General features: G+C 39.4%; 3 protein-coding genes across 4 annotated transcripts; 2 read left to right on the top strand and 1 right to left on the bottom strand.

Moving 5' to 3' along the window:
* The first annotated feature begins 59,886 nt into the window (after nt 1-59,886).
* On the top strand, nt 59,887-63,202 carry CITED2 (Cbp/p300 interacting transactivator with Glu/Asp rich carboxy-terminal domain 2). Its single transcript, XM_083350039.1, has 2 exons — nt 59,887-60,485; nt 61,186-63,202. Exon 2 carries the CDS (start codon nt 61,193-61,195, stop codon nt 61,907-61,909), a length of 717 nt encoding a protein of 238 aa, XP_083206165.1. The 5' UTR covers nt 59,887-60,485; nt 61,186-61,192; the 3' UTR covers nt 61,910-63,202.
* Nucleotides 63,203-82,590: 19,388 nt separating this feature from the next.
* TXLNB (taxilin beta) lies at nt 82,591-110,334 on the top strand. The gene is made up of 10 exons (XM_083350036.1): nt 82,591-82,738; nt 87,220-87,658; nt 91,703-91,794; nt 94,184-94,354; nt 95,255-95,449; nt 96,749-96,868; nt 100,305-100,379; nt 103,234-103,326; nt 107,430-107,525; nt 108,284-110,334. The coding sequence occupies exons 2-10, from the start codon at nt 87,229-87,231 to the stop codon at nt 108,821-108,823; spliced, it is 1,812 nt and encodes a 603-aa protein (XP_083206162.1). The 5' UTR covers nt 82,591-82,738; nt 87,220-87,228; the 3' UTR covers nt 108,824-110,334.
* On the bottom strand, nt 106,443-143,910 carry HECA (hdc homolog, cell cycle regulator). 2 transcript variants are annotated; one of them, XM_083350038.1, is made up of 5 exons: nt 143,195-143,910; nt 128,430-129,470; nt 121,174-121,328; nt 119,407-119,448; nt 106,443-107,155 (listed from the first exon to the last, which is right to left on the bottom strand). In XM_083350038.1, the coding sequence occupies exons 1-5, from the start codon at nt 143,424-143,426 to the stop codon at nt 107,150-107,152; spliced, it is 1,476 nt and encodes a 491-aa protein (XP_083206164.1). In that variant the 5' UTR covers nt 143,427-143,910; the 3' UTR covers nt 106,443-107,149. The 2 variants fall into 2 exon arrangements, with proteins under 2 accessions (XP_083206164.1, XP_083206163.1); XM_083350037.1 differs by lacking the exon at nt 106,443-107,155 and having other exon boundaries at nt 116,214-119,448; nt 143,195-143,905.
* Between the last annotated feature and the right edge of the window lie 269 nt (nt 143,911-144,179).

Below are 144,179 nucleotides of genomic sequence, written 5' to 3'. Positions count from 1 at the left end.
TCAGAATACTGAGTCAGTAGAAAAATAATTTTAAACATCTGTGACATTCTTCAGTTCCAGATTAATTACACTGCTTGGAATTGAACATTAGCCAGAAATGTTAAGCCTCTCCACTCTTATGTTGGGAATATGATGCTTCACTGTGTATTTGTCATTCGGATATTTTGGAAAGTTTTTACATTATTCATTGCTGGTGGATAGTAAGTTGCTGCCCTAATTTCTCCTTTCTCACTAATTCCAAATGGAAGGCATGAATCCCCTTTCAGATTGTTAACAACAAAGAACAAATTTTAAATTCCTAATGTTTGGAAAGTTTCAATAGCTTTGGAAAAAAAAACTAGAAATGAGAATGAAGGAATAGCAACCATGTTTTCCCCAGTTTAACTTCTTCTCTGTTCTTAAGCTGTCTTCCCTCCACTTTCCAGCTGTCTGAAAATTCAGGGAACCATTAAGCAGAAAAGAATGGCGGGAGGCGAAAAAAGGGTTAACCAATCTGCTTCCTCAGTATTCTTCCTTCTCTTCAAATCATAAACAGTTCATGAAAACCACATTGAACTAAGAAGAAATAGTAGCAGATTAAGAGAGAACCCATGAGGTACTGTTTCTGTAGGAAGCCAAAATTCCCAATATTCATCCATCAGCAGGAAGAGAAGAATTATTTGTTTTCATCAAGCATCTGCACTGGAGCTTGTTGGCCATCAGAAATGCCTACCATTGTGTGGGGCCACCAAGATCTTCCATGGTTGCTGATAGTGAAGAAGACTTCAATAGCACCCAGTCGATGGCTAGCTAGCAAATAACAGTGATAATAGTATGCATGCTGGTTTGTTAATCCAGCATTGAATTTTATAAGGTTTGTTTCTGCTGCTGCTGCCCCACCCAGCAGAGATATGCTTCAGTTGGTTGAAGAGTATAAACCTAATGAGGAGACTGTCATCCTTGACTTTAATTGGGTATAGAAAATTATTTTGCTACAACTCGTAGGAGAAAGGAAGAACAACAGTCTGAGAGAAAATATGTAGATGGAGAACATACTTAAACATATATTAGTTTGTTTAGCACCTTGTATTTGTGTTTAGCAATAGTATATGTAAAACTACTTAAGATGTATACTTGAACTGAGCATTTTTATGCAGTTATAGTACAATGATATAATAGAAAATACCAGCCTGTAATTGCATGACAGGACAAGGACCATAAAATACTCTGTCTGCAACTCTAGTGATGAGGGAGGTATAATAAAAATTAACCTGTCCCTATTCCCATAATTTCAGCTAGTAAGTTGGCAAGAAGCAATCTGTTGTGTCTCACCATGACTAAAATGTTTCAATTTGGTAGCACTGTGCTATTAGAAACTGTGGAGAATATTAGAAACAAAAAGCTTATAGCTTTTATTGATGGTTTGTTGCATAAGACCTAAGACCTAGCTTGCACTTAATAATAAGTCATAATAACTATGTCCATATATCATAATAAGTTAAAAGCAAATATCATAGCTTGTGTGAGGTATCAACTCTACCATTTTGCCTACATTCCCATTCTTACACATCTTGAAGCAAAAGCCTTGTTCAATCAACCACATTGATATGTGGTAGTCTCTGATCAGCTTTTAGCAAATAACCACACTGTCTTCAAAGCTTATATTCCCTGCTATCTCTTGAAATGATGTTTCTTTCCTATAGCAAGGAAGACAGTGAGTGACTGTGTCATTAAAGGGCTCCTGTGAAAGCCATCTTTGAAGCTTTCAGACCTTCAAGGTAAGCCAGGTCAGAAAACAGATACCACAAGAAATACTAGAACTGTATTTTAGTGATACAAGGTATAATAAATCTTGAAAGACCAACAGTGTTTTATTTTCTGCCCTCTTACAAGCAGAGCCAAGAAGGGCCAAATTTGTTTCTCAAACTTTCTTCTTTTTCAAGGCTGAACTTGAAACTCTCACATCTGCAACTTTAACTAGATGGAAAGATGCAACATAGAGCAAAACCTTTTCAACCAAGGTACCTGAAATGGACTAAATTGAAGAATGCATCAAATCCAGAAACCATTACTCACATGGAACTGAAATTTGTTGAATTTTATTAAATATTTAATGCCATTAAAATATCAAATGTCATAATAATACAAAATGTCAGAAAACATTTTTATGGTCAACTGCTGATGTTTAACTGCTATAAAATTTAACATGGGCTACTTTCAAGGCAGATACATCTCTAAATTATTTTATTTTTTATTTATTTTTATTTTATTTTATTATTATTTCTATAGCTGTCTGCCTCAACAAGTGATTCTGGATGGTGTACACTATAGACATAAAAATAATTAAAATAGTAATTGGGGGGAGAAACAGAGAGAGAGAGAGTGCATTCAGAAAAACTGTTGCCATGGATGTCAATACAGCTAGGAAATATTCATTTATTTCTATAGTCACTCATCTACGAATATCTCCCTGAATTTTAAAACTTTTCAAATACATTAGAACCTTTGCCATTGTTGAAGCACGAGGAATCTGATTAGGAAATATCTCTGCAACAATGACACAAGTCATGGGTTGTCTGATGTTTTACTAACATTAGTTGCATATTTTCTCCAATGTCATCTCCCTGCTTTCTGACTGGAGTCACGGCTCTAGAGGAACAATGAATGGGGCAGAACACATCTGAACAGAAAATGTGACACCAAACTGGCAGAAGTAGCCAACACCCAAGAAGACAAGCTCAGGATCCAAAAAGATCTTGACAAACTCGAACAATGGACCTTATCCAACAAAATTGGTGTCCAGGAGGACAACTTGGGTGTCCTCCTGGATTCACAGCTCAGTTTGGAAGACCATGTAGGAGCTGTGACCAGGGGGGCTTTTTCCCAGGTTCACCTGGTGCGCCAGTTCCTCAGGGGTTGGTCCTCTCGCCTCTCCTGTTCAACATCTATATGAAGCCGCTGGGTGAGATCATTTGTGGTTTTGGAGTACGCCGATGATACCCAGCTTTTCATCTCTACCCCAAACCACCCCAGTGATGCCCTCGATGTGATGTCCCGTTGCCTATAGGTGGTTCGGGTCTGGATGGGGAGGAACAGGCTTCAGCTCAATCCCAACAAGACCGAGTGGTTGTACGTTCCGGCATCTCAGGAAATTCAGTCCATTCCATCTTTAACCATGGCGGGTGAGGTATTACCCCCCGTAGATAGGGCTCGCAACTTGGGTGTCCTCCTAGATTCACAGCTCAGTTTGGAAGACCATGTAGGAGCTGTGACCAGGGGGGCTTTTGCCCAGGTTCGCCTGGTGTGCCAGTTGCGACCCTATCTGGACTGGGATGCCCTGCATACAGTCACTCATGCGCTCGTGACCTCTCGTATAGACTACTGCAATGCTCTGTACATGGGGCTGCCCTTGAGGACCACTCGGAGGCTTCAGATGGTGCAGAATGCAGCCGCGCGAGTTGTGATGGGGGTCTCCCGATACTCCCATGTAACACCTCTTTTCCGTGAGCTGCATTGGCTTCCAGTTGCCCTCCGGGTGAGATTCAAGCTGCTGGTGATTACCTATAAAGCCCTAAATGGCATGGGTCCGGATTACTTATGGGAGCACCTGCTGCCGGCGTCATCTTCCCTTCGTCCTGTCCGTTCCCACAGAGAGGGCCTCCTCAGGGTGCCGTCGGTCAGAGAGTGTCGGCTTGTGGCCCCCAGGGGGAGAGCATTCTCTGTGGGTGCACCAGCCCTTTGGAATCAATTACCGGTTGAGCTCCGGATGGCTCCCGACCTTCGCTCTTTCCGCCGTGATCTGAAAACCTATTTATTTGAACAGGCTGGCCTGGTTTAAGGGTTTGGGGTATTTTTAATTATTTATTGTTAGGGCTTAATTAATTTAATTTTATTTTAACTTTTGTAAGTAATGCTTTTATTGCCCTGTACACCGCCCTGAGTCCTTTGTGAGAAGGGTGGTATAGAAATTCAATAAATAAATAAATAAATAAATAAATAAATAAACAAACAAACAAACAAATAAATAAATAAAATGAGTTTCAATGTGGAGAAAAGCAAAGTCTTACACTTAGGTAGGAAAAACCAAAGTCACAAATACAGATTGGGTGAGACCTGGCTTAAAAACAGTAACTGTGAGAGGCCCTTGGAGTCCTAGTGGACGATCACTTGACTATGAGCCAGCAGTGTGCAGCAGCAATCAAAAAAGCTGATACAATCCTGGGTTGTATAAACAGAGGCATAGAATCAAGATCATGCGAAGCACTAGTACCATTTTACAAAGCCCTAGTAAGACCACACCTGGAATACTGCAGCCAATTTTGGTCACCATATTACAAAAAAGATGTTGAGAGTCTGGAAAAAATTCAGAGAAGAGCAACTAAGATGATCAAAGGCCTGGAGGCTAAAACATACAAAGAATGGCTGCCAGACTTGGGTTTGGCTGGTCTAAAGAAAAGAAGAAATAGTAGAGGAGACAGGATAGCAGTGTTCCAGTATCTGAGGGGCTGCCACAAGGCAGAGGGGTTCAGGTTGTTCACCAGAGCACCAGAGGAAAGGATGAGAAACAATGGTTGGAAACTGGTCAAGAAGAGAGGCAACCTGGAATTAAGGAGAAACCTCCTGACAGTGAGGACAATCAACCAGTGGAACAGCTTACCCCCAGAAATCATGGGTGCTCCATCACTGGGAATTTTTAAGAAGAGATTAGACAATCACCTGTCTGAGATAGTATAGACTCTCCTACTTGAGCAAGAGGCTGGACTAGAAGATCTCCAAGGTCAATCTCTATTCTATTCTATTCTATTCTATTCTATTCTATTCGATTCGATTCGATTCGATTCGATTCTATTCTTTGTGGTGCTAACATTTCTAATTAAAACTTCCTCTAAAACACTGATATAAAGAGAGAGAGAGTAGCATTTGGTATAATGATAGTGAGATCAAGTATTTTTTTAACAATGAATTTTAAACTCTTTTGGGCCCCAGAAATGTTTGTCCTCCTCATCAAAGACATTTCCTTCCTTCCAATTGTTCTGATTTAAGATTCAGCACTGAATAATTCTGCATATCAATCAAGTATAATAGAGGTGGCAGGGACCTTGGAGGTCTTCTAGTAGTCCAACGCCCTGCTCAAGCAGGGGACCCTACACTATTTCAGATATGTGACTGTCCAATCCCTTCTTAAAAAACCCCAGTGATAAAACACCCACAATTTCTGAAGGCAAGCTGTTCCAGTGGTTAATTGTCCTCACTGTTAGGAAATTTCTCCTTAATTCCAGGTTGCTTCTCTCCTTGATTAGTTTCTATCCATTGTTTCTTGTCATGCCTTCTGGGGCTTTGGAAAATGAAGAGATATAAAGAGATACATAAAGAGATACATCTCACAAAGCCAGCAATTTTGGTGGTCTGTTCCTTTCTCACAAAGAGATCTGCCATTCTGCCCACTGCTGGAAGCAAGAGCTTAGATTCAAGCACCAGTGACTTGATCTGATGTGGCAAATCCCATGCTTTTATGCTACTCTCTCTGATGTTGCTTGCTTTCTGTTCCAAATACTGGATTAATCTTAATTACAGTATAAACATACATAAAATATAACCAAAAGAAAAATGAAAAGCAAAAACTGACCTATCTTAGGAACAACGTGTGCAAAGAGAGTAGCATCCAAATTTAGCAGGTGAACAGAGTATCTTATCCTTGCTTCATTTTTGTCGCACAGCCTTCTGACTCAATTCTCCAGAGCTTACTGTAATTTGTGAGAGCGGTATTGGGTTATTTGTTCCTTAGTTAATTAGATTTAAACACCACCCCCCTCCTTCTTCCAGGAATTGAAGGGGGTGTGCCATTTTTCTCCCTTAACAACTGTATAAAGTATCTCAGGTTGACAGATAGTGACAATGAGCTTCTTTGATTGAGAATGGGCTTAACATAGATTTCTCTGTTCATAGTTCAGTGCCTGAGCCATTAGACTACAGCACTCTTCAGTTGTTAGAGGGGGGGTTTTTTGGGGGAGGGTTGTTGTTCTTAGTGCAGGTTGTTCAAGTGACATTCAAGAAACTGAAATTTTTTTAGGGCTCAAAGCATTATCAAATCTTCAGGGAAAGACTGTTTCCGATGAGCAAGAGGTATGGCAGGGAAGAATCAGTGTCTGTCATTGAAATGTGTCTCACATCAAGGCTGTGTCACAACTGCAAGAACCATTGGATAGCTGGCCCTCATAACTAACCATTTGTAACCACCCCTGGAAAACAGTGTGAAAACTAAATAAATAGTGCAGGATTCTAATGCAAAAGAGAACACTTTTAGGAGCGTCTGAGAATAATTTATAGAGTCTTGGAACAAGATTGCAGTTCTATTTATTTCTTCTGCTGCAATACCAAAGTTTGGTGAAATTGTCTTCTCTTGGGTTTAAGAAGATCAAAGACAAGGCTCTTTGTCAGGCAGCACTCCCAGTATTCCCTTTCCAGGAAGCTGAAATTGGGCCCATCTTTTCCAGCTCTATTTGAACGAATCCAAATAAAGATGTCTCTAGGACAGGGGTAAACAAACTTGGCTCTTTTATGACTCATGGACTTCAACATGGCTGGCTCAGGAATTCTGGGAGTTGAAGTCCACGAGTCATAAAAGAGCCAAGGTTGCCTATGGGTCTTACTATTAGGATCATTTCCCCCAACATTCAATCAGAATCTAGTGTTCTGTCATAGAAGACAAATACGACAAATTCAGAAATAAACCTCTGTTTGATTATCAATGGCAGACCCTCACAGATACAGAACTTTTATTATACACATTAGAAAACTACAATATTACTTTTCAACATAATTGCCATTCAAATTGAGGCGCTTATCCTAAAGTCTTACAAAGTTTGAAATTCCTTAGTAGTAGTCGCTTGGTGCCAAATCTGGGCTATGGGGGGGCTGATCAAAAACATTCCAGCGGAACTGCTTCAAAGGTTCTTGGGTGCATCTAGCAGTGTGTGGGCGAGCATTATCATGAACCAACATGCTCCAATGCTTGTTATGGATTGTGCTCATCTTAGTTTTCATAAAGTTCCAAAGTAGACTTCGGAATTGATGGTCGAACCACATTCCATGAACTTCACTAGCAGTATTCCTTTGGCATCTTCAAATTTGGCAGGATTTTCTATGGCACGACTTCCGACATGGTGTTGGTTCATGACAAAGCTCACCCGCACACCGCTAGATGCACCCAAGAACTTTTGAAGCAGTTCCGTTGGGATGTTTTTGATCACACACACCCCCATAGCCCAGATTTGGCACTGAGCAACTACTACTAAGGAATTTCAAACCTTGTAAGACATTAGGCAAGTGCCTCAATTGGCGATTATGTCAAAAAGTAATGTAATGTTGTAGTTTTCTAATGTGTATAATAAAAGTTCTGTATCTGTGAGTGTCTGTCATTGATAACCAAATGGAGGTTTATTTCCAAATTGAGGTTTATTTCCAAATTGCCCTTGTATTCTAGATCTTTCATGATACAGAACAGGACTTGACCTTTTTCTATGTAACATCATTTCAAGTCCTTGCAGAAGGCCTGCCTATTTCCACAAGAGTCTTCTCCTCTCTAGATCAAACATTCTGAATTCCTATAATGTCTCTTCATAGGATTTATGTCTTAGTCCTCTAAAGTTCATTACCTTTCCTTTAACTCGTTCCAATTAATCTGTATTTATTTATTCATTTATTTATTTTTATCCTGCCTTTGTTCTTTTTTAGAAGTACTGTAATTCAAGGCAGTGAATCTACCTAATACTCCTCCTTCCTTTTCCTCCCAATTACTATTCGCTGTGAGAGGGATGGATTGAGAGAGAGTGACTGGCCTAAAATCACCAGCTGACCTGCATGCTAAGATAGGGCTAAAACTCACCTTCACCTGGCTTATAGCCTGATACTTTTAACAAACTAGAACAAATGGCTCTTTTTTAAAAAAATGCAATATCCAGAACTAGATTCAGTTGTCATGGTTGGATCAAGCCAACATGGAAGAACAGATATTGCACACACATATAAATGTGTGTGTGTGTGTGTGTGTATTCTTGATTAAAGAATACTAATTATTACCATCTGTCTTGAAGTTAATTAATCAAGTCATTTAAACTTTTTTTTAAAAAGGATATGATATTGTTGTGAAAAAAGTTAGGGTTTAATTTAACCCTCGGCTCCTTGTTAAGAAAATAGCTCATATTTTATATTTATTTTTCATTGCCTATTATAATAACAGCAGAATCTTATATCTTTCAAATAATAAGTAATCCTCATTGCATCCCGACCAATTAAATTTAATCTCACTTTAATATACCAATTAAACCCATTAATGCATATGTAATCCTAACCACATAGAAAACGATAATAAATAAAATCAAACTTTACGCTGCTATCCTGATATATACGATGATGCAAAATATTTCCAGCAATATCTTCTCATTCCAAAGACTGAGGGACCTCAGTCATTCAAAGGTCAGTTGTAAATAGGGGCTCTACAAACTTTTTTGAAATTAGTCTGTTCATAGAGAGTAAAATTCCACTTGGCATACATAAATCTGAAGATGTTTTAGAATTCTTGTTTGTATAATATTGGAGAAGCTGAACTGGCATTTACAGCCATGTACAAGAAAACCATTTTTTTTTTCAAACATTCCATGAGACAACAAACACATATTATGAGTTCTGAAGGATTCTCTTTGATCATTACTAAGACATCTGCCCAATGTTGATGAATAGCAATAGTGCTTTTATAAGTCCAGCGATGGTTAAGTTTATGTTTAACAGACTACATGTTATTAAAGGATGATTTCATGCGATGCCTGCATTTCAGTGAGTGATTAGAAAATAACCTTTTCCTTCTACAGTTCCTATCATTTCCAGTGAGGCTGAAGATGCTAATAGTCCCATTCATCACCACTTTGATAAAATTATTTGGCTTGGAGAATCACTTGGGAGTACTAATTCTCCTACAGTGATGTGATTTTCTGATTGCTGGAGAGGAAAAACGCAACATGAAATTTGAAGTGTGTTCAAAAAATGTTTAATTGGTAACAACATATAATCTTTCAGAGGCAAGGTAAAATGTTCCTTTTCCTTCTATGCTTATATTGATTTTTTAAAAACTGGAGCATGAAGATAGACTAATTTTTCTTCTGTACTGCATTCGAATAATGGATCAAATAATGAAATGGTATAGAAGAAATATCAGAACATCATCTGAAGGTCATGGCTGGAGAGATGAAGATTACTAAAATAGTAGGGACCATGCCCACAATATTGGGGTCAATTGTGGAGAACAGTATGTCAGACAGATATCAAAAAAGAGAGTTTATTTGTCCCAGCTAATTTGTTTTATCTTTAAACAAAAGCAGACCTAGTCATTTACAGTTAATCTAATTCCTCTTCAATACATGTATTATGAGAATTCTGAAGCCCACTCTGCTTCCCACTTTTCCTATCTATCCTTCATAAAAAAAGATAGGGAAAAATAATGGTATGCCAAGGCTTGCCCAACAATGATTGGCTGCGATGGTCAAGCCACACTTACTGCTGCTAATCTGGGCAATGGGGAAGGAGCTAGTGATGCCGTGAAAATTTGCTAAGACTATCCAATATTCTCCTGACAAAAAAAAGTTGCTTGAATATTTCTTGTGAGGACCTTGTAGGCACAAAATAGCAATCTTTGCCTCACTTTATATGATAGGATCTGTTGGGGGGTTATCAAGTGACTTTTGGTAGGGCCCTGAACAACAATTACACCAGAATTCTAGATCAGCCTTGAGTTCAAAGCATTGAACTTTCAAGAGTTTGTACATGAAGTTGTAGCCTTAATCATATAAATTACCAATTTTACCTTTAAGTCGGTATGCTACACCAATATTACTTAGCTAGACAGCTGCCCTATCCCCCAATAAACATATAAACATTGGTTTATGCTCAAAAAAAAATCCACATCCTGCAAATTAATACATGCAAACTTCGGAATCATATCAAAGAAGCCATCTATGTAATTCCAAAGTCAGAACATTCAGATGACTTCCAGATGTTGTATTATGGTGTGGATGGTTTTACTGATGACAATTTAGGAGCTTTCACTTCTGCCTAAATGCATGCATAGAGCAAGACAGATGTGCATGCAGATGGTTCAATCTGAAGACAGAGTAGGTTATAGGTATGATAAATATGTGTGATAAAATATGTGATTAAATTCTATATAACTTTAGATTATAAGCCGACTGTGGGAAGGTGACTAAATGTGTCTGATAGGCTGACAACAAAGAGTACAGCTACAAGCAGACCTAGGGAGTAGATTTTATGACCTTTATGACCTATCCATTTTTTTAAAACCCCAGCCTTTTACAATGTGAACAATATATGGGAACAAGATTCTGTTTATGGTTTTCACAAAACTAATATTTATTTTCTTCTTGGTAAAAATCTGTAAGAAATAATCCCTTCCCCCTAATTTATATCTTTTACAGCTCCCAAGATTCCCAACTAGCAATAAAGGTAAAGATTTCCCTGTCAGTCGTGTCCAGCTTTAGGGCTATGGATTGAATCTTGGCTGCACAGGCCTTTCGGAAAGCCCTGTGACTGAGAAATTTAGGCCTGGCTGCAGAAGAGGCCTCAGAAGAAGAAGTGGGCTGGCAAGGAGAGGCGTGGATGTAGGGCGGGTGGGGCAGCCCCACACCTCCACCCCCACCGTAGCTTAATTTTTAGATGTGTGCCTCACCATAAAACTAGGGCTTATTTGTGGGATAGGGCTTACATTAGGCCCACCCTCCAAAATCAAGCTAGGGCTTATTGTTGGTGTAGACCACAGGTCTGCAAACCGCGGCTCCGGAGCCGCATGCAGCTCTTTCAGCCGTCTCCTGCGGCTCCCAGTCCTCTGCCATGTGTAGTCCAAAAAAAAAAAGTGGGACTAAAAAAGTTCAACCAATCAATTCAAATATGCAAGGTAGGTGCATATCTCGCCTTGGCTCCACTCTTCAGTCAAACACTGTTCTGTGCATGTATGCGCATGCACACACATTTTTTGTGGCTCCCAGTTTTTCCTTTTGTGAGGGAACCAGTTCCGAGTGGCTCTTTCACTGTTTCAGGTTGCTGAACTCTGGTGTAGACCTTACTTTTGGGGAAACACGGTATTAATCTACTTGCATTGCATGCTTTCAAACTGTTAGGTGAGCAGGGCAAGTAACGGGAGCTCACCCTGTTGTGCAGAGCTTGGGTCTTGTCAGCTGCCCATTCTCCAGCAGACAAGCTCAGTGTCTTTAACCACTGAGCCATCGCACCCAATATGCCTGGAATACTTGAATATGGCAAGAAGCATTACTTGGCATATTCAAATGCACTACAGTTGGGAAGGATGTATGAATTCCCCAGGTGCACCTTGATAAAAAAATGTAGATAGGGTATCCTTGACTTACAACCATATTGGAGCCTGCCCATTACAGTCATAATTTGTGGTGCTCATAAAGCAGGTTATCATGTGACCAGACCTTATTTTACAACGTTTTTCGTAGTGATCGTTAAGTGAAATCAGCAGTTGTTAAGCAAATCCATTCTTCTCTATGGGGCATTTTTGTCAAAAGCTGGAAGTTAAGGCCAATTTTCAACAAAAACATCGTAAATCACAATCATGAGACACTGCAAATTAACCAGTGGAACAACCTACCTCCAGAAGCGGTAAATGCTCCAACACTGGAAGTTTTTAAGAAGAGACTGGACAGCCATTTGTCCGAAATTGTCAAATTTTGGAGGTACTTAAGTCACAAAGTGACTAATCATAAGTCAAGGTCTACCTTTACATTCTAAAGGACAAATGGCGATCCATATTCCAAGAACTTTGTTATTTGAGAAACAAAAAGTTTGAGGAATTGCCCTGGACTATTACACAATGTCTCCTATAGTCCCTCAAGAATGCTTCACTTTGCTAAATTGCTTCTCCTAATTTTGTTATTCTGCTTGCCTAATTAATATTATTTCTGCTTCACTAGTTCATCATCCCATTTCTTAAATTGCTTTAGTACAGATACTTTACAAGTGACTTTCCCTGTGTAGGAGGCTTCAACTTGCTCCCCTAATTAATTGGAGGGCCACAGGTGATCTCCTGGAGAAAAGGAACATCCCATAACAATAACAATAACAATAATAACAATAATAACAATAACAACAATAATAATAATAATAATAATAATAATAATAATAATAATAATAATAATAATAATAATAATGTGTCAACCATTAGTGCCAGTCAATTTGAGTGTACAGTTGACTGAGTTTCATGTTTTATGAATAAAAGTTCTAAAATAATAACAACAACAACAATAATAATAATAATGTTGGAAGGGACCTTGGAGGTCATCTAGTCCAACCCCCTGCTCAGGCAGGAAACCCTATACCATTTTGGACAAATGGCTGTCCAGTGTCTTCTTAAAAACTTCCACTGTTGGAGCATTCACCATTTCTGGAGGCAGGTTGTTCCACTGTTTAACTATCAGGAAGTTTCTCTTTAATTCTAGGTTGCTTCTCTCCTTGATTAGTTTCCATCTGTTGCTTCTTGTCCTGCCTTTGGGTGCTTTGGAGAATAGCTTGATTCCCTCTTCTTTGTGGCAGAATACTGGAACACTGCTATCATGTCCCCCCTCGTCGTTCTCTTCATTAAACTAGACATACCCAATTCCAGCAACCGTTCCCTATATGTTTTAGCCTCCAGTCCCCCAATCATCTTTGTTGCTCTTCTCTGTACTCTTTCTAGGGTCTCAACATCTTTCTTACATCATGGTAACCAAAACTGGATGCAGTATTCCAAGTGTGGCCTTACCAAGGCATTGTAAAGTGGTATTAATACTTCACGTGATCTTGATTCTATCCCTCTATTAATGCAGCCTAACACTGTGTTGGCTTTTTTGGCAGCTGCAGCACACTGCTGGCTCATATCTAAATGATTGTCCACTAGGACTCCAAGATCCCTCTTACAGTTACTACTATTGAGCAAGGTACCACCTATACTATACCTGTACATTTTGTTTTTCTTGCCTAAATGTAGAACTTTACTTTTTTCACCACTGAATTTCATTTTGTTAGATAGTGCCCAGTGTTCCAGTTTGTTCAGATCCTCCTGTATCTTAAGCCTATGTTTGAAGTTCTTTCACACCTCTTAACTGTAACCAGTAATGTCCAAACTAATGGGATCAAATGGTCAGCCTAATAAAAGAAGCAGCACACTGAATTGTTCCTTTTGTATATGAGTTGAACACATATCCTAAGTGGGTGGTGCTAATGGCACAATGACACCACATTGCTTTTACCACTTTGACAAAAGTAGCAGCAGCTTGTGGAAGTCCACAAGAGCAACTTAAGCCTGGCTTTCAAGATGTCCTAACAATATAAATCTTTAGGATATGTGCTGGTATAGAAATGCAGTAAATAAATATATTTCTCCAAGCCATAGGTGCTTATGTATATCACAGTCAGCAGCTGCTGATTGTACTGCTATCTGTCATGCTGTGTTGGCTTTTTTGGCAGCTGCAACACACTGCTGGCTCATATTTAAGTGATTGTCCACAAGGACTCCAAGATCCCTCTCACAGTTACTACTATTGAGCAAGGTACCACCTATACTATACCTGCACTTTTGGGTTTTCTTGCCTAAATGTAGAACCTTACTTTTTTCACCATTGAATCTCATTTTGTTAGATAGCACCCAATGTTCAAGTCTGTCCAGATCCTCCTGTATCTTAAGCCTGTCTTCTGGAGTGTTGACTATTCCTGCCAGCTTGGTGTCATTTGCAAATTTGATGAGTTCCTCATCCATCCCCTTGTCCAAATCATTGATGAAGATGTTGAAGAGCACTGGGCCCAGAACAGAGCCATGGGGCACCCCACTACAGTTCCATTGAGGACCACATGCTGAGTACGGCCGGTCAGCCAGCTACAAATCCATCTGGTGGTGATGCTGTCTAACCCACATTTTTCTATCTTATCAAGTAGTAGGTTGTGATCTACTTTATCAAATGCCTTACTGAAGTCCAAGTAAATTACATCCACAGTATTCCTCTGAGCCACTAATTTTGTCACTTGGTCAAAGAATGCAATAAGATTTGTCTGGCATGATCTGTTTTTGACAAACCCATGTTGGCTTTTAGTAATGACTTTGTTTGTCTCTAGGTGCTCGCTGATTCTCTAGGTGCTCGCTGATTCTTTTCCAGAATCTTCCCAGGTATTGAGGTCAGGCTGATAGGTCTGTAATTTCCTGGATCCATTTTTTTCCTTTTTTAAAGATGGGAACTACATCAGCTCTTTTCCATTGCTCTGGTAGTTCCCCAGTGCTCCAGGATCTTTGAAAAATATAGTTGAGTGGTTATGAGATCACATCTGCCAGTTCCTTGAGAACCTTGGGGTGTAAGCCATCTGGTCCTGGTGATTTGAACTCGTCTAGGCTGGACAGGTGCTCACTTACCATTTTCTTGCCTATCTTAACTTGCATTTCTATTCTGTTTTTTATGGCACTGTTTTTGATAGGTTGGTCTGTTTTTTCCCTTTGTGTAAAGACAGATGCAAAAAAGGAGTTAGATAGTTCTGCTTTTTCCCTGTTTGTTGTCACTTTCTTGCCACTTTCCCCCACTAATGGACCAATCATTTCCTTCACTTTTTTTTGTTTTTTACATGTTGAAAGAAGCTTTTTTGTTATTTTTTACTTTGGTCGCAAGCCTTAGTTCATTTTGAGTCTTAGCTTTCCTCACTTCATCTTTGCAGGCTCGGGCTATTTGCTGATATTCTGACTTAGTTATGTGCCCCTCTTTCCACTTTCTATACTTGTCCTTTTTATCTTTCAATTTATCAGAGAGTTCTTTGTGCAGCCATGGAATCCTTCCCAAGCCCTCTCTAAATTTATTGAAATTAGCTCTCTTAAGGTCCAAGACTCTAGTTTGACTGTGTTCTATTGCTTGTGCAATTGTTAGCCTTACATCACAACCAATCAATAAGATGGCCAAACTCCAGTAGGACCAAAACCATATAAAAAGGCAAGGGAGATATTTTAAGAGAAGACAGCTGATAGCTCCATTTTTATTTTCCGCTCAACTTCTGAACATGCTGTTCAGCATTATGACTTGTACAGAGATATTCTGCAAGAATGTATTATATAAGAGGAATCTGGTAGAAGATTGAATTGTTATAATCTAGTAAAAATCATTTTTATATCTTCAGCAACTGATCTCTCTATTAGAACAGTCACATATCTTTTCCCCTTAACCTATCTTTGTTATAGATTGGCAGATGTTTACCAACTTTTCTTTTCTGATCTGAATAGCAAAGTGATTATTTTATTGTTTTGCCTAATAGGATCTTGTAGATATGTAGATGAGTGATTAGCTCACAGTGTTGTTATCTCTGTTATGTTGTTGGGTTTAATTGAGTGGGTTTAAATTTATTAACAAGAAAAAAGGGATGCTTAAATGCCTACTCCTGGAAAAATAATTTCCTAGTCCCAATGCACCTGTCTCGGATAAATGAGATTTATATGTATATAAATCTAAATCTGACATTATAAATATATATGGAGATATAACCTTTACGCATTATGAAACATCTTGATAATAAAGTTCAACCAGTCTGCCTTACTTTCTATTCCTTCAATTCTGCTTTGCCACTGTGGACATCAGTTTATCCTTTTTTTCAAAATCAGCCACCCAGTATTTTCCCCAAGCCCTTGAAGATCCTTCTTTAACATATTTGCTCAGAAAACCTTTCCAGTATAACTGGAAAAGGATGAAGGGCAAAAGCCTGAATTTGCTTTACTATAGATAAACTTGAAGAATCAAATAGACCTTTTCCTTTGGGTAATACTCTATGATAGACCCTATAGAGCACTAATAAAAATCTAATACTTAGATTATTCTGAAAGGGAAACAATGTTTTTCGCTTCCATATAAGATTTCCTTTAAAAAGAAGTGAAAAATAGGGCATTTATTACATTAAAAAATACGGTAAGATGAAAATATTTATTGAAAATAGCTGACCATGAAAATTCATCTGAACAACAATAGTTTTGGAAAAATCTTTCAAAATGTAGTAATAAAAATAGAACTTTTCAAAGTGCAAAAAAGGAAAAAGAACAAGGCTTTCTTAAAATCAGTAAGAATGTTGCTTCCCTATACGCAGTATAGTTTAATGTCGTGATTAAAATGTCAGACTTGGCTATGGTTCATGTCCTCATCCAGTCATGCAACTTTCTGAGTGACAGTCTCTCACCTACCTCAATTAATTAAAGAGACACCAGCTCCATCTCTTATACGCCATCTATAGACTTTTATTCCAGAGAAATATGGGGTATAAACATTGTAAATAACGTAATAATAGTAAAAGCAAATGGAATAATCCACCTTCAGGACTTTAACACTTTCAGCCCAATCCTAAAAAAGATTTATGTGGGAATAAACCCCCTGAGTTGTAACAAAGAAAGAAGTAGTGTTACAACTACTTGCAGAGAAAAGCAACAAAGATGATTAGGGGCCTGGAGGCTAAAACTTATAAAGAACGGTTGCAAGAATTAGGTATGTCTAGTTTAATGAAAAGAAGGACAAGGGATGACATGATAGCAGTGTTCCAATATCTCAGGGGTTGCCACAAAGAAGAGGGAGGCAAGCTATTCTCCAAAGCGCCCAAAGGCAGGACAAGAAGCAACGGATGGAAACTAATCAAGGAGAGAAGCAACCTAGAACTAAGGAGAAACTTCCTGACAGTTAGAACAATTAACCAGTGGAACAACCTGCCTCCAGAAGCGATGAATGCTCCAACACTGGAAGTCTTTAAGAAGAGATTGGATAATCGTTTGTCTGAAATGGTATAGAATAGGGTTTCCTGCCTGGGCAGGGGTTGGACTAGAAGACCTCCAAGGTCCTTTCCAACTCTGTTATTCTGTTAACTATTGCTTAATTTATCACAGGCAGGGATTTTAATAGCTTGACGTTAACCTGCTTCTTACAGTAGTATATGTTTGTGACCCTTGATTTCTCGTTATAGAAATAAAGTAGTATAATACTATGTATTGAATGGTTAACTTACATAGGAAACACTTACTAAAATACTTCCATCAAAGATTTTTCCATTAGCAGGATCTACATATGCAAACTAAGTGCCAATTTAAATCACAGATGCATGGTATTTTTAATGTAATGGACTACTACTCTGGTTTTAGTGTAAATAATGCTAGTATTAAAGTTTGGATGGATAAGATCTTGCTTTTTTTACTTGCCGGTTTCATGCTGTTTCATGCTACATATTCAATCTTAACTATTACAAGAATTAATTGCTTGCAAAACATTGAAATAAACAAAGAATGTTAAGGAATTTGTTACAAAAGTGTTAATAAAAAAGTCTTTTTTTCAATAAGCGCTAATTCTTTTTGTTCTGTATTAGATCAGTGGGTGTTTAAAACAGCAATGTTAAATTACATAAATTCAAGTGAAATGTGAAGCTATTTATCCATTTTATTAAACCACATGTTGAGATAGAATAAGGTTTCTCAACTTTGGTAACTTTTGAGACATGTGGATTTCATCTCCCAGAATTCCCAGCCAACATATGATGACATATGCTGGTTTGGAAACTCTGGAAGTTGAAGTCCACATGTGTTAAAGCTGCCAAAGATAAGAAACACTGAGACAGACTGACAAACAGACAATGAATAAGAGAGCTAGTTTGGTAGGGCTAACTTTCGGCCAGTTTCTCTCTCGTAGCCCTAGACTGGGAACTTATCTAACTTATCTAACACCAATCTGCAGCAGCATAATAGGATTATGGTCCAACACCTTCACTGAAGAGGCTTCATCCTGCAGGATTGATTCTAATAATAATGTAAGAGTTAATTACAGAATGTATATTATGTTAAGAAATATATAAAGATACTGTATAACCCAGGGGTCTTCAAACTTGGCCCTTTTATGACTTGTGGACTTCAACTCCCAGAATTCCTCAGCCAGGCACGCTGGCTGGGGGATTCTGGGAGATGAAGTCCACAAGTCATAAAAGGGCCAAGTTTGAAGACCCCTGCTATAACCCTTTCTCTTACTTTGTTAATGTGCAAATGGGTCAGCATTCCAGGAAGAGATGAAGATTAAAAAATGGGGGGGGGAGAATAAAAGGAGCAGCATTTTTGGTTGAAGATGAGAAAAGCAGTAAAGAGGATGATTAGATCTTTATTTCTCACATTTTAGTCATATAAATATAACCAGAACAAGGTTCTGTGCTGTTTTTCCAAGATACTAGAATAAGGAAGTGAGCTGTGAGTCAGAAATGCCCAGCAAAGCATCATCTAAGCTACAAAATTTTAACTGCTAGCTAAAAAGTCCACTCAAACTATAATTTATACAGAATAATCTTTCCCAACCTGAAGCCTCCAGATGTTTTGTGAGCTTAGATTTAACGTACACAAAGGATATCAACTTAACAGAAGATCGCTGTAGATTGGTTTAACTATTTTGGTAGGGCTTCCAGAGAAGTTAAGTAATTTTAGCCAGTTACACTGACTGGTTGGACCCAACTACGTTGCTATACAAGAGCAATAATTAATTAATTAATTAATAATTACAAGATAGCTATCTTTGCATTTATATGGAGCCCTCTACCCACAGGCTGGAGTTTGATCTTGATGGGGCTCAAGGTTGACTCAGCCTTCCATCCTTCAAATGAGGACTCAGATTGTGGGTGGCGATAAACTGACATTTATAAACCACTCAGTGCCCTCTATAAAGCCCTATGGGGCAGTAAATAAGTGCTATTGCTGTTGCTATTGTTATATATCGTAGCAGGCTTCATCTTGAAAGCAGCATTCACACTCCTCTCACTCAATGGGAAACTTCTTCAAAAACAGAACTTGCCACTCCAATGTTAGAATTTCTTGTCTTTAGAAGAATGAAGCTGTATAAAATCTGTTGGGTTTTGGGGTTTTTTTGACAGATCAGACATATTACAGAACATTGAACAACTGAGCAGAAACTAGGTCATTGCATCCCTATTTCTCAGAATAATGGGTTAGCAAAATGGAGCAGGAGAGAAGTGGACCTCATGTTTCAGGAAAAAAAGTCTGTGGGAGGATGTAAGAAAAGTCAGTGACCGTGCCAGAAAGGAAATCACTGCTTCTCCATTGTTATTTTGTCAAGGCTACTCAGGCCAAGAGAGAAAATATGGCCTAAATATGCTGAATAAATTTTGGAGATCAGCAGCAGCAATTCTAGTTCAAACATGGAACAGGGATTCTTCTACTACCTCTGCCCAACTGCAGAACTATTCAGTAATCATCCTGGCTTACACACTTCACAAAGATCATTAAAATACATTGGAAATATTACAACATTGTCTATACTTGTTCAATTCTTTAGTTTTCCAGCTATTTTTCCATAACTGATTTCTAGGCCAGAATTTAGCTAGATAGCTTCAAGGTGTTTTTTTTTCTTCCCTCTAGCTAACTAGAATTCTATAGGAAATATTTCATTCCAGTTCTCTTCTATGATCCAATCCACAAAAGTTTGTTTCTTTCATCCTATTTCTCAGTCTCCTTTTTTTACTCTTACTTACCTCCTTGTCCCTGTCTTCTGCAGATATCTCTCAGTCAAGTGGTTTTATTGTTTTTCGTTTAGCAAGTTAGATAAAGCCAGGCACTCTGTTTGTAAAACATAGTTCTACCGGTTGGCATGTCATGCAAGCACAGCCAGTTGTGTCTTATTTAATGAACCATAGATAAAGAAATCGGGACACAGCTCAAGGTATAGCCTCAGTCATTATATATGAGGGCTGCACTGTGCTTTGCTGGGAACATTCAGGTAGGTAAACATGGCAGCTTTTGGCAACTTCTGAATGCCTCTATGTCTTTTCTATGATTATGCAACAGTGCAAAAAGAAATATTTGGGACTACAATTGCATGTCTGCACTCCCCAAAGCACTCTTTCATCTTTGAATCCATAACACTCCACAGTTAAGCAGCCCTATCAGCAAAATTCAGGATTCCCAAATGTTCCATTCTATGCATCCCATTAGTTTCTTTAGAAAGTGATTTTCCTAATTTAGCAAAAGAACCGTCATTTTAAAGAAACCTGTGTGTATTTAAATTGTAAGAAACAGAAGTACTTAAAAAAACCTATCCCAAATCATTTCCTCAGCCCCAAAACAAAAATATTTTTCTGTCTCTTCAGAGACAAAATGTGACACAAAGTAATCCCTAAAAATTCTCTGTCAGGAATTTGACAGTTTGCAAAAGATATCTAAGCCCAGGAGATAACTTTCTACTTGATTTTTTGCCCAACAGCTGTAAAAACTGTGGGGTTGCATAGCATGTGCCAAGGATACTGCTCCCCCATTATTTCTATCTGTTTTATATTAACATGTACAGCATTTTATGGGCACATCTGCACAGTCACATTGGCCCAATCTGAGTACTGGCCACCAACTATTCTAGAGAATAGGAATAGACATTTTCTACCTGCCCCCAGCCCGCTGTGAATTTGACCGTTACTTGTTACTCCACTACATCTTAAAAAGAAGCATTTTCAGCCACAATGATTGCTAACTTGTATCAATGGTTGCAAATCTGCAGTTGTTTAATCTCTGTTGCACTTAATTACTCCTGGTGTTCCAGAAGCATAGTGGTTACATATAGAGGGTCAATGGCTCAGAACATTGCAGAGATGTTTTAGTAATATGGCTGGTCACTCAGTCAGCCAAATGTTTAGATCTCTTACATTTTTCTAATGTCAATAGTCAATTCTTCTACAACCACCACTGCTGTATTGTAGGCAAGCTTATTTGTCTCTTCAATAGATGATACTTTAATCCTTGCAAGCACTCTATTCACATCCTTCATTATAGATCCTATGTACGTTGGGAGCACTACTTTCAATGCTGGTAGTTTTTGGCTTTCTACTGGTAGTTCTCCATATATCATAATTTTCTCTTTTAATTCTTCTTGTGCACCAACAGGGGTCAGATTATAGGTTGTTTCAGTGCTAACTTGTACTAGCTCTGTACTATTACTTCTTCAAAGTTGTTATTTCTATAGTCCATATGAGCTTTTTCCTTTATATTAGCAATTGTTATCTGAGTTTCTTCTACCATTCTACTATTGGGTTTGATTGTTTGATCTTCCATTTGCACAATTTTTCTGTATCTCTTCCAGTTCTGCATCCCGAAATATTTTTTTTCGAGTAATAAATCTCCTCTGGTCTGCTAATCATTGTTCAGTGTTCTAACATTTATGTTAGTTCCAATTTATAATAGCAGGTCATAATGGTATGATGTTCAAAGACATTATATTTTTGTCTTGTCTGTGGTTGTTCTCCCAGTAATCGTACAGGGCTAGGTATGGTTGCCCAACCATAACTCTTGAGTCCCATTGCCCACTTGTCAACAGTTTCTAGAAACACTAATAAGTGACATGGTCCTGGTGGACCAATGTGATAGCAACCAATCTGATAACAAATTCTTTTTCTGATTTCTCTAAAAAGAGTGCAGAGAAGAGCAACAAAGATAATTAGGGGACTGAAAGTTAAAACATATAAAGAATAGTTACAGCAATTGGGTATGTCTAGTCTAATGAAAAGAAGGACCAGGGGTGACATGAAAGCAGTGTTCTAAAATTTCAGGAGCTGCCACAAAGAAGAGGGAGTCGACCTATTCTCCAAAGCACCTGAAGGCAGGACAAGAAGCAGTATATCATGGTTCCAACAGATGAAACCCTTCAAAAGAACTTTGAGGCATTGTTTTCCTTAAAGAAACTTTTATTCAGGAAACAAAGTATTGGCACTATATAGTTGAACCCAATAACTAAATAACAAATACAATTCCCACCCTCAATAAACAGTCCTAAATTACGTTCCCCAATTACCTTGAAGCACGGGATTTCTCCCCAGCTCTCCAGCCCACCAAAATGTTATCAGCTCTGGACCCAGTTTGTCCTTGGATTCCCACAGCAGAGTTATTATTATTATGACTAACTGAACTCTCATTCCGATCCCCACTCCCAACACCAACTAATTCTAAAAGCATAGAGAAAATGGCTGCATTTTCATCTGTTGTCAAAGCAAGAACATCCAATGTGAGCAGCCTTGACACAATAGATGGAAATTGATCAAGGAGAGAACCAACCTAGAACTAAGGAAAAATTTTCTGACAGTCAAAACAATTAATCAGTTGAACGACTTGCCTCCAGAAGTTGTGGGAGCTCCAACACTGGAGGTTCTTAAGAGGAAACTGGACAACCATTTGTCTGAAATGGTATAGGGTTTCCTGCCTGAGCAGGAGGTTGGACTAGAAGACCTCCAAGGTCCCTTCCAAATCTGTTATTCTGCTACTCTGTTATTCTGACCATAGTAAATTATTTGATGGATACACTTAGTCTGGGGTTTCCACTAGAACCTGTCTGGCATGGGTGATCCTTCTGGTAGAATACATTATGGCCTGTATAACCTCTTAACCTCTTCAGAACATCACAGGCTCCTCCCTCACAGCAAGGGTGCCCATGGAGGGGTATTTCTGATTCAACTGCCATTGGAAATTCTGCCAATAGAAGAATCTCTAATAGAATTTGAGCTTCGTATTTGCTGATATTATTATTACGCCTGGTACTATTTTTCTTTGCCTGAGCTATCCACATTTCTGCCCTCTGGACTGAAAAAGGTAATAATAAGTTAGCCAGTATAGCATTGAAATGCTGAAACAGCTGTTATTTTCCTTTGACACAAAATCACACTAAAACTATAAAACCAAATTGACTGAAACATTTTTTAAAAAAACCTAGCACCACATCAAAGCTCTAACATGCAATTACCTAGTCTTCTCCCAACACCTGGGGAGGAAACCAGATCTTCAGTGCTTTGTGGAAGGCTAAAAGAGTGGACACCATCAGAGGGTGTAAATATCCTAGCCCTGTATCACATAGGGCTTTAAAATTGATGACCAGTATTTTAAATTGTGCCCCCAAAAAAACTGGAAGTCAGTGCCGTTCACACAACAGAAGTATAACATGGGCAAATCTAGGGACCTCCGATATTGTGCACACTCCTGTATTCTGAGCCAGTTGAAGTTTTTGGGTGGTCTTCAAGTACGGTCCCTTGAGGAGAACATTGCAGTAATCCAGCTGGGAGGTGACCAAGGCTATTTATTACTTGAGTGACTGTGAGCAAGGCTATTTATTACTTCTCAGCATGAAATACTGGGAGGAAACAAAAGCAAAGAAGATAAGTGGAGACTTGGTGAGTTGCTCCCATACTGTTCGAATCCAAACCAAATTTTCTTCAGCCACAGAGACCAGCCAGCATTAGCCCAGGGCAGGAACTGCTAAGAACACAAATATCTCCTATGATTTCAGAATGGAAAAAAATAATGGGAGAAGTCCAGTTTGCCTACAGATGACACATAGCCCCATCTGCCCAGAATACTAAGCTTGAGAATATATCACAAAAAATAATTGCTATTAATTTTTTGTATTGTAATGTTGTTTTAATTGCCTTGTGAACCGCCCTGGGTCCTACGGGAGAAGGGCGGTATATAAGTTTAATAAATATAAATATAATACAATCCAAAGCTATCCTAGGCGTCATTTTTGAGCATTTTTTTCTCTCCCACCCAACAAACCTCCCCATGAATGCAATTCTAAAGATTATATGCTAAACAGTAAATTCACTTGACTAGGAAAGTTTTTTTTTTAATTTCACTTAATACTGGGAGGGGAAAAAACCCCTCCTTGCATGTTTATAAATGAAAAGCTGGACAAAGAAATCTGCTTTTTAACAAGAGATTAAAACAAAATGGCTAAGCCTGGCTAAGCAATCTTAGTAGAGGAGAGCTCTCCTCTGCTGTTACATAATAATATGTTAGTGTACTGGAATCGATGTAAAAAATAAATCCATATTAAAAAGCCTATGCATCAGTTCTCCAAGTAGCCTAGCTAATACAACTGTAGCAAAATGAAAATAACGCTTTTGATGCAATTCAGTTTTCTCAACCCAGAGCCATCCAAATACTTCGAATTATAACTACCATTACCCACAACTGCCACACCTGTTGGTGAGGCGGCTGGGAATTATGGGAGTTGTATGTACTGTATATGGCATGGGGTGGGAAAGCTGCAAACAGCTTTTTCACAGATCTAAGAGAACCCATCCGAAATTATGTCTTATTAAAGCCCTCGATCCCCCCTTTTGTGACTCATTGTGAACTGCTGAGTTTCCAGCTTGTTTTTTCTAGGCAGGAGACAAAATGACAGGACTGTCTCTCTCTCTCTCCCTCCCTCTCTCTCTCAATCTGTGTGTGTGTTTAATGTGCCAATAAATTGACACTTTCATTGCTGTTTGGCAATTTTATTTCTATGAGTATGAAGTTATATTTATATTATATTTCTAATTCTTCACCTGCCATCCAGTACTTTGTGTGTGGCAGAAAATTATGCCAGCCTAACCTGTATTGTTCTCTTACCAGTCCTCTTCTTTTGTCAATAAGGTTAACAAAGGACTCTTACTTGGAAGAAGCAGCAGAACTAACTACTGTACAAATAGCTCTCCGAGCCTGCTTCTCTTTCCTAGTTTAAATCAGCCCTCTGGGTAGCACAGGATCAGTGCTCCTTCAAAAGAGCACAGAACCTGTGCTTATAAAATAAGATAAGCAGTTTTTCAGGTGCTAAAGTATTACTTTGCATTTGTAAGGAGGTCATATAAGACCAGACAGCAGTGGCGTAGCGTGGGTTGCCAGCACCCGGGGCAAGGCAAGTAATTTGCGCCCCCTAACCCGTGGATTTTAGCACTCGAGTCTCTTCCACTAGATTAAAGAAACCCTTACCCCCTAAGCACATGTATTGTTTGTTATGAAAATACTGATGTAATTAAAGTAAAATGCATCTAATGCGCCCCCCCCAGATGTTGCACCCGGTGCGGCTGGGGGCCCCTGCACCCCCCACACTACGCCACTGCCAGACAGTATGATAAGAAGCATCAGGAAAGCACTTCGTGGGCAGATGCCTCTGAAAAAGCCAGATGTTGGACCTCTCCAGCAGCCCAAGTTACAAGAGGGTGGGACATGTCCACATTATCTTGAACTGACAAGTACTGTAGGTGGCTCCAATTCTTGGCAAGGGCAACTACCATACTGTCTATGAGATCAACCAAAAGATCCACATGGCAAAAACTGTAACAGAAGAAGAGGGAAGATGCTCCTTTTGACATTGGAAGGACAACCTCAGGTATGGGCTGAGGAAGAAATGAAAGCAACATTATAAGGCGATGGCCAATGCTGGAGAAAGTGGCCACTGAGGCATGTTCATGCTGTGGTCAGGGTCAAGTAAGGAAGAACCCTGTCTTAGAATAGCCATTTAAGTGAGAGATTGCAGGCTGGTATGTGTTTATTACTAAGAGATTAAGAGGCACATGGAATTTGGGGTGGATTTTGTTGTCTTTTTTGTGGGGGGGGTGTTTAACATCTACTTGCACTATGATTTTTAAAACTGAGCAAACTTGGCTTGCTGCATTTGGGGTCATTAATTGATGTAACTGGCATTCATATGACAAATAACTCAAGGTTTCACTGACCTTGGTAGCACTCAAGAGTAATCAGCCACAAGGTAAGCATGAAATGTTCCTGAACAATTGCCTTAGGCACTAAGCCACTAAGCAATGTCATATTTTTCCTTTTCTTCTTAAATGTACTCTGTGTCTAATTCAGCCAGTATCTTGCTTTGTTTCCTAAACCCCCAAGCACTTAGCATTGTCCTTAGTAGCACTTCCAGCTTCTGTCTCAGATGATTATAGTTTTCAAAAGCTGTAATGCAGGTGATCCTACTATTAGCGTGGGACAGCTGTCTCAGACTGCAGATGGGAAGGACAGAGTTGGACCAATAATCTTCTGTGTACACAAAAACATGTGTTCTACTGGTTTATGGCTATTACCATAGCATGGATCATAAATGTTGACTATTATGTAGGAAACAGCTCTCACGGATCCAATAGCTTTGGTATCCATTTTTTTTAATGAAACAGAGCTTATCTTCAACCAGTGCTGATTGCAGATTAAATTATGGCCATTCATCAGGTGATTTCTCTACATACCGTATATATTCTTCACAAGTATACTTTCCTACAAAATTATTGGGAATGATACTGTACATGCAACACATATAAGGATAAATTTTAGGTTCTATAAAATGAAATATATACTTGGGAGACACACATACATAAAGATGTAAATATTACAGGTGGTTTTTGAGAAAAAAACAACCAATATTTTTAAGAACATCATAAATTTTGGACTGAAATCAAAATAGATATGCCTCACTTTATGGAATATTTATTATTTCTACTTACAATAGAAGCCATACTTATTTTCTTAAAAAGAAAGGAAGGAAGGAAGGAAGGAAGGAAGGAAGGAAGGAAGGAAGGAAGGAAGGAAGGAAGGAAGGAAGGAAGGAAATCTCACCTTCACGTTTTACACTTATTTTTAAAAGGAAGCTTATTTTTATTTTATTTTTTGCCTTGACACGTAAATACCAAATGGATCTACAATTCAGTTCAGTGTGAAAGAGAAACAGAGTAACACATTTTGTTTATTCAGGGAAACAACATTTGCTGCTCTTTTACTACTCCCCAGCATATGCAAACACAACTTAGATAGCACCACTATGCTTATGCCTTAAGCAGCATATAATTATTTGTGTTTTTGCAACTCTGGCACATTCACACATGAGAGAAAAGAGCTTAATGCTGGCTCTACTCCAGATACAAGGCAGCCCTGTAATCCTTACTCTCCCTCAATATCCATAGATTAAGGCAGATACTTGAGGAGTATATGAAGAAGTACAGGCCTAATGTGACATGGAAAATTCAATTCTGTAGAAGTGGATCCCTGAACAAGCAACTCAGAGATGGAGATTGCTTCTAGAAAACTGATGCTGAAGTAATGGATTTAGGAATGAATAATACTGCAAAACACCAACGTTTGGCTGAAGGGATTGCAGATCATTTTCGTGGGGAACTACTACTAAAAGTTATATTATAGCAGGGGTGTCAAACTGCCAGCACGCAGGCCAGCTGCATTATGAGGAAACCGCGCCCACCCCACTGCCGAGGAAAAAGCTCCAATATGTCGCGCAACATCACGTGCCATCGCGAGTTTGACATGTCTGTATTAGAGCTTCTATTTCCCAGGGGATCCTGGTGACAACTATAGCACCAATTATTGATTTATTTTGAAAAACAAACTAAAACTGATTTAAAGACTATTTAATATCATGTGCTATTCAACCCTAATAAACCAAAACATCTTTTTAAATTAGTAAAGATCTTTATGTTCCATATAGTGGCAGAAGTTTAAGTACAGTAAAGTATTTATGATCCTGAGTGCACAACAGAATGAGATTTTTTTTGTCATAATCTATGTCCCTGTGGAATATCAGTATTTACAGATCATATCAAGAGTTGTCTTAGTTGATCCTGCTCTGTTGATTATATTAATAAAACATGATACAATGAGTGCACATTTTTTAAAAAAATACAGTGGATAAAAATTTCAGAATTCATACTAAGGACAGACTAACTTTACCAAGCTAGCTCAAGGTTGAAAAATAACATGTAAGCTTTTGAGATCTCTAAAACTCTTCCCCATGTGCAGTGGTAAACAAAGTGAGGGTGATAGGCCCAAGCAGATGGTGTTTCAGCCCTGAATCTAATTTCATTGTTCTAAAAGAAACTGGGAGTTGATTTCAGGCATTCAGATTAGATTCTGCCAGAAGCTAAAACAGTTTCCCTGGAAATCTGCTCCCAAGGATTTGGGGGTTCAAAATCAGACAAAAAGAAAAATATTGATCTCTTATATTTTAAAGCATAGAGATGCAGCTGTGAAGTCAGTCTAAATTTTCCTTGAGCTAAACATGCAAGCTCCTTGGTGAGTAAAAACAGAACTAGAGAGAAGCCTAACAAAGCCAAACCTAACATATTTATTATAGGAAAACAGCCATGTTAATCTAGGGTAGCCAATAATCAGAAAATCTACTAACGTGTTTTATGAAAGCTTATGCCTTCAATAAAAAGTGGTAATTCCTAATGTGTGGGTAACAGATACCTTCTGACTTTTAGCAGAAAGGTTGGGATTCTTTTCCTGGAGTCCAATGTCAATTTTACTCCATTTACCATTGGTAAAATTGAAACTTTAAGCAGTAGTTAACCATGTCTGAGCAGCACAGATTCTATAGATTTTGGTAGAAAAAGGAAATAAACACTAAACACTAAAATGATTAGTTTTTAAACTGCTTGAGTCAGCTGGATCATGTTTTTCTGTGTGCTAGGAAAACTAATCTGTATCTCCCTTATAATATTGATCCAAAACTGACAAGAAGGGCAAGGAAATGGCAGCACTGAGTATACATTTTCAAGCTGAAAGATATCAAGAAAATACCTTTTCCAAGTCCTCTCTAGGGTGTTTTAAGAAATTTATTTTTTTTAAAAAATTGTAAAATGGTTTGAAAGGTCTATGACAGTATGAGTTGGAAATTATCTGTTCAACCACATCACCATTTCTCTGAATACCAGGACATACTTCTTGCTAGACATATTGTTCAATATGTATTTCAAAAGACAATCAGCATTCAATTTTCAGAAAGCTATTGAAAATCACATGCTTTCATACTGCATATAGCTTATCTATGACAAATAGTTGTATCAATGTCACTGGATAGACTTATTTCTCTCCAATTATAATGGTAGCACAAAATGTTGTACTAAACAGGCCCAGATTCAAATCCACCCTAAGCCACGGAAACTCCCTGAGTGACTCTGAAACAATCACTCTCACTCAGCCCAACCTATTTCACAGGATATTTGCTACACAAATCAAATGAAAGAAGTCCATGTAAGTTACATTTGTTTCCTGAAAAAAGGCAGGATAATGAATTTAACAAATAAATAACAGGCGACGTTTTAAAGAGCAAAACCCATGAAGTCATCCATCCACACAGAGTATCATCAATATCCAAATGAGGATCAAATACATCTCCATTCCAGGCTAGACAAAAGAGGCAGATGAAGTTTTGTCTCAGTATCCAGAGGCTGTTAAGGTCTGGGTGGAGAAGACCATGTATTCATCTAGTGCAGCGGTAGGCAACCTCGGCTCTTTTATGACTCGTGGACTTCAACTCCCAAAATTCTGGGAGTTGAAGTCCACGAGTCATAAAAGAGCCGAGGTTGCCTACCCCTGATCTAGTGTAAAGGAATTGTATCAACTGCCAGTTAGCTTTTCAGTGCAAATCTGGTCAAAGTGCTGGATTTCAACTTTAGGGCTTTATATGACTTAGAGCCTATGAACTATTCTGGGTGATATCTATTCATCTGATAAGATTAAGGAGAGGTGGCTTGTTAAGAATTCCACCACAGAAGAAATGTCTCCAGCGATTCCATTGTCAAACCTTCTCACTGATGGTCCACTTCTCTGGAATAACCTCCTCCTGGATATCCACACTATTCCCTCTCTGTTAAGACCTTTGAAAATGTGGGGATAGGATAGAAAGTTACATTCCCTGAGACCTCTAAGTACATTGGTGTATAATATTTTAGAAAGAGCTATAGGGTGTTAGATATTCTTTGTTCTTATTTTTTTTCTACTTTATTTCTCAATGTGATAGCTGAAAAAGATGTCAAAGGCTTTGGATTGGAGGAATATATACACTTGGGTGAATAAATATGTGAATAATAAATTTACAAGAATGAATGCTTATGAATATATATGAATGAATGTGTATGGATAAATATATATGAATGAGTGAGTGAGTGAGTGAATGAATGAATGAACGAATGAATGAATGAATGAATGAATGAATTTAAAAACTTCCTGCCTAAAAGTCTAAAGAGATGTTACTAGACATCAGTGGATCAATACAATTATTCAGCATAAAACATCTGTTATACTGCTTTTAAGTGGTCTGTCCTGAGTGCCCTAATCATTTCATAACACCATTACAAGGGGGGGGTTGTGTGTATGTGTGTGTGTGTGTGTGTGTGTGTGTTTGAAGGGGGGGAACTTGGGCAGTCGACAAACTGAATTAAATAAATTTAGATATAGCAAATGGAACAGAGGCTGATTAAGTAATCAGCATAAATAAATGTTACATCCTAGGAGCTAACTATGTTGAAGTGCTGCAGATACATTTGAAATATAAACTGACCTCCTTTCCAAAAATCAGCACAACAGTTCACATGTCAAAGAAAGAACTCGGCTAAAGTTAGATCTTGGAGAATTGTCTCATTTTGGAAATCCCCACAGAGACCAGGCTTGTACTAATATTATCTGGCTTTCAATGCAGTCAAAACCTAGATTTCTACACTTTAAATGATAAAATGGCAAACTATTATCAAGGTTCACTGTCTAGGTCAGATTTCAAGAACTTTCCCTATATGTTACCCACTGAGAATGCTAGTGCCACTAGCAAAGTACACCTTGGTGTGAAGATTTTCCATACTACAGGACTGATCCACGTGGTTTTAATACTGCAATAACCCTACTGCAGCATAATTCAGAGTGTGTGTGTGTGTGTGTGTGTGTGTGTGTGTGTGTGTGAGAGAGAGAGAGAGAGAGAGAGAGAGAGAGAGAGAGAGAGAGAGAGAGAGAGAGAGAGAGAGAGAGAGAGAGAGAGAGAGAGAGAGTTTCTCAATGAGGCCAATGGGTTCAGTGACTTTATTCCTATCAATATTAGCAATGGGCAACAGATAAACTGCCTCATTAGCATCACATTATATCCTTGCTGCTATAAGACATTGTGTGTCTAGAGAAGCTTCACTTTAATTTCATATTTTTTTTCTATGTAAAACAATATATCTCGCTCAAATGTGGAATGATTTGCTTTACTGGAAACTGATTCACTGTAACATTTATGGACTTTAACAGGAACATAGATCTTTGCAGCTTACAAGACGCTTTGCTTTGGATAACTAAATTAGAAATTTTCTGTGCTCAGACAGATAAGAACAGGAAGACTCCTTCTAATAGCATGCACCAAGGGTTACTAATCTGTTTGTGCTTTAGTTATCCATCTGTAAAATGTTGTGAAGACAGTTGTATTAAGGCTGCAATTTTAAAGCATTTACTTTAAGTCCATATTACTTCTGTATTAATGTAACTTAAAAAGGTAAAAGGTAAAGGTTCCCCCGCACATGCCTGCTAGTCGTTTCTGACTCTAGGGGCCGGTGCTCATCTCAGTTTCAAAACCGAAGAGCCAGCGCTTGTCCGAGGACATCTCCGTAGTCATGTGGCCGGCATGACTAGACACCAAAGGCTGTTACCTTCCCACCGTAGTGGTCCCTATTTTTCTACTTGCATTTTTACGTGCTAGGTTGGCAGAAGCTGGGACGAGTAACAGGTGCTCACTCTGTTACGCGGCACTCGGGATTCGACCCGCCAAACTGCCGACCTTCTGATCGATAAGCTCAGCGTCCTAAGCCCTGGCTGAGGAATTCTGGGAGTTGAAGTCCACAAGTCATAAAAGGACCAAGTTTGAAGATCTCTGTTTTAGTGACTTGTGCAGGAAAGCCGCTGCTTTGTGCCAAGAGGGAACCAGCTCACCAAGCCCAGCTCCACTGCACTTCAAAACAGGCTGCTTTGGCAGCATTGTGTGTGTGTGTGTGTGTGTGTGTGTGTGCCACTTCAGCCTTAGACATGCCCTTGGACTGCAAGGCAATCAAACCGGTCAGTCCTAGAGGAGATCAACCCTGATTTCTCTTTAGAAGATCAGATCCTTTAGAAGGCCAGATCCTGAAGTTGAAACTCAAATACTTTGGCCACCTAATGAGAAGGAAGGACTCACTGGAGAAGAGCCTAATGCTGGGAAAGATTGAGGGCAAGAGAAGAAGGGGACGACAGAGAATGAGGTGGCTGGATGGAGTCACTGAAGCAGTAGGCGTGAGCTTAACTGGACTCCAGAAGATGGTAGAGGACAGGAAGGCCTGGAGGAACATTGTCCATGGGGTCGCGATGGGTCGGACACGACTTCACAACTAACAACAACAACAACGTGTCCTTTGCACTTCCCTGTTTGTCTGTGGCCATCACCACAGCTGCTCATCATGGCTGCTCTGGCCCCGCAAACACCGACAGGCTATTGAGAAGGGAAGGCAAAAAAGCACAGCAATCCATGATCTCTTTCATTCTTCCTTGCAGGAAGGAAAGAACCTTGCTTTCTAGGTTAAGATCCTGAGGTTCTGCAGAGGTGGGGGATGAGCCCTGTTACCGCCCAGTCTCCATCTCTTAGGCTTCCTTTCTCGACCCCGTTCCCAGCATTTACTATAGTGCAATTCAGAGAGCCAGTTTGATACGTTGGCAAAGGCACCGGGTTAGAAACAGGGAGACCATGAGTTCTAGTTCCGCCTGAGGCACGAAATGAGCTGGAGGAATCTTGAGCCCAGTCACTGCCTCTCGGCCCTAAGAAGCAGGCAGTGCAAACTTCAGGGACTTGTACACATACAGAGACGTTCAGCACCGGCTTCTTGAATTGCGTGCCTTCGATGGGGTCGGGTCCTCCATTCCCGCAGCCCATACATATGTGCTTGGAGTATGGCGCAGGTCAAGGCTCTTTTCTACACTCTGATTGGTCAAGTAGCCCCATTTGCTTGTCAGCGTTTTGAAGCCAAATGGAGTGAGAACCTCTGCAACTCCGTCCGCTTCAACCTGCTTGAGGGAGCAGTATTGGATTGGAAGAGGGTTTCTCGTCTGCGTTTACACAAAACTGTGAAGAAAACAAATAGAGTTTAGGTAATTTTATAGTGACCAGGTGAAGCTAAACAGAACCATGTCTCTTGAGGGCATGAGTAAACATTAAGTGCAAAAGAGAAACAGGCTACTATTCATGTAATAATATGTTGGCCCCACTATAGGAAGGAGACTCGTCGGTGCACAATAAAAACCAATACAATTTAACAAAAATGTAATAAAGCAATCAAATCGGGTTTAAAAACACAGCAGACTAACAAGTATCAAGAGGTAAACTACTGCTGGATGTTTTAAAATGCAGTGTGTACAATTTATTATGGAGATATCGTATAGTAGCTGAATGATTTAATCATCTTTTAATCGTCAGCCTGGGATTCAAATCAAATCTTTATTATGGTCATAGACCAGCATAGCAACCTGGCAGAGGAGATACAATGACCAGCCTACATTTATTTTCTGAACCAAGATGATTTGTTCAGCTCCAAATAAAAGTTCAGGTAGTCCTTGACTTACAACCATTTATTCAGAGACTGTTCAAAGTTACAACAGCACTGAAAAAGAGTGACTTATGACCATTTTTCTCACACTTACAACTGTTGCAGCATCCCCACGGTCACAAGATCAAAATTCTGATGCTTGGCAACTGGTTCATATTTATGACCGTCGCAGTATCCTGGGGTCGTGCAACCTTCTGACAAACAAAGTCAATGGGGAAGCCAGATTCACTTAACAACCGTGTTACTAACTTAACAATTGCAGTGATTCACTTAACTATGGCAAGAAAGGTCGTAAAATGGGGTAAAACTCACAACTGTCTCACTTAGCAACAGAAGTTTTGGGCTCAAATGTGGCCGTAAGTCAAGGACTACCTATATAGATCACCAGAGTTAGGGAACTTTCAGAGTGTTCCACCTCTGTAGGTTCTTATAGATGTGATGTTGATGCCAGAGTTCCTTTGTGTTGCCTCCCTAAACTAAGTACTTCCTAGCAAAAGTCCACTTGTGTCTCCTTTGCAATACTTTCTAATTTTGATCCTATGGACTTTCAAACTAAATTAAAGTTGCAAGAATATTTTTAGAATTATCTGACTTTAAGACAGTTATACCTTCCTGATTTTTATACATATGAGTGGTACAGAATTATTTTACAGAATTTATAGAACACAGAGAGCTGTGAACAACACCTTCATCAGTTCATTGGGGGGGAAAAAACACAAATAGATAAGACCTAGGAAAGTGTAACATTGTTCATATACCCTTTTAAATAGGAAATAAACACCTTTTACAGAGAAATTATCTCAGTCAGAGGGATGATCCCTTTTCTTTTCCAAATCTCCCCACCCCAATAGTTCACCTAAGAGAGTTTGGAACAGGGATGCTGCAAAAAAGAAAAAAAGAATTGATTGTTACCACCATCTCTACTTTTTTTAATCCCAGTCATTTCTTCAAGGACAGCTGTCCCTGTTTAAAAGGAGACGTAATAATTATAACCATCTACTATAAATTCATTGTATACTTTATTTTTTACTCCTGGTGACTGGACTTTTTTTGGCAAGATTTCTGAAGTGGCTTGCTTTTTCTTACTTCCTAAATTTGAGATAAATCAACTGGCCAAAGGTCACCCACCTGGCTTTGTGCTTAAGGCAAAACTAGAACTCACAATCTCCTAGTTTATGACCTTAACTGGTACCCCAAAAGTGACTTTTCATTCTATACTAGGTCTATGCAGAACCATTTCTAGGGTTATTTCTTGAAGCCCACCTCTAAGTCTGACCCTTCAAATGTCCAAGAACAGTGGTATCTTGGTAGGCAACTGCTTTGAAACTCATCAAAACTGGTACTGAACACATTTTGACGTGAAAATGTTTGTTTGGTACTCAACACACAAGCTAGAACTTGTCTGTATCAGCAGCCTTGTGACTCACTAAATTATTCCTTATGGGGGAAAATTGTTTGGTACTCATCATTTTTAGTACTCATCATGCCTCCCGGAACCAATTAACGATAAGTACCAAGGTACCACTATGTTGGGTCTTTTTGGAAGGCTGTTTTAAAGGGCTTTTCCACTAGGATTGTTGCTAGAGTGGCATAGTAGCTTAACCCAGAAGAAGTTTCCCTTGTCTTGGATCAAATGTCAAGGAAAAGGCTTGGAGCAGCCCCATTTCAAGGCTTAAAGCACCAGCTTAGTTTTGCTGTAATTTTCGCAAAGGTATTGAAAGCAAGTTAATTAATGTAGCAGCCATCATAAAAATAAACTTGCCCAACAAATGATATTGCAATTCAATAATAAATAGGTCACTTAAAGTACAGTACATGCAAAGATTAAATGAGCAAAAACATATGAATTAAAACAAGGGTCTTCAAACTTGGCCCTTTTATGACTTGTGGACTTCAACTCCCAGAATTCCTTAGCCAGGCACGCTGGCTGAGGAATTCTGGGAGTTGAAGTCCACAAATCATAAAAGGGCCAAGTTTGAAGACCCCTAAATTAAAGAATACATGAACGTTATATCTACATTAAGTAATCCTCCTGTTAACAGTTCATATTAAGAGAACTCGCAATGGGAAGATGTTGCTCACAACAAATCAATAATGAAGGAGGGTGAGGGAAATAATGTTCAAGCATAGAAAGGTAAAGGTAAAGGTTCTCCCGCACATGCCTGCTAGTCGTTTCCAACTCTAGGGGCCGGTGCTCATCTCCGTTTCAAAGCCGAAGAGCCAGCGCTTGTCTGAGGACGTCTCCGTGATCATGTGGCCAGCATGACTAGACGCCAAAGGCACACTGAATGCTGTTACCTTCCCACCGTAGTGGTCCCTATTTTTCTACTTGCATTTTTATGTGCTTTCGAACTGCTAGGTTGGCAGAAGCTGGGATGAGTAACAGGTGCTCACTCTGTTACGTGGCACTCGGGATTCAACCTGCCAAACTGCCGACCTTCTGATCGACAAGCTCAGCGTCCTAACCCACTGAGCCACCGTGTCCCTTCTATGTTCAAGCATACTATATCATAAAACAGAGTCCCAAACCATTTTTTTCCAATTGAAGCATGCCCCACTGACTGGTATGTCCCTTACATAGCCAGAAAATAATTGTAAGGAATTTCAGGGAAAAAACCCTGATCTCTCATCATTTTCTGCATCTCATATTTACTTTGGCTGTGATGCAGCAGCTACCATGACCCAATCAGAGAAGAATTTCAAGGCCAAGCTAGTTCAATCAAAAAGTTAAAGAAACTTGTTAGCTTATTTTAGCTTAAGTTTGTAAAAGTTAATGCCCTGTATTCAGGTCTGGGAAGTCGGGGGGGGGGGGAGGGGGAGGGAGGGGGAGGGGGAGAAGGGGAGGGAGGGAGTTCATGTTTTTAAAATGTATTTTAAAACTTTTCAATTAAAAAGAAAAGAAATTGCAGAATACCTTCCAATAAGACCACCAAGTAAAGAGAAGTAATATCATTGGGGGGAAAATAATAATTCTACAAAGTTCAATGGAACTTCCATTCCTGTTAGGTCTTAATTTATTTATTAAACAAATTTCTATAGCCACCTAACTCACATACTTTTTTTAATTATTTTAATCCCATTTATATCCCGCCCTTCTCCGAAGACTCAGGGCGGCTTACAATTTAAGCACAAATCAATGTGCTTAGCAGTAGCCTTCATTCTATGTATATGCCTGCTTATTAGGGCTTTCCCCCCCCAAGCGGCATTATTACAAAGTCAGCTTATTGCCCCCAACATTCTGGGTCCTCAGTGAGTTATATGGATTTTATATAGGTCTTCACATCTGTAATCCAAATCCTAATAAAATACTGCCTTCATATGATTATTTTTTTAATTTAATTGTCAGATGCTATTGTTTCCTCCATGGGTTGGAAAGATCAGATTTGGTTCATTGACTATTCAGCTGAAGGAGGATTTTGTGTCATTTATGCTGGGACTCTATTCCTGGAAAATACGATACATATTCTCCCACCACGAATTAATCCTACCTCATTTGTCCTTAATTGATTTTTCTTGTGTAGAATAACAACTTAATATATTCTAGTTTTTGTTATAATAAAAACTGCCTACTTGATCTCTTCTATTTTCCACTTATAGGAAATCTATGCACTTTATAAAGGGCAAAATGAAGTGGTATGTTTCTCAAATCTGCCTCTGAGAGCATGAGCCTATTCACAAAAAACTATGCTAATTCCACCCATAGAATGAGAAGTTGCATTTGAATACAGATCTGACCACAAACTGAACCCAAAATTTATGTTGCTGAGTGAGAAATTTGTTAAGTGAGTTTTGCCCCATAGTATGGCTTTTCTTGCCATAGTTCTTAAGTGAATCACTGCAGTTGTTAAGTTAGTAGCACGGTTGTTAAGTGAATCTGGCTTCCCCATTGACTTTGCTCATCAGAAGGTCGCAAAAGGGGATCACATGACCCCATCATAAATATGAACCAGATGTCAAGCATCAGAATGTAGATCACATGACCATGGGGACCGATGCAAGTGTGAAAAGCGGTCATAAGTCATTTTTTCAGCATCGTTGAAACTTCAAACCATCACTAAACAAACTGTTGTAAGTCAAAAACTACCTCTATAGTAAACAGGGTGGTGTTTTTTTTCAAAAAAAAAGTTGTTATCTCAGGAAATCATTCAAAACATCAAAATCTGATTTATATACTATAGGTAGTCCTCAACTACCCAAAAATTATGTTGCTATGTGAGAAATTTGTTAAGTGAGTTTTGCCCCATTTCACAACTTCTGTTGCCACCATTTTTAAGTGAATCACCGCAGTTCTTAAGTTAGCCACATGGTTGTTAAGTGAACCTGGTTTCCCCACTGACTTTGCTTGTCAGAAGGTCGCAAAAGATGATCACATCACCCCGGGACACTGCGACCGTCATAAATATGAGCCAGTTGTCAAGCATCCGAGGGTAAATCAGGTGACCATGGGGATGGTCCAATGGTCATAAGTGGGAAAACTGGTCATAAGTCACTTTTTTCAGTGCTGTTGTAACTTTGAATGGTCACTAAACGAACCATTGTAAGTTGAGGACTACCTATACTAGCCTCAACTTTATCAACCTGAATTAATTGAAAATAACCATTGCAATTAAAGTGGATTTAATTTCCATCGAAGGACTTGTGAAAAACAATTCCACAGTTCACTAATGATAGCAACGATCAATAGTACAATAAATAAAAATCCCATGTATAATATACCTTCCTACTCATTTTTCCTCTATTCCACCATCCATTGTTGATGCTTAAGAGAGAAAGGAACATTTAAAAAATATATATATAAAGGGAGAAAAGTTGAACAGGTGATAAAATATAGTAGTTACCCATGCCATTGTAAGATTTGCTGGAACAATATTCAATTAAACTGGAAAGGCAGAGCTGCCAACTAGTTTAGAAGATAATAAAAATAATTCATCTCTTTACCCACCACTATCCCACCACTGTAATTGGAGTTAAAATGTCCTCGACACACAGTCTAGCATCAGAGAGATGAATGGTAGTTCTGAAAAGATTGGGTAAGCTTGAGTAACCACTGAAGAATCTGTCTTCAGATTTTAAAAAAAAGAGAGAGAGAGAGAGAAGAAGAAGAACAAGAAGAGTTAATAAAATAATATATATAAAATCCCCCGCTATATTGAGAGCATCTCAAATACAATTTGTTCCTCACTAGAACAAGCAGAGCTAATCTCTCAGCTCTCACCAAGGATAGAGAAATTAAAACACTTGTTCATCTCTTAATTCCTTCCAGGCATGAACAGAAATTGATCACATAATTCTTGTAGTTAGGCTTCACAATTCACAATTTACCTTTTTCTACTTCTTAATTGGATGACACTTTTGAACATTAGCTCTGGGATAGAACCACAATTAATTCATGCTCACTGAAAATCATTTAGTGCACACAAAGGATAAGTAAATGATTTGGGCTCTGTTACTTCAGTTTCTCTAGATTGTTGCATCAAGGAAATAACTTGAGCACCTTCCCAAAATGGATAAACTCATTCACAGGAAATAACGTGCAATTTATCAGTTACAATTCTTTTTCCAAGCTTCAGATCACAAGCACGAGCTTTTTCACAAAGGCTTGCTATGAAAAGACTGGAAACCTTTATAGAATTCTTTCCTGAAAATGGGTCAAAATGAACTGCTGTTTGGGGGATTTATTGATTAAAATGGTTTTTCATGGGAAGAAGGGAACTGTAGTATGTAATCTGGAAGACGGGGATGGTAACTACATCTAGTCCTTGACTTACAACTATTGGCTTAGTGACTGTTTGAGGTTACAATATCACTGAAAAAAAAGTGGCTTATGACCATTTTGCACACAACCATTTCAGCATCCTTGTGGTCATATGATCAATATCTGGACGCTTGCTGACATATATTTATGATAACTGCAGAGTCCTCAGGTTATGTGGTCACCTTTTACAATGTTCTGACAAACAAGAGTGAATGTGGAAGCCAGATTCACTTAACAATTCTGTTCCTAACTTATTATTTATTTATTTATTTATTTATTTAATTTGTATACCGCCCTTCTCCCGAAGGACTCAGGGCGGTGAACAGGGCAATACATAAAAATAAGATACAAAAATTAAAAATTATTAAAAAGTAATTAAACAATGCCCATAATAAATTAATACAGATTAAAAATTGAAGTCCATTTATAAAATCCCACCCCGTCCCATCAGACCAGGCCAGCTTGTTTAAAGAGATGGGTTTTAAGATTGCGCCGGAACGAGCAGAGATTGGGCGCCATCCGGAGCTCAACCGGAAGATGGTTCCATAAATCCAGGGCACCCACAGAGAACGCTCTCCCCCTGGGGGCCACCAGTCGGCATTCTTTGACCGGTGGCACCCTGAGGAGGCCCTCTCTGTGGGAGCGTACTGGGCGGAGGGAAGTTGACGTCGGCCGCAGGTGCTCCCCAAGGTATTCCGGACCCATGCCATGTAGGGCTTTGTAGGTCATTACTAACACTTAACAATTGCAGTGATTCACTTAACTGTGGCAAGTAGGATCATAAAACGGACAAAACTCACTTATCAACTGTCTTGCTTAGTAATGGAACTTTTGGGTTCAGTTCATAAGTCAAGGACTAGCTGTACTATATTTGTAATTGCTTACAAAGAAAATTTGAACTCGCTTCTTTTGGATACTTTTCCTTTTCTTGCATTTTTTTTTCTTAGCCTTCACTTTTTCTTTGACCCTTTTATAATCGTCTTCCATTTCTTCTTACACAGTTCCATATTTTTAAATCTTTATAAAATCTTTTAATAAAATTATTTATTTAAAAACATTTGCTGTGGAGCGGGAAGGATAGAACGTACATATTTTGCCTTGAGTAGATATTGGACTGGAGACAGATGTACTATTTTTGCAGCAATGGGGTTATTTTTTTTTCAGTGTAGCTTCCATTTGTAGTATTATTAAAAAGATTTTATGGCCATCTATTTTAAACAACTCTGGAGAGCTTACAACAAATTATGTGGAGATCATCCATCCAAGTTCCAGTCAGGCCAGATCTTCCTTACCATCTGATAGCAGACAAGGTCAGAGGAACTGACGCCTTCTGAAGTAGGTTTTGAAACATAATTAAATGCAGGGCTTTTTTTGTCATAGAACGCACCAGAACAGAGTTCCACCACCTTTTTTTTGATGGATTTTCCAGAGTTGCATTCCTTTCCTATTGTTGCCCTCCCTATCCTCATTTGCTTTTGAAAATGCCCCGCTGGTGGTACGGTGCGAGTGGGGTCCCCTCTGGCACTGTCCGCCTCCTCTAGGAGGAGCCATGAGTAACCGGAGCACCAGAGCCAGAGCGTGGCTTGATTGGCTAGGTCGGACCATGTGGTGTAGAAGCCAATGGTGGCAGTGGGAGACACATAAACATGGAGACCGTCTTTCACGAGAGGGTGAGTAAGACTTTTGCCTTCCCTTACAGAAGGTGGTGTGTGTGTGAGGTTAAAAAGATGCAAAGCAAGAGGAAAGAAAGGCAACTGGTGTGGAAGCTTGCCCGACAGAGAAACTTTGCTGTTTCGGTTCCTTGGGTAGTTCAAAGGCTGGGATGTCTACGAAAATCTCTTTTTAGTCTTTTAATACTTTATATTCAAACTGCAGAGGGGAAGAATAAGAATAAAGCCAATGTCTTGTGATTTGGAGGTATTATTATTAATAATAATATATATTAATTATGTATTGGTCAGATGTAAAGGTAGACCTATGGTATGAGGTTTAATCAGATTTATTTATTAAATTGGGTTTAACTTAAAGGTAAATTAAAAGTAATCTGTTCACTGACAAAGTTTCAACTTTAATTTGTTTCAAGTCAATATCCATGTTAACCTCCAAATGTAAATTTTTCCACCTTGTTTGACAACTTCTTAAAAATAATTCCATCTTTTACCAGCAACCAAATTTTGTTTTATTGGGCCAATTTTATTCCACATAGAAAGTTGACATTTCCACTCATTAAACTAAATGGGTATGCCAGTTGTTAATGTCCCAAAAGATTAATAAAATGCCTTCTTGTAATTTAAAGCCACACACTGCATGGTAACATTAATAGTATTAACTTACAGTACCTTGAACAAAATCCTAGTCTTTTAGATACACTAAAAATTGAAGGATTTTTTTTAACTATAAAGGTAAGCCTTGCAGGGTGGGCAAGGCGGGTTGTATGATGTGTGTGAGTTCCGGTACCTTTTATTTTACAAAAAAGCACTGATTAAATGTATATTTAATGCAAATATACAAAAAACAAAGCAAAACTCTTCTTCTTCTCCTCCTCCTCCTCTTTCTTCACCACCACCTCCTCCTCCTCCTCCTCCTCTTCTTCTTCTTCTTCTTCTTCTTCTTCTTCTTCTTCTTCTTCTTCTTCTTCTTCTTCTTCTTCTTCTTCTCCTCCTCCTCCTCCTCCTCCTCCTCCTCCTCCTCCTCCTCTTTCTTCACCTCCTCCTCCTCTTCTTCTTCTCCTCTTCCTCCTCCACCACCTCCCCCTCCTCCTCCTCCTCCTCCTCCTCCTCCTCCTCCTCCTCCTCCTCCTCCTCCTCCTCCTCCTCCTCCTCTTCTTCTTCTTCTTCTTCTTCTTCTTCTTCTTCTTCTTCTTCTTCTTCTTCTTCTTCTTCTTCTTCTTCTTCTTCTTCTTCTTCTTCTTCTTCTTCTTCTTCTTCCATATCCATTATTGGATGTTAGCGATCATGTTGGCAATCCTGTTTTTATCAGCAGCTGCATGAAAAAAGTGCTGCTGAGTTTTGTCCAAGATTTTGCAGCCATGATGTTCTTCTTCTGCCTGGACCTCGTTTGCCTTCAATCTTTCCCTGGAGAATTAAATGGAGTATGCTGTATTTTTCTGGATATCACATCACATGTCCAAAATATTCTAACTTTCTTTTTTTTAAATTGTTTTGATGATTTTCCTTGGCTTTCCCAGGCGGCTTATCACCTCTTCATTTCTGATCTTCTCAAACCAGCTTATACATAACAATCACCTGTAAATCCACATTTCAAATGCTTCTCTTCAGGTGGCCTTCTGTCAGAGACCAACTCTCTACTCCATAGAGCAGGATAGAAAAAATATAACATCTGACGAAGCCTGATTTTCAATCTTAGGCTTATGTCATGACTGTAAAAGACCTTTTTCATTTTGAAGAATGCTGTTCGAGCTTTCTCTATCCTTGTCTTTACTTCAGTGTTCATGTCCCAGCTTTCATGTAAATTAGAACTGAGGTGCGTGATGTTTTCAACTTTTTCTAATGATATTCCTTCCAAATTTATTACTGGTAAATTAACGGGTTATTTGCTGACAACCATGATCTTGGTTTTTGAGGTGTTAAGCTTCAAGCCATATTTTTCAGACATTTCTGTGACTCTATTGATGAGGAGCTGAAGGTCTTCATGCTTACTGCAAGCAGAACTGTATTGTCAGCATATCTTAAATTGTTGATCCAAACACCGTGTACTTTGATGCCAGCATCAATGTTCTCCAGTGCTTCATTGAAGATTGACTCAGAGTAGATATTGAACAACACTGGAGACAGAATACATCCCTTATTTCTGCATCAGATGAGTATTTTTGGTCTAGTCTCACATTTGCTACCTGATGCCAGTATAGATTCTTTATGATTTGGATGTCTTTGTCATCTAGTACAGGGCTTTTCAACCAGTGGTACGGGTACCACCTGTGGTACATTGGCACCTGGCAGGTGGTACACAACCATCCTAGAAAAATGATAGCGGGGGAGGGGAATGAGCTGAACCGGTGGCAGCACCACACAAGCCTAAGCAAGAGATGGCTGGAGCTGCAGGGCTGTCAGGGCTCAGCGAAAGCGCCAGGATCAGCATTTCTTCGGGGCTGTCAGGGCTCAGTGGAAGCACCAGGATCAGTGCCAGGCTCCAGCTGGAGCTCGGCACTGATCCTGGCACTTCTGAGCCCAGAACAAGTGCTGATCAGCTAGAATGTTGCAGCATTTCCTGATTCATATATTCGATTGAAGAGCTGCAGTAAAAAAATTCTTCCCATTGTCTTTCAGCAATTTTAAAATTTCTACTGGGATATCATGAGGTCCTGTGGCTTTGCTTGTTTTTGCTATTTTTATTGCATGTTCAACCTCTTCCATAGTGATGTTTGGTCCAGTTGTTATGATCCAGTTCCCATATCTATATCATCCCTAATGTCCTCAAAAAGTTCTTCAATATATTCCTTCCATCTTTTTAGTTTTTTGTCCTCATCTAACACATACTTTTGTCCAATTCCCAAAGTACAATTATCTTACAATTGTACAATATACAAGACAAACAGAAATTCATTTAGCAAAGTGAGAACTTGCAATTGAATCTCATAACATCACCTTTATGTAATATCATGAGTTTCAAGGGCTGAATTGCCCGCTTCAGGAAATAAGACAATATTTGTTTCTAAAGGGATCAAGTCTATTTAGCCATCATATTATATTGGATGGTTTCTTATCCTGCAGGCAATAACAAGGAAGCAAGAACTCCAAAACTCAGTCTAGACAATGGAATAAATGTTACATGTTACTTATCAAACAATTTCTTTAAGATCATTGGAATGGTAATATTTCTTTATTTGTTTGTTGGTTATAAATGGTTCTAAACCATAGCATATAAAGACTGAAACCTTTGGGGAATAAAGATTTTCATAACATAATTAAGAACAGATATTAACTACAGCCACGAAATGTAAGCCTTTCAGCTAAAACCTCATTTGAAAATCAGACATAGGAGGAAAGAGAACGAAAGGAAAAAAAGAATACAAATAATGTTTAAATTGCACACTAAATAGAATTTAACAGGAAGTAACCTATTAACCAACGAGAAGCCTTTGTTTAATATACATTTAAAGACATTTAAGAGGAAGAGAATAATGAGGCAATGAAATCTTATGTGGTTGCAAAATGATCTTTATAAGACAAGGCTGGGGAAGATAATAAGGCAAGAAATGGTCATGTGATCACAATTTGGGTGTTTGGCAACCTGTTTGCATTTACAACTGGCTGCAATGTCCTTTAATCACGTGATCACGATTTGTGACCTTTTTTGCTGGTTTCCAACAGAAAACATCCATTCAGAAAAATGGGTTTGCACTTACAACAAGTGTTTGTTCAACAACCACAGATTTGCTTAAAAACCATGGTGATTCACAACATTATAAAAATGATTGTAAAATCAGGTCCAGACTGCAATGTTTTCATCATAAGTCAAGGACTACCTGTATAGCCAATCTCAGTGAACATATTGGCAAGGATACCATATCTAGTATCTTGTGTGTTATACAAAGTAAATATACTAAGATTATAATAATAATTCTCATATTCTCATAACAGATTACCAGTTAAGGCAAAAATTAATTCTCTCCCATTCTGAGCACACTGCATAACAAGTTGTAATATTTATCTCATTTTAAATTACAGATCTGGTAAGGAGGCTTTTACATTTTTTTGGCTGGGCAGATATATAACCATATATTTAAGAACCATCTGACATAGAGACCTCAAGATAATCTACTTCAATGTTGTTTAAAAACTATACCACCCTAAGAATATGTTCCTAAATTCTAAGTTTATTTTTACCAGTTTGTTTTGACTTCCTAAAAAAAAACCTCATCCCTTTTTTTTTTTTTTTTTTTTTGTTAAACAGAAACTCAGAAAGAGCAAGTGTAACGCAGGGCAAAATGCAAAGGTAGTTGAATGGCTTGAAAGAAAAATAAGTTATCTAAGTCTTATCATTTAATCCTATTAAATAGTAATTGGCCATTATTTTTGGCAGGGTATTTTATCCCACCATGGAGAATACATGTATTTCTGTTTTATGTAAAAGCTTTGTTCAATACAAAGACATGGAGAAGATAAACTAGAAATTACAATGGAAGACCACTTGGTTAAACTCGAAGTCTGCCTTCGATCATGTGCATTTAAAGCTCTGGGTGTCCCTTCTACTTTATTTATTCAGAGGAAAAGCAACCTAAGCTGTGCTCAGGCCATCTTTAGAGCTGCAAGCGGTTATATAAGCATGGCACTTTCTGTGCCTGTCTGACTGACTGACTGACTGAGTGATTGATACCTTTCTACTACAGCAGGGGTGTCAAACTGCCAGCCTGTAGGCCGGACGCATTACGCGGAAGCCACACCCACTCCATTGTTGGGAATGGCAAAACTGTCCCGATACGTTGCGCGACGTCACGTGATGTCGCGAGTTTGACATGTCTGTGCTACAGCAAGAAATAAATTTTTAAACCTAAACAAAATATAACTAAAGCACAGATCACTGTGAATAAATGTAACCAGCTGAGAAAGAGACAGTTGGCTGACCACATGTAGTCCTCAACTTACAACAGTTTGTTTAGTGCCTATTCGAAGTTACAACACCGTAACTGAAAAAAAGTGACTTATGATCGTTTTTCAAATGACCGTTGCAGCTTCCCCATGGTCACGTGATCAAAATTCAGATCAGTGTTACTGATTTAAAACCTGCAGTGATTCACTTAACGAATGTGGCAAGAAAAGTCGTAAAATGGAGCAAAACTCACTTAAGAAATGTCTCACTTAGCAATAGAAATTTTGGGGTCAATTGTGGTTGTAAATCGAGGACTACCTGTAAGTGCAATTGTGCTGAGGTGTTCCTTCCTTTAGAAACACAGACACAGACACACACATCACATAAATTCAGGAAAGTTAGGGGATAGGAAACACCCAATCCTTGCCTCTGTCGATCTCCACAGGAACTTTAATTGCAAGGAAGGCAGAGGATAAACTGCATTACTCTTCCTGCACATTGTTCAACTAAAGGTCAAAAGTCTGATCTTCCCCAGGTTCTTAAGATCCCCATGTACAAATTAATTATGATTTAAATATTAAAATATTTTAAATAAAATACATTTCTGATTCATAGAGCATCAGATAAAAATGTGGTAAGACTCATACTGCTGAAATTAGCCTACTGTGATTCTGCTGGGTAGTAAGATAGACTGCATTTGTCACAAACATTAATCGAGAACTGATTCTGCAGAGATGCTTTGAAAAATGGACGACCTCAGTGAAAAGAAACAGTGTTGTCAACCTTTTGGTATATATTGTTTTTGATTTTATACAGATAGTCCTCGACTTACGACAGTTCATTTAGAGACTGTTCAAAGTTACAACAGCACTGAAAAAAGTGACCTGTGACTGATTGTCACACTTATAACTCTTGCAGCATCCCCCATGGTCACATGATCAAAATTCAGATGCTTGGCAACTGACTCATATTTATGACGGTTGCAGTGTCCCGGGGTCAGGTGATCACCATTTGTGACCTTCTGAGGAGCAAAATCAATGGGGGGATCAGATTCATTTAACAACCGCGTTACTAACTTAACTGCAGAGATTCACTTAAAAACTATGGCAAAAAAAGGTCGCAAAAAGGGGCAAAACTCACTTAACAACTGTCTCGCTTAACAACAGAAATTTTGGACTCAATTATGGTCACAAGTCAAGGACTACGTATATGCAGATAGTGCTTGGCTTATAAGCACAACTGGGATCAGAATCTCCATGGCTAAGCAAAGAGGTTGTCAACTGAGTCCTGGCTGACTTTTTTTTTTTGCCATGTTTGTTAACTGAATCACTGCATTGGTTAAATGTATCATGAAGTCATTATGCGGATTTGGCTTCCCCAATTAAATATGTTTGTCAGAAACTACTGGGAAAGTATTAAATCACAGTCACATGACCCTGGGATGCTGCGACAGTCCTAAGTGTGAGGACTAGTTGCAAATCAGCTTTTTCAGTGCCATTGTAATTTTGGCCACTAAATAAATGGTTGTATATTGAGGACTATTCCATATTGGCTCTTTTTTTTCTCCTTTTTTCCCCCTTACCAAAAAGCCCATCAAAACAGTTTGCAATACATGAAAGAAAGCATGAAGAGATAGGCTAAAATTAACCTGGAGTGATCAGTACTTCTCACCTAACTACTCATCAAAATAGGATTAGATCCTCTGCAAAATACTATAGAAGTATTTTGGATGCCACATGCTCCAGATATCTCTTCTAAACGTCTACCAACTTCTATCTCCCATTTTTGTCTATGGTCAAAATCATTGGACAGTCAGAGGTGACCTATGACTAATTAAGTCCCTGTCCCAGATTTGGGACAGATATGAATCTGAAAATCATCTAGATAATCCATAGCACCAAAAATGTCTGAAGCTGGGAATACATCCAGCTAAGTATTGTGGGGCTTATCCGTGCATAAAGATGCATTAGATTATTTTTATTTTTTATTTTAATTCCATTTATATCCCACCCTTCTCCGAAGACTCAGGGCGGCTTACAAGCTTAGCAGTAGCCTTCATTCTATGTATATGCCTGCTTATTAGGGCTTTCACACACACCCCAAGCGGCATTATTACATACTACTAGGCATGGGTACAACTTTCTCTTGTGCAAGAGAGAGAGTTTTTGGTAGGTAAGTCATGCTGTCTTTTAGACATGCTATTATTTGCTTTGAGTGGCTGTTTTTTCTGATTGCAGATAAATCCTCACAAACTGGCAATTTGAAAGGAAATGTTCAGTGGAAGCGTACTAGGTAGAAGGGAGGACAGTGCAGTGCTGGCAGGGATAATTGATTCTGAAAACTTAAAGGCAAGCAGGGGGCCTCAAGGGATAACAGCACAGATACCGTAATTTAAGAAGAATCTAGATGTCAAGTATCTGAAAACAGATGACTGAGAGGGAGTTCATGTGGGAAGGAATTACTGGGGTTGGAAGTGGTAAATTAATTGCAAGAAAAAATTTAACCAACTAATCTTTAGTAAAACCAGAAAACCAACGTAATATTAATACTTTTGCACTGCCTGCAGCTAATTATTATTAACATCGATCCCATTTCATTCACTAGGAGTGTATATTTTTGTAAAGCAAACGATCATGGAGAAACATAATGTGATCTAACACAGTATCTTTTGGGTCAAAATATGAAACTTTCTCAATATTTGGAGTATATTGTTTGAACACCAAATAAGTTAAGCACAACTAAGCTGTAACGGTTTCAGTAACAATTTTTTTTGTTCTTCTCCAGTCTATAAGCTGTGCCACGTAATATATACATATTAAGTTTAAACATACATGAATCACTGTGTACCTGGCACTCAAATGCTGTTAATTTATGTTGTGTATACATCTATAATTGAAAAGGTGCAGCAACACTTCAATGTATATATTGAGATGAAAACATGGAGAATGTAGGAATTTGTCTTTGGCAGTTGAGAAAGTACACCTGTCCCTAGCCTATTTTACCTCAGACTATAATTGAGAGAGCACATAACAGAAAATATAATATTGAATATGTACCTAGAGAAAGGTAGTATGTCAGAGAAAAGGCTAGTAACTTTCTCTATAAGCTCTAAAACAAGTTTAGATCCAAGAACTAAAAAATGTAATAGTTTTTTCTTTGTGCCATTTTCAAAATGGGAGGACATTTTTCATTATCAATCTTTTCCTAATTAATCACAAAACCATTATACTATCATAGTATCATAATAGTTTAGAGTTGGAAAGAACCTCAGAGATCATCTAATCCAATCCCCTGCTGAGTGCATCTAAGATAGCGGTCCCCAACCTTTCCAGCTTGGTGGACCGGCAGCGGCGGTAGTGGTGGGGGTGGCGGGGGAAGGGATGGCTTTCCACGCGCGCATGCTGCTTGCACAAATGGAGCTTCCTGTGCTCACCTGCCACTTCCATGGCCTGGTTGCCAAAGGGCCATGGACCAGCAGCAGTCTGCAGACTTGGGGTTGGGGACCCCTGATCTTCCTATACAAGCCATCCTTATAAGAACACTAAATGAATATTTTGGCTTTGTTTTTCTTTTCCTCTTGGTTCATTAATCGCCTTGGGAGGACCAGTCCAATAGGTCCTGCCTCCCTGCAAAGGGGTGAGGGATGGAGATGGTAGTACTAGGAACTTGCAGAACAGTTAGGGAGCAAGGAGTGCTCTAAGTATGATAAAGCTCTAATAGAAACATCCTCTACCTTTGGGTCATAACACAACTAAGACAATACTCAGATCTAATGTATAACGTCTGATACTCACTGTGCTCTCAATGATTTGGGCCAACTCCATGGTCACCTTGGTGGCTATGAAGAGGTAAGTAAAGATCCCTAAGGACAATCAGCCTCAGTGATCCCACCAGTAATCTAGTGATGCAATCAAGCCAGGAATATACCACTCAATCCTTCCCAGAGTACAACTTCACACCTGGTTATCTCTGGGAGCAAACCTTTGAAAGCCATCAAGATTTCCCAGATGACAATTGGCCCTGGATTCAGAGCTGACATTACACCACCAGTCCAGGTGGGTGCAGTTCTGAGAAGGGAATATCTTGCTCTCAGGGTTTCCATCTGATTAATGGAACTCCTTGTGAATCTGGATTCCTTGGTTATATGTATTACTACTAGAGGCTTGACAGTATATGCTAAATGTAAATTTCTCTGTGTTGCACCCCAACATGTTTTACAAGGGGCTACTCTTGAAAAAAGTACCTGGAAATTGCAAATGGTGCAAACCATTACAGTGAAATCCTAACTAATGCAATATTAAAAGAGATGCTTTCCAGGCACTGTTGAAGATGCAGGGGTACTGTTTGAAGCATTGTCTCTCCTGCTATGAACCATCCCAGTACTTTAGACTCACTAGCAGAAGAGGCACTTAAAGAAGTATATAATGCTCTTCCCTCTGGCATGCTATATTGTCTTCTCTTGCCACTCCAAGCTACTCACTGCACTCCTCAAGGAGTCCCCCACTCTTATAATATTCCAAAAAATGGCAAGAGCCCATCTCTTTCACCAAGAGCTTCATTGTTAACTCAATTGAATTCAGTAAGACTTATTCTAATGTTATTTCTTCATTGAATACTAAATTGCTTTATTTTTTTTAATTCTTTACCATGTTTTATTGTTCTGCTTTATAAGTTGCAAGCCATCACTTACAATTATAAGTTGTAAACTATCAAGTACTTGAACTGTTTTACAAAGAGAAACATGCAATAGAAATGCAATGAATTAATTTCTCGCAACATGCACTTCTTGTATGGTTTTATAGACTATAGTTTTTGTGTGTTTTAAAAGGGTTTGAAAAAGATCACCAAGCTATTATTCTGCCTTTTTCTTAAGAACTGCCTCATTGGCAGATTAATTTTAAATTATACTGGATCACTGTAATCTGTGATTACATCAGATCAACTGAGCTGTCTTAATGCAAGCTAAAATGTTTGCTATTGCAGTCCAAAGTGCTAGAAGCAGTTCTGAGCCTATTTGATAGATTTTTATATTTATAGTAGGCATTTCTTTTGATAAAAAAGAACATATAAATAGGGTACATAATAATATGTTAGAAATTTACCTAATATAATTTGATGAAATTTACCCATCATAATTTGATAAACAGAAAGTAGAAATTGACTGAAATACTCAACCTTGTCCCCATAAGTACTGTTCTGTTTATTATTAATAACAAGTTTGCTTAATAAATAGATTGAATCCACATTTCTCTGTCAATAAAGGGATAAAATCTTTAAGTAATTACAGTAAAAGTACATAACCATAAAAACATTGGCCAGACTGAAGAAAAATAATAATTCCTGAAGTTGTGGTTCCTATTTTTCTTATATTTATTCAATAGAAAAGATGGAAAACAAACCGTTGTAATAAATTTCTTATTCTAGGTTTCAGTATTTTCAGCCTATATTTTCTGCTCCATGAGTAGCCATCCTCAAACATTTTTAAAGATTGGGATAAACTGTCCGTTTTTGTAGATTAGCTCAAAAATTGCATCTCATAAATTTTGTTTGATATTTCTGTTCATCTTTTACCATTTTCCTTTTAATTTTGACTGATAGATAGATAGATAGAGAGAGAGAGAGAGAGAGATTGTACATATATTATAAGGAACATATAATAAATAATTAGCTGTACTCTTTTTTAATGTAGTATTGTATTACTCAGCTGACAGTTCCGAGATACATAATCAATGAGGTAAATAGTTCATTGTATGTATGTATGTATGTATGTATGTATGTATGTATACACACACACACACACATTTAAATACATATAGCAACAGTTTTAAAAACAAAATTAGTCAAGTTTTTTTTTATAGTGAAGTGGTACCTCACTAAAATCCAAGCACACACAAACATGGTGGGCAGTTCAAAGCAGTTGGTTCAATAACCAGATATTCAAGATTTTTTTTTTTTTTGCCCTAGGGAAAATGAGGGTTGGTCTTTGCTCCCCTGCTATATTTAGAAAAACTGTGAGCTATTGGAAAAGAGGAAGGAAGGCAAAAGAAACAAGTAGGGCAGTTTTTCATACATCCTAAACAAGATACATTATTATTGTTTCCCACAAACTAAATGACTAGCTCGTTTAAATAAAAAGAAAGTCCATATTTACGAGAATACAAAGCATGACGAAGAGTTGAGTGAAAAAGCCTGATGCTTCATCAAAATCTGCCTTGCAGTTCTTTGCTGTCAAAGAGGCTTCTCAGTTCTCCTTGGCAACCTTAAGAATTTCTTTCACTGTTTTTTGGTGGTCATGGTGTCTTAGAGCTTACTTTGCTGATGAAGGCTGTGGAGCAGGGCATCTGCAGACAGTAGGTCAAAAAAGTCAAGATGGCAGCTGGGACAGCCTTGGGCTTTTTTAAAGTGTCTCATTTGTGCGACACAGACAAAAAGGGCCAATGTTTCCATTGAGCACCCTGACATTTCTGATCCAAACATGGATGCTTTTGAGGTGAAAAAGCTGTTTATTGTTTTCTGTCACGTGACTTTCCATCACTTTCTTTGGAGGTCCACCTTTTCCAGCCTACAAAACTTCAGTTGGAAGAGCTCCTTGTGACATCATAAACTACCCGTGAAAATCTCACTAAAGCTGTCTCTTTCTTCAAAAGAAATTTCAAAAATGATTTTTTCTTGACTGGTAACTGACAGAAAAAATATAGAGGTATTTCTCTGCACGGCATTAAAACAAAATCTTTAAAAGTATGGCATAAAGACTCTTTCCTGGCATCTCTTAATGAGGTTTATCTTCTCCACAAAAATCAAACTACTATTCAAATGTGAATTTGACGCGGTGGCTCAGTGGGTTAGGACGCTGAGCCTGTCGATCAGAAGGTCGGCAGTTTAGCGGGTCAAATCCCAAGTGCCGTGTAACAGAGTGAGTGCCTGTTACTCGTCCCAGCTTCTGTCAACCTAGTAGTTCGAAAGCACGTAAAAATGCAAGTAGAAAAATAGGGACCACTACGGTGGGAAGGTAACAGTGTTCCGTGTGCCTTTGGCATCTAGTCATGCCGGCCACATGACCACGGAGACGTCCTCGGACAAGCGCTGGCTCTTTGGCTTTGAAACGGAGATGAGCACCAGCCCCTAGAGTCGGAAACGACTAGCACGCATGTGCGGGGGAACCGGGGAACCTCTACCTCTATTCAAATTTGAAGAACAAGTACTTTCTACTGCCCAAGGAAATGAAGAAACAAGATATTTTTTACAATGGCAAGCCTGATTCAGAACCAGAACTAAATCCTTTAAAACTGTATGTTTAATTATAATTTATCTTCCCCCTTTTCACATGAAAATACCCTCGGAATGATTTGCATTAGGATATAACAATTCTTTAAGAAAACAAATACAGTATCATGCAACTGATAAGACAACAAAGTACTTCAAAGTAATACATGAAGATTTCCTTTTGTGCCTCTCCTAACTCAGAATTACCCCACTAGTTTGAAGTGAGCAGATGTAGTATGACAGAAATATAAGATTTATTGCACCATTGAAACTCTAGCCTGCATCTCTACTCCACATGCTTCATTGCAAAATTTTTGTTTGGTTGCATTGCAACCAGCTCTGCATCATCTTACAAGTTTTATGGGGTGTTTGGGAGCAATTCTGTTAGCCACCCAGATCATCCCTAAATTGAAGGAACTGATCAAGACATTGACAACCCAAAAGTTGTATTAATACAAAAGCCCCCTACAGAAATGAGAAAATTGTTTTGGCTATCCGGAGTCTGTTGGCACATCAGCCCATAAGTACGAGGGCAATTCGGAAATAAAGCTCTGTTTGGTTATCAATGACAGACACTGGCAGATACAGAACTTTTATTACACACATTAGAAAACTACAACTTTTTGACATAATCGCCATTCAAATTGAGGCACTTGTCATAACGTCTTACAAGGTTTGAAATTTCTTCTGCAAAAAAATCTCCCACCTGGGAATGAAGCCACCCTTTAACAGCATCATGAACCCATTTGATGTCTTTTGTGCTCCTCAGAAAGGAATTTTGGTACCCAACAAGCACAGAACTTGCAGTATCCCAAATTTTCTGTCACTACCTTGTACAAAGCAGTTTGAGAAATTTGGGGAAAGTGTAAAGAAAATGCAGATATCGTGAACTGATGAACTTCACAGATCTTTTTGTCAATTTCCTGCACAAGTCTATCGCTGATTACAAATGGACGGCCACTTCTTGCCTCATCGTGCCTTTCAGTTCGTCCAACTTTAAACATGCGACACCATTGACGTATGACACCTTCACTTATCATGTTTGGTCTGTAAACATTGCACAGTTCACAATGAATCACAGCTGCTGAAAGGTTTTTCACACACAGGAATCATATTACTACACGCACTTCACATTTGGCGGGATTTTCTATGGCAGGTTTCATTTTCAATTGATCTAGTGGACAAGTCAACTGCAACACAAACATCTCCTTCCACTCCTCACTGCCTACTGAACAACTGCGCACGGTGCCCTAGGATGGACATTGCTATCCACACCTATTTCTCATACATACTCAAATGGAGTTCTATTTACGAATTGCCCTTGTACAAAGTAGATTAGGCATCATAACTAAATCTAATGAAGTACTGATCTGTCAGTAACAAGAAAGATATAGTCTTTCTTCCAGATAATTGTCATCATGACCAAAACAAATTACAATTGGGATCAATCCATGTGGACCCATATACTTGTTGTTGTGGGGAAAATAGGATGAAGAAGGTATGTTGGGCATACTCGCACTTTATTTGTAAAAATAATGAATAGAATAGAATAGAATAGAATAGAATAGAATAGAATAGAATAGAATAGAATAGAATAGAATAGAATAGAATAGAATAGAATCTGAAAGGAACCTTGGAGGTCTTCTAGTCCAGCCCCCTGCTTAAGCAGGAGAGCCTATACCCATGGTGGCAAACCTATGGCACACGTGCCACAGGTGGCATGCAGAGCCCTCTCTGTGGGCACACACGCTGTCGCCCCAGTCCTAGGCCTTCAGCTGGGTTTTATAAAACCTTTTCGCTTTAGGCCTCCACCGCCATGTGCAAAAAAAAAAGGTTAAATCAATCAATCAATTTCAACTTCTCGTGGGAAAAAAAAAGATCTTGCAAAGTTGGGATTGATTGATAGAACTTTTTAGGCCCACCCACTCTGCCGTTACCACTGCAGCCATGCCCACCCAATGGGCCATGCCCACCCAATTGGCCACCCCCACCCAATAGGCCACACCCACCCAATGGGCCACGGCCACCCATCACCCAACGATACATAAGTGGGTTTTGGGTTGCAGTTTGGGCACTCGGTCTCTAAAAGGTTCGCCCTCACTGACCTATACCATCTCAGACAAGTGGCTGTCTAGCTGCTTCTTAAAAATCTCCTGTGATGGAGCACCTACGATTTCTGGAAGCAAGCTGTTCCATTGGTTAATTGTCCTCACTATTAATTGTCCTCACTGGCTGAACAACATTACAAGATACTATAAACTATTACGAGGAAGTGGTCTTAGTTACTTCAAGGGTAGCATAAACTCCATTATGGCAGTAAAATATACTAAATAAATATTTGGCATCTTTTCACGCTCACCAATAATTCTCCTCACCAACTTTATCTCCTTTTATTGTAAATTCCTCCCATGGAAAAAATGTTGTTTTGTTTTTCTAACTCTATTTGAAGCTCCATTCTTAAACCAGCACATTTTAACCATGCTCTTCCACTCTCTTCTTAACTCAGTGCTCCCTGTAACCTAGAGTAGCAAGGCTAGTCAGAAAAATGGCAACTTTGCAGGCAGCACAAGATACCCAAGATCCCAGATCCCACTGCGCCTCTTAGTGATATTTGACCATATAAACAAAATCATGGAAATTCAGGACATGTCATCCGAGATACTCTGGCAACATTCAGAGATGCTGCTGCAGAAATAACTGATGCAAGTCTCTGTTTGTTAGATTGAGCTATTGGGCTCAGCTGGGACTCTTGGTATTGTACCATCTTTTCTACTGCATAACAACCTCACTGGCTGAGCTTTGGGACTCTTTGACCAGGTTAGTGATGGAGTTTTCCAAGCTCATGGCCCTTGGGGATTTCAACCTACTCTTGGAGTGGGGGTCTTCAAGGTGGCTCAGGATTTCATGATCACCGTATAAAGGTACTTCCAATGAAAGTTGGAAATCCAAATGTAAGGAAGAGATTTTTTATCATTTGTGGTGGACATTGGACATTGGGCCTTGGTGGAGCAGTGGGCTAATGCCTCCTTAAGTAACACCAGCTGCCTGCAATTAGTGCAGGTTCGCATCCCACCAGGCTCAAGGTTGACTCAGCCTTCCATCCTTCCGAGGTAGGTAAAATGAGGACCCAGATTGTTGGGGGCAATTAAGCTGACTTTGTAATAATGCCGCTTAGGGTGTGTGTGAAAGCCCTAATAAGCAGGCATATACATAGAATGAAGGCTACTGCTAAGCTTGTAAGCCACCCTGAGTCTTCGGAGAAGGGCGGGATATAAATGGAATTAAAATAAATAAAATAAATAATAAACATGTGATAAAGCAAAGAAATATTGGAGTAGGATTCATATTTTAATACAGAAGATTCTTAAAGTGGATATAAATATAAAACCAGAAACTTTCCTTTTGGGTTTTATGAAAAAAAGACTTGGGGGAAAATAATTTGGAACTTTGATGTTATGGCAGCAAGATTACTTTATGCACAAAAACGGAAGGACACTTTGATCCCCATAATGGACGAATGGCTGCAAACGTTGATGGGAGTTAGCTAAATTGGCTAAATTGACTGCTTTGATAAAAGAAAAGAACACAATTACATTTGTTTCTATTTGGAAACCCTTCTGGACTTTGTGCTTGAGGTGGAAAAAAATAAAAACTTTGATTTTGGGTTTTACTGATTAGATAGATTTGTTGATATAGGAATGGCTAGTTTATACTATTATCTAAAAGTAAAAAGTTGAGGTTTGATGTTACTATCTTATTTTACTGCACCAAAGGGAGCTGCAAGTCAACACCTATTCTTTCTTTTTCCCTTCTTTTCTACGTTCTTCCCTTCTCTTTTCCCTCCCCTATTTTTCCTATTATTTGTTTTTGTATTTTTGTATTTTATACAATAAACTAATAAAAAAGAAGAATCTTTAAAAAGGGAGGAAAAATATTAGAAACAGAATTTCACGACCACAATGACAGCCAGGGACCTAACCCAGGTCATCAAGGCCCGACATATGACAGTGGTCATATCCTAGATCTACTTTTCCTGCAGGAGCAATTGCAAAGTGATTTGAAGTTAGGGTGACTGCTATCATTTCTCAGTCATGATCAGGTCTCTCTCTGTTACTCCTGGAATTCTCTGGTGCTTTCCCCGTCTCCACCTGCTGCAGGGAGACTAGACCTACTAAGGTTCTAAAGAAGCTTGACGTGGTCCCTTGATAGCTGCTTGGAATGCAAAGAATATGGAGGCTCTTTGATTGGCGTTCAATTATGTACCCTCTCTCTTCCATAGATTTCAAAATTCCCCTTAGTTAACCCGAGGAACTGAGGGAAATAAAATGGTTGAAGAGATGCTGAAAAGATCATTGGCAGTTCCCTCCCTCCCATCCAGGACATAACACAGAAGCATTGTTTGAGCAGGGTCCGTAAGATTATCTCGGACACTATACATCCTCTTCCCGACCTGTTTTCCTTGTTACCTTCTGGGAGGAGGCTTCGTGGTATCCGAAGAACATCCAGATTCAGCCATAGTTTCATTCCATACAGCATTAAACTTGTGAACTCTCAAGCTTCCTCCTTCCATTATATATTCAAGATGGACAGTGTTTAATATTCATTTGTTATGTATATGTAGGGGTGTGGGTCTATACATATGTTTTATATAGTATGTTTAGGTGTGTGTCACGTACGTGTTCACTTTGAGAGCGGGCAACTAAATTTCATTTTTGATGTGTGCTGTTGTGACCACAGTAAAAAAATGACAATAAATCTTATCTTATGAGTGCCACTGGAGGACAACAGAGGACAACGAAGAGTGAACCCAAGCAAATACAAGCCAAAGCCACTATTAAGGCCTACCTAACAGTGCTAAAACTGGCAATGTTTCTCCATACTTATTGTATCAGCTGATAGTCATCCAGATGTTCAGTTCAAGGTAACCTGGGTTCTCTTGGGGAGTGTTGTGTACTGGGTTCCTTGCTCGAGAAAAGAAACGAGGTGAGTGAGTTCAGTCAGGAACATTCTTTATTTGCTTGCAGGAACCGAACTGGGGAACAGGGCTGCGAATGCAGCTATTTATACCCTGGCTTCTAGGTGGCGGCCAATAGGTTTAAAGCAACCTATTGCCAACCTAGAAGCAGCCAATGGCAGCGCTGAAAACAGGTTGTCTTAGGAGCTGAGAGCCATTAGCCAGCTCCCTGCTTAAGCAACCTTCCAGCAATCAAACCCACCTGATACACTCAGTAAAACAAAGCCCAATACATTACAGGGAGATTATTATATCTGAGGCCATCCAGGAGATTCAGTAAAGGTTCCGTCTAGGTGTCTGGAGATTGGGGGTGGGAGTTGAATGGAGCAGAACAGGTTTCAACTCTACCTTACCAAGACTGCCTAATTCTGGAGAATTTCCATTTCCTGTTCTGTGTAAGGTTGCACAATTTTGGGGTCAACAACTCACAGCTCCTGTTCAATGTCAGTAACCAGAAGAGCATTTGCAACTGTGCCCTTTCCTGAATCAAAAAATTCTGCCCACTTGTCAGGTAATCAAGGTAATCAGAGCATGTGAATTAATTTTGTTGAAATATTTGTATTGTGCCCATATTGATTTCTTTTTTTAAAAAAAATCTTGCGATGCTGACTGCCTATTTTGTACTTTTGTTCTTTTTTTTTCCTTTGCTTTTTAAAATTGCTGTTAGCTGTTCAGAATCATTTGTTTTGAAACCAGCGGCCATATAAATTGAACGAATGAATAAATAAATCCAAGCGGAGTGTTTGCAGAGCTATTATGAGAATGGTTGTGCATTCTGAAATTGTACTTATTATATAAATATTGACAATAGCAGCTGTCCTTCAATATATCTGTAACTACCAGATTGGGGAAGGCAGCAGCAGTTACCTCTTATACCTTATAGATCCCGCATTAAGCAAGGGGTTGGACTAGACGACCTCCACCGTTGGCCTTCCAGTGCTCAATCATGCGACCATCTGATCCGAGCCCTCACTGTTGTTTTCCCTAATTACTGACGGAAGAAAGAGCCATACTGTAGCTACCCCATCCATCTGGGAACTGTAGCAATGCTCTTCTTCCCTAATCCCGGAGATGCAACGAATTCCAAATTCCACAACCCTCAGATCTGTTTAGCATGATGGGAGTTGATACTCAAAGCAGGAGAATCGGGTATATCACTAGGCAATCCTGTCGGTCGGCAATCCCTACGAAAAGTTCCGTATGGCTGGTCTTAGGGCTCTGCTTACGCCACCCTGCCTTGCTGCGAAGCAACACCCCGGCGGACGGGCAGCTCTCTTAGCCTGGTGCTCCTCGGCTGTTTATTGACTGTTAGCACGCCTCCAAAAGGGCGCGCAGATGGAAGGGACCCGCTTTATTTACAGAGCAACCATTGCATTGCCTTGCCTTGCCTTGCTTTCCCAGCAATAGCAACTTGCCGTGGCAGCTGCTTGCCGGCTGTAGTAGCAAGGAGCTGGCTTAAAACTGGGGTCAGACCCGCCTTTCCTACCCCTCTATATTCCCACCAACCCCCGAGCTGAGGCAAGTGGATTATGCCGACGGGTATATGAAAAGGAATGGCAGGGAATGGCGGGGGAGAGGCAGGCAGGCAAGGCAGAGCAGGAACCCCTGTCCGGCGACGGCGGCATTTGTTTGCCGAGCAGAGAAGCCTGCGTGCGAATGAATGCCAAAGCTACCGGGAGAGAGGTTTAAAAAAAACAAAAAAACTGCAAAACCGTCCACGGCAAAGGCCGCGCGTGCCACTTCGAAAGCGCGGGTCGGATCCTGCGCGCCCCGGCGGGAAACGCGCCTCCGACCCCCAAAGGCTACAGTCGAACCGCCGAAGAGTCTGGATCGAAGCTGGGGTGGGGTGGGGGTGGGGGGGTCTTCCTGCAAGAGGGGCCACCGGGGACGCGGCCTTTGGGGTCCTCTGTTGGCACCCTGGAGCTTCCAAGGAGCCTCGCCAAGCCTGGAGAAAGCAGGAGGCACGGCATGAGGGAAAACTAAATAAACGCCCAGGGTTGAGTATCCCGGGAGGGGGAGGGGAGGGGGAGGAGGGGCAGGGAAGCAGCAAGAGCGCCTAACGGTGTGAGAGAGAAGCGAGCGCTCGGAATGATGGCTCAATTAGAAGCCAAAGGGGCCGGCTGACGGCGAAGCCCGAGCTTTCGACGCAGTCCGCCTTTCCTTCTTGATCCACGCGTTTCTCTCGGTCGGCGCCCGAGCCTCCAAACCCGGCTACCCGCGTCCGGGCGGCTCCGAAGGCATCGGCGACGGCCCACGTGTCCCGCGGAGCCCGCGAGAACAACGGGGAGGTGGGGGGGGGCGGCCGCTTTGGATTCCTTCCAGTTCCGCCTGGCTTGTTTTTCCTCGCTTTGCTCCAGGTTTTACTTCTGGTTGCCTGCGAAAGCCTTTCGCTCCTCCCTTTTGAAATCCTATATTAGCTGCGGCCGAAGCAGGGTAAGGAACACAGCTCATTGTTGGCAAGGGCTGATGAGAAACTCGCCGAGAAGAGGAAGCCGCGGCTTCGAGTCTGTATGCCCAGCAGCAGCAGCAGCAGCCGCCGCCAGAAGAAGAAGAATTCGTCGCCACTCTCCACCCGGTCAAGCACACAGAGGAGGAAGCGGACCGCCGCCTGCTCTATGCTGGGCGATTTCTGCTGCTGACTGGGTCCAGCAGCGCGTTGGGAGCGAAGGGAGAAAGCGAGCGAGAGAGCCTGAGGTGAGCGGTGGGGCTTTTCTCGCGCTCCCTGCCCGAAGCTCCGGGACGAGGACCGGAGAGCACGGGAAAGCATGCCCGAGACGGCGGGGGCGGGGGAGAGAAGGGAAGAGGCTGGTAATCCACTTGCTCTTAAATCGCAAGCGGTCCTTAGGCAGACTTTTTAATTCCCAAAGTTGCTGACAAGGAGAGCGGGAAGGAAGGTCGGACAAGCGCTCTTCCCATCCGTAGTTGCTTATGTAAGGCTTTCCCCGCAACAACAACAACACGCGTGGATCGTTTGTTGTTAGCATGATCTCCGTGGACGAGCGTTGCCGATTCGAAAGCTGGAGGACTAAATAAAAGGAGCGAGAGCTGGGGGTGGGGTGGGCGCGGGAAAAAAAAAGGAGTCGGGAAGCGCCTAGGTGTGCGCGAGTGGTGGCAGAGGGGAGGGTGGCTGCCAGCCGGCGAGGGTGCCCAAGGCGCCTTCCCCGCTTGCCAGTGCTAGCGAATCGGGAAGAATCTCTCTGGAAAGAGAAAAGGACCGGCTGGGCTAGAGTGGGGTGGGAAGGGTGGAGATCCAGAGAGGCGACTTCCTGGGGGGGGGGGGTGAAGAGAGAGAGGGAGGTGGCGCCCAAGCTTCGGGGGGGGGCGATTGTTTGGGGGGCGCAGGCAGGCAGCATAAATGTTGATCCCTTTCTCTGTAAATATTAACTTTCCGAAGGCTGGAAATGGCAGAGCACATGATGGCCATGAACCACGGACGCTTCCCTGATGGAACCAGTGGGCTTCACCACCACCCGGCGCATCGCATGGGAATGGGACCCTTTCCAACCCACCACCACCAGCAGCAGCAGCCTCACGCCTTCAGTGCCTTGATGAGCGACCATCTCCATTACGGAGGAGGAAATATGAACACAAACAGTGGCATCAGGCACGCCATGGGGCCAGGGAACGTGAGCGGGGGACACCCTCCTGGCAGCATGCCGCCGACCGCGAGGTTTAATAATTCCCAGTTCATGGCACCCACGGTGGCCCCTCAAGGCGGGCCCTTAACAGCCAGCATGCAGTTGCAGAAGCTGAACAACCAGTACTTCAGTCACCATCCTTACCCTCACAACCACTACATGCCGGATTTACTTCCTGCCAACCATCAGCTCAACGGAGCAACCCAGCATTTTCGGGACTGCAACCCAAAGCACAGCAGCAGTGGGGGGGGCGGGGGCAGCAGCGGTGTGCCAGCTTCTGTGCCCCACGTCCCTGCAGCAATGCTGCCTCCCAATGTCATTGACACTGACTTCATTGACGAGGAGGTCTTGATGTCCTTAGTCGTAGAAATGGGCTTGGATCGCATCAAGGAGCTTCCCGAGCTTTGGCTGGGACAGAACGAGTTTGATTTCATGACAGACTTCGTTTGCAAACAGCAGTCTAGCAGAGTGAGCTGCTGACTTTCGTGTAAAACAAAGGACTTTTTTTTCCATGTGTATGAATGAAAAACATTCCCTCTAGAAACAGTATTTCAAAGGCTTGTAGGAGCTTGAATACCTGGGAAGCAGAGTAAACTGTAAACTTGTATCATTTTTCTTATTTTCTGTTTGCTACCACCACTTCTTTATTTTTTAAGCTTGGCCACCCATTTTTGTCCCCCTAACCTATAATAATTTTTAACTGAACCTATCTTTCATATCCTCAGTGTCTCTCTTTCTCTCTCTCTCTCTCTCTCTCCCCCTCTAGTCTCTGCTTAATTTCTTCCTGGCTAACCTGGCAGTTCTTTGAGTGGCTAGCTGCAAACACCGGCAAAAAATAATCTTGTGGATATGCTGTGAGTTACGATTTCAAATGAGGAGAACTGCATTCAGATTCTGAGTTAAAAAGGATTTTTTTAAAAAAAAATGCATTAGTTGATTGCACGAACTTCAGGATAGATTCCTGCGCAAATACTGCCCTCTTCCTTTGTTTTGAACTATGCATTGGAGTGATGCTAATTTTTAGTCTGCTAAACTGGAAGCTTAGCAAATGTGGGCCAAACCTTCCTTCTTCAGGAAAAATAATACTGTTACTTAAACTCTGCTGACTGTTCCTCTCCCCCATCTGTACAGACAAAAAGTGTGAATGGAATGGCCGTGGGAGGTGACTTGCTGGTTTTTATTCTGATTCTGTTTTCAACATCCTTTTATTTTGGTAATGTGCTTACATGGTTTATTCAGTACATAGGGGGAAAGAACTACTGTGTTGAAAGCTTTTTAGGAAATTTGACAGTATTTTTGTACATTTTTTTTTCTGAGAACATACTTGTTAATTTATTTTAAGTTGCCAGTGTCCACAAAAAAGTTAAATGCTTTAACTTTTTCCTAGGTATAGTTCCCACTTATTTTTCCTAAACTTATTTTTCTTTCCCACCCCTTCAATTGCCCCCCTCCAAATATTTAGTACATATGACCCTTTTTAACTTGTTGAGCTGTTGGGTTGTGTGAACATTCTGAAGGAGTATTTACTTGACACCATTGTGTGCTATATGTCATGATCAGTGCAGAAGGTAAAAGGATTTAAATCTAATTATGAAATCACAGTCTCATAAGTAACATTGTAACATGCCTGTGTGATTTTATCAAAAGTGGAATTTGCCAAGAGGCAACAACTTGTGATTTGCCAACTTACTTACTATAAATGTAGTTGTCCAGAATTATGATGCATAAAGTATTTATTCTATTTATCTATTAAACTTTAATTTTATAAATACTCTCACAAGTATTCTCAATAACTCTTTGTTCTTCATGCACATGTGTTTCTTACTATGTGAAAGGGCTTCATAAAATAAGGATGTAGTAGTTTTTATTCCATCTTTCTTGCATCAAGATAAAAGTGCTCTTAGCCATTTTTTTTGTTTGAAAAACCTACATTGCACTAAAGTCATAAGTTTTCACTATAGAGGGATGAAAAGTAGAACACATTGGTAGGAAATGTTTTGTTAAAATTGAATTGTGTTATGGTCTAAAGCTTGGAGGCAGATACTAGAAGAATAATTTCTGTATTTTCACATGGAGATAGTAAAATATTTAAATCAATAATATATTTTATTTCACTTTCTCTTGGTGGGATAATAAAGGTGCTTGCTTTGATCAGTACAAGATCAGGTATTTAACATTATGTTTAACAAGGCTACAGCAATTAAACACTGACCTGATATCTCACTTTCAAAATTATTTTTTAAGTTTTTTGATTTGGGGCAGGCATTTACAGATCTCTCTCTTATACTCAACCAGTTCAAAGCCCAAGTGTCAATTATCATTCTCTAATATTTCTAACCAGAATATAAGGCAGCCTGACAGTATCTCAGTTGCTATATTAAATTTCACTGAATTATGTGTACACTAATCAAGCTGGGGTGTGTTATCTGGTGAAACATCTAAAACTGGTTTCTTGAATTCAGCTGTATTAGTGGATTCCCCAAAAGCAGCATTTTTCATCAGGCTTTATCTATCTTATTCCTATAATATGGACCCTGGGTTTGTCTGTGTTATCCAGAACAACGTTTTGTGTAATGTCACAGAAATGCTGCTTGATACCTATTAGAATGGGATAAATTGCTCTTGGATGATGGATGACTAGCAGTAAGCTTTGAGGCAGGGAACTGCATGTGACAGCATTTCCATGCCTGATATGCTTTGATCTTAATACTAGAATCATTTCAAAACATTCCTATTGTATATCAACAAAACAAGGAATATGATGACAAGGACAATTGAACAAGAAAGCAATATTTTGAGTCACATGTAGTTGGCTTTGCATTTGCTGCTAACTGCATTACTATTATGTTAAGATTTGTTAGTTTGTGTACAGCATATTTAGCATACACAGCAAAATTAGAAGCATTGAAATCTTGCAGCAATTTATTTTAAGATGATAACAGTAATCTGCAGCAGTAGCTAAACCTTTATAGAGGTCAGATTTGGATTTTGGCTGATTTGGTCAGGAAAACTGCATTCCTGAAGATGTCCAAGAATCTGCAGATCTATAATTACCTAGCCAATTTATTAAACTAATGTTGGGATTCAGCTAGCTTTCTAACTAGCTGAAGTACTGTTGAAATAGTACTTATGAAATAATTAGCTTTGGGATGGCGTTAGGTACATGTTGTACAAAGTGCTTTAAAATTCTTGAATTTAGTAGTTGCTTTTTTGCAAAGTAAAATATTTCCATTTTAGTTGTTCCATAAGTAGGAACAAAATAAGTATATTTTGGACACCAAAAGCCCCTTTTTTCATTAAATTGCACAAAACGTTCCAATCAATGGCAGATGCTATAAAGAGAGAAATACATCAGCTTTGTTAATCATAGTTTAGGGCTTTATTGGGTTTATATTAATTTATCCAGAGTGCACCATGTCTCCCTCACTTCCAGACCACCACAGGTGTTTGGACATGTCCTATTATCCAAAGCAATGGTTCTGTCCTAGAAAAACATGAAATACATCCACACAGATTCCTTTTCATTACAGTCCTCAGTCACTAGAAGATCAATCATTAACTCTATCCTGCATAAAATTGCTAATCAACATTCTGAAATCCTCTATGACCTACTCATTTAGTTTGAATAAAATTGGAACATAATCAAACTGGCAATCTCAAACGTCCCAACTTTTTGGAAGGAAGTTGGGGGGGGACACCTGATCTGACATGCTGCATCCCTACCACCTCCCCTAAGTGTATTCTAAAAACATTAGCTCGACCAAGTTAATCAGTGATAATATAAGTGGTGACTAGTTTACTAGCAATTGCCAGGTTATTTTGCAAACCAGGCTGGGAAGAGGGTGCTGGTATTGCATTCTCACTTAGGTTGCTTGTAGCGCAGGAAACCTGACCCCTGTATTTTGGCTCTTTTTCAAAAAGTTCTAATATGGTACACAAGCTATGCTGCTCTTTTAAGCCATGACCATAAATAGACACAGTGCTTTATTTGCAATGGAGATCAGTGATAAGCCTCCCTGCGCAGAAGCCACACAAAAGACACTTGTTAGGAAAATAAATGCTGATTAATAAAACAACGTCACTCTCTTGCGGTTGGAGGAAAAACAACAGGCAGAGGCCCTTTCCCCCCCCACCCCCGGGCTGAGAAAGACATCACATGGCAGTGAGTGATCTGGTTTGAACAGCTCCTCGCAGCTGTTTATGAGGTGCTCAAGAGACACAGAGGAAGAATAAGTTGACATCTATTGTGCACTTTATAATCTGAATGTCTTTTGTATTGGCAACAGCCCGCTCCGGCGCATAAATTGATGCGGGCAGGAAAGGCCAGGTCTTTTTAGAGACAAATATTTAATCCCCTAATCTGTTATGGGTGGCCAGCTCTAAAAGGTAAACACTCCTTCTCGGTGAATGTATTAGATGCTGGTGCCATCTTGTGGAATGCAGACCAAGGAGAAAAGAATTTCCCTCCCCTCCTTCACATATTCTTGGGAAAGAGTTTACATGCAGGTGGGCTATAGTAAGTTGCAGGGAGGGCTGCCCCCACCCCGTTAACCATTAAGCAAAATAAGCACATGCTTAGGGCACCAAGGGTAGAGAAGCCCCATTGAGATCTTTTCTCTAGCTATCATGCCTTTGACTCTTTCATTGCTGCAGTTGACCTTAGTTTCTAATAAACATTTCTCTTTGCATTTTCCTTCATAACGGTTTTATTAAACATTGCATAAAAAGAGTTGAAGACATGCACCTTTTTATGGCCCTACATATAAGTAAATAATATGCTTGCTGCTATTTTGTGTTAAACAATTTCCCCCCCAACCAAAAAAACACCACCCAATATTTAATTTAGTAGTGGAACCCAGCTTGAGAGATAGCCTGGAAGATAACTAAAGTTTTAATCTGTTATTTCATCTTTAGCAGTAATTGAGTCTTCATGTATTGTCAATTAAGCTATGGAAAGACCATTGTTGGACTGTCTTAGGGCATCAATTGACCTTAATCAACTGGCCCAGGGGAGGAGGGAGGCTTTGAAGGGCAATATAACATCCTGGTGAAAAAGAAGTATTATATTGATTGTCATATCTAGCAGAATTCACTATTTGTAAACACTGCATTAATTTTTTTCTAGGAAGAATCTCCATTGTGATACCTACTTGAGAACTGCTTTTACAGAATCTTACTCCTTAATAAGTGACAGGTATCAGCTTAAAATGTTTTTGCTCGTGATAACACTTTAACAAATCCAGAGGATGGGTCTTCCCTCAAGAAGGAAGAGAATGGTTTCTGTGGACTATCTGCTAAAAAATACCTTTGTTTCCAATAGATTTTTGTAAAGGATATAAAAACGAGAAGTTCTGAATGCATGATAAACGTTATTTGGTAATATTCTTGGGGATGATTATATAGAAGGAAAAGATAGACATGAAAGAAAACAGAGTGAAAATGGAACAAGTGCGGAGAGTTTTAAGTCCTGTGTCAAAAAGTATTAGAGGATACATTTCTCAACAGAACAGAGGTAAAGTGGACTTAAGGATAGGAGATATATAAGCTGCTTCAATGTGTTACAGGGTATCACAAAAGTGTGTGGATCTAACTAGAATTAAAGAGGATGGTTGATTGAATGAAGTGAAAAGCCTACGGTTGAGTGGAAAAAAATGCTTATATTCGAATTATATTTGAAAACCGTAAGGATGAAAACAAATTTTATGTTTACATTTACATTTATTTATACTTATATGGCTGCCCATCACATCATATTATGTATATACAGAAATAGTTAGCTGCAATTAATATGTCAAAGAGAGCAAGCAAGAGACGGTTGTTCTATTTTTCCTTCCCATCCAAGTCTGGAACCATCAGGTGCTTTTCCTGATCCTTCTGTCTGAGGACAACTGGAGTTTGACCCTTCTGTTTTCATTCTGTCTTTGGATCTGGCAAAATTACCCTCGGTCAATCCTTGTCACCTCTCCCTATTCCTGATAAGAACAGCAAAACGGAAGGTAATTTCTTTTCCTTTTTTATCAACAGGAATTTTTCCGAATTTCCTCAGCTGTGCAAGAGAGCCTCTTTCACATACTGTGGTCTTCAAAAAAGCCACTTTCTTCCTCAGATCCAGAATTGCTGACTGGTGATTTTGACTTGGGAGGGCATCACAAATTTGTATTTCATCTGCCGCCTCCCAGATAGAAAATTTTCTCTGTGTGTGTGTGTGTGTGTGTGTGTGTCATCATCTTTATCATCTATCATATCTATCTATCAACTATCATTATCATCTATTTGTACCTATTTATCAGTCTGTCTATCATCATGAAACCATATCAATAGGGCACTGCTGAAAACTATCCTTTTTTAAAAAAAAATATTGAGCTATAAAAATGACCTGCTATGTGACATGAAAGTTAAATGACACATTCTCAGTTTCCTTATGTAGCCTGAGGAAAAAGTGATTTTTCCATTGCAAAGAAGTGCCTTGGAAAAAGAAGGTGTGGCACCTGCAAGAGCTTCAGCGCACACGCGCACACACACGCACACACACACACAAAGAGAGAGAGAGAGGAGAAGAGAGAGAGAGAGAGAGAGAGAGAGAGAAGGCTGCAGTGGATTACGTGAAACAAGGAATGGCTGTGCTTTTCTTGTGCTCAAAAAATTGCTTTTTTTTAAAGGCCTAAAGGTGGTAGCTGTCTGCCGGGATTGTGCAGCTATTTCTTTATGTGTCAGCAAGTACTGCTATTTTTTTTTCCCTGACCCAGTTCTAAAGAGCTCACTGGTTAATGAAACAAAAGAAGGCTATTTTGGTAAGGAGCTCTAATGTGGCCACAAATTCAGCCGTGGGCTTTATTCCACTCTCTTTGCATGCTATCTCCCTTGCCCACATTCTCAGCAGGTATTCCAGACACATTTCATTCCATCACAGGGTCCCTGCTAGGCAACACAGTGTCAGGGTTGTTTGACCTGATGGCAGCATCAGGGATGCGGTGGCTCAGTGGGTTAGGACACTGAGCTTGTCGATCAGATGGTTGGCAGTTTGGCGGGTCGAATCCTGAGTGCTGTGTAACAGAATTGAGCGCCTGTTACTCGTCCCAGCTTCTGCCAACCTAGCAGTTCGAAAGCACGTAAAAATGCAAGTAGAAAAATAGGGACCACTACAGTGGGAAGGTAAGAGCGTTCTGTGCACCTTTGGCATCTAGACATGCCAGCCACATGACCACGGAGTCGTCCTCGGACAAGTGCTGGCTCTTCGGCTTTGAAACAGAGATGAGCACCAGCCCCTAGAGTTGGAAACGACTAGCATGCATGTGCGGGGGAACCTTTACCTTTACCTTTACTGCTCTTTCCTTTTTCCTGCAGGTATGAATGGCAGCCATTCACCCAGGATAGAAAGCAAAACATCTGCAAATACAGACACTGCTAGGTGCACAGAATCTGCTGATGATCTCTGTCTTTTGACTGCCACTTAGTTCAATATCACTTGCTTTTTGATTCGGTAGTAACATCTGGAATGTGGATAAATAAAGTTTTTCAAGAGTCCGCTCCCCTCCCTCCCTTGCCAATACAACAGACATATACACCTAAACAGTCAACTCAAACACAAAGAAGCAAATAGATTAGAAACATGCTAATATGGCCAAGTTGAAAGGGTATGGATTCAAGACACAGATTCTAACAGCACCTCATGACTTTTACCAAGGAATGCTGTGACAACTTCCGGCATTGTCAAAATGCAATAGTGTGTCTCTGCAAAATCTTATTCTTTTGACTTCATGCTGTGAAGGCCAAGTAGATTACAGCTTATCTTTTCCCCCCCTCAAAATACAACTCAACACATAGCCTCAAAGGTGCTTTCTCAAAAGGCAACTGGACTTCCTTAGTTTTTTCTTTGAAAACATTTCATTCCTCATCCAAGCAATTCAAGGTTTTGGTAATGGCTTTCAAGGCCCTACATGGCATGGGTCCGGAGTACCTCGGGGATCACCTGCTGCCGGCGTCAACTTCCCTCCGCCCTGTGCGTTCCCACAGAGAGGGCCTCCTCAGGGTGCCACCGGTCAGAGAATGTCGGCTGGTGGCCCCCAGGAGGAGGGCCTTCTCTGTGGGCACCCCGGCTTTATGGAATCAGCTGCCAGTTGAGCTCCGGATGGCACCTGACCTTCTCTCCTTCCGACGCGGTCTGAAGACCCATCTATTTTAACAAGCTGGCCTGGCCTGATGGGGGATGTGTTGGGGTTTTATTGTGGATTTTATATTATTCTATTGTTTTAGCTCGGGCTCTTATTTAATTCTTTTTTAATTTTTGTAATCTGTATTTTTATATGCGCTCTGTTCACCACCCTGAGTCCTTCGGGAGAAGGGCGGTATACAAATATAATAATTAAATTAAATTAAAGAAGCTTCTTCAGTTCTGCTCAGCTTCAGTTCAGCTCCTTGGATGAGAAGTCAAACATTTTCAAAGAAAACAACAAGAAGAAAAAAGTCTAGAAAAGCGTCTTTGGGACAATCACAACCTGGATGGTTGAAAATCTTGAAAGACAACTCAAAACATAAACTCTTCCACACAATAGCTTATCCAGCCTGACTTTCTTCTTTATTGATTAGCTCTGGAGGCCTTGAGAAGAGGGCTTCAACCAGTAGGTGTTTTTATTTTCTAGCTAAATTGTAATCAAAAATATGGATTTACATAAGAAAGAAGGGTCTATTAAAAACACCTAAACATGAAATCAAGAAACCTCTATGCTCAAGTATATTTCAGATATTCTTTCTGCAATAAACTCTAATGATCTGAACTCAGAACCCTCCTCAAGCAGATAAACTGTATATATATATATATATATATATATATATATATATATATATATATATATATATATATGTGTGTGTGTGTGTGTGTGTGTGTGTGTGTGTGTGTGTGCGTGTGTGTGTGTGTGAGTGTCTGTGTGTGTGTCTGTGTGTGTCTGTGTGTGTGTCTGTGTCTCTCTGTGTGTGTGTGTGTGTGTGTGTGTGTGTGTGTGTGTATTTGAATGAGGGGAGGGCAAAAAAATATAGCCATTCCATGGCCCTGAGCATCTAGTAAAATTTATTTTTTCATATTATTTTTGTGTGTATATACATGCGTACATGTGAAGATAGTTGCACAGCAAGCCTAAGAAAACAGTTTAAGCATACTTGCTGTGTTTGACTCTAAGTTAGACCCAGATCCCAGGAAACGATGATCAACTCTTCTGCACAGAGTTGAAGCCACAGTTAAAATTATCATGCTGAGACCTGGGATATCTAAATATCAGCATTTGGTGTTTAAACTGCAAGACAACCAGCTCAGGACTTATTTTGTTGCTTTAAAAGTCAAGTCTTCTCCCATAAGTTATAAATGATCAAACAGTCCTTAAACCATCATGTATATTGTTTAACAATAATTAAACTACTTAGAATTTTTGGCACACTAAATCCAAAATGGGTTTGGAGTTTACTTTAAGTCTGCACAGTTCAAATAAAATAGATACAATCTGGCATACTAAATTAAAGCCGTTGGTATGCCTATGGAAGTTTTGCAGTAACCTACTAGCAACCACTAGATGTAGCTGGCATTCTGGACAATTTTGATGTATAGTTATAAACTGATTTCTAATATAATCACGTAGGGATTTTAAAAATGTTATTCATAATCCAATTTCAGATGTGCAGTTTCATTGACATGCACCCATGAAATGCAGTCATGCAATTTTTAATGACTCTTTTCTCAGGTTTTAAAATTGGATTGATGGCCAGAAAGATTTGCAATTCCACTTTTAACCCTAATTTCTTTTTGCATTTGGGATTTTTTAGGGAAAGAGGGACTTTAAATAGTTTTAAAATTAAACATTTTGCTGCTGTTTTAAAATAATAATAATAATAATAATAATAATAATAATAATAATAATAATAATAATAATAATAATTTATTGCAAGTATTCTGGATTCCAAGGTTGTGAAGGGAAAAAAGAGAAGTACTGTAAATAGGGCATATGGAAAAACAGACAGCACAGCAATACCAGAAGCTGCCATTGTTTTATGACTATGAATTCTCACCAAAATCTCCCTTGCTCATCCCCTAAAGGGAGATATATGCTGCATGTGATCCTCATCAAGAAGCTTCATTAAGAGGCCTACTTAGCTTGGTAAACCAAAATGAAACCAGGATGCTGAATTTAGGAGATACAATATAAAAATACCCATGGAGTATTTAAAATAAAAATAATATAAGGTACTATCATAGCTTGTCTGCAGGATCAGAGGGCTTGGTTTAATTTTGTTGGTATCCAGCTGGAGATAACCAGGGTACCAGCAGGATACAAAAGAAGCCTAGGTTCATATTGTGTTGAATCAGGCCAACAACAACATAGTCTGCCATTTTCTGTCATACTTAACTCAAGTTACATTTCAGAAGTTCACTAGCTGCCTTCTACTGTCGTGCCTCTATGTTGCTGTGCTTCAGGAGATACTATATAGGTGTTGTGAACCTATATAGCTGTGGCAGAGCCCTCTCAGTAGGCATGTGCGCCGTAGCCCCAATCCTAGGCCTTCAGCTGGGTTTTATAAAACCTTTTTGCTTTAGGCCTCCTCCACCGTGTGCAAAAATAAAATGGCGATGTCCATTTTGCTCTAAAGGTGCATGGTGACCTAACCCTAACCCTAAATGGAATTTTTCTCCAATGGGATTTTCCCATGTATTTTACCAGGAAACATAGATAGGACAGCCTAGAAAGGTAAATGCCCTCCTAACCGTACCCAAGCACTCCGAGTTTGTTGGCGATGACCATTTTGCTCTATGAGTTCATGGTAACCTAACCCTAACTATAAGTGGAATTTTCCTCCAATGGGATTTTCCAATGTATTTTACCAGGAAACATACATAGGGCAGCCTAGAAAAGTATGTGCCCTCCTAACCACACCCAAGAACTCAGAGTTTTTTGGCGATGTCCATTTTGCTCTATGAGTTCATGGTGACCTAACCCTAACCCTAAATGGAATTTTTCTCCAATGGGATTTTCCCATGTATTTTACCAGGAAACATACATAGGGCAGCCTAGAAAAGTAACTGCCCTCCTAACCATACCTAAGCACTCCAAGTTTGTTGGCCATGTCCATTTTGCTCTATGAGTTCATGGTGACCTAGCCCCAACCCTAAGTCCATGGTGGTGAACCTATTGGACGTGTGCCTCAGGTGTCACACAGAGCCCTCTTTGTGGGCATGCACGCCGTCACCCCAGTCCTAGGCTTTCAGCTGACTTTTATAAATCCTTTTCGTTTTAGTTTAGTTTTTTGCACTTTTTTGTGCAAAAAAAGGTTCAATCAATCAATTTCAACTTCTTGTGGGGAAAAAAAAGATCTCGCAAAGTTGGAATTAATTTATTGAACTTTTTAGTCCCACCTGGTTTTCTGTTACCACTGCAGTCACATCACCCAATTGGCCATGCCCACCCAAAGGGCCACACTACCCAATGGGCCACACCCATCTGGTATCCGACAATACATAAGTGGGTTTTGGGTCCCAGTTTGGGCACTCAGTCTCTTAAAGGTTCACCATGATTGGTACAGCAGACATTAATCTAGCGGAATGCTCCATTCATTTCTCTGGTGTCCTTTTAAACTTAACCAGGCACAATTTACAGTAAAGAAAAAGACCATTTGCAAGCATGTTCCAGCACTGTTCTCAACCGACAGGGCCAGTGGAACAGAGATAAGTGGTTTCAGATACATAGAGGGAAATGAGTGTTATGATGTTCAGTTTGCAGAATTTCTGGGTCCTATTTGAAATACAGTTAAAATACAGTTCAGTACGCTGATCATTTTCTAACCAATTTCAACTGTTTTCAGGCAGAGAAATGGAAAACAGCAACAACTTAAAAGAAGCAAGATTTCATACTGTGATGAATGAATGAACCTTTATTGTCAAAGTAAAGCCATGTATACATTGAGATTGGCTGAGCCTCCCTCCATGCCCCCACCCCCAACTCACAGTGACAACAAACCCTCCATCTTATTACACCATGTGAGCTAATTGCACAACACACCAGCCTCGCAAGTCAATCATGCATAAAGTTTATAAAATTATTTCCCGTTCAAAAGCCTAACAGCCCATGGATAAAAGCTGTTCTTCAGCCTGTTGGTACAGCTGGCTATACTCCTATATCTCCTACCCAATGGTAGGAGAGTAAAGAGATACCGTCCAGGGTGTGATAAGATAAATGATTAATTTATCAGCCCTTTACACTCTTTGCCTAGATATAGAGAAACTCTCTCGCTGTAAGAAAATTAACTTTGTTCATTTTAAGTTAACATTAACTGCTCTTTCTAAAATGGCACAGCATGACTTATGTAACTACTTATTATTACTTGGTTTGCTGGGTTTCAGACACTTGGACACTCGCTTTCAAAATCCTAACTAGTTCATGAAGAGGATGGAGCCAGTCTATTTCAGCTTCTCCTTCCTCACATGACTGCTGTGAGATATTTCAGCAACCCGTGTATGCCACCCTGAGCTCTTTTGAAAAAGCATGTACTTGAAATGTGATAAATAAGTCAGCTTTCACCCGTTCTAAATTTAGTTTCATTTTGGCTGATACTATTCTCTTACACTGCAAGTATTTGATGCAGAAAATATACTTTAATTGTGACTAGAGCTTAGTTTAGGATAAATGCCATTGTATGGGCATCATCACAGTTTGTTTCAGATGTTAAAAGATGTTATAGTTAACCCAGTCTTATGAGTTTCTTTAACCCAGGGGTCTTCAAACTTGGCCCTTTTATGACTTGTGGACTTCAACTCCCAGAATTCCTCAGCCAGCCTGGCTGAGGAATTCTGGGAGTTGAAGTCCACAAGTCATAAAAGGGCCAAGTTTGAAGACCCCTGCTTTAACATATTGAAGTAGGGTTTGTGTTTTCAAAGCACACTAAACATAACTGTAATTAGACAATACATTATAGTAAATGGAATCATTTGGTAGTATACATGAATACTGGGGACACTTGGCAGAAAGGTTTGGAAGAAACAAGCTTTTATTTGAGCAGACCAGGTATCTGTCAATTCAGCCCTACTGTTTTAGCAGTAGTAGAATGCATGATATCTTATCTTCAAAACAAACCTACTGTATGAGGGCCTTTGCCTAAAGCAGGGGTGGGCAACTATGGCCCTTTTACGACCTGTGGACTTCAACTCCCAAAATCACTTAAATATGAGCCAGCCGTGTGCTGCAGCTGCCAAAAAAGCCAACACAGTGCTAGGCTTCATTAACAGAGGGATAGAATTAAGATCACGTGAAGTACTAATACCACTTTACAATGCCTTGGTAAGGCCACACTTGGAATACTGCATCCAGTTTCACCACAATGTAAAAAAGATGTTGAGATTCTAGAAAGAGTACAGAGAAGAGCAACAAAGATGATTAGGGGAGTGGAGGCTAAAACATACCGTACAGTATAAGGAACGTCTGCTGGAATTGGATATGTCTAGTTTAATGAAGAGAAGGGCGAGGGGTGACATGATAGCAGTGTTCCAATATCTCAGGGGCTGCTACAAAGAAGAGGGAGTCAAGCTATTCTCCAAAGCACCTGAAGGCAGGACAAGAAGCAACGGATGGGAACTAGTCAAGGAGAGAAGCAACCTAGAACTAAGGAGAAACTTCCTGACAGTCAGAACAATTAACCAGTGGAACAACCTGCCTCCAGAAGTGACGAATGCTCCAACACTGGAAGTTTTTAAGAAGAGACTGGGCAGCCATTTGTCTGAAATGGTATAGGGTTTCCTGCCTGAGCAGGGGGTTGACCTCCAAAGTCCCTTCCAACTTTATTTTTATTATTATTAATTCTGGGAGTTGAAATCCACAGGTCATAAAGGGGCCATAGTTGCCCACCCCTGGCCTAAAGATACTCAAGAAGTTCATATCTGAGGAGATTTTAAAGGCTCTCTAGCATTCTAACCACTGTTATCCTATTGACATGAGACTAAAGAGGAAAAAAGCCAAGCGTGACCGGGAATAAATTTGGCCATACAAAGGCAATAATCATCATTTATGTTAGATATTCTTTTCTCTTTACCTCTCCCATCCTCTTTCTCTTCCTCCTCCTCCTCCTCCTCCTCCTCCTTTTTCTTTAGCTTTAAGTGTATAGTTTTTGCACTAGCTTCCAAGTGGGCATTCCAACAAAAGTGACATAGATCCATATAGTGGGTGGGGTCCTTGGTACACTCTGAACTTGGTTGCTTGCTTACAGACATGTCATTAACCAGCTAGATAACATCATGATGTTACCCAGTCAGGAAATGAAATACCTGCAAGTAAACAACCAAGCACAGAGACTACCAAGGATTCCACAATTCAACCCTGAGCTACATACAATCCTCTTCTGTTGATCCCCACAATGTGCCTGTAGTTTTTCTAGGGGAAAAAACATAGAAGTTGTGCTAAAAGTTGTGGTCCTGATGGTTTTTCAAGCCTAATTTGCTTGTCATTTTTTCCTAACAAAGTCGCAGTACAATACATTTTAGCTAGTAAAGAAAACCATTTCTGAGGTTTGGTGTCATTTCTTTGACTTGTGCTCCACTTTTTGGTATTTTTAATATGATAACACTTCAGTTTAATGAGCCATTTTGGGGGGAAAGAATGTATTAAATCTGAATTTAAGAAATAAATATTTGCATAATTACATAGTTGACATGTTTATATTATCTGTGTAATGGAAAAGACATAAAAAGTCAAATAGTAATTATGATAGAAATGGAGGCAAATGGCATAATTACATAGTTGACATGTTTATATTATTTGTGTAATGGAAAAGACATAAAAAGTCAAATAGTAATTATGATAGAAATGGAGGCAAATGACTTAAGCTACATCAAGTGTCCAGACAAACTTTGTGGATGAGATCTGAAGACACATTTTGTTCACTGCATCCAGACTCCATTAAATGGGAATCTCATTAAATTGAGGTATCACAATCATGTCACAGTGCTTTAGATTAACTTTCTTCTCCCAGTGGAGAAGTGCTTTAGATTAACTTTCTTCTCCCAGCCTTTCTTTATTGTACTGGCACCATGCACACTACATCCACTTTGTTATGTCAGTAGCTTGTTGCAAAGAAGGTTCCTTTGAAGCGGGAGATTCTGGTGCAATTATTGGTTAATGTTGTAAAGGCGGGAAAACCCGGGCTTGTGATTGGATACAGTTTAAACAGCTCGAGTATAAAAGCCAGAGTTATTTGACAGTTGTCAGTTGACATATGTGTATTGAATAAACCTTTTTGCTGTTAAACCTCACTGAGTCATTCGTCTGTCTGAACCAAACAACTGGCGACGAAGGTGGGATAGACGGCGGACTAGTGAAGGATCGGCGACAAGCAGCTGCGCGTAAAGCGGCAAATTTAAAAATTCACAGTCAACCGCAAGCGGCCGCGGCGGAATCCTCAAACCTCCGAATGGCGCAAATTGGTTCTTTAAAAGAATTCGATCCAAACTTCCCAGAGGACTGGGAAGAATATGTGGGACAGGTCGAAGGATTTTTGCTAGTGAACGGCATAACCGACGACCGGAAAAAGGCGCCTGCCTTACTGACTATCTGTGGCACACCTGTGTACTGGGTTGCCGTGGGACTTTGTCAACCATTGCCAGTATCAAGCGTTTCGTACGCCGACTTACTGGCCAAATTAAAGGTACATTTTACACCAAGAAGATCAGAACTCTTTTGGCGGCGCATCTTTGAAAAACGAAATCAGAGACCGGGCAAGTCAATAACAAAATTCGTTGCGGCAGTCAGAGAAGCAGCGGTACGTTGTAAATATGATAACTTAGAAATAAGAATCCGGGACAGAGTGGTGCTCGGGTTACGCGACGAGCAGTTACAAAATAGAATTATCGCTAAGCCCACCGGCGACTTGCAAGAAGTCCTTGATGAACTTTTGACTTATGAATCCACTGGGTATCGCGACCCCCCCCCACAATAGCATGGCTGCTTCTGCCGAAATAAACCAAGAAGGCCCTGTGGACTGCGGGGAGGTGGACCCACAATGGGAAGCCGACATAGCCAAAGTCACCAGGCGGTTTGGAAAAATGGCGGCAAAACCATTCCGCAGTGAAGGACCAGAACCGAGTCACCGATTCCAAACAACAACACCACAATGACAACCAACAACACCGCAACGACAACCGAGAGAAGTTCCAGCTAGACAGCGCGACAGCGACAACCGATGTGGAAGCTGCGGGGGAAATCATGCCCGAGCAACATGCAGATTCCACTCTGCCAGATGCAGATTGTGCGGAAAGACCGGCCACATTCAAGCCATTTGCAGGGGTCATGCACGCGACAATCGTCTACACGAAATCGACGTTTGGCCCAAAGGTAAGGTAACCCCTCACTATAGTGGCAAGGAGACCCCTAGACCTTGGGCACAATACCCCAACCGCGGGGAGGCGGCGCGAGTTAATCACATAGGGAAGAGAAAAATAAATCACATTTTGGGATCAAAATTAAAAATCGTAGTCCAGTTGCAAGAAATTCCTTGCAAAATGGAAATTGATTCTGGGGCCTCAGTGTCCATAATTTCAAGTGAGACCCTTAAAAAGATTGAACTTAAAAGTGGTCGCAAAATTCCACTTAGTTCAACCAAAATTCAATTGGCAGACTTCCAAAAAAACCCAATAAAAATTAAGGGAAAAGTTACCCTTAGAGTTAAATATAAGGGGTTTAATGGAATACTAGACTTAATAGTTACAGAAGGCCATAGAACTAGTTTAATAGGCCTTAACTGGTTTCCTGCCCTGGGAATTTGGGTCGGGGGAATAAACACCGTTATTAATAATAAGACCCTCAAATCTGTCTGCGATGAATTCGCAGACGTATTTGATGGGTCTTTGGGTAAATATAAAGGACCCCCAATTAATTTTAATTTAGACCCATCGGTTAAACCCATCAGGCTTAAGGCCCGACGGGTGCCTTTCGCCCTTAAGCAAAAAATCGAGGCCGAGCTCGATAAGCTTGTAGGCCAAGGCGTTCTAGAACCGGTCGAGGGTGGTTTGTGGGAGACGCCGATCGCCACACCCGTTAAACCTAATGGGGATGTGAGGATCTGCGCTGATTACAAAGCCACCCTGAACCTAGGAATGAAAAAGCATGCTTACCCGGTCCCGACGGTGAAGCAGGTCCTCGCCACGATACAGGACGGCGCCATATTTGCCAAGTTAGACTTGGCGCAGGCGTATTTGCAACTTACTGTTTCCAGGGAGGCTGCTGAAGCTCAAACTATTGTTACCCACAAGGGGGCGTTCCGAGTCCACAGACTGCAATTTGGTATTGCAGCAGCTCCAGGTATCTTCCAGGAGGTGATGGAGAGGACCTTAAAGGGCATACCTGGTGTATGCCCTTACTTTGATGATGGAAGAAATGAAGAAATATTAGCTGAGCATCTGGAACAGGTACTGGGAAGATTTAGGGGGGCTGGACTTAAATTAAAAAAGGAAAAGTGCTGTATTGGAGTTAAATCCACAGAATTTTTAGGATTTAGGATAGATAAAAATGGAATTCACCCTACACCTGATAAAATTAAGGCAATCAAATTGGCACCAGAACCAAAAAACAAGGCGGAATTACAAGCCTTTTTAGGATTAGTCAATTTTTATCATACATTCTTGCCACATAAAGCTGCCATCGCGGAACCACTACATAGACTATTAGATAGAAAAACCCCATGGCAGTGGCAAGATAAACATAGAGTCAGTTTTCAAACATTAAAAGATATTCTTTCAAGCCAATCCACAGTTACTCATTTTATTGAGAATAAACCAATTTATTTAGCTTGTGATGCTTCACCTTATGGTGTGGGGGCTGTTATCAGTCACATGGATAGTCAGGGCATTCAAAAGCCAATTGCATACTATTCCAGGACGCTTACCAAAGCTGAACGGAATTATGCACAGATTGATAGAGAAGCATTAGCAATCGTGGCAGGAGTAAAAAAGTTCCATGATTACCTTTATGGTAGGAACTTTACCATACTCACTGATCACAAACCATTATTGGGACTGTTTACCACTGATAAACAGACACCCCAAATAATGTCTCCCAGAATGCTGAGGTGGTCAATTTTCCTCTCAGCATATTCATTCTCACTGCAACATAGACCTGGTAAGGAAATGGGCCATGCAGATGCCCTTAGTAGACTGCCTTTAACCAACACAGAGGAGGACCCTGCCCCAGTAGGACAAATTATGTCATTACAGGAAATTCCTGAATGCCCCTTAACTGCTAAAGAAATAGCTGAGGCTACTAAAAAAGACCATATTCTCAAAAGGATTATGACCTGGGTTCTTGGTGGTTGGCCTAGTACTAACCCTGATGCCAAGTACATCCCATACTTTAGGAGGAAGAATGAACTATCATCCCATTTGGGATGTATATTGTGGGGCAACCGTGTTGTTATTCCTGAACTTCACAGAACTACAGTTTTAATGGAATTACATGAGGGTCACCCTGGAATTGTGCAAATGAAGGCATTAGCTAGAAGTCATTTGTGGTGGCCAGGGCTTGATAAAGATATTGAAGAATGCATTTCAGGATGTTATTTGTGTCAGCGATCTAGACCAGAGCTGCCACACACACACACACACACATAAGTGGGAATTGGCCAGGAATCCTTGGTCTAGGATTCACATTGATTTTGCAGGGCCATTTCAAGGCTTAACCTTCCTAGTTGTGGTGGACAGCTTCTCTCGGTGGCTGGAGGTAGTGCCTGTTAATTCAATGACATCTAGTAGAACAATACAGGTTCTAAGGGGCCTCTTTGCCACTCACGGGTTACCTGATGTGATTGTATCGGATAATGGGCCCCAATTCACCTCTGTTGAATTTCAGGAGTTCCTCAGGGCCAACTCGATTAGACATGCAACATCAGCACCCTTCCACCCGTCCACCAATGGCTTGGCTGAACGCAACGTGAGAACCACCAAAGACGCCTTGAAGCGAATCATCCGTGGCGATTGGCACCAAAGACTGGCAGACTTTTTGCTGACCCAACACACAACCCCTTGCACGGCTACCGGGAAAAGCCCTGCGGAAATGAGGTGGGGCAAACGGCTAACCACCAAACTGGACAGGTTACATCCTGACAAACTACCCTCAAGTGCTGAACCGGACATCCCAAACAGGTCCTTCAAAATTGGAGACTTAGTCTGGGCCAGAAACTATGGACAGGGGGACAAATGGGTTCCTGGGGTAGTCACTAACATAATGGGGCCATTGTCTTACACCATTGAGGGGGAAGGGAATAGAATAAGTAAAAGACATATTGATCAATTAAGGAAGAGAGTTGCCAGAAGTATGCCAGTCGATGGGGGTCAAAACGTATACGGGGGTGATACTGCATCTTGGCTTAATCAAAACAACTTGCCAGTTAGCGGTGAAGCGGAAATTCAAACCAGTGTGACTACAGCTATACCACAACATTGTCAAATTGACTGGGAGCTGTCCCCTATGAACAGGCCAGCAGTACCTGAGCAACAACAACAAACACAACTGCAATCACAATCTGTTAGTAGGGAATCTTCAGAGCCTGTAATTCAAAATTCCAGACCCATAAATATAAGCCAGCCAATCAGACAGTCAGTTAACAATGACTTAAGTAACCAAACCAATAGATACCCATCTAGGGTCCATAGGCCACCCAAATACTTGAGAGATTACGTCAACAAATAACATCAACTGGGGGGGAAGGGGTGTTATGTCAGTAGCTTTGTTGCAAATATGTCAGTAGCTTGTTGCAAAGAAGGTTCCTTTGAAGCGGGAGATTCTGGTGCAATTATTGGTTAATGTTGTAAAGGCAGGAAAACCCGGGCTTGTGATTGGATACAGTTTAAACAGCTCGAGTATAAAAGCCAGAGTTATTTGACAGTTGTCAGTTGACATATGTGTATTGAATAAACCTTTTTGCTTTCGTCTGTCTGAACCAAACACACTTACTCTGCTAATGACACACCAGAAGACCCTAGGCATATACCTATGCATGCCTCTTTTAGAGAACATGCAAATAAATGTGTCTGGGGTTTGTTTTTTTGTTTGTTTTTTGGGGGGGTTGAGTGAACATGGAGGATTGACCTTAAATGATCAAGTGAATGGGAAAGGAAAGGTATTGCTGTATTTAAAATGCTCACTCCAGATGGTCTTCCATCCTTCAGTAGTTACAGAATATTACGAGAATAAATGCATTAATGGAATCTGGGAAAGAAGAAGGTCATGGGGACTAGAAACAAGGTAGGGTAGACTTTTTGGAATCCCTTCAATTGTTCACCAACACTGGCCATAGGAGGAGTTGGTATTTTTTATATAGTATAATAAAGTAACATGTATCTCTCTGTGTGTATTTTACTCCTAAGGACTAATAATTCATGTGTGTGTATTGTTTGTGTATGTTTGTGAGAGAGGAGAGGGTAGGTATATGTATGTTGCTTGGATCTCTGAGGATCTACTCAAGATGCCTCATAAGAAGGTGAAACCCATGAACAACAGCCTATCTTCTAATGCAGTGGTTCCCAACCTTTTCGGTACCCCACACCCCTAAGAACGCTTCTGATATATTCTCACACCCCTTACAAAAGTTCAAAATAATGGCAATGAATTATGCATATACACTATAATTTTGAAACCCCAAGTTTTCACAACCTCTGGAATATCGTCTCACACCCCCCAGAGGGTGCAACCACCCCTGGTTGGGAACCCCTGTTCTAATGCATAACCTCCATCAGTTGGGTTTCCATAACACATTAAATCGTAAGCTAGCCAACCACACTTTAGCTGAGCAGATTCTGCAGTTCCACCCTGTGTGGCCGAATTGAAGTTCGTTAGGTGGTGCAGACCCTGAAAATTCAATTAATTACAAACCACGATTAAATTCATCACAAGTAAACCTCTTCTCTGAGCACAATCTCAATATTTCTATAAGCTGTACTATGGGAAAAGAAGAAAAAAAAACCAGGAGACAGTTACAGACAAATCTTATCCTCAAAGTGCAAAAAAAAAGCTTTTTGGGTAGTTAGTAACATTTTTTTCTGTGTAGTTGTGATAAGGTGCACCTGCTGACATTCCTCCTGCATTTTGTGCAGCTGCTGAAGCCCAGCTGAGTGCTCTCTTTATTTTGGCGTTTGGGATTGGAAGACTGCTTTCAAACTTGGGTGTGTATTTGCCGGCTGTCATTTAGTCCTCCTCCTCCTCCTCCTCCTCCTCTCCTTCTACTATGTAGTCAGAGTCTTCCTTTGGGGCCTCTCTCATCATTTTCTTCATCTTTATTTCTTTTTTTGCCCTCTAGGTAAGTGTGCCAAATCCTTTTTATTCGTTTGTGATAGGGAGAAAAGGGGGCTATGGGCTGATCTTTTTATTACACAGTATCATTTTCTATACTTTAATACTTGGCAGATTAAAAGCATGGGAGTCCATGTGAAAGATTACCAGCCTTGCTGAAATTTTCAACCAGAAAGCAAAGTTGGTATTTTAGGAGAAAGGGGATTTAAAGTACGGTAGAATTCAAAGAAGGTCCCTTGTATGTAATATGAAAACCATGAGGTTATTGACAAGGATATTTGAATCATCATTATCCTGATTAACTTAAAGTATGAGTAGCCTTGTATTATGTTTCTGAAATGGTCTTTTTACTGCAGCTGAATTGGTTATAAATACATTGTGCTCAGTAGGTGTTTTCTAACAGGTTTTGAAAAACTGATAGTTCAAAAAAGTGATAGAAAACAGGGGGGGTTATGTTTGAAAACAAGCAATAACAAAGGGTGGATGCTTGTGTGTGTGTGTGTCTCCCATTAAACATACACACACACTAGTCTTGGCAATGCTTCCATTTTAATTGGTACCGGCTAACTAATATAATCTATTGATTACTTGGGTAATAAGCCCAATTTCATCTCAGTGGAGCTTGCTTCTAAATAGACACAACTTTTCAAATATTTGGTGTGTATGTGTTTTGTAAATGTAAATAATAAAGACAGGGTCCAGTGTGATCCCTATCCTTTCTTGGTTATGCTGTAAATAGCTTGTGACTTTAGAGCAGGTGTTGTGTGTCTTTCTGAGATATCTACTGAGAGGAAGGGAAGGGAGAGCCAAGGTCTAAAAATAGGCAAACTCTTAAACTGTCTTAGTATGAAAAAGTCCTTGTGACAAGGAGAAGGACATTTTGTAAAATATATCTCTACTATAAAGAGGAAGAAAACATGTTAAGATGGTTTCCTAAAAGATATAAAATAAGGCAACTTGTTGATCAGGTGTTCAGTAACTATTAACAGGAAGTACTCATGGAATAATAATATAATAGAAAAAAGTATCACTGAACTTAGAATAATCTTTTTAAAAAGTTCTTAAACAGGTGTTACTTTAGTAGTAAACAAAATTCAGCTGTATCACCCTGAAGAGCATGCCAGACACATGTGAATAACACTATAGTTCAAAAACATAAAGGGTATGAAAATATCTTACTAAGATCAGTAAACAGATGCATGGATTAAAACTGAACATTTCATTTCATAGTATTTTCTTCCTGCTCCAGAAAACATCTTCCTAACGAAAACTCACAACTGGGCTCTCTTATGCAAAGAAAGATTTCCAACTTCTAGGTTTAGTGAATTTTACAATCATAATTCCTTCCTTTGATATGCATTATCCAAAATCAGAACTCTGAAACTGATACATACAAGATCACAAAAGGTGTATCATTGTAGTTCTTTCAAAAACAATTGGATGCTTGTTCAGTATCAAACCAAATATGTGGAAAAAAAACTCACTTCCTATTCTTAGCCATTGTACTTCATATTGTTCAGATACCTTAAACTGGAGAATTCAGTGTACTGTAAATAGCACTAGCAATAGACTTAGACTTCTATACCGCTTCACTGTGCTTTACAGTCCTCCCTAAGTGGTATACAGAGTCAGCATATCGCCCCCAACAATCTGGGTCCTCATTTTACTGACCTTGGAAGAATGGAAGGCTGAGTCAACCTTGAGCCGGAGAAACTCGAACTGCTAGCAGCCAGCAGAATTAGCCTGCAATACTGCATTCTAACCACTGTGCCACCATGGCTCCAATCTGTGATATAATTCCAATGCTCCATGAAGGTTTCTTGCCCCCAAAATCCACAATACAATTGTGGATGTGTATCAAATATATACAGACACACAAATGTACATACATACCCAACCATATTTCTGTACAGTACATTGCTATCCTGTTCAGTGCATTTTCTGTCTTACTCAGACATTTTATAGTTAATATAGTGTTACTCTGGATGGGATGCAAGTGTAGCAATGCCTTTTTCCTAATAGTGGAACAGAATTCTGAAAAAAATTGCAAACCAGGGTAATTATTGCCAAGTAATTCTTATAGTAAGTTATAATATTTCTATATGAAAAAGATAGACATGATAATATGACAAGTATTCATTTAGTGTTCATCTTCATTTTACAGCTCACAATGGGAAATAACTATCGTAATTGGCCAAATCTAGTTTAGTCACTCATACTCAATGCAGTGTCAAGAGAAAAGGGCATAAGCATGCAATCAAAACCCTTCTCTCATCTTATCCTTCTGTTCTAATGCTGCTTCTCTGAACTAGCTGAAACTAGTAGTATTCAGAATTTCTACTGATTTGAATTTTAATGATGATGATGATGTTGGAAGGGACCTTGGAGGTCATCTAGTCTAACCACCTGCTCAGGCAGGAAACCCTATACCATTTCAGACAAATGGCTGTCCAGTCTCTTCTTAAAAACATCCAGTGTTGGAGCATTTACCACTTCTGGAGGCAGATTGTTCCACTGGTTAATTGTTCTAACTGTCAGGAAGTTTCTCCTTAGTTCTAGGTCCCCTAATCATCTTTGTTGCTCTTCTCTGTACTTTTTCTAGAGTCTCAACTTCTTTTTTACATCGTGGTGACCAAAACTGGATGCAGTATTCCAAGTGTGGCCTTACCAAGGCATTGTAAAATGGTATTAATACTTCACATGATCTTGATTCTATCCCTCTGTTAATGCAGCCTAGCACTGTGTTGGCTTTTTTGGCAGCTGCAGCACACTGCTGACTCATATTTAAGTGATTGTCCACTACTAGGACTCCAAGATCCCTCTCACAGTTACTACTATTGAGCAAGGTACCCCCTATACTATACCTGTACGTTTGGTTTTTCTTGCCTAAATGTAGAACCTTACTTTTTTCACTGAGCATAACCTAGGGAACTACTACTACTACTGTGGTACATATGCAGAAAAGCATTTCTTTCCCTGAAATACACAGATTTTTTAAATAATTTCCTGAGTGGGTCATTGATTTAGTTTGAGAAAGCATGCAAACAACAAAGTTGGAATTGCCATCAGCTGCTATTTTCCTAGGCAGAGTGAAACTCTGCTGCAACTGGCTACATCCCAGAAAACGTGCCAGATTAATTGTTCATTTAAGACAGCGTAACACATAATCCTTTGGACCAGAGTAACATTGCAAAGTCTTTGTAGCATTCATTAATACAATATCCACGTCCATAATTCAGATATATCAGGGTACCCAAATTCAATTCTGGTATGAAACGTATATGAACTGTTTTAATTCTCTGACGATTGAAACCCAGATCACCTCCTAGATAGTAATTGCTACTTGGTGGGATGAAAAGAAATGTGGTTTACTGCAGATGCTAGATATACTGAGTATATTATGCAATTGCCATAAACCATATTGTTGCCTTGGGCATACAATGTCACTAGCATAGGCATCAGAAGAATGAACCTTCTGGGTTCTCCCTTTTTGTAGAGACCTTTAAGGAAAAGGAGGAAGTTATTTTGGACATTCTGGAGGGGGAAAAAGTCCCAAATCAGAGACTTGGATAGCAGACCCTCTCGATCCCTATCATTCCAGAAACATACATGTTACAGAGAGAACACCTGTCCAATGTTGTGCTTCAGTGCAAGGCCTTTTTATTGTGAGTCAGCAATAAGAAGTACCAAAAAAGCAAAAAGTACAGGTTGAAAGTAATTATTTTAAAATCAATAATAAAAAAGGAAGATGGAATTGTTGTGAGAGAAGAGCGCCCATGCTGGTGGACTGGAGCTGAGGCAAGGAACGGGCGCTCACCCTGTTGTGCTCCTGTTTCAATTATGTTCACACAATCTTCACACTGGGTAGGAATGTAAATGTAGCCCATGTGTAAGCTACCTAGTTAGACAAGACTGTGATAATAATGCCTCCTTAAGTAACACCAGCTGCCTGCAATTAGTGCAGGTTCGAGTCCCACCAGGCTCAAGGTTGACTCAGCCTTCCATCCTTCTGAGGTAGGTAAAATGAGGACCCAGATTGTTGGGGCCAATTAAGCTGACTTTGTAATAATGCCGCTTGGGGGGGGGTGTGAAAGCCCTAATAAGCAGGCATATACATAGAATGAAGGCTACTGCTAAGCTTGTAAGCCGCCCTGAGTCTTCGGAGAAGGGTGGGATATAAATGGAATTAAAATAAAAAATAAAATAAAATAAATAAAATAACAGATTATATCTATTGGGATCTTGGGACAGAAACATTTCACCTTTCCATTGTGAAGTTGTATTTTATTATTTATTACTGGGATTGTACACTTGATATTACCTTAGAAGTGTGGAATATACTGGAAATACTAAATAAGCCTGTATATAAATGAGTTGTCTATTGCCGTCTGTGAAAAGCAAGCTAAAACTGTTGACTTCGGCATCAGGTGTTTTGCCTCTTGCAATCTTCAAGATGTTCATCTAAAACTGAGCTCTCTTTGCTGCCAGGTATCCAGCATGGACCATAACCAAAGCACCAGTGACCAGCCTGGGCATCAACAACCACCCTCTGCAAACACCCCTGAAGACTTGTCTTCTCAGAATGGCTTTGGGAGAGCAAGTGAGACTCTGCTTCCTCAGTCGCCTGAGAATGCAGTCCAGGCTGAGCCTGAAATAAAAGTCTGTGATATATCTGAGATGCTGAGCCAACAGCTGGAGGACATTATTAAAACGTACGGGTCAGCTGCCTGTCTGGTGGAGGAAGGAAACACGAAAGCAACAGGCGGACCTGAAAAAGGAGAATCGTTCTGTCCCGAAGATGGAGACTGTGAGGATGGCCACGATGAGGCTGAGAAAGAACAGGTCCCTTTGGGGGATGCCTCTGGATTCAAAGAGGCCAGTATTCCGAAAGAACAAAAACCGGAAAAGAAAATCCTGAAAGGATTAGGCAAGTAGTGACTTGTGTAACTGAAATGCAGAACTTAAATGTGAGTCATTGCTGGTATTGGGGAAAACATGACATGGGTCTCTGTAAAATGTCAGCATTTGGCATTGATCCTGCCTGCTCTCTTCTCTACCATTGGTGAAAAAAATATGTTGTTTTTTTCTGAAAAGTGGAGACTTGCTTTGTTTTCAGATGAAAAGTTTGGAAAATTAGAAACAATTTCAGCTAGCAATAATAATGGGAGTGAGTAGCATTTAATCAGTAATGGGCACTTTTGTATGTGGGGCTCCAGATGTGCCAGGGTGTTTTATTTTTATTTAGCAATAGCAATAATCTATTAGACTTATATACCGCTTCACAGTGCTTCATAGCCTTCCCTAAGTGGTTTACAATGTTAGTATACGTATATTGCCCCCAACAATCTGGGTCCTCCTTTTACCAACCTCAGAAGGATGGAAGGCTGAGTCAACCTTTATCCTGCATTTCCTAGGTCAAGGCATAATGCAGATGGGAATCTCCCCTCATTTTATTCCCACAACAATAACCCTTAGAATCAGCTGAAGATCAGAAAGAGTGAGGGCTAAAGCCACCCAATAACTTCAATGATGGAATAAGAATTTGAATCTAGGTCATTTCAGCCCAGCATCCCAGTCCACCACACTGACCTTCTCAGTCTTTTGATGTGTTAAATAATGCATCTTTCTCCTATGTAATATTTCCACTATAAAACAAAGGATATACTTATTTTATTTATGTTTATTTATTATTAAATGTATTCTCTGCCATTCTGCTCATATGCCCCCTAGAAGGGCTTACAATAATGTAAGCAAAACGCAACAGTAAAATATACTGTACATACTCACAGATAAGCTGAGAATTTTAGGTGTCAAAACACACTCCCAAAATTGGGTTCAGTTATCCATGAGTAAGTAGAATAATTGTCTGGGTTTTTTTTTTTTAAAGACGATTAAAACCTTGACTGTTGAGATCATTTTTCCATTGTCCTAAATGCTGAAAAAGCGGAGAGCCAAGAGCCCTTTCATACAAAGAGCTTTCTGAATCCTGAAAGCCATGGAGGTAGTCCTCGACTTACGACCAGAACGGAGCCCAAAATTCCTGTTGCTAAGTGAGACAGTTAAGTGAATTTTGCCCCATTTTTATGGCCTTCCTTGTCACGGTTCTTAAGTGAATCACTGAAGTTGCCAAGTTAGTAACACAGTTGTTAAGTGAATCTGGTTTCCCCATTGAATGCTTGGCAGAAGGTTGCAGAAGGTGATCACATGACCCCAGGGCACAGGAACCATCATAAATGTGAGTCAGTTGCCAAGCATCTGAATTCTGATCACTTGGCCATGGATATCCTGCAACCATCATAAGCAGACATGTCAAACACAAGGCCCGGGGGCCAGATCCGGCCCACGAAGTGGTTTCATGTGGCCCACGAAGCCATCCTGGAAACAGTGAGGGAATGGCCCCCCACTGCCTTGGCCCTGGCCCAGAGACCCTCCTTCTGTCTGTCCCACTCCTGCCCAGGCCCCCATAGGCATCCTTGATGCAAATGAGGTAGAGCTGGCCACGCCCACCCAGTAGGCCATACACACTCTAGCCATGCCCACCCAGTAGGCCACGCCCACCCTGGCCATACCCACCCAGCCCCCTGAGGGAAACTGCAATGCTGATGCGGCCCTCAATGAAATTGAGTTTGACACCCCTGATCATAAGTGTGAAAAAGGTAATAAGTCACTTTTTTCAGTTCCATTGAAACTACAGCTGGTCACTAAATGAACTGTTTTAAGTCAAGGACTACCTGTACAGAAAAAGAGTATCTTAAATGGCCAATTTCTAGCAATGACAGAATCTTCAGCAGAACAATAAAGCATCTTCTTTTAGAGATTCTGGACCTAAACCATTGGGGGCTTTAAAGGTAAAAAAAAACCTGCACCATAAATTGTATCTGGGTGGCAGCTTGTTAACAGTAGATCATTCAGGGCAGGCTTCATATAATCCTTTCTAACACCCTGCCTGTGTTAGAAGCTTGCTCCACACATTTTGCACCCAATTGCCATTTTTCAAAATGTTTTATTTATTTATAGACCTTATGTTGTTGTTAGTTGCAAAGCCGTATCCGACCTCTCATGACCCCATGGACAACGTTCCTCCAGGCCTTCCTGTCCTCTACCATCTTCTGGAGTCCATTTAGGCTCACGCCTACTGCTTCAGTGACTCCATCCAGCCACCTCATTCTCTGTCGTCCCCTTCTTCTCTTGCCCTCAATCTTTCCCAGCATTAGGCTCTTCTCCAGTGAGTCCTTCCTTCTCATTAGATGGCCAAAGTATTTGAATTTCAACTTCAGGATCTGGCCTTCTAAAGAGCAGTCAGGGTTGATCTCCTTTAGGATTGACCGGTTTGATCGCCATGCAGTCTAAGGGACTTGCAGGAGTCTTCTCCGGCACCATAGTTCAAAGGCCTCAATTCTTTGGCGCTCAGCCTTTCTTATGGTCCAACTTTCACAGCCATACATCGCAACCTGGAAAACCTTATAGGCCACACTAATCCCCACTCAATATATAATTGGGATTTATATATTGATTGGTATTAAAACAAAAAAAACAGTTTTAAGAAACTATGAAACTATGAATGAAGGCAAATATACTTGTCCCAGGTTACTGTTGCAGGATCCAATCTGAGTCCAGAGAGTGGAGTTCCCCAAGGATAAGGTCTAGCACAACTCCAAAAGCTTAGAAGACTAAACATCTGGTCCTGGTGACCAACTCAGATTGGATTACTGTTATTTTGACCAATGTCCTGTGGATCGCTGACCAAAATATTTTGCCCAAGTCTTATCACACATGATAATATGTTTCATCCCCTTTTCCACATTTCCAACATTTACGCCAAACATTCTTACACAGTTTTGATAGTTTCGCAGTTGTCAAATGCCATCTCTACATCAATTTGCAAAAACTTTCTCTTAAATTATTGCACAAAGTGAATTTAATTTTGATGGAATTCTGTTCCAAAGAGGCAAAGGACTTTCCCTAGCCCTTTCATGGAGATTTATTTATTTATTTTTGGGACTTATATGCCGCCCTATCTCCCAAAGGACTCAGGGCGGCTTACAACAATAAAAAACAAAACAATACAAAAATTAAAAAACGAATTAAATAACAGCCCCAAAATAAATTAACTACAGTTAAAAATTAAAACATATTTAAAACCCATCATCAATCCAGGTCAGCCTGATGGAAGAGAAAAGTTTTGAGGTCGCGGCGAAAGGACCGGAGGTCCGGGGCCATCCGAAGCTCAAGGGGAAGCTGGTTCCAAAGGGCTGGTGCTCCCACAGAGAAGGCCCTCCCCTTGGGGGTCGCCAGCCGACATTGTCCGGCTGACGGCACCCTGAGGAGGCCCTCTCTGTGTGAGCGCACTGGGCGATGGGAAGTCGTCCCCGGTAGCAGACGGTCCTGCAAGTATCCCGGGCCTAAGCCATACTAATTGGCATAAGATACTAATTGGCATAAGGAACAAGATAGAATTATATGGAACATAATTTGTTAGTGACAAGGATATTGAACATTTTTCCCTGCACCATCTTCTGGCCATGCCCTAACCCAGGGGTAGGCAACCTCGGCTCTTTTATGACTCATGGACTTCAACTCCCAGAATTCCTGAGCCGAGGTTGCCTACCCCTGCCCTAACCCAAAAAGCCAGAATCGCTGCAACAGTGTTGAAAAATAGGGCCCAACCCTATGGGACATCTCAGAAATATAATATTGTTAACATCTAGGTTTCTGCATTCTTTCAGCTTGTCATCTCACAAAATACAATTATTTTAATTTGTGGATAAAAAGTAGGTGTAAAGTTGATGTAGCAGCAGAAAAGGAAACCATCAGTATCATCATTAGGTGTTCTGTGTATCATCTTCCTGATCTTTTAAAATACAGAAGCAACAAAACCTGATTAGTCACAGTTTTCAGATTATATTCATGCAAACTTATTTTTTTCTGATGCATTCTCACTTTGATCATTTATCCTATTTTCCTGATTCAGGAAAAGAGGCTACCCTACTAATACAACATCTGACAAAGCTGAATACACCAGAAGAGAAATTGGAGCTCTTATTTAAGAAGTATGCTGAACTGGTTAGTATAACACTTATGAAAATCTGTAGTGGGGGAGCGGGGACTGCTTAAAAACATGTCTTATGTGATGCAAAATGGCCAGATTGCAACCTGGAAGCAGATACAGTATCTTTTTAAGATCCCTGATAAAAGCATTGAAAATGCCATCTTAAATTTGGGGAAGGGAAGATTCCCCCGCTCATTTGCCTTTCTTAGTTATATTGTATAACACACAAGTATCATCAGTCATGCTTGACAGGACAAGTAGAGGTACAGATGAGTCCACAATAGAAGATTTAGCTATGTTTAGCCTGTTCCTTCCATTGGAGACCATGAAGGAACTCAGTATGGCTTAATTCCTGGCACTATATATGTATAATAATGCATTTAACCTAATATGATAAACTGGGACCTTTCTTCCCAGGCACTTAATCACAGCACAAACATGCCCTGGCAAATTTTATCCTGGTCTCATTATTATCTTTATCTGAATCCCTGCCTATAACTGAGAACCTTAAGTTGGTCTAACCTGTGGACTGATGGAAGTCAGGATTTAGATTTGATGTGGGACAGAAATTGCAGCAGTAACTCTTGTAAATGGCTCGGATGAGGGAACTCCAATTGTCCTTGTCCTACTGGATTTCTCAACAGCCTTTGACCACAACATTCTGGGTCAGCTGGAAGGATAAGATTTGGAGTACAGTGACTCATATTGTTGCCTCTCACCTGGATTACCTTAATTTATTTTACATGGGGCTGCCCTTGATAACCATCCAGAATCTTCTGCTGCTTCAGAATGGGCCTGCCTGTGTGATAAGAGAGCAGACCCATTAGCCCATTGCTCCCTGGCAGTTAGCTTTTGAGTATACTTCTAGGGTTAATCATCTGTTATCCACCTATTTTAATTCCAGTCTACTCCTCTGATGCATGCAAGTAAAGAATACCTTTCAAGGTATTTCAAGGGGGTTCCACCTGTGGAGACTTCTAAAAAAGGAGGTTTGGAAGAAGCCCATCAGTTCAGCGATTCCATTCTATGGGAAACTTGCCCTTAAAGGAAAAACAGATGCCTTCCCTTGAGACCTTTGGAAGGCTTGTTGAGACCTATATATTTCAGAACATCTTTAGACTACAGTAATTCTACCATGGCATATTCAGGGTGCTTGCCATTTCAGGCAAGTGGCTGTCCAGTCTCCTCTTAAAAACTTCCAGTGTTGGAGGATTCACCACTTCTGGAGGCAGGTTGTTCCACTGGTTAATTGTTCTAACTGTCAGGAAATTTCTCCTTAGTTCTAGGTTGTTTCTCTCCTTAACTAGCTTCCATCCGTTGCCTCTTGTCCTGCCTTCAGGCGCTTTGGAGAATAGCTTGACTCCCTCTTCTTTGTGGCAGCCCCTGAGATATTGGAACGCTGCTATCATGTCACCCCTCACCCTTCTCTTAGTTAAACTTTTCATTCTTTTTATTATATTTTATTGTTGTTATGAAGATTGATAAAAGCTTGATAAAAGAGGTGTTGCAGGAGGAGAACCAAGAATCTGTAGCACTTTTCCCAACTAACACATCTTATTAAGTACTTTTGGCATTTTTATGTCATGTATTTATTTATTCAGTTTCTATCCAGTCAATCTCAATTCTATTGACTGTGAGCAAACAATGTCATAATAACTGAAACCATAAAAACATAAGGAGTTATATTTTTATTATCAATTTCTTGTTATATATAATTTATATAAAATCCAAGTATGATTGGACACACATTTGGGGAAAAAAGGATTCTATTCTGTTCTGTTCGTCAGTTGGATTTTATTATATTCCTTGTAATAAAATGTGCTAGATGGAAAAGGTATTACCAGATTTCTGAATAAAAGAGATATGAAAATCTTCATAAATAAATGCATTCTTTGCCATTGATTCCATCTCCAATCACTCAGCCATCATTTTAAACACCCCTTCCTCCAGGCATCACACTGAATTGCACATCACTTAATTTTACTTTGAATGGAATATATGGAAATAATAATTTGGAAATGGAATAATTAATTGAAGAACTGATAACATTTGGTGCAGAATCGGGAATGGAGAAATTAATTGGGGTGATTTTGACCCAACCCTTGATTTCTCATTTAATTTTGGTGTGAATGAAGCCAAGCCAAAGTTTTTTTCTGGGTATTTTTCCCCCCTTCGCCACCTGTGCACTGCCCATGCAAGTTAGAAAAAATATTTTATTTGAAGTTATTTGGAAGAAAATTAGCTTTTTCGTCTTCTATGGAATTTAAATAAATTCCAATAACGATTCTAAATATCCATGTTACCTGCAAAAGGGGTGGGGGGTGTGGTTGCCAGGTCTATTAAATGCCTAAGAACAGCTTTGTCCCAAGCTCTCTTATTTTATTCTTGTCCACATGCTTTCAGCTGGAAGAACATCGTTCTGAACAAAAAAAGCTGAAGTATCTGCAGAAAAAACAGACACAGCTCATAAAAGAGAAAGACCAATTACAGAGTGAACACAGCAGAACCGTCCTAGCCCGGAGCAAATTGGAGAGTCTGTGTAGGGAACTCCAAAGACACAACAAAACCCTGAAGGTAATGAGAAGATCTTTAGGAGAGGTCAAAAGGAAAAGTTAAGTTCACTCAGTATCCTTAGTTCACAATAGATTGGGAAGGATCTTTCACTCTTAAATATTGAAAATTAGTAGCAACAAAATGGGTTCCTGCTTCTGTCTAGAAACTATACTTTGGAAAGAATTGAAACCTGCTCCTGTATTGTGCCTAATTTAATTTTGTCTCCTGGATTCCCATTTTTATCAAAAAATAACTGAAGCTAAATTTACAGAGATATAACCCAGATTTATTCCACTGGTATCTCCAGCGGTGGCTCAGTGGGTTAGGACGCTGAGCTTGTCGATCAGAAGGTCAGCAGTTTGGTGGGTCGAATCCCGAGTGCCGCGTAACAGAGTGAGCGCCTGTTACTCGTCCCAGCTTCTGCCCACCTAGCAGTTCGAAAGCACGTAAAAATGCAAGTAGAAAAATAGGGACCACTACGATGGGAAGGTAACAGCGTTCCGTGCGCCTTTGGCCTCTAGTCATGCCGGCCACATGGCCACGGAGACGTCCTCGGACAAGCGCTGGCTCTTCGGCTTTGAAACGGAGATGAGCCCCTAGAGTCGGAAATGACTAGCACGCGTGTGCGGGGGAACCTTTACCTTTACCTTTATCTCCAGCAGCAATGCATGGAAACTGGTGGTTTGTTATAATGTTTTATGTGCATCAACAAAGTGTGAGGTATATGAGTAGACACTTTTGGATGAGCTCAGTACAGTTAAAATATCAATTTCTCCAGAAACTCACAAAATAGTTAATAATGCAACTAAAGAAATTGATCCATAAATATAAGCTCAGATAGATGACCCTTAATCATCTTTGGCTAATCTCAGAAAACTAATGCTGGACCTAGCTGGTATGACCCAATTTGTTGTATTACAGGAGGGGACTCTTCAGCGAGCAAGAGAAGAAGAAGAAAAAAGAAAGGAGATCACAAATCATTTCCAGAACACATTGAATGATATCCAAGCACAGATTGAGCAGCAAAGTGAGAGGAACATGAAGTTGTGCCAGGAAAATACTGAGCTGGCTGAGAAACTGAAAAGCATAATTGATCAGTATGAAGTCAGAGAGGAGGTAAGAGAAAATATGGCAAATAGTCTTTGTTTAGGAACTGCTCCATACAGCAACTATTTGCAGTTAAATCAGTGATTTTAAAAAAAGTAACTCTGGGACCAATCCCTGCATTTATCACCTTCACAGGTCTGTAAAGCAAAAGAAAACTGAAGTAATATAAGTACAATCACATCTTCACTTAGCAACCACTTCACTAATCAACCAAGTGACTGATTCCAATTATGGTTGCTATATGAGGACTAGCTGCACTCTTTAGGATGTTCCCCCACAAAGTTGAGAATTAGATCCAGCCTTGTGGCACTGGAGTAATAGTAACCATTCTTCTGTCCCAGATTGTTAATGTTGCAGACATTTTGCCAATTATGCAGAATTTGCAAAATCAATAAGGGGTTTATTTGCCTTGCAATTTCTAATTGAATTAAGTCTAAACAGTCTAAGCTATACTTTGGACTTCTTGGAGTTTTGCCTATCATCTGTTTTGTTTTTTTTGCATTGTGCCTTGATGATAAGTTCCTTAAATTTCAGAAGCTTGAATGTTCTTTTGTGGCTTTCTTAGTAATCTTGTTGTAGTTTTTAGATTTTTTCTGTCTCTCTTCCCTAAAGAAGAGATCTGTTACTGTAGTTTTGTTATGTGTACCTCCCTTCACTGCAACTAATATGCCATAGCATTTTTATTCTAGACTCAGTACTCGTAGCTTAATCATTCCTTTTTATTCTTTATTAAAAAAAACAATGAGGGTCAGTAGGTTAACTGAAGCCCATAAGATGTTGTTTTATTGCTGTTGGAGTTTGCCTCCATTATAAGTTTTTATATGGTTGTACTTTGATGTTTATTTTGGTGTTGTGCTTTTTATGTAATGTTAGTCACCTAGAGTTGCTGTGGTGAAATGGGCAGCCATATAAATTGAATAAATAAATATCACCAGTAAAATAAACATATTTGGAATGCTACAAATAAATTTCAGCAGCTATAAAGGAATTATGATGCATGAACTAAGAAAAACTCTATTTACTTGATCTTGTGTAGCTTGTAATTTCACAGTTGTTTTTATTGGGGATACGTAACATCTTCAAATAATTTAAAAATCTAAATAATCTCTTCCCAACAAACAGAAGTTGAAATAACTTCATAATACTTCTGCTGATTTACGTTTGCTGTTGTTAACAGTGCAATTCTGTACTTGCCTACTCAAAAATAATTCCCAATGAGACTTATTCCCAGATTCATAGAGACTGCACTCTTAATCATGTACTCCAGCATTTCCCCATCTCTGTATCTCTCTTTTTTTTCCCTTCCAGCATCTTGATAAAATATTTAAGCACAGAGAACTTCAGCAGAAACTGGTAGATGCCAAGTTAGAACAGTCACAAGAGGTCATGAAGGAAGCTGAAGAAAAGCATCACCGAGAAAAGGAATATGTATTCATTTTTTCCGAAGTTGTTTATGTGTAGTTTGTGTTCACCTCTGAAATGCCCTTTGTTTGTTTGTTTTATATCCTGTTTTATTTTTTACAACTCAAGTTGATGTGCATAATATTCCTGTCTTCTATTTTCTCCACAACATCAACTTTCTGAGGTTGGACCGAGATAGAATGACTGGCCCCAAGTCACCCAGAAGGCTTTCAGGCCTGAGGCCTAGAACTGATGGCCTCCCAATTTCTCAGCCCCTCCATATTCTAACAGACAGGACTTTCAGACTGCAGGCAGATGGGACTATGTTACCAGACTAGAACTGGAGAGATGCAACTGCATCCTTGTGGCAGCTCACACAGTATCTCTTAGCCCTTCCTGTTGTCATCAGAGGCAGGAGTGTGTCAATTTGAATCTTTAGGAGCCAGAATCACACAGGACTTCCATTCCAGAACAGGATATGTTCACCCTTCCTTAAGTATAAAAAGCAGATGTATCTGCTGATTTCAGGAAGCAATGGACTCATTTGTCGTAGTGACATTTGACATGTCCACTTAGGAGCTTAAGGTGTATCTATAAGTCCCTTAATTTCTTCTCTCTGGAATTTTGTGATTACTAGTAGTTGAATTAAGATACAATCTGTCTGGAGATTGCTTAACTCCATAACTGAGTAGTAATTTGAACCCATATTCTTCCTATCCAATCTACCACAGGTCGTCCTCATTTAACATGCACTTGCTCAGCGACCATTTGAAGTTATAATTGTGCTGAACTATTATACGATACTAATGATACTAATTATAGGATACTTACAATAGGTCCTTGTACTTAGTTGTAAGCAAGTAGATCCATTGACAAGGTGCCTATTTTTAGATTAAAATATTTCAGTAGGTCATGATTCAAAAATTCATTTGAATGTTTACCATATTTTGCAATAGTATCTACAGCATAATATATTCTTTACAGCATACCAAATTAGGAAAAAAGCTGATCATTAGATTTTATATCCGACCAAAATGCTTTAGCTTTGAAATTGCTTAAACTTGCATTTTGCATTGGCAGCAGAATAACCCTGTTGCCCCCTGGTGGCCTTAATGTTTATTTGCTGCTTCTTGGCATGCAATCCAACCAGTTTAATATTCCTTTAATTTAAAATAATTTTTAAAAATATTGATCATATTCAAATCATACATAATGCCATGCTCAAAATTTAAATATCCTTTAGCCCAAACTTTGGTAAATATTGTTCAGTTAAAAAATTCCTTTTCTACATTTGTTTCAAAATTTATATTTCACATGGAAACAATTTTAATTTCTCATTGCATAATGGTGTGATTATGTGATACACTCCAAGAAGTAGGTGAGGACAAAATAAAAAAGAAGTGGATTCAATACAAAAATTAAATTTGATACTTTTTTATGCATTAATTTTACTTGCATTAAATTAAGAGCACACTACTTAAATGTAGTTAATAATTAACCACTTCCATGAATATAATTTCTTTCAATTCAGATGAAAAAATTACAATCTAATGCAAACTTTTTGGAGGGCCTTTAGGAGCTACAGCCAATAGTTTTAAGGCCCATATATACAATGGGATAACTCACTACTCACTGCAGGACAACTGCAGCTATGAGATTCACTTAGTTCCTTTTATTTTTGTTGACCACGTTTTTGTTAAGATTATTTTATCTCTTATATTAAAGGAAATCATTCCTATGACTACCAGCTTTTGTAAGGTTTGATGAATAATAAAAGGAACTAATCCCATGTTGAATTGTCCCATGGCAAGTTGTCCTGCAGTGAGTTGGCTGCAACAAGTAGGATGTAGTGAGTCAGCCATGGCGAGATGGCCTAGTCCAGGGGTAGGCAACCTTGGCTCTTTTATGACTCGTGGACTGCTCAGGAATTCTGGGAGTTGAAGTCCACGAGTCATAAAAGAGCCAAGGTTGCCTACCCCTGGACTAGTCATTAGATTAGTACAATGCGCTCTACATGGAGCTCCTCTTGAAGACTATTTGGAACCCTTGGTACAAAATGCAGTGGCATGGTCAGTTGTGTGTCATTCTAGGGCAGCACATGTTACACTTCTGCTCTGCAAACTACACTAATTGCTGGTTTCCTTCCATGTCCAATTCAAGATGATGGTTTTAAACATTTAAAGCCCTTCACAGCATTAGAACAAGCTACATGAGGGACCACCTCTGCCCATTTGTATCAGCCCACCCCCATTTGATCACAGAGAGAAGGCATGTAGTAGGTACCTTGGCTAGGGAACTACATTTGGTCAATCCTAGGAAACATGCCTTCTCTGCTGTAGCACCTGTCTTACGGAATATCCTTCTTCCTGAAATTAGATTGGCCCTATCCCATTTGATTTTTTGAACAGCCCTCCAGACTGGGGCACCTACGGAATCAAAGCTTTGTCTCAATGTCTTCACTGTTGACCCTTCTTTTTTTTTTCTAGATGCAAACAAGAACAAGCAACTGCATTCCGGAATTGTATATTCTTTATGAGTTGGCTTTCCCTTCCATATTTTATTAATAAAAGCACCAATATCAGCCCAGAACTTTTCTGATTTGGAAGATAACTCCAGGCTATACAATCCCCCTTTAAAAAAAAGTACTAATTGAAAATATTGCTTTGAACAGTTGCTTTTATTACAAGTAGCTCCCAGATTTGTCTTGTAAATTAGACATGTCAAGTTGAGCTATAGAGTGGAGAGGGCAAAATAATACTCATTAATGAGCCAGAACACATTACACATACAAGCAGTTTCTGCCTCATCTGTTCTATTTGGTTATGGCAGGTAAAAACTAATTCAAGTTTAAATAGGTGGCTATGCAGCTCTGGCAAAATGTTAAGCAATATCAAAATGCAGATAGTTTGTAGGAAAGTCTGAAATCTAATTCAGACCTCAGAATAATTAGTATTTGTCATCCCACATTAACTAACAGTAGTTCGCTCTGCTTTGCTATCACCATTCCCACCAAAGCAAGGAGAATTTAAAAGGACAAAGTTCTAAAAACCTCATGAAGAGCCAAATCAGAATGCCGCTTAGATTTATAGCTCTTATTTTGAAGTGGCCTAGAAGGGAAGACGCTCATCTCCCACTCGGAAGGTTGAGAGTTCAGTCCTAGGCAGAGACAATTTTTTCTCTATCAGGACATAAAGTGTAAATAACTGCTGAGAACTCCACATGGGTGTCAGGAAGGGCATTTGGCCAGTAAACACTCAGCTCCGTTCAGTCGCCCTGATTCCACATGGATAAAAAGGGATTACAGGGTCGTAAAAAGAAGAAAAAAAACTAGCATACTATATTACTAGAACAAAAATATTTGTTTAAAAGTAATTTCATATAAATAGCATAATTGCAAAAACAAATAATAAATTTAAATCACTTGATCTTTCAAATGTTGTGTGCATTCTTAAATCCCAAATAGCTACTCAAACAAGCTGCAGAATGGAAACTACAGGCAAAAATGCTGAAGGAACAAGATACTGTTCTCCGGGCTCAGGTAAAATAAGGCCCTTGTTTCTATTATGTACTTTTTCAACTAGCCATGCTCATGATATTAGATGCATAAAAGTGGATAAAATGTTGTAAAACCTATCTATGTTCAAACCCCATTTAAGCATATTCCCTGGAAAAAGAACAGGATAGCATGCATGCATTAAATTAAATCAGGAGTCTTCAGACTTGGTCCTTTTATGACTTGTGGACTTCAACTCCCAGAATTCCTCAGCCAGGCACGCTGGCTGAGGAGTTCTGGAAGTTGAAGTCCACATGTCATAAAAGGGCCAAGTTTGAAGACCCCTGGATTAAATCCATATGAATTACTAGAGTGGAGCAGTCCATACCTTTTATTGGAAATATTAGCATAGAGTGTTCTACTATAATTTATCACATGGTAAGAGATATGAAGAATTAACAATACTGATTTGTGATGGCTAGAAATAGAAAAGTATAATCAGTGCTAATCAAAATATTTTTATCTTTTATTGGTTAAACAAAATATTGTAGCATGCCTTAGCACAACCTCTCCCAAGTTAATACAGGTAGTCCTTGACTTGCAACCAATTGTTTAATGATGTTTCAGAGTTACAATAGTGCTAAAAAAAATCACTTGCAACCTGTCCTCAAAGTTACGACCGTTGTATAACCCCAACAGTCCTATGATCATAATTTGGGTGTTTCGCAACAGCTCACATTAACATCAGTTGCCGTGTCCTACAGTCATGTGATCGCAATTTGGGAACTTCCCAGCCAGCTTCTGACAAGCAAAATCAATGGGGAAAGCTGGAGTTGCTTAATGAACGTGATATCATGGTTCCGATTAATGAGACAGATCAAAGAACTCTGCATGATTGTTTATTCTAAAAAAAAGTCTATAATAATGAGAACGGAGCATTGGCACTCATGGATGGATGCCAGAATCTGAATTCTCCTCTCCTTAACACATCATATCATACAGAATTTCCCTCCCTTAATTTCACGTCATGAATCACATTCACCAATTAGTTTAACACACGAAGTTTCACTTCCCTTCTGAAGTGCGCTATCCTATATCTTCTCAAAACTTCCGGGTTGAATTCCTCCCGCACTTTAGTGATTCAAAACCAAACAGTTAAAGCAAAAGACTGCCTCTTATATTGTCAGTGCAAAAACATGTCAATGTTTGCAGCATTGACACGATTCACTTAATGACCACATGGCTCACTTTACAACCACACAGATTTCTTTAGCAACCGCAATAAAAATGGCCATAAAATCTGGTCCAGTCAATGATGACTTGCTTAAGAAACACATCACTTAGCGACTGAAATTCTAATCCCAATGGTCATAAATTGAGGACTACCTGTATCGCTGTGTTGAATTTATTTCATTTCACTTCCAGCTAGAGTTTGAGAAGTTGCAGTCTAATTAACTTGGAATTGAGAAAAATTGGGAAAATTTGGCTTCTTATTTTTCTTATCTTTCTTCCATCATCTATTCCTTTTTATTTTAAGAATATTTTCTCTTTTAAAAAGATTCAACGCCAGCATACATTCCTCTGTGTTTTGTGTTTAGAATGAGTTCATAAAATTCAGCAAATGTTTTTACCCTTTTTATCATCCATTTTTATTATTAAAGAGTATATTAAATATATGGAACCAGCAACAAAAATTTGATGCCAACCTATGCTAGATCAGGTACAGCAGCAGAGGTCAAAGAGGAATTGAAATTATGCAATGTTATAAACAATCAAGGATGGTTGAGTATTTGAAGCTGGGTTTTGTCCAAGGTAGGCAAAACAGTGAAAACACAAATATTTTGTCCTTATTACAAATGTTATCTCCCAAACTTCATATAGCTAAACCAGTGGGATTATTTACATCTGTTTACCATTTAGGAACATTTTAAGGGCTAGCAATTTGCAATTTTGAACATCTGATATAGTGAAATTATTAGGAAACTTCTTTATGCCGTGTTGATCATGTTAGACATTGGATTCCTTTATCCCAATACTAGCACCCTCTCTTACCTAAATCAGCAGGGCAGGGACAGGCAACCTATGGCACTCCTGTTTATTGCTGAAGTGCAAGTATCCTGGAGAAACATGAGGAATATTGGGAACTGATAACCTAGAACAGACATGTCAAACACAAGACCCGGGGGCTGGATCTGGCCCACAAAGTGGTTTCATGTGGCCCGCGAAGCCATCCTGGAAACAGTGAGGGAACGGCCCCCACTGCCTTGGCCCTGGCCCAGAGACCTTCCTTCTGCCAGAGACCCTCAGATCTGTCCCACTCCTGCCCAGGCCCCCATAGGCACCCTTGATGCGAACGATGTAGAGCTGGCCACGCTCACCCAGTAGGCCATACACACTCTAGCCACGCCCACCCAGTAGGCCACGCCCACCCTGGCCATACCCCCCCGGCCCTCTGAGGGCAACCGCAATGCTGATGCGGCCCTCAATGAAATTGAGTTTGACACCCCTGACCTAGAAGATAATTGTGAGGAATTCTGGGAGTTTAGCAAATGCATCTGGAATGCCTACAAGCTGCCATAATTTCCTAATTCTTTGGAAGGGAAAACTTTCTTTAATGAACTTCCGTAATATAACTTCCTTTAGGATTCAAGCACAATTCTCCCACTCCTTATACCACATCCCCATTTTTCAGGAACATCTTGATTTTCCAGACGCCTTTGAAGATGGCAGAGGATGGAAAAGTCTTCTTCTGCAAACTCTTTTAAGATACCTTAAATTCCAAGCTAAAAGTTTCATCTTATTACCTTTCTGCAATCTTTTGAATTGAACTGAATTGAGTGCTATTATTGTGCAATGGTGAGTGTAACTGACCACTATTTTTTCCTTCCTTTGAATGCAGCTGACACTCTATTCTGAACGTTTTGAAGAATTTCAGAAAACGCTAACAAACAGCAATGAAGTGTTTGCCAACTTCAAGCAAGAAATGGACAAGGTGGGTGATACAATGCATTCCAACTCTACACTTTCCATGTTTTTAAAGGACACCACTGAACGCCTTTCAGGTTGATTTCATTTGGTTTTCAAGATTTCCCAACCAATTTTTGTTTATAAAGCTATAACTTCTCTATTGATAATTTAAGGATCCACTGGATCCTAGATTACTCTATCAAGTTTCCAGGTATTTAGATCCGTTCATTTATTAGCTTTTGTTGTATGAAATCTTGGGTTTTGTTTGGTTAATTTCTCCAGTAAAGAACATAAAATAGAGCTGGAGCTTGCAGGGTTTTAGAAACCACTAAGCAAATAAATAGATTTTTCGGTCATGTGTAGACTGGGAATAACTATTATGTAGCCTATGGCGGTTTCCAGCCCCTTCCTTGATCCTTCAGAGTTCTCCAATGTCACAGCCCTGAAATACAGTGACAATTGATGGTACAATTTTCTTCATGATTTAGAAAGGAATGTTTATTTTTAAAAGGCCCTATAAGGATATGTCTATGGACATTCACTCTAATGGCAGAAAGTGAAGAAGAACTAAAGAGCCTCTTGTTGCGGGTGAAGAAGGAGAGTGCAAAACTTGGGTTGAAACTTAACATTAAGAAAACCAAGATCATGGCATCTGGCCCTCTCAATTCCTGGCAAATAGATGGGGAAGAAATGGAGGTAGTGACAGATTTTGTTTTCCTGGGCTCCAAGATCACTGCAGATGGGGACTGTAGCCAAGAAATTAAAAGACGCTTGCTCCTGGGAAGGAAAGCCATGACAAATCTAGACAGCACACTAAAAAGCAGAGACATCACCCTGTCAACAAAAGTGCGTATAGTCAAGGCTATGGTCTTCCCAGTTGCAATGTATGGCAGTGAAAGTTGGACCATAAGAAAGGCTGAGCGCCAAAGAATTGAGACCTTTCAACTCTGGTGCTGGAGAAGACTCCTGCGAGTCCCTTGGACTGCAAGGCGATCAAACCGGTCAGTCCTAGAGGAGATCAATCCTGACTGCTCTTTAGAAGGCCAGATCCTGAAGCTAAAACTCAAATACTTTGGCCACCTAATGAGAAGGAAGGACTCACTGGAGAAGAGCCTAATGCTGGGAAAGATCGAGGGCAATAGACGAAGGGAACGACAGAGAATGAGGTGGCTGGATGGAGTCACTGAAGCAGTAGGCGTGAGCTTAAATGGACTCCAGAAGATGGTAGAAGACAGGAAGGCCTGGAGGAATGTTGTCCATAGGGTCGCGATGAGTCGGACACGACTTCGCAGCTAACAACAACAACAATGGAGATTCTCAGTCATCCAGGTCATGGTTGTCCCAAAGGTGCTTTTTCAGGAGGCAACTGGACTTTCTTTTTTCTGTTTGAAGACGTTTCACTTCTCATCCAAGAAGCTTCTCCAGCTCTGACTGGATATTTCCTTCCATCCTTCCATTCCCCACCATCCAGTCAGACCTGAAAAAGCTTCTTGGATGAGAAGTGAAATGTCTTCAAACAGAAAAAAGAAAGTCCAGTTGCCTCCTGAAAAAGCATCTTTGGGCCCTATAAGGATTGAAACAAAGTTCTGTCCTAGCCATTTCTGATAATATCAGTGTAGTACAATTCTGCAAACTTGGAGTTTGCGGCATAATAGGAAAATGTCAATGTTAGAGCCATAAAAGGTTCATGTTGTAAACATTAAGGCCATCTTTATTATTATGATTGATTTGCAAAACATGGGACTCTGAAGTTCACAACATTAGCCATAATAAAAAGCGTATTTATAAATACAACTTCCTACTTTGTTGTATTTTGTACTGCCATCATTTTAGCTCTCTTGCTTTATCTTCTTGTAAGCATTTTTATTTAGAGAAATGGAAAGACCCTGAAGTTCTTAGATATCGTGTTTTATCAAACTGTGAAAGAAATCCTACCGCTAGGAGCCAGAAATCATGTTTTAAAAAGTTCAGGAAAGAGTGATCAGATGATAGAATCATTAATTCACCTGGTTAAGTTTATAACAATTCAGAATGTTGTTAATGGAGTAGAATTAAGTGGTATTAAATTGAAGAACAGATTCTTATGAAAAATGTTCCACGTTTATGTCAGCCCTACAAATTATTTAAGAAGCTGACAATAGGCATGCTTTAAGTTTTACTCACTGCTTGGAATTATCCACAAAATCACCATTAGGTTCCCACTGTATTATTCATTTATATATATATATAAAAGATGGAAAACATGTATAAATTGATGGTGTTATTGCAACAGCATTCTATTTTTGCTAGCCTAACAGAAAAAAATAAAGTGTTATATCTGTGTTCGTATGCTCATGTTTTGTAATATTACATATGGATTGATATTTATTCTGGGGATCTTCAGAAAAGGGAAAAACAGCAAAAATGTCAGCTTTATAATACTTTGTATGTATTATGCACCTTTGATTTTCCTGATAGATATTTTTAACATGTCTAACGTGGATTTAAGAATCTTTGCACTCACATTGAACCATTCCATCTTCGTAATATGACAAGTGATCACAGAAGTCAAAATGAGAAGGAATGTAAAGGCTGACATCAATACTTATTTACATAATTTTTGGATAAGAAAGCATAGATTTAAATCCTAAGACACAATTCCAGGAAGAAGTCAGCGAAATTCATTTGCATATGAAATCATAAGATATGAATTCAGGAAGAGGTATCCTACCACTCTTATCTCATCTCTGTAGAAAAAGGATCTCTGCAACATGCAAACACCTTAAGGCAGACATGTCAAACACAAGGCCCGGGGGCTGGATCCGGCCCGCGAAGTGGTTTCATGTGGCCCGCGAAGCCATCCTGGAAACAGTGAGGGAACAGCCCCCACTGCCTTGGCCCTGGCCCAGAGACCCTCCTTCTGCCAGAGACCCTCAGATCTGTCCCACTCCTGCCCAGGCCCCCATAGGCACCCTTGATGCGAACGATGTAGAGCTGGCCATGCCCACCCAGTAGGCCATATGCACTCTAGCCACGCCCACCCAGTAGGCCACACCCACCCAGGCCATACCCACCCAGCCCCTTGAGGGCAACCGCAATGCTGATGCAGCCCTCAATGAAATTGAGTTTGACACCCCTGACTTAAGGTGACCCCTTTATTCAAGCCCTCGTGCATTTGCTTCCAACTGTTGCAGACTGCTAATTTACATTATTTTAATCAATTAGTTTTCTGGTGGTGGTTCGTATCTTGATTTTTCAAAATAAATGGTTTTCATTATAGACCATTTTGTGACTCTTAGATGAAGGTATAGAAATGTAAAAAATATAATTATGATATAAGGGAACATGGGGGATGACCAATTTGGGTGATTTCCCCCTTCCCTATATGGCAGGTTGTCCCACCCCAGTCTATATTTTCAGGAAGGAAAGTCATGCAGTATTCCAGAAAAATATGGTGTAGCGCAAGTTGCTAGATGGGATGGTCAACTACTTTTTCCAGGACTAGAGAAAGAATTGTTGAAAGAATTATAGATAGAATAAGAAATAACAAAATAAGTATACAGAAGCAAGGAAAGAGAATAATAAAAAACATGAGTATTTTTATACAATTTAGGTTTTGGTAGGCAGGATAATTTCTGAAATATTTCCCATCTCTAGTATTTTTTTCAGTCCAGTCACTCAAATGGGGAATATGTAGTAGAATCTCAATATATCCACCAACATTTTACCATTTTGCTGTTTCCTCTTCATGGTTGATATGTCTGTCTACACATGAAGTGCACCTGTCCACTGATGAAGAGGTATCCACCATTTGAATGGATAACTCCCTTTATGTGTTTCCCAGTCTCAGAGAATTGAAGAATACTATATCATACCTAAGCAGCATATGGAGAGAGAAAGGAAGCTTAATTACATAAATAAGTACACTCACATAATGTTGGATACAACCACTTAGGTTTGGACTAGTATCTTTGAGAGTAATAACTGGGAACCATCTATGAATCTAGGATTCTCATACAAAATCCATTAAATTAATTTGGAGGTTGTGTGAGCATTTAATGAGCTTACGCAGCCCTAAGATAAGCCATTTAGGAAAATGTCAAGTATAACTTTCCTGCTCTGTCCAGTAGATTTTTATTTTTTTCACAGATGACAAAGAAAATGAAAAAACTGGAAAAGGATACTGCCACATGGAAAGCAAGGTTTGAGAACTGTAACAAAGCTTTACTGGACATGATTGAAGAGGTATGAAACAAATTTTAAAATCAGTTGCATGTAAAAGCCATATAATCTTGTTAATTAAAACGTTCTTAATAATGGAGCCATGACGTCACTATTACTGGAAAGAGTTCCAATACTGTTCATACTTACTTGTCTGCTTAGTGGCAATTAATAAACAAAGTAACAGAATAGAGTTATGTAAGTTCTTGTTGCATGTGGGAAATGAAATGATAAAATTAAATCGGAAATTTGGAGCCACAATTTAATTCAGAGGCAATCCAGTGTCAGCATGACTGACCACTGGATAACATTTGCACAATCCAATTATCCCATTTGCATTTTTCACTGAGCCAGTTGGCGAAATATTAAAAAAAAACTTTTAACATGAGTTAAATGCAGTAACAGAATGACTTGGGCAGGCTTCATGCATTGCAGAAGTGAAAGGCCAACAGTAACATGCAATAATTTGTAATTTCCCAATTTCCCTTTTTGCACACACCCTTTCGCATCCTGCAAGCTAAAATTAGCATCTCTAAGAAGTCTTAGCTGGCTCTATAGATTTGCATAAATTGAATGTAAAATCTCGGGGCAGAAAAGGTCCAGAATACCATAAAGTTTGCAGAAATGGCAAGCCAATGGTAGGATCTTGGAGTTACCTTTTAAGTAGTATTTGAACAAGCAAACAAAAAAGGAGGAGAGATTTGTCTGGCCATTTGAATTCTCTTTTGTTGTGTATCAGCTTGGCAGCCTTCAAATGTTTTCCTTTCTTCACTCTATCACAGAAAGCTATGAGGGCCAAGGAATATGAATGCTTTGTAGTGAAAATTCAAAGACTAGAAAACCTTTGCAGAGCTCTGCAGGAGGAACGGAAGGTATTGTACAAAAAAATAAAAGAAGCACAATTCCCTGAAGAGAACAAAGAAGAGGAGGCAGAAGAAGACGAAGAGGAAGAACAGCAAGCTGGAGTGGAGGATAGTCTGGAGAATAAGACTACAGTCACAAATCAGGCTATTGATGAGCCATCTGCCACCAGTGAAATTATCCCCAAAGATTTGGCTACAGCTTTCATGGTGTCTCATGTGAATATGCCTATGATCCCAACCAATGAAGAAAAAGTAGAACTACATGAGCCCAAAGCATGTGACCCAATTTGTCCTCCTGAGATGATATTGGCTTCTTGCAAGCCACAGGACAACCAGGATTGCTGTATTGATCCAACATCCATGCCCAAAGCACAGGAACCAGAGGGAGACACAGTAAAACCTGGTCCAGATCATCCAGTGTTGAAGCTCTCAAATACTGACATGGAAGATGTTGATTAGCATGATATAATGCATATAATGCTATAATGCATTTCCCCCTCCAAAATGACAACTCTCCAATCCTTTACTAAACATTTCTGCCTTTCATAATAAGATGGCTTTACAAGTGTTTTCAAACCTGCTTCAATTTCATAGAATACAGGTTGTTGTATCCCACGATTACTGGTGGTGTTTGAATTTGTTTCTCATTCAGGTAAATCCAATAGCTTCTCTAACATTTAGTAGAATTAAGAGTCTTCATTTCCAATAGAACCTTTACAATATGGATAGGTCCAACTATGGGAAGCCTACTCTCAAAATGCTCCAAATAAATTAAATAAACGAATAGTTGGGGAAAGGAAGAGCTTGGTGTGCTTGAGACAGCAAAAGCTAACAAGCCTTAAGAATGAAATTAAAGTGAATTTAGAAGTAGTAAAATATAATGCCAGGGTAGCAAGTCTTAAGCTACTGATTATATATACAGTATATGAATGATTCAGTCAGATTGATTGCTGAGAATAGGGTTCATGTAATATGAAAATTACTAAGGTTAGAATTTCAAAGTTCAAACATTTGAAGCTTAAATTGGTTAACATCAAAAAGAGATATTTCCAGATACCTATCCTAATCCTACTAAAAATTGACCTCCTTCCTACTACCTCTAGCATTTCAAACATAAAGCAACTTGGCCTAATTACCTAACCCTAATTCACCTTATAATTTTCTGCTACTTTCATCACAGTTGAATCTTTGGAAATGTTCTGGATTTCTGAAAACAAATCTTTTTGTTTTAAATTCATGCACATTAACTTGGGATCTGGTATGAAGTGATTTATCATATATTTTATGATATAAAATGACGGTGTGAACACTGATTCATGTCCAAGAATTGCTGTATTTGCATATAAGGTTACATCTCTAGTCATAAAATATGACTTGAAAAATCAACTAACTTTGGAAATCTTTCAAAATACAGTGCAAGAACAGGTAGCCCTCGGATTTGGGCATGGCATTTAATTTTTGCTTTCAAAAATTAGGTGTTCCTTTTGCAGTTAATACTTTGTTGTTATAAAATATGCAAAATTGCCCACCTTTCTTCCTATATTCTACATCAGCAGTCCCCAACTTTCTTGGCACCAGTGACTGGTTTCATGGAAGACAGTTCATGGATTGAGTGTGTGTGTGTGTGTTTGATTTCAATCTCGCTGTCCCGCTGCTCACCTCCAGCTGTGTGGCCCAGTTCCTAACAGGCCAATGACCGGTACTGGCCCAAGGTTGGGGACCCGTTCTGCATTCATATTTTGAGTTTTATATTACAAATAATTTCTTATTTAAAAAACAATTATTATTCAAACATGTATGATCACAATCTAGTACCTAAGTTTGTCATTGGATCCTCCTGAATTAAACAATGATTCAGTATGTTAGCTAGACTATATGATTTTATGCCTATCAATTGAATTTACATGTTTTTTAAACACTGCACCACATCTGAGGAATTCTAGCCTAGTTTCAGTAATAAGATTTTCATTTGTAACTTCCTTAGTATTTTAAACATTGCCTTAATAGTTTCCATTCACTGGGGTTTCTTTTTTTCTGTTTCTTCTATTAGACAAAAGCTCACATTTCTAAATCAAGTTATCAGATGTGAATATTTTTATGTGGACTATAAATCTGAATTATACCTAATAACGATCAGATTCTTCAAAACAATTGAGAGAGATTATCTCAGTAATCTGAAGAACCCTCTAAAAAATAGTTGCTAATCATCTACCTACATTACCACCCGTATTGGAAGATTCAAATTATAGACTACTCCAGAAACAATTTAACAGTAGGAATCCTCAGCATTAGACATTAGAAAATCTATATGAAGATCTCTATACCATAATTTATTGTGATTGCATTTTAGAGAGTGGGAGAGCAGGTTGGTCTCCAAACCAATTTAAAAATACTAGAAATGACTACAAAGTCAAAACAGAAAGAAGTGTTACATATAAGAGCAATAACGTCAGGCCTTTGATCACATAGCCCCACCCAAACAGGCAGAGTCTGTAGTGTAAGACAAGCCAAATGAATAATTAATAAATAGCAAGCGTATACCGGAGATCTTCATTGAAATGACACATCTATCATGCAGAAATGAGAGGCAACTTTAGCAAGCTTGTAATGAGGTGCAAAGATATGTTTTGAAAACCCTTGACAGATCCAGATTAATAGCTAGATGTTTCTAGGGGCTATTACAAATAGGATTCTTGCTACAAGATGATTTTTGAAGTATCCTGTTTGAGTGGTCCTTCTCCTGGATATCTCATAAATTTTCTTAGCGATCCTTATGGAAACATTCATAAAATTAATGTATCTGAAGACAATGAAAGACAGAATTAGGGTTTCCACGTATTCAACACTTCTCACTTTTTCAAGCCATAAATACTGAAAGGCTGGTGCACACACAGCTCTAGTTCAGCAACAACTACAACTTTATCCACTGTACTTACAGATCAAGGATTTCAAGCAGCCAGGAAAAGCCTGTGCCCAAACTGATGATCACAATTATTTTTCAGTTTCTACATGACATTAAGGAACCGAATGTACTTGTCGTTTTATACAACTTATAACGGGTTGGGTTGTTTTGGGATACAAGTAGTCCTCCATTTAGAACCGGTCACTTAGTGACTGTTCAAAGTTACAACAGATGCCAAAAAAGGGATCACAGGATTCAAAGTTCTGACATCTGTCCTCAGTCATATGCATTCGGGGCACTCGGTAACCAACCTGCATTTATGGCTGTTTGCAGCATCCCGTTACCTGTAATTTTACATTTACTTCAGATTCCTGGCAGAAAAAACACCTTGTAGTGAACAATGGGTCTGCTTAACAATCATGTGTTTGCTTTATAACCACACTTGCTTAAAGACCACCACAAAATGAGTCATAAAATCTGGTGATCGTGTGGTGACCCACTTTACAACTATCACTGAAATTACAGGTTCAGTTAGTCATAAATCAAGGATAACTTGTAACTTTTTTTCAAATATTTTAGAAAATAATGTAAAATTTGCTATTACTAAGAAAAATCTAGAAATCTTAGGTATATGATATAAATGGATAACAGCTGATCAAAAGGGACTGTTGGCTAGTATTTTAGATCATTCTCCTATGAAGCTGATAAGAAATGAAAGATGTATAGAACTCTGACAGCAGATTCAGCTTTCCATTTAAATCCAGACCTGTTTCTTGAAATAATTCCAACTACATTTTATGTAGTCTGAGCTTCACACTCGTTTCCTTCCAGCATCACCATCCATGCTCTTATGCGTGCAGTTTTCTTTTAAAATGGCCCACTGTGAATATGGAATGCGTCTTTATACAGGATTACCTGTATTTATTTTAAATCCCTGATATAGCTAGTAGGCCCAAAATAATGAACCCTATTTAAAGAAGGAAGCAACTTTCATAAGCAGGTCTTGCAACCTCAATCTTAGAAGCCAAGTGACATCTTATTTGGTTTTTTGAAGGAGTGAAGGATTCAGTAAACTAAGTGGTGCTTTCAAACCCTAGTGTCAGTCAAGAAATCATTATGAAATGTCCCAGCACGTCCTCTGAAAGAGCCTATTTCATTTCAGGACGATACATTCTTGACTGCTTCATGTTCACATTTAGATATAATGACAGAGATCAGAATGGTTTTCGCTGAAATGCTCCTAACAGATATATATAGATGGTATATTCTCCTTTAGTGCAGGTGATCCAAAAGTAAGACTTCCCAGAACAATCTCACTGGATAGAAACAAATCTTGGGATTAATATCCATTAAAGATGTTCTACCATTTAATTTTTAATATCAAACTAATGATGATATGGAGGACTAGACTTCAGACATCCGCCAGTAAAACCCTTGTATTATTGGTGACAAAAAGGACCATAAGCTCTCCCTGAAAAAGGACAGAAGCCCATTTTATTAATTAATGCAAATCCAAATATGGCGTCAGAAACAACATAGCAATGTATAGTTGCATCCTAGAAAGTCACAAAGAGGTAATATGTTAAGCAAACCTTGTCTGTGCCATCTCTTTAGTTTTGGTGTGCACCCCATCTAAGAGTTTGTCATCAAGTCTCAACCACATTTTGCGATGGCTATAAGGGCTTTCATATTGCTGTTGCCAGAAACATATATATTCATTTAACTGGCTACTTGCTTCAGATTTAGCAACAGCAAGTGCAGAAGTCATGAAAGACTTCTTGTTTTATTCATGAGACAGAGTCCCTGAAACAATCGGACTCTTGAATCTTGTCACATCAAGAGAATCAGAATCAAAGGTAGTTGATTCAGTTCAACCCTGTTCAATGCAAAAATACAAATTAAAGCATATATCCAAGACACAATGCTGCCACTTGAATGCATTCAGTGAAGGGCTGCCTACCCCTTTTCAGGGTTCTATTGTTGAACTTTAAATAACAAATTTCCCCTCTATCGTTTAATAGAAATCTGCATCCCTTCTAGTTAAGCATATTATCCCAGATACTGCGCTCTGAAAAAACTGGGAAGACAATCTCTTTTGGGTGAAAGATTAACGAGTTATTTCAAAAGTGATGAATGCTATTTGCAAGGCTAAATACATCCAGCTCTTTCAGTTGCTCTTCAGAGATCAGAGTGAGTCAGAGTTCCCCTAATAAAGTAGAAGGGCTGGGTAAGACCTATTGTTGGTGAGACTTATTCCATACCTGTTGCCCTGGCTGTTTGGCTTCCTGAATGAGGTACTCCAGGTGGTGATTTCAGATGCTGTAGTAGTATATAGAGTTCTTGTGTGACTGAAACTCTCAAGTTTGCTGGCTGGGGAATTCTGGGAGTTGACGTCCACAAGTCTTCAGGTTGGACACCTCTCCTCTAAAGCCTACCAGTGGTCTGAAACTGACCAATATTGCAAAGGTCTCTCAGGCCTTAATGTGAATTTGGGCTGACAAAGCCACTCTGGACTCTTTGCAGTTCAACTCTGCTTGGTGCTGAATCTTATGTTAAAGTAAGAACAGGGCTCTGCATTTTCATGGTGACAACAGACACTGAAGTGACCCTCATGTTATTTCTGTCATTATCTTACTGCAGAAATTAACTGCAGGATGCTTTGCACAGGCCTCTTACATACAACGCTGTGAACCTTTACCTGGACTAGTTTAAAACAGCCACAAACATAATCCACCACAATTTATTCTTTTAATAACATTTTACCCTGCAAAAGTGCAATCCAAAACTTTTTTCCCTTTTTGAGGAAAAAAGGCTTTTACTGACAAGACGCAAACAGGGTAAGCTGGATACCTCACAATGATTTGCCCTTGCATACCTCGTACAATTAAATCAGAAGAAAATTAAATTTGCTACATGTCTTCCTATCAAAAGAGCACATTGACAGAATCACCTGTTGCCTCAAATCTGGCTGTCAGGAATCCACTCACTTAAAATGATCAAATAAGCATCAGTCATACACTCTTTAAATGGAGTTAACAATGCCTGTGTTTGTTTGTGATCAAAGATTCTTTCAATCTGAATTGTAACACTATAAGCTTCTGTTTTTTTTTTTAGGAACATGTTTTCCTTTTTCTTCACAAAGGGTGGGAAAATGCAGGATTAATATTTAATATCTTCGTTTTGTTATTTGTATGTGGAGGTGTGGTTACCCACATGGAACAAATGTCTGCCAGGTTATCAAATACAAATGCCACAGTGAAAAAGTTCTATCAAGTTTGAGAAAGGTCATTTGGACACAGGAAAAAAATTCAATAGATGGTCTTCCAAGGTGTACCTGTTTAAGAAGAAAAACAATTCAAAGATATAATGTTATGGCGGTGGCTGTGGAAAGAAATTTCTGCCAGATGCAGAACAGGATATGTCTCTCAGCAAAGTGAAATGGCTATATATATAAATGCACGTGGAGACAATAAGTGGCAGTTTCTAAAACAACTGTGGGAACTTAGAAAAAGATGCAGCTGCTTTAACATTTCAAAGAAAGCTATCCTGTTTACTCTCTGGCCCGCTGTGAAGCTCCTCTTTCGAAGTATTTGTACAACCCTATTTTATATGGTATTGCATTATATGCAATCATCAAGAAAGCTGAATTAATTCATATTTGTATATATCAAGAACCATTATCTTTGGGAGGTACTGATGATGTTAACCCACAATAGATAGTTTTATACAATATGGATATCAACCTAATATCAGGTTGGCTTAAAAAAAATAATATGCTTTCTTTGATGAAAAAAAGAAATGCCTTTAAGATTTATATTAGGCATGTAAACAGCCCATAAATGCTTTTTGCTAATGAAACTGAACGCGCTTTTTTGTCCAATTCATTCAGTTTAGTTCCTACCTTCTCAATGTCTTGGTCATGTATCATTTAAGATTAATTGCACTTCTGCAAATGTCTTTTTAAAATGTACAACGTACATTTCTGGAGACATAATTTGAGCAGATGCTGAAATATAACCAATACATCCCACAGAACCTAATTTTCATACTGACATCTTCAATGAATACATGAAGTCCTCTAGGAGCAAAAGCTGCCTCCTTCTCTTTAGTATTGAAGGATACTAAATATCTGCAGGGGGACTGTGCACAAGAAACCATCCCTCTGTCTCCCTTACACACACACACCAACATGTGCTCAAGACTCTATGTGTTTTCTAAACTTCAAACATAGTATTTATTTGGCTTACATTGTTCTTGGTCTTGATATCTGTAATTCTGGATTTTGATTACTGTGCTGCTACTCTTGTTTTTAGTACTACTCTCCTTAAATTTTGAATGACCAAGTTGATGAACACAGTACTACCTGTTAACCTAAAAAAAACCTGATGGCTATGGATATGAGCTTTCCTGGCAATCCACACTGAGTAAAGTAGAGAGGAGTAGTGATAGTCCCTATGAAATTTGTTACCGAGTAATGCCTGTCATATTTAACATTATGTTCTATGCATGCAGGTTGTGGATAATGCATGCACATAAATATGAGTTCATGCCTTCTATCATTCCTGTATAATTTAATGTCAATGAAATATATCAATTAGGAAGGAACTCTATGCCTCAGGCAGTGACATATATACAACTGTCAATGTTCATATCTTTACATGGCGATGGGAAAGAGCAACATGATTTGTAATCCAAATGAAATGCTAAATTGTACACGGCATGCAAATTAGAAAATAAACAGTATCGGAAAGGCCTCAATATAAAAGTCCAATTGAGTTGAAAAGTAAAATACTTCACTACTGTTCCCCTCTCTTGAATAATTACAACAATGTTAACAATAAATGTTTTTGGAAATTAGAATCCAAATATTTCAAATTCATGTGCAAGCTATGAAAACAGTTCGACAGTCTTGCAGGGCTGAAAGAAAACATAGTTAATCAGACCACGTATGATTGGATATCCATTTTATTATACTTTTGAAGCATGTGTGTCTTTTCATTCATGCCTGCCATGATCCCAATGCAGCATTTTCCTTTCAATAGGTTATTTTTGCTACACAATGTTTATTATCCAGTACAAAATTTGGAGTGATTAAATCCACCAAAACTACACAGCTTACACACACTAGAACAATGTTCCCCCAAATAACACTCTTCAGATAGGCTGAAACTAGTATTCCCAATTCTGTGAGTTATAGACCCAACACTGGAAACTACAAAGAAGAGAAACTTGCACTTAAAAATTGCATTTCTCTGTATATATATTTTTTCAAGGGCTACTTGATGGATGTTGCATCATGTTGAAGCACTGCTAATCTTCCCCCTCATCCAAATTACTTCTCCTCCCAGAGCTGTTTTGAGCTAAGTAGCCCAGAACAATCATCCAAATTATAACTGAATGTTGTTGTTGCTACATTTCACAACAACTCTGGAAAAGAAAAGTGGTTTATACTGCCCACGCTGACCCATTGCATTATTGCAACAGACTCCAAATTATCACATGCAATATCCATAAAAATCTAAAATAAAATTATATTGCAAAATCCTATCACAAATTTCTGATGTGACAGTTCATTTGTTCCTTGGTGCTGATCTACAGAAATTACATTTACCTGCTCATCTTTGGAAATAATGTTCAATAAAAACATTCCATTTTCAAGTAGATCATTTGTTTCTAATGTTGAAGAATTTGTGCTGAAAAACCAAATACTTAGACTACCAAATTTCAAGACTCAGCATTCACTTTTAACAAAAACTTTGCACGTGTACAGATAAAGTAACTACAATACTGATAAAAGAACAATAATCACAAAACAATTATTTTGTTCTTAAATTTCTTCAGCTTTGATTTTGTATCTCTGAGGAGTGCAAAAAAAAGAATCATTGCAATTATTTCACTTTTAATTTCTCATACATTAAAAGTTTTAAAAATTAAGTAAAAGTGCCATTTCAAAATAGGTACCAAATAGTGGGTTTAACCTGTTTCAGTACGACTTATTTCAAGCTAGGTTTCAAAAGACATAAAATGAATTCCACAAGTCACGGGGCACAATGCACCTCACATGATAACATGTATCCAAAACAGCAGGGAGGTTCAAAATATTGAGGTCTATTACAGTATTCAATAAGATAGTGTAAGCAAGGGGTCCCCAACCTCCAGTCCATGGACAGGCACCAGTCCGCAGTATGCCAGCAAATGGACCGCACAAACAAGCAAAGCTCCATGCTCGGGATGCAGGCAATATTCAAAACCACACCCTCTCTGGTCCACGGAAAAACCTTTCTTATGGCACCAGTCCCTGGTGTCCAAAAGGTTGGGGACCTCCGGTGTAAGCCAATTACTAAGATCTTTAGCAGCTCTTTTGGACCAGCAACCCTTGTAATGAATCTTAAACATGCTAAAGTCTTTTAATTGATTCCTTGCCTGTTTATACACACGCCCATATCTGCACACATAAACTTGGAAGTATTTCCGCAGAATTTTTTCCAAATGATATGTGACCAACTAATAAAAACTGTTCTATAAACACCATTTAGTTTTAGAGAACACTTTTGAAATACTGTAAAGAAATTATTAGATATTTCAACCTATAGGAAAATTAATTCACAGGTAGGCACACTAATCTATCATCCTTCATTTAGTTTGAACATTGTTTACTATAACTGTACCAAGAGACAAGGGTTAATCACAATGAAAAACCAGCAACGTTAAGTTGCAGATACCTCTCTTGATAACAGATTTTGTAATGAGTTTTGCTGTACTACTGAACACCCTAAGGTAACTTTAAAATGCTCGAGAAAAGCTCAAATAACACAACTTATTAAAATTGCAAGCTTGTTTTTTCATAGAAATTTCCCTGACTGTTTGAATTACAATGTTAGCGGAAACAGCATGATCTGTCAGTGAGAGTAACTATGATTATCAAATATATATCCCAGGAAGACACTATGCAAAAATAAAACAATTTTAACCAGTGCATTTTATGACATAGTATTACATTCATTTGTCAATGGTTAAGTTTATCTCAACAAACAGAGCGTCAAAATGTATTAACCAGCACTATTAATATTATCCTGATTTTGCTCCCAGGAATGATGTAAATTCATCATGGAGCAAAATATGAAGATAATCATTGGACAGAGGCACACACAAGGAAAATATCCTTGAAAAGCTGGCTGTACAACTACCCAGCATCCTTTCTTAGTTCATCTAAAATGTACAGATAGGATCTGCATACAAACTTGAAGTCTCCGGATTAACATTAAGCAAGGGAGAAGTTATGACACACATCCCCTTCCTCTTCTGTATGTTATATTAGGCCTTGAAATATATTAGAGTGCATGGAAAAAGGCAGTAGTAATGGGAGTGCTGGTTAGCATGGAACCACTTTCTATGCCCCCAACATCATCAACATCTGCTAAGAGTCTTTTCAGAACTGATTTTCAGGGCACACCCAAAGGCCTTAGGGATCACCTTATCACATAAGCAGAACTCGACTCCCATCATGCTGGATTTCACTCTTCATCTGGGCAGACCTACAATTTTCTTTCTTCTACACATTTATGAAAATCTGTTCATCTCGCTAACCTACAAGTTCTCCGTATCTTGAAGTCACTCTGTTTCATTTAACAATAAAGGGAAGAAATAGAATGGATTTTTCTCTCCAAGCTGGGTGAATGTACACAACTTTCCAGATGTGATGGAACATCTTTTTCAGAATACCTAGGCAGTGTAATTCCAACACATCTGGAAAAGAGCTAGGATAATATGAGATTTAGAGAGAGAAAAAAAGATGACGCTGCATCTCCAGCCTTCACTGAAATCATGGCAAGAGGACCTCTGTCTGAATGACACACATCTACACAGAAACACATGTACACAATCACGCAAAGCTGCTGCATTTCCTTTCAATTAGAAAAAAAGCCCCCCTCCCCTTCACAGAGCAGATCTTATAAAAGATATGTAAAATAAATGGAACAATACTCATAAAATAGCTATTACTATGGCAAAGCTTTTGTCAATAAGCCTCCAGAACTTTAAATGAAGAAAATGGCTTCACAAAATGATAGTCCAAGTTTCCGCAGTGTGGACACTGCTGAACGTTGCTGTATTCTGAGAAATACTGCATCCCAATACGTACATCTATAACAGGTTTTCCACAGTGTTTACAGTTCAGCCGAGCCTATAATGAAGGAGAGAAAAAAGAAGAGATTTTCAAAAATCTCATAATTGGCTTCCACTGTCCACCAAACCCTAGCATGCCTCTGTTTGTTTTATTCTTACTGAATATGCTTTGTGATTTCACCTGATGGGCCAATTCTTACTACAGTTTGTACTTGGGAAAGCTTGGCTGAAAAATAAAATGTGTAATATCAGTCTTCTATGTCTGTAGAATCAGCTATTTAGTTTCTACGTAAATTAAGAAACATGAATCAGTTACCTAGAGAGGATTGTTTTTTAAAATACCTAAATTTTATGCATAGATTTCATCTCTAGGTATATCAGATTTTTTTAAAATCCCATTTATATCCCGCCCTTCTCCGAAGACTCAGGGCGGCATACAATCTAAAGCACAAATCAATGTGCTTAGCAATAGCCTTCATTCTATGTATATGCCTGCTTATTAGGGCTTTCGGGGGCCCCCAAGCGGCATTATTACAAAGTCAGCTTATTGCCCCCAACAATCTGGGTCCTCATTTTACCTACCTCAGAAGGATGGAAGGCTGAGTCAACCTTGAGCCTGGTGGGACTCGAACCTGCACTAATTGCAGGCAGCTGGTGTTACTTAAGGAGGCATTAGCCCACTGCTCCACCAAGGATCTTGATAAAAATGGAAGGGAAGAATTAAATCTAGGAGGATTTGATTGATGTTTTTGATGCATTTAATCTTAGTGTCTAGCCAATACGACTCTGAAGTATCGAAACTGTTCCTCTTGGAGGGCATTTCCAGGAGATGGAACAGCATTGTACCACCTGTTGTGTAGTGAGTTCTTTGGAAGCAGGAAGCAAGACGAGAGGTTTCAAACAGGAACATTTCTTTATTGAGGCAAACAGGAACAGAACTGAATCAGAGGCTTCTGCGCAGCTAATTATACGGTTGGCCACTAGGCAGTGGCCAATAGGTTTAAAGGAACCCGTTCCCACCCCAAATCATCCAATGATCTACTTGGAGACCGCATGTCTGGCTAGTCAGCGACCGTTACATAGACACCTCAATTGAGCAACCTTAAGCAGCATTCAAGACACGTGAAAGCAGTTCAAATAAAATTCCAATACATTACACCACCAGGCTTCATCTTTAATTAATTACAGTGCTATCTTCTCTATGTGTACATGCAATTCCACTCTACATACTCTTCAGTGAAGATGTACAGGATGCAGATAACATACCCATAAATTCTTCTTAATCACTAGCTGCAGTGCTCCGATAGTTACATGGGCTTCTCCTCATGACTGTGAATGGGAGCCAGTATTGAAGGAAGGATATTGTTGGAAAATGCCCAGCCAGGTAGAGGGAAGGCTCAAGCAGGGAATTAGCCTTGAATTATTGCACAGCTAGAAGAGATCCAGTTCTGACTCCCCTCACCTTGCCCCACAAGCTCCACAGAGCCTTAACTACCTTGTTCCCAAAGGAAGGCAACCAAGATTCCTGTATTATGGGCAGAATACAATAAAGTAGTTAGCTTGAACTCTATCCATGTGAATCTAATTGCTTGAACCTGACAGGTATTGCTGGCAGTGCACTTATGAGCTATGTGCTTTTGGAAGAGAAACAGCATCCACCAGAGAGACATGAATGTATCCTCATCCATGAAATAGTGTCTAGACGGCTATCACTATATCCCGGAGGCTTGCCAAGACCATGGAACATAATTTACTAAAATATGAACTCTTTCATAATACTAACCTGACAACAAGGAGAGGCTGCTAGAATGTCGTACGTATACATGGTTCCCAGCTGATGCCAGCTTCCATCCCACCGAGATTTGCACTTTATGCAGATAATTTTATGAACCCCTTCTAAACAGTCTACACAAACAGCATATAGATGCATAAGCCTTCCTGTGGAGAGATTCGTAAAAACAGGTTATATCAAATGTATCACAGAATTAACACATTAACAACATCGTGAATGGCATTTTTATTGGAAAATGCAAGAAATGAAGCATGCATTAAGCAACCATTATGTTTCTAGCCATCTTCTGTGCAAATACCATTAAAGGGGAAAGTCTATTTTATTCAGAATTACATTTCTAACTTCAAATGCAAATTATTCTTTCATTATTAGTTTAATCTAATGCTAACAGTCCACAGTCAATCGATACTAGTTAGCTTCCAAGTAGAGTGTTGTTGGAGTTTATGTTGTAAAATTTAGTCTTTAAAAATTCAAAATTGATTTTTAATTAAACTACAAATTAACTGTACTAAAACTAACACATGATTAGGTATGAGCAGCTCATTTGTCACATCAGAATGAACAAGACAAGCATTCCAATTTTCAGTTCAACTAAGAAGCTTAACAAATAACGTTAGAGAATTACTACTGTATTATAGAGTTACTCTCAGCTGCATATCACATGCTACAGAGAGGGCATGAGCTCTATGCTACTTTAAATTGATAATAGATGTTTGCTTTTGTGTGCAAAGCAAAAGTAGAACCCACAGGTTAATTAGGCATCTCCATATATTTAATTTCCTTCCAGTTATTATTTCATAAACGTTTATACATTTGAATAAAAGTCACATATATATTTTTGGGCAAAAGAATGTATCACACAAGTTCTTTATGCAGAGAAGTCAGGAAAAACAGATTCTTCTCAACAGGAAATTCAGGCTTTTCCAAACCACAAAGTCCCTGCTCTAACTCACTTTCATGAAGGAGTTGAAACTGCTGCATGAATACATTTGCACACTCTGCATAAATATAGAAAAGATTCCAGTATGAAAGCAGGAAGGTAGAGTTGTTTCTATAGCAATTGCGCTTAACTCATACAATATAACAAAACAAACATCCTATGTATTTGTTTAGGGCAGGGGTCGGCAACCTGAAAAAGGAAAAGAGCCACTGGGAACCGGTTCCATCACACATAAAAAAAAGTGGGAGCCGCGTGTGTGTGTCCATGCACGCGCATGCGCAAAAAAACATTTTGCGCATGCGCAAAACGGGTTTTCCTTGCGCATGCGCGGACGCGCGCGGTTGCCATTTTTTTAATGTGTGATGGAACCAGTTCCCGGTTGCGCAACGGTGACAGCCCGTCTGCAAAGCTGCCGCTCTCGGCAGCCTGCAAACGTGCCGCGGCAGCTTTCTCAAAGAGCGGCGCCGCTGCCCATTCCGAGAGGTGCGCGCGCACCTCTCCGAACGACCGTAGGTGCGCACGCACCTCCCCAAACGTTGGCAGGTCTCCGGACGGCGGCGGCTTGGGAGAGGAGCGCGCGCACTCTCCAAACCGCCGCCATCCCGTTTGCACAGCTGCCGTGTTCGTCAATGTTTGACGAACGCGGCAGGTCTCCAGACGGGATGGCGGCGGTTTGGCGAGTGCGCACGCACTCTCCAAACCGCCGCCATCCCATTTGCACAGCTGCCGTGTTCATCAATGTTTGACGAACGCGGCCGGTCTCCGGACGGGATGGCGGCAGTTTGGTGAGTGTGTGCGCACTCTCCAAACCGCCGCCATCCCGTTTGCACAGCTGCCGTGTTCGTCAATGTTTGACGAACGCGGCAGGTCTCCAGACGGGACAGCGGCGGCTTGGAGAGGTGTGCGCACACCTCCACCCTTCGGAAAGGTGCGCGCACACCTCTCAGAACGGACGGTGCCACTCTCCATTTGGAGAGGTGCGCGCGCACCACTGCCCGCTCGAAGAGGTGCGCGCGCACCGGGCGGCTGGGAGCCGCAGGAGATGGCTCAAAGAGCCGCATGCGGCTCCGGAGCCGCGGGTTGCCGACCCGTGGTTTAGGGGAAGCTCTCCATTTCATGCAGCTTTTCACCTGAACAAATACCAGAAAATATGAAATAACTGTCTCATCAGAGGTCGATACTGGCTGGCCCAATTTAGTACTTATCTGAATCTTATATGGTGCTAATCCATAGTTTAGTTATTATTGGACCAAATCACAGTTCACAGCTTATGTCAAAGTTTACAAACTGACTGGATTAATAAAACAAACAAATATACAGGTATACTGTATGTTTTGTTTGGTTTTAGCATAATATTGTGTGAGTCCAAACACACTATTCTAATCCTTATAGGTTGACTAAGAACAAGCTCATTATCCTTTCCCCTGGTTTATAAATCATCTCATCCATTTTTAACTTACAATAATTGTTTATTGAGTAAGCAATAGTAAATACTAATTTCCAAGCTAATTTTCAAAACTCTTTAAACTTCTTATTCCTTAACCCAGTTTATTCCTTAACCCAGTTTATTCTCAACCAAGTTTCATGTGACATCCGAATCATGGGAGCTACAGTATACAAATTACCAGGTATGGAATGGAGGCAGGAATCACATGGAAGGACAATGCAATGTGAGCCTGTAGTATTTTTGTACTCTTCAAACTTTGATTTGTAACTACCTGATAGGGGAATCAGATATCATTCTACTCTGCCCAACAGTTGGGATCACCTACCTGTATAGCCATTTAGCATGACTATATTCCAGTTCTTCATCTATTCCTACTCCTGTAATTTTTACTTCTCTCCCTGCTAGATAAGTTGAGAAATAATTTTACAGTGTCCCCCTTGTTTATATATATACAAATTTATATATTTATAAATTCATGTAGTTGTATATATAAAACATTTGTAATTAATTTGGGAAATTTCCTTGGGCCTCAATATTTTGCTTCTAGATTAAATTTCCCACATTTAAAGTGATCAGAATGGCTTCTTTAAAATCATACTGAGAAAGGATAGGGCTGCTAGATCTGGAGAGCAAGCAGTCAGATTACCACTAGACCAGCGATAGGCAACCTTGGCTCTTTTATGACTTGTGGGCTTCAACTCCCAGAATTCCTGAGCCAACCACGCAGAGGGGACAGGGAGAGGTTTCCATGCTGAGTTATGCTGGCTCAGGAATTCTGGGAATTGAAGTCCACGAGTCATAAAAGAGCCAAGGTTGCCTACCCCTGCACTAGACAAAAACAAAGAGGGTAACATCCCAATTATACCTCCCAGATTCTTGCAGTTCAGAACCAGTAGCATTTAATTATGCTCAAATAAGAATTTTTAAATGATTCTTTAGGAATATGCATTTGGGAACTAAAGCCTCTAAATACCCAGAAGCCCCAAAATCCATATTTAAGCAACCTCAGGGCGATAAGATGAAGGACAGGAAGTAAAGTTAGTCCCCGATTTACAATCATTCATTTAACAACCATTCAAGATTACAATGGCACTGAAAAAAATGACTTATGATTGGTCCTCACACTTAAGACCAACTGCAGCATCCCAATGGTCACATGATCAACCTTTAGGTGTTTTGCAACCTGCATGAATTTATGACCTTTGCAGTGTCCAAGGGTCATTAGATCACCACTTGCGAAGCTTCCAACTGCAGTTAATGGAGGAAGGCAGATTCATTTAACAACTATATGATTCACTTAACAACTGCAGTGAGTCACTTAACAACTGGGGCAGAAAAGGTCATAAAATTGGGTGCAACTCACTTAAGAACTACCAACAGAAATTCTGGTCCAAATAAGTCAAGGACTATCTATAAAAACAACTGCTGCTGCTGCACTGTTTATGAAGTCTGTCTTTCAAAGGAGTCAAAAAAGGTGTTTTTATTAAATATATAATCTCACTAACTCGGTTGTAATCAATGTAATACTATAAAAAATGAACAAGGGCTGGTATGGTTCTACTGGCAACTATGTAAGTATCAAAACAGCTCATACAGTTGTCAGAACAAAAAGTGTAATCTCAGTAGCGAAACAGCTTGTTGAATGAATTGCATGAGCATAATTAAATATTGGCCTGAACATTTCCACAAGGATAATTTGTGCACTATCAGAAGGGCACAACTGGATTATGTAATCTTGACTGTTTGGTATATTTCTTTAAGGAAAACTCTCAGCAGGTGATAAGTTTCTAAAAATTCTGCAATGCTGTTTTAAAAATACAACCATATCAAGAAATGCAAAACATAATGAGAATAGAATAGAATAGAATAGAATAGAATAGAATAGAATAGAATAGAATAGAATAGAATAGAATAGAATAGAATAGAATAGAATAGAATAGAATAGAATAGAATAGAATAGTTGGAAGGGACCTTCAAGGTCTTCTAGTCCAACCCCCTGCTCAGGCAGGAAACCCTATATCGTTTCAGACAAATGGTTGTCCAATCTCTTCTTAAAAACTTCCAGTGTTGGAGCATTCACATTTACATTTTGACTCTAATATATTGGCTATTGCAAATAAACAGCTGATAACAAGAAAATATTTGAACACTATGCACATTATTTGTAGTCATCTTATACCTCTGCAATGACCAAGTACAATCATGCCAGTCAGCATTTTTCACACCCATTATAACCAAACCATGACTATGCTTTGTTTTTAAGGGTTTTTTTTCTGGCTTTTCTTTTTTTAAAAAATACTGCTTCTAAGCTACAAAATAGGCTTATTTTAGAACTTAGCATTTGTTTTGATGATTTATTACCAACAGCAGAAGAAAGCATAAATTAAGTCTTATACAGTTAAATAGCCAATTATGCAATTTGGGCTACAATCCACATTATTACTGTTCTTCTTATCCAAGAGCGGTAGACAAAATAAACTTTTAAAACTATTAAGTAAAAAGAGCAACAATACAAACATCAACCACAAAAAACCTTAAAATAAATCAAATACAGTCATTTAAAAACAAAGATGATTTGGAAAAAAAAATTCAAAGACAGTGTGGTCTTGGAACTATTACTATGACTTACTGCAATGGGCAAATACAGAGAAGATGTACATACCATGCTAAATTCTAATGTGTATGATTTTGGGCATATTGAGATGAATGAGCACTCTTAGCCACCGGAGTTGCAAACCATCAATGCAAAGGATGAGCTGTCTTAATATGGTGGGACTCTATATGTTGCAAAGTAAGTAAGGCTGAGTTTTGGAAGAGGATCTGCATTTCTAAATTGTGTCTAAATTGTGTAGGCTTATCATACAGTTTTGTATTTTACCACTTTAAAATAGTAAAATATGTTTTCAGTTTTCAGCCATCATGCCCAATGAAGACAGCAAAAGAGAGATTTGAAATTCAACTCTCTTGATTTATGGCTTATCAGGCAATCAGCTCATTCATTGTGAATCCACCATCAATCTTGCCTCATTTATCTTCTGGTGGGTTGCACTGAGTTCTGGATTTGCATTACGAGAATAAGTCACGGTCAGTGATGGACCATATTTACCTCCCATTTTAGCAAACCCAAACTCTTAAGTCAGGTTTAATGTCAATTTCATTTAGCAGAAATAAGCCACTATTGTAAATTACAATGTTAGGTTGTTTTATTTCCATTAATAACATATTAATTTTAATTTTATCATCAAAATCAAATGTTTATCAATTTAATTTTATTATTAATGTTAATGACCTAATTTATGCAGCACTTCTCTTAATTCTTCTCATCTAATCCTTTTCTTCCTCTAAACCCAGAATATACCAACAATCTTAGAGAGGTTTCTAATCGTAATACCTTTCTAGGCTGATTGCTTTTGTCTCTACAAACCTCTTATCAGAAAACTTCCTAACACAGCAAGCTTCAATAATGTAAAAGTAGTATCACAGTTCTCAACTTACAACCATTCATTTAGATTGAAGTTACACCTGCACTGAAAAAAGTTACTTACAGCCGGTCTTCACTCTTATGACTGTCACAGCTGTCATGTGATCAAAATTCGGCCACTTGACAAGTGGTATGTATTCATGACAGTTGCACTGTCCCAGGGCCATGTGATCATCATTTGTAACTCTCCCAGCCAACTTCCGACGAAGTGGGGGAAAAACAGATTTGGTTAATGAGCATATGATTCACTAAACAATTGCGGCGATTTGCTTAACAACGCTGGTAAAATGGGGCAAAACTCACTTAGCAACTGTCTAGTTGGGAATAGAAATTTTGGGCTCAATCACAGTCCTAAGTTGAAGATTACCTGTACGTTACAGGTAGTCCTCCATTTATGACAACTGGAACCTTAATTTCCATTGCTAAGCAAGATCTCTATTAAGTGAGTCATGACCAATTTTAGTGACTTTTTTGCCACAGTTGTTAAATGAACCATTTCAGTTGTTAAGGGAATCGCATGGTCATTAAGTGAACCTGGCTTCCCCTCTCGACTCTGCTTGCCAGATGTTGGCTGAAAAGGTTATGAATGGCCCCAAAACACTTTAATTGTGGTAAATACTTGCCATTTGCCAAGTGCCCAATTTTTCATCACATGACCACAGGGATACTGCGACAGTCATTAAGTGCAAGTTGTAAGTCACTTTTTTTCAGTGCTGTTGTAATTTTGAACAGTCACTGAACAAATTGTTGCAAATCAAGGACTACCTCTATCCAAACGCATTAATCTAAAATCCAAAATGTTTCTTGTAAGCAAATGCAAAAGGAGATAATTTAGAATACTGAAGAAATACAAAAAATTTTCCCCTAGCATATTTTTTCTTCCTAAATTCCAAGGTTGTGCCAGTAAATGTAAGCACATTATGGATCGGGAACATTGGCAGCTGACAAAAACAAAAGAAAACAAGCTGAATTACCTACAGCACTTTTTTACACAATTTCTCTGCTACTCACATATTCTTTGCTAAAAGTATATTTCTTCTGCCAAGTTATTTTCAGACAGAAGGGACAGTTGAAATTTTATTAAGCTTTTATTATGGCCTGTTTTACTTACACTAGCCTTCATCAATCTGAGCATCCTCACGTTGTATGAATATTTCCATGCAAACATTTTTCAGCAATAGCCTTGCTGGCTGGGAATACAGAAATCCATTCTCTGCATTTGATAATAATGCATAGAATGGAAAAGGCTACTGTAGGCTGCCTTCCAAAAATGCAAGATATTAATAGACATTATAGACTTCAGTTATACAATTTAAGAAATGGCCAATAAATTTAATAAATAAATAAACAAATGAAACAAAAATAAAACAAACCTGTACCTTGAAGGTGACAGGGAACATCATACTTAATTTCATCATGTCTTGATGGGCTAAGAAACAAGGTTCCATCCACCAGTGGAAACTGTTCAAATACAGGCAATGCTCTATGGCATAACGCACAGTTGACAACATTTCGGTGACTGGCACTGAGTGCTGCAAGAATGAATTTCCGTAAATCTTCTCCTTGACCCACTTGGGCATCATCCTCCATACGGACATGGAAAGTGTTCAATTTATGCCTAGGTATGTGAGTAAGGAGTTCAGATAGATCAAGCCTTCTCAAAAATTGTACTGGAGCATCAAAATGTCCCGATCTATGTGCTTGTAATCCAGATGTCCCATAATCAAAGTGAGCATTCCTAAATATACCACTATTGGCCATATTCTTTCTATGAGGTTCTAAATGAATGGCATTCTTCAAAAATTCTCCTAAATATCGCGAAGAGCGGGGGCCACTGAAATGGGTGGGGGCAAGAACAGAATAACCTGCTGGGGGAGACTGCCCAGGAGAACCGCAGGGAGAACGGACTGCATAACTACTGCTAGCAATGCCTTTCTCTTGAGAGTTTTGCCTGTCCATTGAATGCCGTCGTTGGAGATCATGGTTTAAACCTTTCAGTGGTTTGTTAGCAGACCTGCACTTTTTAAGATCTTCTGAAGACTCCGATGTTGTTCTTCCACTGCTTTTTTCAGACACAGATTTTTTCTTCTTTTCATCTTGCATTCGTTTTACTTGGTACCAATCTGTGTCTTTTTTTAAATGGCCTTGCCCACATCGACATGAACAAAAACGGAAGGCAAGATCATATCCTTTCTTGGTCCACATATTTTGCCGACACTGTTTCTCGTTCCAACTCCTTGCTCTCCCAATGCAATTAAATTGAGCCAAAATGCTGCTCTCCCATTCGTAAAAACACTGAAGATGCATCCAAGTGCTGAAGGGACAATGCTCGTTGTTGCAAACAACTTTCTGGTAGTCATCTTTTTCTAGGTCAACGGACCGTCCAAAGCTACACAACAGTGGTGTAGCACAAGGTGCTTCTGTGGAATGCAGAAGAGATAGATGGATGAGCTATATGATTCAAAATTAACTACTTGCAATCATTATTTTAGTTTTTTATTATATACCGGTAAGAGCTATGCTAAGCTACAATCCAGGAGTTCTAAGCACATATGCAGTTCTATGTACATTTAAACTATGCTGTGAACTGAGATTGCATATGTCACTAGTATTTTCCTTTATAAATGAGCAGAGTAAGCCTAATGGATTGACCCTTTATTTGATTGTTCACAACACCTAAAAACTTTATAAGACACCAGGGTATATGATGCCGTACATTTTGTTTAAAAGACAAAGTTTGAATTTATGACATCTGTTTATTTGTTTAACTTATTACTTATAACATGGATTAGACATCTCTTACTACAACGTTTTCAGAACAAATCATAACTAGAATATATATTAAACTTTTTAATTAACAGCAATAAAGTATTTAACATATTGTTGCCTAGATATGTGTTTTTTTAAACAATAGTATAGATCTGCACTTATTTCTAGTAATTGCAAGTTTGTAGTATTTTTCAGTATCAAGCCAAAAATTAGTTACCTGTGACATTAATTTAATATTAATATTGTACTCTATGAAAAAGGTATTGTTGTGATGTGGATGATTCAAAGAATATTAATCTGAATTTATTTAAGACAAGTCTGCCAACATGTAAACATCTTTCAAAACTGCATTTCTTTAAAAAAAAATTGATTCCAGAGACAAAAATTCAAATGGTCTTTGATATGTTTGAGGAACTTCAATAATTGTTATGGTTGAGAAATACACTTGATTAACAACAATTTCTAACTCCAAAGTCTTAGTAGGTTAGCTTTCAGAAATTTAAATCTTCTGACATGGAGAAAGAGATATTTCTAGAGAGAATGATAGAAATTAGGCTATAAACCTAATATTTGAAAGCATAATCAATTGTTACCAGATTTCTGGTAACAATATGTGAAAACCAGAGCAATAAAACAAGAATCAATTATCCACGTATATTTGGAATGTTTTGATTGGAAAACCCATATTTTCTTTTTTCATACTTAATTACTAGTGAATTCCAAAACATAATTACCAAGAATAATCACCTGCACAAATTATTGTGGGGCATATGAATATAAAGTAATAATAAATCCTATTTTCATGTTTTTGATTAGAAATAAAGATGATCCTCTCCACACTGAAACAATCATTAATAAATACATTAAAAATAGCAGTACAAGAACAAAGTCTTATTTGATAATAACTGGAATACTGACAGACTGGATCTCATTATTATTATTATTATTATTATTATTATTATTATTATTATTATTATTAAATTTTATATTAAGATCAAACAATACTGACCCACACTGGAGTTATTTAAGTTAATAAAAGTTAACTGCCATCAGTCAAGTCAACCAAGCAACATATTTTTTTTTATTTTATATTCAGATATATTAACCCTCAGAGCCAATGTGAAACAATGATCAAATGAAGAACATTCAAGTATAAAATGAGTTTTTCTTTCAAAATACCATTTTGGACAACCATTCTCCAATTTGAAGCAATAAATGCTTTGCGGTTCATTTAGCAGTTACACATATAAAATTGGTCTGTAATTAAATGGACAATTATGATTCTTTTTATTAAAAATTGGAAGAATACAATACTTGTATTTACCCTTTAAAAAGCTAGCCAGATGAATTAAGGTATTTAAAATCCTTAGAATGATTAATCTGCCATACAGAATTAACATGTTTAGCCAGATAACTGCCTATTTTAATGATTAAAATTAAAATTGCTTGTAAAATAAGATATTCCATGTATAGAATTAACTGATTCTCATCTGCTCGCTCATGCATAAACTATTCACAAAAAGAAACATACAATGTACAAGCTTCCTTTCTTCCAACAGAACAGTAAAAATTAGAAAGAAAAGAAAAGAAAAACGGTATGGAAATGTGGAAGGGGAAAAGTAGTTCCACAGGAAGGAAAGGATGGAAAATGAATTAAGATAAGGAGCAAGGAAGAAGTAACCAGACAGAAAGGAGAACAAAATGGAAACCCATCCAGCATATGAACACCTAAGAAACCAGACCATTGGAACGACCAATCAAGGGAACCAATCAGCTTCTCAATTTAAATACAGCACCAAATGAACAGCCAATCACGCGACCAGCTGACCACTCAAGACATATATAAGCTAAAGGACAAGACACTTTTACAAAACTCCTGCTGCTGATGTTACCTAGTGTTTGGGAACTAAATGGCAAGCTCAGAGAGCAAACCACTACCAAAATCTAAAACCTGAGCTACCAGTATTTTCTATTATTTCAAAATGGACACCCTGCTTAGACATTACAGACACATTTTTAAACGTAGGTAATCTGCAATCAATCATTCACACTTTCTCTCCACTCCTGCTACTTTCTCTTTTTTATTACAAATCTATGGAACACTTAAATACCAGCACAGTAACAAAACTTTTCCTGGGGGCTTACTAACAAGAGATTTATTAATACGTTTCTTTGAAGAAGAAAAAACCCTCAAGGCAAGAGCTAGTGCTTCCAATATCCATTATCAGCAGGAAAATCTGACCTGAAGAAATAAACTAAAACAAATAAATATCCTCATTTGAAACTGCATGCTTCCCTCTTTCTTATTCAGACACATCCTAAGAAAAGAACTCCTGGGAGTTCTGCCTCTTTTTATTTTCCTGTTAAATCTCTCTGTCCTGGTTTACTTAAAAAAAGGTAAAGGTTTCCCCGCACATGCGTGCTAGTCATTTCCGACTCTAGGGGCCGGTGCTCATCTCCGTTTCAAAGCCGAAGAGCCAGCACTTGTCCAAGGACGTCTCCGTGGTCATGTGGCCAGCATGACTAGATGCCAAAGGCGCATGGAACACTGTTACCTTCCCACTGTAGTGGTCCCTATTTTTCTACTTGCATTTTTACGTGCTTTCGAACTGCTAGGTTGGCAGAAGCTGGGACAAGTAACAGGCGCTCACTCTGCTACGCAGCACTCGGGATTCGACCCGCCAAACTGCCAACCTTATGATCGACAAGCTCAGCGTCCTAACCCACTGAGCCACCGCGTCTACTTACTTACTTTCTTACTTACGGTACTTACTTAGGAGGTAGCAAATTAAAATCCTCCTGCCATCAGTACCTTTAGAGAGTGTCACTGATCCATTAAGAATGCAACTCTTTATTAAATACCCAGATTAAAGAACTAGAGGGAAATTTAGAATACAAACAAAGGCAACAGAAAAAAGTAACAATGATTTTTGAAGAATAAATAAATGAACATCATGATGTTTTTGACTCATTTGTTTAATTGGGTTCGCTTTCTCGGGTTTTAAGGCTTGTGTGGACTACAAATCATGTTTTGGGTTCTATTTATGCAGAAATATTGAAAATTCAAAAGAGTTCACAAATTTTTAAGAAACACTGTAATTATAAAGTAATTCCAGTTGCAGCGTACTATTGAAAGAAAATGTGACAATTATTGGACTTTTGTCCAATATATTTTGAGGGCTGCAGAATAAGGAATACTCTTTAAGTGTTTAGTTTGCAACTATTAATTGACTATCAACATAAACTAAGTGCGTACTTTCAAGCAAATGCAATAGTTCATGTTCAATTCTATAAATTGTCATTTTGTTTTATTTATTCATCATATTTATATAGCTGCCCATCTCACAATCAAGTGACACTGGATGGCAAGTTAAAAACAAAATGTACGAATTAATATTAACCTTGTTAATATTAAAAAAATTGAAAAGTACAGAAGGCTCAAAAACTTCAATAGTTGTTAAAATCAGTTGAAATTATTATATTCTTAAAATTTACTAAAGGACGTAAGTATTACCTGGTAATTTAATTTAATTTAATTTAATAATATTTCTATACCGCCCTTCTCCCGAAGGACTCAGGGCGGTGAACAGGGCAAGAATAAAAATACAGAATTACAAAGTTAAAAAATGATTAAATACATGCCCACTAAAAAACAATCAATACATATTAAAACCCCAATAAAATGACAGTAAAAAACCCCACCAATCCCCCATCAGGCCAGGCTGGCTTGTTCGAACAAGTATGTTTTGAAATCGCGGCGAAAGGAGCAAAGATCGGGCGCCATCCGGTAGTAGGTAGTAGCCTACTTGTATCTTAGTCTCCAGCCCTTGTTTCTCCATAATCTGTACTTATATAGATTATAACAGCAACACCCCATTTCACTAATATCTTAATTTTGACAAAGCAATATCAAAAATTCCCCACTCTATTACTTGGACAGGAACAAAAGCAGATTGACTTCATTTGTTTACCCCTATGCAAAACTGGCCATCTATAAGATAAATACTGTAATATGGCTTATGATCACACTCAATATATGATCTATGAATAATCACAAAGCAGGAAATGAATGTTAAAGAATATTAAATTGCAGCAAAAGGAAAGGGGAAAGACTAAAAAGTAGCCCAGCCATAGACCACAAAAAGAGAAATTAATAGATATTCAGAGACTTATTGCACAAATCATTTCTGAAAAGTAACATTTGGGAACATGCACCTCTAGTAACCAGAAACTCAACTCAAATCTATATATAGCTGTCACTCACTGAAACACAAAATTCCCACAAAAATGGCAAATGAATAATGATGGCTAGAGGTATAATTAAGTAAAGCACACTGCAGAACTTAACACAGCATAGTTTTGGTGAATAAACTGGTATTTTTTTTTCCAAAACACTGTTATTATAGCCAAGCCCACTTCAACTAGCATAGGTTCATTATATCAGTAAAAATGGGCTGGAACGTGCCTTAGAGTCTGAAAGAAAATTAGATATTCTTGAAAGGATAATTTATCTGAAAACATTTAAATTAGAGGAGTTCAGAAATAGCTTATTTTTAAAAGACTCTTTAAAAGGGCTTATAGATAGTTCTTGACTTATGACCACAATTGGAACCAGAATATCAAATGTTGAATGAAGCAGTGAAACATCACATCCCACTTTGCTTAATAACCGCAATCCCGGCACTCCAGATTGCGGTCATTAAGCAATCTTGTGGATTATAAAGCAAATAAGAGTCCCAGGTAAAAAAGGCAGGTGCCTCAGGGGGTTGGAGAAGGCACTGGGAGGCCCAGTCCAGGCTATACATGAAATGGGTTTTGGTTTTTTTGCCATAGCTACTTCTTAAAGCCTTAGCCCCAGCCCAGCCTTGAGTGTGCGCTCAGCGGTGGCGGCACCAAGGCTAGGCCAGAAGTAAAGGGGTGGGGTCTTCAGCAGTCTCAGCCAACTGCCATTGACCCCAGACTTCAACTATAGTCCCAGCACTGCTGCTGTCACTGAAAAATGCTGCCCAATTCCCACACCTGCTGATCTTACCGCCCCCTTTATAGGCTGACCAGCATAGAGGCACTTGATGGCAACGCAGAGGCTAGATTCGGAGGAGAAGGCCTAGGGCCTTCAGCAGTGTCAGCCACTGCCACTGCCCCTGTAGCCAAGAACTAAAGCTAAATATTTTAGTCTACATGTCTCTCCCATTTTCAGGGAGAATTAACACTTTTCTTCTCTCTATTCTCTGCCATGGTTACAGAACTTGTATCTCTTCAAATATTTCTGAATTGTCTCATCTTTCCACAGTCTAGCCAGTGATCAGAAGTAATGAGAGTTCTACCTCAACATTTGCAAGCCATTACTTCTTCTCTTTTGCTAAGTGATTACCGGTAGTCATCAAACCATTTAAAAGCTGCCCAACTTCTGCATTTGCCTTTTCTCTTAAATAATTCCCAAAGGAAACCAATGCAAGAATACATGTTAATATTGAGGCTCTCATACTCGAGGCAGTTCTGAGGGATTCAACTTACACACATCCACTTATATCAGTTCTTCCCAGTCAGGAGTAGGACTGGGGAAATTCTACCACTAAGAACATTAGACTTCTGCTTTTCCTTATAAATCAAATGCTATCAAGCACAAGGTACCTTCACTAATACCCAAACCAAGGTAACTGTGCTGCTCAGATCTAGGTTCTCTGAAGAGAAGAGTAGGACCACACAGCTTCTCCTGGATGACAGTTTGTGCTAAGGTTCTTAGTTCTGTTCAGTTATTTTCCTTATGTGTAAGCTCTAGCCATCAGGATTAATTCTTCCCCTACTATAAACTCTTTCTACTTCCTATATTGGGTACTGAAAACAAACAAAACATCAAGACTTCATGGATTTCCTCTCATCAAATGACACGTTTCAAATTTGGACACAATGCTGAAATGGCACCATCAACCCTTGTCAGTGTCCTAAACAGAGCAGAGATGCAAACATCTATGCCCCATTGACCTCTCTATGGCGGTTGATACCATCCTTCTGGATTGGCTGCAGGAAGTTGATGTTAGTCCTTCAAGGCAGATCAAAGTAGGAATCCAATGTCATGTGGGTCAGTACAGGCAGTCCTTGACTTACAGCATTCATTTACTGACCGTTCAAAGTTACAATGGCACTGAAAAAGTGACTTACAACCGTTTTTCAGTTCCCCATGATCATGTGATCAAAATTCAGATGCTTGGCAACAAGTTCATATTTATGACTGTTGCTTTGTCCCAAGGTCATGTGATCCCCCTTTGCGACCTTCTGACAAGCAAAGTCAGTGGGGAAGCCAGATTCACTTAACCAGGTTACTAACTTATCAACTGCAGTGATTCACTTAATAACTGATGCAAGAAAGGTCGTAAAATAGGGCAAAAGTCACTTAAGAAATGTCTCAATTAACAACATAAATTTTGGGGTCAATCGTGGTCATTAATCGAGGACTATCTATACTATCTGCATTTCCACACACACACACACATGCTTTATCTTTGTGAGAACTAGGCAGTGTCTTGCCTGAGACATTTAGTCAAATTACATTCCTGCATCAGGCTCTGATCTCTTTTATCTGTTATTTTGGCAGTGGCTCTTTCTCTTGTCCATCAAGGTTGTTCCTTCTACTATTTAGAGTAGACAACTCTCCTTTCTGCACAACCAGTTCCATTGGGTGCTTGTGAGGGGGAGAAGGACCAATTCCAAAGCCCATGATTTGCAAAGTGACTCAGAGCCTGAAGCTCTGAATACTTGGGGCAGTCTTCCATTGGATCAGGGTCTGGTAACACCAGTAGGTGGATGATACTCAATTGGGTATCTTGACTCCCAACTAGCCCAGAAATGTTGTCAAGGTTTTACCCACAGCTATTGGGGCCTGGATGGTGGCAAACAGCTTGAGATTAAACCCTAGCAAGACCAAATGACTGTGGGTGCTCAGCCTTCCCAGTTTATTACCGAATACACTACCCCACTTGGGACTAATGCATAATCTGGGCACTTCCTGGATTCTCAGCTCCTGTATGAGAAGTAGCTGCTAGCTGTAGCTAGAGACACCTTTGTACCTTTTCAACTTTTGTCCCAGTTGAGCCTATTTCTGGATTAAGAGCCCTCCCCACTTACGATCAGTCATGCTTTGGTCACCTCAACAGTGGACTGTTGCAATAAGCTTTAGACAGGACTGCCCTTTAGGATCACTCAGAAGCTATAGTTGGTCCAGAGGTTAGCACAAACACTGATGGATAACCCTTGCTATGCCAATGTAAGATAGCTGCTAGAAGTTCCATGGTTTACCAGATAGCTTCTGGGTACAATTCAAGGGGATAGTTATTATCTGTAAAGCTTGGCAATTTGTAAAGTCCTAGCAATTTGAAGGACCATCTGCTTTCTGCACTGTCACACCATCCTGTATGTATTCTAACACAGTCAGTTTGCTTGGGTCCCATCAATTAAACAATGCCACCTAATGACGCCAAGAAAATAGAACTTCTCTGTCACAACATCTACCCTCCTTTAGAATAGCATCCAGCCAGATTACCTTGGTTATGTTTAAGCAATCTGTAAAACCTTGGTTTTCTCTTAAGGCCTTGGTTTAGGACAAAGGTCTGCAACCCGCGGCTCCGGAGCCGCATGCGGCTCTTTCTCCCGCAGCTCCCAGTCCTCTGCCATGTGCAGTCCAAAAAAAAAGGGCGGGACTAAAAAATTTCAACCAATCAATTCAAATATGCAGGGTAGGTGCATATCTCTCCTTGGCTGCACTCTTCAATCAAACCCTGTTCTGCGCATGTGTGCATGTACGCACATGCGCACACATTTTTTTGCGGCTCCCACTTTTTTCCTTTTGTGAGGGAACCAGTTCCGAGTGGCTCTTTCACTGTTTCAGGTTGCTGACCCCTGGTTTAGGAGCTGAATGGTCCCTTTTTGAATCAGCAGTAATATGATAAGAAGTTATGTTCTCCTTCAGATAATGGTTGTTTTTATACATTGTTTCTTTTAATTTGTGAAACCACCCAGAGTCATTTTGGAATTCGGCAGACTAAACATTCAACAAAGAAATAAACTAACAACAAATGCATCCAAGGTGACATAGTTTTAATTCAGCTACTACATTAAACACTCTTTTTATGCACCCATTTCAAAATTTAGGTTGCCAAATGTAAACACTGGCAATGCACAATATAGGGTTGTTGGCCTTCAGTCTTTGATTTTCACAAATTCATTTTCATCCTCACAAGCTATTAGGCAATTCTGTGCACCATCTAAATACAATGTATTCTCACTTAATTTAATCTAGTGTATCTTTTTTTTCTGGAGAAAAATGTACTTTTTCCACAAACACCCAACAGATAAGCAAGAGAATGCCAGTGTTCTAGTGTTAAGTCACATTTGTTAAGTAGGCTTGATGCTACACTTCAAATCGAGCCAATAACTACTTATGGATAAGCCAAGAATTTTAGGTGTCAAAAAATTGAGCTTGGCTTATCTATGGATCTACAAATATATATGGTAGGTTTTTCTCTCAGCTGTTTTAGTCCTCGAGTTACAACAGTCCATTTAGTGACCGTTTGAAGTTACAATGGCACTGGAAAAAAAGTGACTCATGACCATTTTTCATACTTATGACCACTGTAGCATCTCCATGGTCATGTGATCAAAATTCAAACACTTGGCAACTGATTCATAGTTATGACAGTTGCAGTGTCCCAGGGTCATGTGATCACTTTTTATAATGTTCTGACAAGTAAGTCAATTGGGGAAGTCAGATTCACTCAAGAATCATGTTACTAACTTACCGTAACTGCAGTGATTCATTTAACAACTGTGACAAGAAAGGTCATAAAATGGGACAAAACCCGCTTAACAAATGTATCACTTATCCACAGAGATGTGGGGCTCAATTGCAGTCAAGGATTGCCTATATATTCAATTTATTTTCACATATACTGTAAGCCCATCTGCGGATAAACAAACTCTTACATTTTTAACTAAAATACCATGAAAAATGTGCCACTCATGGATTATCCAATTATGAAAATTAAAACTTATGAAAATTACAACCTTGGCTTATCTTCAGCTGGCACATTTTTCATGGCATTTTGGTTAAAAATTTGTTGGTCAACTTATTTGTGCATAGGTTTACATGCAAGTATGCATGGGCACAATGTATGTTATATTACTAGTCTCTGCACCTCTATCCTAGAAAACCATTCCACTGTTGGACCTAATATTCAGAAAAGCTTTCCAAGTCTATTTTCCAAAGGCTGAAAATTTAATTCAACCAATTTCCTGTTCTCTATGATATATTTCAGGAAATGTGTTAAGTCACTGCTGAAATGCCAAGGTCAATCTGTACCAAGAAAAAGCACAACATTCCAAAGCTGAATCACTCCACTTTGCACAAATAATTTTGTGGCTAAACTGAAAATACATTGTTCTGATTTCAAATTAGCAACAAATCTTAAGTCAGTCTTAATAGTAACACAAACCAACTTTTGCACATGCATGCTATTTTGCTCATGCACAGATGATGGTCTCACCCATTTGCATAATGCCAGAGTTACAATAAGCCAACACTTATATAACTTGGGAATTGCCTTTGTATTAAAATTTGTGATAAAAATGTGTATCAATTTTCATAATAAAATCAAATGACACAGTGAACACTGAAAGCATATTTTATGTAATTTATACAGTCAAATCTTGTGGTTCTGGGTTATTTCACAAAAAAGACAAGCAAACTTTACTTATTTGTATATTTTCAGTTTTGCAATATTATGAAAGAATTCTGATGAAAGAATTAGCAAGTCTTCACATGCTCACCTTAGTCAATATGTCTCCAAGAACTAATCTGAACATGCTGATGCAGCCATTTCAAAGGCTTGTACTACTTTTGAACCATATGCAAATATTTAGTTGACATGCCTGTGTATGCTTCAAAAATTATTTTGAGCAAGTTTTTGTAATGGATATTGCTGTACGGTGTCATTTTCTTTCAGCTCTTTAAGAAGTCATGCAGTTCAAAAAGAAGCATGCAAAGCTCTCTTAGGTGACATAATGTACAAACTTTTCATATGCAAGGGAGTTTATGGAAAAGTGCCTTGGGTAGGGAGAATTAAGAGATTATAATCAACCTAAGTAATAGGATTATGCAATATGCAAGTAGCTGCACATATAAATTACCTTTGAGCAAATAAAACAGAAAATTATAATTTCCAAATAAAGAAAACAAATCACACTACTGAATAACTACACATTCCACCAGCTACCTCAAGGGGCAAGTTATGAGTTTTTAGAAATATTTTCTAAATACAGAAAATTAATTATTCTTGAAAATTAAAAATTACTCTTAAAAAATAAACATCTTCCAATAAATTCCTAGGTTTAAGAGATACTGATCATATAATATATTCTTACAGAAATCATAATACATTTCATGAAAAGTTAAGTATTTGGGACAGCAACATTAAGCAAGATAATAACTGATTTATCACACTTGTCTCATCAATTAAATAGGTTTATGTACTGAAACTCTCATTTCAAACTTGTACTTGCTACATATTCTTACTTATAACTCTCAATTAATTAAACAAGATATAATTGACAGTCACTTTGATCCAGTACCAATTACCTTCCCACTAATGAGGTTCTAGATCTACAGCCAGGATATTCCTCTCCATCTCCTCTGTAAATAAAATTCATAATACTAAAAAGGCACATTTTTTTTACTAAAACAGCTTCTACCAAACTACAAACCAATTTTTAAAATACAAGCCTGTTCCAGAAAAAATATAGTAATTTCCTTGACATTCTGAGTCATGGTCTTTGAATCAAGATATTTGGAAAAACAAATGGATTTGATCTCCTTCTGATTTGTTTTTAATACATTTCCATTTCAAATATTTTAAGGCAATATTTTCACATGTATTTTGTCTATTGTGAAAAAGTAGCAGCTTCTTCGAGAATGCAATCTGTAATTCTCAGGATTCCACCAAGTCTGCAAGCATCACACAAGTATTTTGATGACTTTCATGTATGTATCTTCCAAAACCAGGTTGGCCCTATTTCAGTATGTATATTTTTTTCTATAAAATTAGTCATAAAGTTAAACAGAAAAATTTACAGTTATATAAAAGCTGTTACAATAACATCTTTCAAAGGAGTTTTACCAGTTACTACAAAGAGCAACTGCTTGAGGATTAGCCAAGAATTGCCAAATCCCCCTGATTTTTAAAAATTTAACAGCATATGGAGATTTAATATTTTTACACCCCCTTTATATTTTTGTCAGTTAACAAATAAGGTGCCAATGTGTGGGAATATATCCATACTAAGATACAATAATAGTTATCCGTACATTATTAGACCTCATCCAAATGTGCTGAACATCAGCATGTGTCCTAAATTTAGTAGAAAATATCAGATTGCTATATTTCGTCACTAGTAGGCATTGTGCCGGAAGCTATTCCTAGGAGACTGCAGAATTTAAATTTTGTTTTGCTATGAACAGAAAGACTGTTTTCAGATGCATCTCCTCTATTTCACCGTCATATGCAGAAACAAAACATATTATTTCAAATTCCTTAGAGATCATAATTTGCCCAAGTATTTGCAGTGTTTTGTACATTTCAGCAAGGACTAGCATGAAATTAAGAATTCTATGGTGAAAATTTCTCATAACATTTTTCAAATACAAAGCAAAAAAAAAAGCTCGTTCTTGTGTTCTTATAACACACAAAACTAACCTGGCAACTACCGAAAAAAGTAGGGAAATGTTTCACACATACCAATTTTTTTTAATATTGGGTACTGACATTTTGCGTTCACGAAACAGGTGCTGAGTTTAAAGAGAAACAGATCACTGGGAAGCTAAAGAGCATTTGAAAGGCTCATAAAATAATTTAACGTCCCCCCCTTTTTTTCTAACTTATTTCAGTGGAAACAGTGAACAGCAGGGAGGACAATTTTTTTGTTTCACTTTATTTTAGGTTGTAGGCAGGTTGATAGGTTGAGATGATGGCACAGCTGCAGCTAAACTCTGCTACCCTGCAAACTATCTGGTTGCAAATATAGAAGTCTTTCATCAGCAATCTGTTATGTCTTTTAAAAAATAGAAATGTCTAGCCCATTATCTATCTTCCTGCTATTTGAATAAAGCTGGGACGGGTCATTCTCAACAGCCACTAAGCTCACAATTGTGTGGGACATGAAGGGCTGGCTAGGCGTGCACTTGGAGAACACAGCAATTTCAGAAAGATGGTGTGTGTGTGTACAGCAATTTCAGAAAGATGGTGTGTGTGTGTGTGTGTGTGTGCAGCAATTTCAGAAAGATGGTGTGTGTGTGTGTGTGTGTGTGTGTGTGTGTGTGTCTGTGTGTGTGTGTGTGTGTGTGTGTGTGTAAAACATTACAAGCCATGCACATGAACAAGACCCACCTCTTCACAGCAGTGAAGACAGGCTTGAACATATGACACTTCCTACCCAGCTAACTCTTTGACTACTGAGACTCCAACTTTATCAGAGCATATTTTCATACAAAATATGCTGGCCGTGTTAAAGCGAAAGTAACAGATACTGTACATACTTTAGCGGGGAGGGGGGGAAAACAGGCGAAACTTCCGTGCCGTTTTCTGCACCTTTACTTGGGGGTCACTTTTTATGTACAATATGCCAGCATGAGTTGTTTTTTTTTTGTTTCGTCCTGTCAGTCTTTAAAATATTGAACACTTTGAAGGAGCGAGACGCATCTACGTACTCAGTGTAAACCTCACCGGTTCGCTTTTTGGACACGAACAGTGAGGAGGACATAAAAACAGTTTTCAGTTTCCCCCAAAATTAGCTTATTGCGGGGGCGGGGAAAGAAAGGGAGAGGAGGAAATCCGTCAGAAGGTACAGAAACCAGAAGCTCTCCCCATACTGCAAATGCAACGTTTGGGGGACGCGTGCTTATGCAACCCGTCTTTGGGGCCACCATGTCCCCGCACAAGCCTTCGTGCTGGAGGGGGGGAAGCGGGAAGGGGCAGGTGGGCCGGCAAGCTGGCTCTTTTCAGCCCCGGCCCGCGGTCCAACTTCCACTGACGAGACCCGGTGGCAGGCCGCGCGCTGGCGGTCGAATTGAAGCCAAGCAAGCGAAGGGCCGCGCTTCCCTTTGGCTCATCTGCATGCTGGCCCGCTCCGCTTCTCCCATCCTAGGGCTGCTGCGCCATCGAAGGCCCGGCAGCTCCCCGACTAGCAGGGCGCCCCCAGCTCTGCCCATCCGGTAAAACAAGGGAAGAAGAGAGGGGAAAAAAAAAAGAGCCAGCGAGTGAAGTTTCGTGGCTGCGCGCTGCACGCCTGCTTCCTCGCTCTCCCTCCTCCATCCCGTCCCGTGGCTTCCTACCGTTCTTGGAGTCGCCCGAAGCCGAGCCCGTCGCCGCCGCCGCTCCCCCGGAGTTTCCTCCTCCACCTCCTGCAGCCGCCACGGGCCCGCTTGCTCCGGCCGCAGCCACGGCTGCCAGGACTCCTCCGGCGCCCGCGACTCCCGTCGCGGCCAGGGCTCCATTTTCCTGCTCGTCCCCGCTGCTGTTAGCGCGCTTGTTCTTCTTGCCCTTGTTACTCTTCTGGTTCGGCATCGCCAAGGGAGGAGGAGGAGAAGAGGAGGAGGAGGAGGAGGAGGAGCGGGTCGCCGCGGGAAGGCTGAGGAGGAGGCGGCGGTGACGGCGGAGGCTCTCGATGGCAGTGCTGCTGCTGCTGCCGCTGCTTGCTACCCCCGCCGACCCCCGCCTATTGCAGCTCCATTGTCAGGCGGAGCAGCACACTCGTCCTTCGCTCACGCACCGCGGCCCTGTCGCATGCAAGCACGCACACATACACAAACACACACACACACACACATGGGCGCGCGTCCACAGACGCCTCGCCGCGGAAGAAATGCAAGCCAGGGAAAAGGCGTGTCTTGCTTGTTTTGATTCTGCTGCTCCTTCGGCAATGCTGGGCTCCCCGCCCCCGCTTCTTCCTCCAATCCCCCCCCCCCCGCTACTTCTCTCTCGCTACTGCCAGGCCTTGGCGACAGTGCTAAGCAAAGAGCAAGTGAAAGGAAGGGTGGAGGAAGGCGCGGCTCTGAGGCTGGACTTGCGACAGCAACGAGGAGGCGCTTAAGCCTCGCGTATGGACTTAGGAAAGCGCCTTTCCTCTCCCGGAGATGTTGTTTACAACTGTGATTGGATTGCCTCCAGAGGTCTACAAGGGCCAGGCCCAACAGAGGAATAAGCAAGGGAAGGGAGCCTGGGTAAGAACTCCTAATCCGAATTAGTGGCTAATCTCCCAGAATGGGCGCTTCCTTTCTCTCGCCGTGATATGAGGTGAAGCGCCTTGGGTTAGGCCGG

The sequence above is a fragment of the Vipera ursinii genome, assembly GCF_947247035.1.
Source record: "Vipera ursinii genome assembly, chromosome: 1".
NCBI lineage: Eukaryota > Metazoa > Chordata > Lepidosauria > Squamata > Viperidae > Vipera > Vipera ursinii.
Note: the sequence above shows the minus strand (reverse complement) of the source record. Positions and strands in the feature narration are given on the sequence as shown.

Coding starts and splice junctions, on each gene's coding strand:
- CITED2 (XM_083350039.1), top strand. CDS start 61,193: ATGGCAGAGCACATGATGGCCATGAACCACGGACGCTTCCCTGATGGA.
- TXLNB (XM_083350036.1), top strand. CDS start 87,229: ATGGACCATAACCAAAGCACCAGTGACCAGCCTGGGCATCAACAACCA. Junction 100,380..103,233: donor ATACTGTTCTCCGGGCTCAG/GTAAAATAAGGC, acceptor CTTTGAATGCAG/CTGACACTCTATTCTGAACG. Junction 107,526..108,283: donor TACTGGACATGATTGAAGAG/GTATGAAACAAA, acceptor ACTCTATCACAG/AAAGCTATGAGGGCCAAGGA.
- HECA (XM_083350037.1), bottom strand. CDS start 143,426: ATGCCGAACCAGAAGAGTAACAAGGGCAAGAAGAACAAGCGCGCTAAC. Junction 129,471..143,194: donor TTCGGGCGACTCCAAGAACG/GTAGGAAGCCAC, acceptor TGCATTCCACAG/AAGCACCTTGTGCTACACCA. Junction 119,449..121,173: donor CAGCCTCTCCTTGTTGTCAG/GTTAGTATTATG, acceptor CCTTCATTATAG/GCTCGGCTGAACTGTAAACA.